Below are 105,519 nucleotides of genomic sequence, written 5' to 3'. Positions count from 1 at the left end.
ACAACTGGTAGAATCAAAAACACTTACCTTCAAACTTGACAAAAGCGGCAGATCCAGGATAACATTGGCAGTGTTGGGAAATGTACATTAAAACACTTTGATTATGCGAATGTTTATCTTTTTTTCAGTCAAATTTCATGCGCCAAACAAGCCGAAACAGTTTGCCAAAAAAAATGTACGCGACATCGTGACATTTATTTTTCCGATGAAGCAAACTGTTTGCTTGCTGCTACGTTAGAGTCGTGCCGGCGCGCGGTCAACATTTGTGTGAGATTTTTTGTTTCGGCTCGTGCGCAGCGTAAACAGCACAGAATCGAGTTTAATTACCTGTGGCGCAAAGCCTAGAAGGAGTGCTATCCGTAGGTACTGATTTATTCGTTCTTGTCTCTAAATCAAGCAAGTAGTAATGAAATGAATATTTCCCACCAAAAACGGTTATACGTTGTGAAATTATTGTACGAAAACATTAATTGTGGGGAGAGAAAATGGTAAAAGCATGTGCTGACTGTCGTCTGCTTGGCGTGGCTGCCGTGGTTTTGTTTTTATTTTTTTGCATGGAAGAATGAATGGTAAAAAGAAATGTCAACCATTCCCGTCCCTGAACATTGGGGTAAAAATAAACACTTGATAAATACTTTTTTTTCAACAAATAGCCCTTATTATTGACTTCTGAATTCAAACGACACAAATTGTTTTCAAAAAAACTGCCAAGTATTTTTTCAACCATAAACGAGTGGAAAACACCCATGCTTCGCACAACACAGAGCTGTCTAAAGGTGGGTATTTTCCACCCATTCAGCAGTTTTTCAAATCCCCCACTTTTTTGACAGCTTCATATCGCTTCGGAAGGTGGGTGATTTCAACACATAAAATGTGTATTCACAAATCTCCGTGATAAGCATTTCTAATCTCATGAAAGACAAGCCAACTCATGATATTCTTATCTAAGACACTGAAAGTAATGTTTGGAACAAATATTATCTAAAAACCGATGAAAAGTACGGGTATTTTTTGTGAATTGGCTTGTGTCGTCCCCCTTGACAAAAGTGGCCACCGTGTTTCGGGCAGGGGACTGAAGAGAAGGCTAATACGCCTATCCAGCATTCATTCAATATGGCGTACAATGTTTTTGTGTTATTTTCGTTTAATTCATGATAACAAAACTTCGGAAGTATCGACGAGCTATTTTTCGACTTAAAGAAGCCATACAAACACAAAAGGCTCGATGATCCTCCACCAATTGCAAGTTTTCGCCAGGAGAAGTTAAATGCCGATAATTAGCACTAACTGCGTACGAACCAATCACCCAAAATGAGCGCTGAATTCGGGTATACTACACAGAAACTGGGTACCAAAAACAGAAGTACCAAAAGCGATGTTGGGTAGAGTGCCATTGTACCGCGGATGACAGGCGTTTCACCCTCCTGGTTTCGGGAGATGCAGCAGCTTACACCGTCTAAATGAAGAAAAAAGCTTGAAATAAAAAGTGAAAGTCATTCCTTGTGATTTGTTTATTTTCATTTCAATTGGAAAGATGATTGGAGCACGGCCGGGGTATGGGGTTCTTCTAATTAGAAAATGAAAACTTTGATTCTGAATGAAAATATTTCACTATATTTTTTATACTGTAAACTTTTTCATTTGACAGTTCTACAATTTAGTTTTGAATGTTCAAACTTTTAATTTTAGAGCGTTGTGGAACTTTTAAGCCATGATTATTACAAAAGTTGGTGTACTTTTATTTTGAACATGTGGAACTCTCTACGAAAAGAACCAACGCAACTTTTTAATTGGTGTACTTTTATTTTGAACATGTGGAACTCTCTACGAAAAAGAACCAACGCAACTTTTTAATTTTACCAATGGTTTTTTTAATTTCAATAACGAATTTTCTTTCTGTGCATGATTTATTATTAATTTAAACACGCGCATGGTAAAATTAACAAAAAATGAATTATTTTAACAACATATTTGTTTATCCCAAACACAAGTTAAAATAGTATTTTTAAACGCTATCTGCAGTTGAAAATACTCCAACACCCGCATAGAAAAAAACATTTCGTATAATGTACTGCTTATAAACTCATTTTAATACACACCGTTAACATTTACGTTGCTGTTCATTTACATTAAGACCATAATTGTTTTTCAGTTTTGGATTATGAACTACATCATTTGCACAACAATACATATGGTTAAAGTTCGGAGGACAGTTGATGAATAATTGTATATAATCCGTCTATCGAAAAATTTTGACACTTTCCATTCCGTGCATCGGAATGGAAAAAAACACAAGTTTAGTTAAAGTGTTGTAATTAAGATTCCAACCAAGTGGAATGAATAATGGTAAGTTTGACTGATTTGCATTGATTATTTTCTGAATGATTATTTGTTAATTGTTATTTTTAAGGCTGGCTCGCCGGGCTTGTCACCGACCCCTTAAATTTCCAGAAGACCATTCCGGTGGACTATGGCGCACAATTTTGCCTAGAGCTCCTTGCTGGCACTCGGACGATGATCAGGATTCCCTAAAATAAGGAACAGATAAGGGAACAGACGATGTTGTGAGCCTTTTCTAACATGGAGAACAGACGCTCGATGAGATTTGCACCCCAGGAAAGGATCAAACCTCCCCCTTCACTGTCAGCGTACGACCCTAGTTCCCACCGGAGTTGATGATTACCCGATCTTCCCCAAGGTGGCTCGTACCACAGCCAGAACCACGGGCATGCAAAGATGGGAAGGATGATAGAAGTTGCTGGGTTGCTGGCTGAGGGCCGCGAGATTTGGTCTATTTTATTCCTTCAGATACGCGAAGTAAAAATGGTACGCTTTACCAAGCATTTGCCTAGATTTGAATCTCAATTTTAAAATTTTATACGTTTGGTTACATTTATAATTATAATAAACAGGATTTGAAATTAATCTGAAAGTTGATAAAAATGATTATTAAATTGAAAGAAATTGAAAATTAAAATCTTAAGCAATAATTAAACGCAAGGGGTACCGTTGCACAAATTTTCCTGATATACTCCGATTATAACTTTAAAATAAGACTTATTGTTCAAATCTCGTAAAGTGGATGATATCTCAACATTATGTGGTATAATATGTGGAAAATTTTGTTCGAGAAAATGACTGATTTTTTATAGTAACATAACTTAACCGCCCTTTCCACATATTGTAAATTGGTGAAAAACCATTTATCGTATTGTTGAAAATATTTGAGGTAATGTACACGTATTGTTGCGAGCGATGATTCGTACTATTTTACAAGTATTGGTTGGAATGGTTTTGAATTATATAGGAGATAGTAATGTAATAGTCCAGAACTATGCGGGCACTCTTTTCAATGAAGCTTTTCATTTTTTTTCGTACTATATCCCAACGGTTGTGTTTACCATCAATTAAACGCGAATTTAAATCTTGTACTAAACTTAGGACACCCCTAATGACAAACGTCAAACAAAGCGCCGCAACGAACGGACAAAGCCGGCAAAATTTCATTTCCTCGTCGGCTTTGGAGTTGTACAGTTGAACGCGAAGTGATTATTCCAGTGCGTGCAAGTGCGTCTTTTACCAAAGAAAAAAGATAGTGATGTTAGGAGCGTTATAAAACTTTACATTCATCATATTTCTATCTGGTGGATGTGAGGAAAAGGTAAAACGAAGATCTAAGTAGATTAGCAAGTTTGGGTGAAAGTGGGCGTTGCTGAAGGACGAAACACGTTCCGGTTCCAACAGATCAAAGTTACTTCAATAAGAAGAAGAAGAGCTTCAAGTAGAACAAGGAGATAATCCAAAGCCGAAACACGCACACCTTTATTTTGCGTCTCACCGAGAGTAATCGGAATAGCGCAATAACCCTGCTCCATCCGCGCGGAGGAGAGAAGGTGATAAAAGAAAGACAAAAAAATCTACACCATTGAAAAGGCTCTGCTTTGTGCTGCTGCCGTTGCTGCTGATATCCATCCACTCCGGCTCTTGGTTGCTGGCAAGGCGTCGGTATTGGTGCCGGAGTCGAAAGATAGTAGGGTAAGCCGGGGCAAAAGTGAGTCATTGGAAACATATAAAATACATTAAATAGAATTTGTTGAATAATAATGTGGCTTGCATAACATTCGGTTTCGTGCAATACAAGCACAACTAGAAATCTGTAAATGTAGGTTTGAAACTTTCACTGAAAAAAAGAAACCAGTATTTTTATGTATTTCAAATTCTGTGGATATTTTTGTATGTGTTGATTTTGTTAAAGGAAAGGAATCAACAAATTCGAGGATTTACGAATTTTTCAAAAATTGGTCAGATTTTAAATTAGCAGGATTTTTAATGTATTGTGAATTTCGACCTGGATCTTTGTCAGGTAAAACTCACTATTTTCCGCGCTTTACCATCAAAATGTCTATAACGAATATTGGAAAATTAAGATATTGCAAACTAAAATACATATTTAATACTGTTTGGACATTAAATCTGGACCAACATTGGAAAAGGGCGTAACAGCCAATATTTATTCCTTCTGATTCTTCGTCCACATAATAAATTTTGGTTGTTACGCTCTTTTCAAATGTTGGTCTAGAAATATGTAATTTCGACATGCAAAATGCATATTTTAGACAGTCATCTCCTGATTTAGGCATGGCCACCGATGAATCGAATGATCGATGATCGAATTACATGTATCTTACTTCATTAGCATAGGCGCTACCCCATTCCATTGCCTGTCAACGCGACAATGACTACTGGCTTGAGACTCATTAGGTTCGATGTTAGTCGATCGACCATCTAAGTGAGCAGAGCTGCGTTACTTGCACGGCTGCCTCGTATTTTTACTCAACTGCCAAGTAGGCCCGTCGCTCCAACTGATTGATTTCGCCCTTGCCATCCTACGCCTTTCGCGACCTTTTTGGCATTGTATTGCAAATATGCCACTGATCACTCAATGCTGAATCGAGAAAAATGTGGTCCCTCCAGAATTCAAGAATGAATCCCTCCTGGATTTCCTATAGAATTCTCAAAGGATTATCTTCAAAATTTCTGAAGAAATCTTTCCAGAATTTTCGGAAGAATCCCTTGAAAATTCCCTAAAAAACCTAAAGAATTTCCAAAGAAATCCCTCCAAAATTACCGAATGGATCCCTCTTGAATGCCCTCCAGAATTATGTAAGAATTTCCTCTAGAGTTCTTGAAGTTATCGCTCCAGAATTCCAGAAGAAATCCCTCCAGGATTCCCGAAAAAATCTTGTGAGTTCCCTAAGGAATCCCTCCAGAATTGCCCAAGAAAGTCCTCCATAATTTCCGATGAAACCCCTCCAGAATTCCTGAAAAAATCCTCGTGGATTCTCGAAGGAGTAACTTCAAAATTTCCGAAGAAATCCATACAGAATTCCCAAAAGAATTTCTTCTGAATTCTTTAAAGAAAAACCTTTAGAATTCCCAATGGAATCCCCCCAAAATTCCCGAATGATTTCTTCCTAATTTCCCTACAGAACAATCTAGTTTTTTAGTTGAAGAAGCTTATTTGCAACGAAATAAGCTCTTCTTCAGCTTCCAATGTTTGTTGGGTTCTGAAGCACTTCCACCAGAACTCGCGAAGAAATCACTATAATTCTCGAAGGAATCTCTCCATAATTCTCGAATCCCCTTCCATCAGACACAAATAGGCATCGTGGCGGTACCCTTAGTTGGACCGCGAAGGGGGCTCCTCAAGCTCCTTTCCATCCGGTGTTGAACTTAATCTAGAATTTAAAAAACACCTAAATAAAAAAAAATCGGATCCCCTTCAGATTTCCTGAAGAAATCATTCCAGAATTATCCCTCCAGAATCCCCAAAGGAATCTTTCCAGAATTCCCCAAGGGAAAAAAAACCTCCAAAACGAATCCCTCCATAATTCCCGAATGAATTTCTCCTGAATTCTCGAAGGATTTCCGCCAGAATTCCGGAAGAACTCGCTCCAGAATTCTAAAATAAATCCCTTCGGAAATCCCAAAGAATTGTGAAGAAAGTTTGCATTGCCGAAAGAATCCCTCCACAATACCCGAAGGAATTTTTCTAAGAGTTCCGAAGAAATCCTTCCAAGACTCCAGAAGAAACCCTCCAGGATTCTCGAAGCAATTACACCAGGGACAGGGGTGGCATTGCGCATCTCGACTCAAAACGAGCAAACCATGCAAACTGTCATACGAAAGAGCTGTCTAAAGGAGATGCTCAATGAGGCCCAGGATTGCCGAAGGTATCGCATCATGACTCCTAGCAGAATCGCAGAAAGATCCGGGAAGGAATTCCTCCTGATTTTGAGCAATAATCCGTTGGTAAGCTTCCGAATGAAAAATTGCTTCATTTAACCCTCTACATAGCTTCATCTAACTCTCTGAACACGTTTTGGGAAATATAAAAAATTAACTCGCGATTTCGTCACTTAAATTTAGATTTTTTTTTAGAATTTTTCTTATTGAGTTTTTCATCCAATAAAAAAAATGTTTGGGCCTATTCATTTTTTCGATTTTTCAACATTACACTCTTCAAAGGAATACGAGAAAAACACGGAGTAACAAACAATTACCTACTCAATTTTCAATATATTTTTCATAAATTTGTAGATTTTTGAAAATTAACTCTGAACAATTGAAAATTACAAAAAAATATTCAAAGTACCCCGCCTAAATAAATGCTACTTTAGGGTTTGGCCCACACCTGTAGTAAAGCACATCGGGTGAACGCTCTACCATAGATCAGGTGTTCGCTGTATGTCAGGTATTGCAGAAATGCCGCGAATACAACGTGCCCACACATCATCTATTTATCAACTTCAAAGCCGCATATGATACAATCGATCGGAACCAGCTATGGCAGCTAATGCACGAGCACGAATTTCCTGATAAACTGATACGGTTGATCAAGGCGACGATGAATCGGGTGATGTGCGTAGTTCGAGTTTCAGGGGAATTCTCGAGTCCCTTCGAAACGCGCAGAGGGTTACGGCAAGGTGATGGTCGTTCGTGTCTGCTATTCAACATCGCTTTGGAGGGAGTAATGCGAAGGGCAGGGATTGACACGAGTGGTACGACTTTTACGAAGCCTGTCCAGTCATCTGGTTTCGCCGACGACATTGATATCATGGCACGTAACTTTGAGAGGATGGTGGAAGCCTACATCAGACTGAAAAGTGAAGCTAAACGGGTTGGACTTTGGATTAGTCATCAACACGTCGAAGACGAAGTACATGATAGGAAGAGGCTCAATAGAGGTCAATGTAAGCCACCCACCACGAGTTTCTATCGGTGGTGGTTGAAGAATTCGTGTACTTGGGCTCACTGGTGACCGCCGATCACGATACCAGCAGAGAAATTCGAAGACGCATCATGGCAGGAAATGATACGTACTTTGGACTCCGCAAAACGCTACGATCGAATAGAGTTCGCCGCCGTACCAAACTGACTATCTACAAAACGCTCATTAGACCGGTAGTCCTCTACGGACACGAGACTTGGACGATGCTCGTGGAGGACCAACGCGCAATGGGAGTTTTCGAAAGCAAAGTTCTGCGTACCATCTATGGTGGGGTGCAGATGGCGGACGGTACGTGGAGGAGGCGAATGAACCACGAGTAGCATCAGCTGTTGGGAGAATCATCCGTCGTTTACACCGCGAAAATCGGAAGACTGCGGTGGGCCGGGTACGTAGCCAGAATTTCGGACAGTGATCCGGTGAAAGTGGTTCTCGACAACGATCCGACGGGAACAAGAAGTCGAGGTGCACAGCAGGCAATGTAGAGGACGATTTGCGGACCCTCCGCAGACTGCGTGGTTAGCGAAGTGCAGTCATGGACCGAGCTCAATGGAGAAGTCTTTTATGTATTGCACAGGCTACTCCGGCCTTAGTCTGAAAATAAATAAATAAATATTTATTGAAAATGTTGGACTGGCACTGGCAGCAGACATGCCACCGAACAATTAGGATCAGTTGACAACGTTTACGAATGGGGCAAATCTAAATTCTGGTGACATCGATTCCACCGATCTACTTTTCATAAAAACGACTAGGGTGGGTCTATGTACCAATTGTCGCCATACATATGAACAACTCTAGATTGCTTTGAGAATAGGTCGTATGTGCAAAAGAGAGATTCTCTTTGTTCACGCTCTCTTTCGCCAATAGATCGGCAAGTTTAGCATTTTCTGCTACATTTTCACTTTAGCACGCTAGACAAAGTTATTATCTTTAGATATCTGCCAAAAAATCCAACATAAATTTGTGTATAGCTTTGTAATAATCGAAAGAGAATGTAACCGAAGAGAGGCTCTCTTTTGCACATACGACCTATTCTCAAAGCACTCTAGAACTGTTTTTTTAAAAAAATAAGTAAAAGGCATTCAGGTCGACTTTATATATATCAAGCGAAAGGTTTTACTTCCTGCTCCTCAGAACAGCTGTGAAAGCCACAATAAAATTTGTTATAATCCTCAAAATTGATTAATCCAAAATAGAAACGCATGTACCAGTTGTAACACTATTCTTAATTTTGGTTCCTTATTTGGCAAACCCCATTGTTTTCTTATGGGATTGGCCAAATTGGGACCACTGATGCGACAACTGGTGCAAAGAACGTCAAAAATTAAGCAAAATAAATTCTCACAAAATATGCTTTCCTTGTTTTGGGGGAGATCAAAGGTGTTATCGTGTCATATGAATATGCTTTATCGATCTGAACTTGTTTTGTGGTGATTTCAATGGTCATTTCGCATATAAAGCACTAGTGCGACAACTGGTGCTATAGCCACTACTGATAAATCTAGCCTATGTCGATGCTCTTGACCTGACTTACATGACTGAAAAATAAACATGAAATCTCTAATGCTTATATATTCATCCTCGTTCTATCCTTGCCATCGTTGCCATCTCCACGCATTTTTTCGACGCGTTGAAAAGAAGATCGCAGCGGATTGAAGCAAATCTATTTAAAACACACTGATCTAAAAAATCTCATAAATATTGCTAGATCTCGTTTATTTTTTAATTTAAAGCTTAAGCTAGGCTCAATAATAAATTACCTTGATGTTTCTATAATGTGTTTTACTTTTAACGTGGTTTTTCGAAATCGCAACTACTGTTGTTTATTTGAAAATCCAGCTTCAAGTTATTCTAAAATGTATATTATATAAAAAAGACAATCATCGTCTTCGACCAGAGGTCGCAAAGACTAAACAATCAACATCTAGCAATAGACAACGGGCAGGACATTTACACAACACCCAGTGGACCAGTGGAGAATGTTCCGCTTTGCGAAAAGTTTTTCTCCATTCCAGAGCTGGAATCGAACCCACACTTCACAGGACATGCATCTAGACGACTGACGTCTTACTAGATATTCAATATACCGCATAGCATAACTGCTCTGGCTAATAAATCTAAACAAATCAGATGATATTACACTACCCCCACGGTTATGGAACGCTCAACGACTTTCTCAGTATTCAATTACTTCTAACGCCACAAAATCGACCAATTGTAGATATCAATACATGAAAACTATTGCTAGGATCTTCGGTCCGCTATGTGATACCCATCTGAAAGGTTTGATTACCACAAAACTACTCAACTTCAAATCGACTCCAAATAACCATATTATGGAACACGTCGATTTCAAGATGGCGTCGAAAGTAAACAATGTCGTTTTAATGCAAATATTAGGCACAAATTCATTCATACCGCCAATGTTATTGCTGCATTATAACACTAACCTACAAGGTTTGCTTACGATTGTGGATGTCGACACAAAAAAATGATTGAGAAGCGAATAATACAAGAAATACTAAACTGTTCCATAACTGTGGGAAAATTTTGCCGTGATCATAATTATGGCACACTGATCAATTCAATTGTTTTCAAACAAATCAAATTTAGAGCATTTTGAGCATGTGAAACAATCAAAATCATGATGGATTGCTAGGTAGATATCTAATATTGCCGATATAAATTCATTTTCCATTGGAAGTAGTAAATTCGATTGAGTTCGATTCGCGGTCCGGTCTAGGATGTTTTCGGGTTGGAAACTTTCTCGACACCCTGGGCATAGTGTATGCATTGTACTTGCCACACAAGATACATGCTCATGCAATGGCGGGCATAGCAGAGCTTTAACTGAGGAAATGCTAATAGAATACTAAGTTGAAAAGCAGGCCGAGTTCCAGTTGGAATAAAGAGCCATTGACGAAGAAAAAGAAGAGAAGTGTACTAGCATTGAGCAAACGGTTTCGAATGTTTCGCGTTTCGAATGTTTTTTCAATTAATCTAAATTTGCTGTTATAATATAACCATTTACGTATAACATTGACATGTTTTTGGCAATGAAATGAGTTTCTACCTCAAGCAATGAATTATTTATTCTCGGCCCTAATCATATATTGCTCAAGATATGAGGCCATCACGCCAGTTCCAAGGTATTTCTTCTCCCTCCCAAATCAATCACTTGATAGATTTTTTCGTTCATTGAAATGGCTCAGCTCAAGCTGCTCAAGATCGAAAAAAGCTCGTTGCTATGAAAATGACAACAAAATAAATGTCATTTCAAATTTTTGATGTGTTTATTGTTACCTAAAGATGGCCTGGTAGTCTAGAAATTTTAATATATCAACATAGGGAGAAAAAATCCTGAACAAAATGTGAGTATAATGTTGTATCACACATAGAAAAATCTACTCCACTTATTTAAAGTCGCTACGAAAAAATACGCAGGGCCCTCCTTAGCCGTGCGGTAAGACGCGCGGCTACAAAGCAAGACCATGCTGGGGGTGGCTGGGTTCAATTCCCGGTGCCGGTCTAGGCAATTTTCGGATTGGAAATTGTCTCGACTTCCCTGGGCATAAAAGTATCATCGTGTTAGCCTCATGATATACGAATGCAAAAATGGTTACCTGGCTTAGAAACCTCGCAGTTAATAACTGTGGAAGTGCTTAATGAACACTAAGCTGCGAGGCGGCTCTGCCCCAGTGTGGGGATGTAATGCCAATAAGAAGAAGAAGAAGAACGAAAAAATACGCGCCTACAAAAAACATGCCTTCGATATTTTAAAAAATTTGACCGCCACGTGGTAGATTCTGGCGTTGCATGATTGGATAGGGGAACATCCATAAATTACGTAACGCTTAGAAGGGAAGAGGGGGGATTGCCTGAAGTGTGTCTTTTAAAAGAAGAAGCTATTTTTCTGTTTCGGTCATTATGTCAAAGGCCCATCTTATTTGACTCTAGTCTTCAACGAATATGCTAAATAAGCCCTTGGACTTCCAACTCATTAAGATAAATAATGTTATACCAAACAGCATAAGATCGAGAATATTCTTGCATTGTTTATTGCAATTATATAATAATAACATGCCAAATTTGGTCCAATTTGCTTCATTAGTTGTCAAGTTATGTAGAAATTTATATTTCATTTGCATGGGAGCTTCCCTTTCAAAGGTAGGAGGGAGGTCTAGAACCATCATAAGAACCTTCCCTGGCCTCCCGCGTAGAGCGTACACATTTTCATGCCAATTGGTTCTGTGGTTTTTATTTTAGAATTTTTTTTTATGTAGGTATATAAAGATTAGGAAAATTATTCTCAAAGAATTCTGGAGATTGGCTTCATGGGGAATAATATTAAACCAACATAGCCAATAATTTAAAGATCATATATAGCCAAAAGATTTAATATCAAGTCATGTATATTAATTATGGTCTTGACCATAATTGTGATATCCAATATTCGAAAGTTATTGATCAATAGGTACTTAGTTTTAAATGATTTAACAAATTGGGGGCTGTCCACAAACCACGTAGACTCTTGAGGGGGGGGGAGGTGTTTCGAAAAAGTCTACGTTATTCTACGAAGGGGAACGGGGGGGTATACCAAAAGTCCACGTATACTTTTTTTTTGGATAACAATTTATGCAGCAGCCTTGTGAGAAGTTCACCTGTTTGATTTTTAAGGTATTTTTTGGGTAAACTACGGCTTAAAACTATCATGGATTTTACCTGGAAATTCTTCTATGTTGAGCAGAAAAATTCTCCGAAGTGTTCTATAAAAACCTTGATTTTTTTTTATTTCCGCTCGGAATTTATTGCAAATTCTACTAATCTTTTGGTTTTCGAAAGGAACTTCTATGGAAACGACAGGTAATTCTTGAGAATTTTCACGGGAAATTATGTCGTACTTCAACGGAAAAATCTTTGGAATTTACAAAGGAAGCATTTTGGCATATCGAAGAAAAGGTCATTTGAATTTACAAAAGACATTCTTTAAAACTTGTAAGGGGAATTCTCCGAAATTTCCGCGAGAAACCCTTCAGAATTTCAACTGGAGTTTTTATAGGAAGTCCCTGGGAAACTTTTCTTAATTTCGGTAATTCTTCGGAATTTTCGCGAGGAATTCTTTAGAAATATAAGCGTTACTTTTCGGAATGTCCATGAAAAATTATTAGAAAATTTACGGCAATTTATTTGGGAGTTCGAATACAAATTTCTTTGAAATTATTGATGGAAAATCTTTCCCATTGCTATAGAAATTGTTGAAAATTTCCACGAGAAATTATTCGAATTTTCCACCAAAAACTATTTGAGTTTCCACAAATAAAATATTTGCAATTTTTGTAAGAAAGCTTTTATAAATTTATTCGATTTTTTTACGAGAAATTTACCAAAATTTCAACTGAAAATTCTTCATCGAAAATTATTCGGAAATTTCTTTAGAATGTGCAAATTGCTCCAAATTTGAGACAAATATTTAAAAATATCGTAGGAAACCATTCTAAAATTCCAATTCCATGAATATTGCATGGAATTTTTAAGAAAAGCATCGAATTTTTTAGTTCTGAAAGTTCTGAAAATTATTCGGTTTTCTACAAATTTGAACTGGCGTGGGGAATTATAGTTCAGATGCGTTACAGATTTGAGGCAATGGCGCATATGCAAAAGTGTTGGCGGCAGTGGCGCACACCTCTATGAGGAATCGAGTTCAACAGAAATTAAATTGGTTTTGAGATTCGGTTTCAGGAGCTATGTACAAAGGATTAAACTTTATTACGTTGTAAATTGATTTTTGTTTAGTTGGATTTTGTTCAGTTTAATTTTGTTATGTTTGAAATGTGAATTTTATTGTAATGTTTACATACTAAAATGGATTTGAATAGCTGAATTGCTTAAAACATGGTTGAACTCCATATTTTTAAAATCGCATATGCTATTTTGTAAAATTAAAAAAAAATCTACGTAGACTTCAAGGGGGGAGGGGAGGGGTTTCGGAAAAAGTCTACGAAAGTCTACTAGGGGGGACAGGGGGTTTGAAAATGTGAAATTTCAGTCTACGCGGTTTGTGGACAGCCCCTTGATGTAGAGTTTCCGGACCCGTAATGCTGGCTAGACACCTTTACGTGGTGTGTTACGGGGTAAGATCTACCACGGTTACATTGCCAGCTACAGGCAAATCCTGACCCAACGAATACCTTCCTCATTATCCAACTCCGTAGTACTTATGAGGGTGTCGCTAAGTCGGTGGCCTCTCGTTAAGTAAGTACTACATCAACACTTCCTTCCTCTCCCTAGTTACGGTGAAGATGGGCGTGGCCAGGAGTAGTAATCCTCATGCTTTTGTTATTTTTGTTTAAGACTGGAATCAAGGACCACTCCCTTCTTGATTTCTGATAGCACTGTAGATATAGATTTCAAAAGAAAAACATGTGTATCACTAGTGTCCAATCTACGAATTACACCGTAACAATGCTAATGCTAATGCTAATGCTAATGCTAATGCTAATGCTAGCCCCTTGATGTAGAGTTTCCGAATTAATTGATATGAAAATCTTTAAAATCCATTGCAATCGAAAATGCTATCAACGTTCAACATTTTACATTTTTTCATCATGCTTTTTAGAATTTTAGATTTTGATTTGGTTCCCAGTACCTTCCTGTAAAACGTTGTCAAACGTCAAAATAGGTATCAGATCGGTCGGTACGAGATTCAAATGTGTGGGGTGGGGTATTATTTCCTACCTAATCAAATTATATTTTGCACAATATTTTTCAATATATCATTTATTGACTCACTTTTGCCCCACTTCGCCCTACGAATCAAGTGAATGACTGGATTTCTGCAGCAGTGGACCATTGTAGCAGGTCGGTCCGACGAAAAGAACGGAGCTTATAATGCCGTTTGCTTGCTGTTGCCACTGTCACTGCTGCTGCTGTGCTGCTGAGTGCGCAAGAGTTTGGTGTAGTCGTCGTCGTCGGTTCCCGTGCGAGTGTGCGTGATCTCCTGCTCTCTCTCTCTATACCCGTATATTTGCCATCCAGTCCAGCAGAGCTTCAGCCAGTGCCAGCCCAACAGCACTCAAGCAGCAGTGCCACATTTTTATCCATCCATTCTTTCGTGCTGTCGCCGCCGCCGCACAAAGAAGTTTGTGGTGTGTGTCCGGAAAGAATCTGAACCGGAGAATAAACTTTCCCTGCAGGATCAGGAGCAAGAAGAAACAGAAGTAAGGAAAAAACGAGTTAAATCTTGGACCCAGAAGTGTGTCGGGGCCCAGGAAGCAGGATCGAATCGTGCGTCCCAAGTCGCGAGTGAATCAGTGCCCATCGATCAGCAGTCAGAGTGTGAGGTGCCCAGTGCTCTTCGATACCCACCGCAGAACAAAGTGCCGGAAAATCGAACGCAAACGCGTCCCGTTGGAAGAAGGTGAGTTTTTGCTTGAAGTTCCTATCCTGATGACGGTATCGATTCAAAACCGTACTAGACTGTTGTCCAGAAAGTGCTGAAGGTCCGAAAAGATGTGACATTTTGTACTGAAGAGAATGAAAAAAAAACTCGAAACTGAAGGTCCCATTCGAAAGATCTCACCATATACCTACTCGGGCGGTCAAAGCACAGTCCAGTTTATTCGTGTTGGTCTGCGTTTTTTTTTCCTTTTTGCAATCATCAGCAGTACCAACCCACAGTGTTGCCGGTCGAGGTGGATGGGTTTGAGCTATCTTGCTGAATGGGCTGATGCATTTGTTTAATTATTTGAGTTATTGACAGAAGTTTTATACTTATGTGAATGATTTAAATCAAGAATGTAACAATCTAGTCAAAATTTGTCATTGTCTCTAAGACACAATCAAAAATAATGTTTTACAAACAAAACAAAACTGATTAATTTCTCAATCCTCACATCTGTTGAATTTGATAATCTAAATATCTGAGGCAGAAAAAACAGCATACGGTAGTCTCATTAGAAGCTGTGAAACATAGATTTGATAGATAGGTTTGGACATGTATTTAATTATTTTTCAAATAAAATCTATTTTTTACAGCTTCTAATGAGACTGCCGAATGCTGGTTTGTGAAACATAGATTTGATAGATAGATTTGGACATGTACCTATCGCCAAAAAATATTTTTTCCAGGATTAGTAAAATTATACCAGAACCAGATTAATTGGGCTTATTCTACGAGTCGAGTGACGTGAGTTGATTTTCGCAATTCTCACGTGAGGTGACCATGTTATTCAAATGGGGCCATACGACTCTTCTCACGTCATTCGAGCAATCTCACGTCACTCCACTCGTAGAATAAGCCCAAATATACCAACGGATTTGCAATAACATCAAAACATACTGAAAGCAGGTCTGGCTGGATACATCAAAAGCATTGTGCTATCTATAAAGATCGAGGCGATTTTTAACTTTGATGTCTAGTAGTTCTTTATCGTCCTCAAGTAATGCGAAAAGGAATTACGAAAATAGAGTTCTTAACGGGGTGTTGAAACGTGGCAAGTTTTTCAGCCAATGGCTATTTTTTACGGTCAGTCATCTGCCTACCTGGTTGGCTACAGCATAGCTTAACACCATTGCCTGTTGTAAAATCCTCGTCATGCAAAAAAATAGGGTCCCCAGTTCCTCTACCACTGTGTGCAGCCAGTGTGCTAGTTCCACAAAGTGAATGGTCTCTATGCAATTTCCTGTTGTATATTGATTGCAACATTTTCTGTTTTTTAGTTTTCGATTTTCATTCAATAAACAGCCCGCTGAACTCTGTCGTATTTCATAGGGCTCAAAATATGTTTGTCTCTTTCGTACACTTCAAAATCAAACTTTTTATATGAGGCCCGGCTATCCATAGTAGTGTTATACCAATGGACTCAGCTTGACTAATTGAGGTGACTTACCTCACTTATTTTTTGCCCCTTACCTTAACCGATTGGTATTACCAGATTCTATCCTACTGAAAATGTTCCGATCGCACTATGGAATCAAAAGTTATGGCCAAAATAAGTTTTACACACCATAAAAACACGCCAAGAAACTTTGACTCAAGTTTTTCTAATGCATAAGGATTGTCGAAGTTATAAATCGATCAAGCTTATCGCACCATTTTTATTTTTTATTTTTCGCAAAATGATTTCTTGGCGAAAATCTGCGTCAGTGAGCATCCTCGGCTCGTGAGATTGAGTGAGTTTTATTCTTATAATCTTATGTTCACGTGTCATGCACTGCCGGCGTGTGAGATCTGATACTGGCTAGGCTCTATCAAATTTGGCGTAGTCGGTTCAGTAATAATTTGGCACTAGCAGTCAAAACTGTAAATCGAAGGAAAATCGATCAATTCGTTTCCGAATTTCCGAAGCAATTATTTTAAAAGATATCCCAGAAATTCTTTTTAGAAATGAGGGGGTTAGAAGCAGAGGAGTGTAAGTGACATTTTGGTCAAAATTGAGTTGATAACAGCGAAAAATGCTTTGATTCTCGAGCTTTGCGGCAATATGTTGATATAGTTTGTACGATGTTCATAAAAAATGTGAAAATTCATAGAAAACTATTAATTTTTTGATCTTTTATACAATTTATATGAAGAAAAAAAATATTGAAAAACTTTGCACCCATTTTTCTCAAAACTAACTTTTTGTCACTTACACCCCTTTGCGTTTGATACCCTCAAATATCCTCAAGCATCTCTTCGAAAATTCCTTTAGTGCCTCCCGAAGTTTTTCAACAAGTTCCTCAAGGATCTTGTTCAGATATTCATGCACTAATTTTATCGGAAATTCATCAAGGAATTTCATTTAAACAAAGTTCCAGGACATTTTTAACACTACAAGTACCGAGCCAAGATTTGTAACGTAAAGTATCAAGCTCGCAAAAAACGTGGAACGGCAACTTTGAGTACCCAGATCTCAGCCGTTTTTCAACCAAATCTCTTGATTTTTTTAACAACACAATCTGTGGGATGTCAAAAATCGGCTACTGAAGACAGATTACATTTTCAAGTAACGGCCACTGAGAACCAGCCGGATAGTTCCGTTCCACGCTTTTTGCAGCCTGTTTGTGGCCAACCAGCATGTTGCATGCAAGTCGTACCACACTGCTTGTATGCAAAATTATATGGAGCATGAGAAACGTTTGGATGAATCATAGTTCAGCCATGAAAATCTAAAAATTATTTTGTGATTTCAAAGAATATGCGGAAACTATAATTCGGAAAAATTCAATCCAGGATCCTTCCAAAACAAAACATCACGCGTTTCTAAAAGTATGACGATTTTAGATGTTCAATAAAAGATATTTTAGTTACTAGATAAAGATTGTCGCTTCGGTTCCCTTTGTTCTGCTGTCCGAAACATGTGTGGTACATACCTGTCAAATCGTATGGATTTTCCTTCTTTGACATTTAGCTCCCCTATCCTCGCCAGCAAAAGATGTTCCGGACAGCGACGACAGCGACAATATTTATCTAGTAACTAAAATATCTTTTTGTTCAATGCAAAGATCGTGACGAAGAGAGGCGGTGGTTTGAATATTACTAATATCCGAGTGATATACACTCTGAAAAATCTTCACGTCATATTTACCTGAAAACAAATGTGGTTCTCATCCACCATACTTTTCACGTAAGAGTGACCTGAATGACATGTAACCTGAACAAAGTTTAGCTTCGTTGAGTTACGTGATTTATCCGGTGAATCTGACTGGATTTTCCAGTACTAATGACGTGAAGTTTGAAAGTAGTTACGTGTTTGATCAGGTGAACCTTACGTAAATTCTACGTACCGGTTACGTGAACTTTTAGTGAAAGCTACATGGAATCAGGCAACCACTACATGGTTTGAAATATATTGCAAAAATGTTTTTAATGAATACAAAATAAGTTAGTGACGCCCGCAGCCGTAAAACGAAGACCTCTTCGCATGTTGATGTGTTGAAAATCATTTGATGCAGAACGATGTTTTTATCATTAGACAGAGAATGCTGTCATTCGGCCATTGCGCTTCGAAGTTATCGCAAAAACACTGTTGGGGAACAAATCAAAGTTACTGACGAATATCGAATAAAATTTATCAACTTTGTTGAGAAATGATGAAACTAGTTTCTTTCTCGGAAATTGCTGCTATTTCTGCTGTAAAATAATTCAAAAAGTAGTCCACCCTTGGAAGCTGAAATCTGGAATAACATTTCAAATTAACGCTATCAAAAAGTGTAATTTCTATCTTCATGTAGCTTCGTCTTCTTCCATATCACTACGAATCTTATAAATTTCATTGATGTTGATGTTTTTTTTTTCAAAATCCCCGCCTAGTTGCACCTGAAATATCGCTTACTTCTGCGAAGCCTAAATATGTTTAGGTTATGTGTCATTCATTCGTACGTGAGTGTCAAGTCAATCTCACGTGAAAAGTATGGTGGATGAGAACCATATTTGTTTTCAGGTAAATCTGACGTGAAGATTGTTTACAATGCTGTTTTTCCGCAAATACCGAAGCTGCAATCACACGAACACAATCTCACTTAAATTGTTTACGAGTACATACAAACATATTCACCATGATTTTTAGTACAAGTTACGTGAATTTCAGGTGAACATTACTAACGTCACGTAACAATCGTCGTTTGTTCAAGACAGATCAGTTACGTGATTTTTCACGTGAATATGACGTGATGATTTTTTAGAGTGTACGTTATGGATCCTCTTTTATTATGCAGAAAAGAACAATTCTCGGGTACTTTTTCAAAACGGCGTATGTCGCAAATTGTAGACAAACCCGTTTTCAACAGCATATGGTATAAAATTCATCTAAAAATGTGTATATCTTCAAAGCTACATGAAAATGTGTTATTAAAAATGTAAATCAAATTTTTGCAAAACGGTGTAGCATCATTGTTGAAAATATTGCACATACACCGCTAAGCAGAAAATGTACTTTAAATAGTTTTTCAAACAACTAAATAGTTTAAAACGTGCGTCTGCTTGTACTTTTTCATCACTGATTTCAAAATTAAGCATGTTGCTTGAATATTCTGATTTTCGTTAAGAAAAACATTTTACGTTGTTTTTCTGCAGCAAATGTTGTTACGTCGTGTTGTAAGTGTCAGTGGTGCAATTTATCAACAATGCCTGCTGAGTGTGATTCTTTTGTTTTGTATTTTTCTCTGCTCCTCTTCGCCTGTGATGGTGTCTTTCAGTCAGTAAGACAAAGCAGGAGTAGATTAGCTTACTCGGTTTGCCTACAGCGGGGTGAAGCTGGTGATCACTTGGCACAAAATTCCTGTCATTGTCTTTCAAGTGATAGTATTCACCCATGCATTTATATAGGGCCGTCGCATTCACGCAGCAGCGAGTGAACTGAATGGACTGTCACTGCGGGCTGCGTGTGCAATGAGCAGAGAGGTCTTTTGTTTACTCTTTCTTTGATTGTTGCTGCTAACCATTTTCAGTTTTCACTGTTAGGAAGTGAGTGTGAAGAGGATATGGTATCAATTTCAACAAATTTCAGTCACTGAGATTGAGAATTCGCACCACTGGTAAGTGTTGCAATTTTTGTCGCATGTGCGTGAAACGTTTCAACTTGACGTAACATTTCGACGTATCAACAATGCAGCGGAGCAGCGTAACATTTTGACGAAAGTAGCATGACCTCGGTCATGCTGACGTATCAAAACGACGTATGTGATTTATCTGCTGCAGAGCGTTGTAACATATATTTTTATCAAAACAACTGGAATGTTCACACGCAGTGCTGATTTCAGAGTCAGTGACGATGAACCTTTTCATAATGTATTGTTGTGGTGTATTCAATTGCAATAAAAATGATTAGTTTCTAAATAGGAATAAAAATGAAATCTGAAAACTTCCAAGCTCATTTTCTCAGCTTGATCAAAATGTTACATACGCCGATTTGAAAAAGTTCCGAGAATTATTGAAACAATATGATAGCAAACAACCAACAAAAAAGTCTTTTATTATAATTGAATTTGTAGGAAGTAGTACTACACAATTAACTCATCATGCTATTCAATGTTGCATTGCTTACAGAATCAAAAATCTTATGAAAATTGAAAAAAATAATTGTTTATTTCGGTACCAACATTACGTTGCAAGGTCTTCCTTAGACGTGCAGTGAGATGCGCAGCTACAAAGCAAGATCATTCTAAGGGTGGTTGGGTTCGATTCCCGGTCCGGTCTTGGAAATTTTCTCGACTTCCCTGGGCATAAAAGTATCATCGTGTTAGCCTCATGATATATGAATGCAAAAATGATAACTTGGCTTAGAAACCTCGCAGTTAATAACTGTGGAAGTGCTGATCGAACATCCAACATATCCAAACATGTACTTAGAGCCCCTGAAGAAAATTTTAGAAAAGTAGGTACACCCGATTCTTTTTTTACACGGGGGATGCGTTCCGTATAAAAAAAGATTTCAGTTCAAAATTTGAAAATCCGTGTAAAAAAAGTTTTATGATTTTTCGACAAATCATGGAAAATGTAGCAACTTTGCAAAAATTTTGTATGGGATTTTTCTTACACGGCCGTGTAAAAACAGAATCGGGTGTATATGTAAAAATGTATAATCTTCTTCTCTTCTATCTTCGTCTTTTCTTTCTCCTTCTTCTTCTTCTATATATAAAAATGAGTTTACATTCCCTTTGAGGCAATATAACTCACGAATAGATGAACCGATTAGTATGATTTATGCACGGTTCAATTCGTTCTAGATTGGGCTGTTTATATGTAGAAAAATACATGAACTTTCACGGGGATAGTTCAAAAATATGCTCAAAGTTGTTGAGTTGTGAAGAAATTCAAGACGATTTTACATAAATCGATCTAGAGTGCGTTGGTGCAATATTTGACATTTACAAAGAAAAAGTGTCTATCCCGAGCTACGCAGGGTCCGGTCTGCTAGTAAAGTATATAAATGAAAAGTATAAATAGCTTAATTGCATATTATTCGGCAACTCGGCCGTACGAAAACCATTTTTTGATATTTAACAAAAAATAAATAGCTTTCATATAGACCACATCACCTCACAATTCCCTCAAGAGTTGTTTACCTCGGGCCACAATAGTATCCAATAGTTCCTTTCAGGAGGCATAGTTTTATGAGCAGAACCAATCTTCGTAATCAATGTCATCGTAACCTTACGTTTAGTTACATCACGCGAATGAAGCCAAGTGTAATATGTCATGCCTATTCCTGCACTAGAGTTCTCGATTTCAAACGGCAAACTGCTGTTACGCACATAATTTGTTGAAGGCAACCAGATATCACAATTTGCACACAAATAATCAGTCTGGGATAAATTTGAAGGGTTCTTGTTGTAATTCCACCAAAAACTCACTGAATTTTCATTAAATTTTTCCTCGAGTGTACCTATCTCAAAACTCCCCAAAAAACTGAAAAGACTGGAAATTTCGGAAAAGGCCAAATTCAAAAAGCTTCTACAAGAATTCTCGGAAATCCTGAAGTAGTTTTAGAAAATCTTCTGAGTAAATTCCAAGGGCCGAGGTGTTCCTTCTAGAATTCTGGGGAATTAATTGTTTGTTCTGATGTTTGTTCTTTTGAAATGATGGAGAATTTATTCTATTGAGACAGGATGAACTTCCAGTGAAGATCCTAAAGAGTTTTCAGTTGAATTTTTGGAAGGATTCCCATTGAAGATGCTTGAGGATTTTTCAGTGATGCTCCTGTAACCTAGTAGAATTCTAAAAGGAATTCCTGGGAGATATTGCTGAAGCAATTACCGGAAGACTCGTCGATTAATAATTGAAGGAATTCCAGGAAAAATATAATTTCTGCAGCAATTCCAAAAGAAATTTCAGGAAGATTTCCATGAGAAGTTTCCTCAGGAATTCTAGTAGGAATGTTTGGAGAAAGTCCAAGAATAATCCTATAGCAGTTCCAGGAGGAACTCTCAGAGAAATTTGTAGAAGAACAGCTGGAGGATTTGCAAGAAGAAGTTCAGGATGAGTTTCCTAAAATTCTACTTGGTGCTCCTCCAAAAATTACTTCTGGAGATCTCATCCAGGAATTTGCACTGATTGCCTCCAGAAATTCATTCTGAGTTCCCCCAGAAATTCATTTTGGATTCCCCCAGTAATTCATTCTGAATCTCCTCAGGAATTCGTTCTGAATTAATTCTGAATACCAACAGGCGTGAGTTATTCCTGCAGTAGTTCAAGGATAAGTTTCTGGAGAGACCAATTGTTTGGGGAAGAAAACACGTTTCAGAATGAAATTGTTCCAGAACTGCAGGAGAAATTGCTATGGGATTCTCCTGAACAGGCCTGGTAGCGGGTCACTTTTTAGTGACTTGGTCACTTTTTTTCGAGCAAGTCACTAAAAAGTCTCTTTTTTCGACTTCAAGTCACTATTTTCAACTATTTTGAAACTATTGACTAATATTTTTGAATGAAGATTTATGTATCCATCGGATGATGCTTTGTTCATGGCGGAAATGAAATTACGGATCTTGGGAAAATGATTGCTCTGAAACTTCGCCAGCCATTTTACTCGCTGTTCTTATTGGCATTTCACCAGTAGCTAATTGAAGGTGTTTTACGTCAGAATTTATAAATTGGTATATGGTCATTAGGGTGGCTCAAATTAGTATGGGAAAAACTTTTTTCAATTTTTTTAATGGGCCGCCCTCTTATTCGGTTCTATTTGATGCCCTGATGCTCTGGACAAAATTTCAGCCAAATCGGTCAACGTTTGGGCGGTGCTAAACTCGTTGGAAGTTTATATGCAAAAATGTATGCAGAAACATCCAAAAACAGTGAATTGCAGTTGGACGGCACAACTTACGATGAAGAACTATGATACTCATTCAGATCTTGAAAAATTTAATACAGAATGTTATGCAGAAAACCGCGAGAAGATTAGAGTTTGCCCGGCTAAGTTATTAGCATTTCTCTGAAGTGGGGTTTGAGCAAATTTCGTTTCTTTTACCTTTGAAAAGAAATAAATTCACCCCTACAACACTCCAGTAAAATGCTAATATCTTTGCCTAATAAACTCTAATCTTCTCGCGGTTTTCAGCATAACATTCTATATTTAATTCTACAAGAACTGAATGAGTATTATGGCTCTTGATCGTAAATTGTGCCGTCCAACTGCAATTCACTGTTCTTGGATGTAACTGCATACACTTTTCCATATAAACTTCCAACGAGTTTAGCACCGCCCAAACATTGACCGATTTGGCTGAAATTTTGTCCAGAGCATCAGGGCATCAAATAGAACCAAGTAAGAGGGCGGCCCATCGTAAAAATTTAAAAAGTGTTTTTTGAGCCACCCTAATGGTCATGCAAGCAGGAGACCTGCTTATTTGGATTTTTAACTATCAGGCTGTCCACAGTAAGGGAAGGTTTGGAGACTTGATTCCTTGAGAGACTTGACCCTTGGGAGACTTGGCGGTATTTTCTAGTTCAATCAAAGATAATTGCCTATTTCCACTCGATTTGGACGTTAATTTACAATGTTGTGAAAACTCATATGTGAATATGTACGTTATGTGGAAGATATTGATTTGGAAAATGTATTGGAGGTAACCACTTTCCCTTCGATGGGACTCGAACCCATGACCCTACAGTACGCTAGACTGGTGCTTTAACCAACTAAGCTACGAAGGACCTCCGTCGGCCTTCGCAACCTAGCGGCTACTGAACGAGCTCGAGATTCCCAAATTGGACGCATAGTCAAATCACTCGCAATCCATTTCTCAAGCCAATACTTCCACATGTGTATTGTACACGTCCACATTAGAGGAGCGTGAGTATTTAGAATGTCTGGCGGCTATACACAGCTCGTTCAGTAGCCGCTAGGTTGCGAAGGCCGACGGAGGTCCTTCGTAGCTTAGTTGGTTAAAGCACCAGTCTAGCGTACTGTAGGGTCATGGGTTCGAGTCCCATCGAAGGGAAAGTGGTTACCTCCAATACATTTTCCAAATCAATATCTTCCACATAACGTACATATTCACATATGGGTATTTTCTAATAAATCCTCTAGAGTCTAGACAAATGATCGTTATATGGCTTACTGTGTTTTGTCCCTCCTGAAGTTTTTTTAAGTGGCCACAAAGAATTTGAACATCTCCTCCCAACAATGACCAAATGCTATCATTTTTTACAGCACAAAGCCATAAGTATGCTAAATTGTCTTCACTGATAAAAATTCCTGCATTACATTACGATTTAAAGATATTTGAATTTTTAATTGTTGCCCCAATATGAGGGGACTTGATCTCTCATTAGTCACCCATAAAATTGGCGAGAAAATTCAAGAAAATATAAATTGTGCTAAAGCAGATATTTTTTTTTGTAGATATAGATATAATGAAGGGTTTGCTCGAAAAAAAATTAAATAATCCCCTTTAAACGATATCTACTCAATAAATATTTTTTTCGAGCAAACCCTTCATTACATCTATGTCTCCCCAAGACTACCCAATTTTGAAGATTGCATGCACTGTCGAATTCCATAGCAAAAATCATTGATGAATACGCACAGCAAGTCGAAAAATCTGCGTTTTTATATTATTTAAATATTTAAAAGTTCAGAGTTCATTAAAGCAAGTTCTTGGAGAAGGAACAATACCCTTCGAATATTTTCAAATTCGACTTTTGACAGCACTCAAAAAAATCAATTATGTATCAATAACAACAACAGTTACAGACTACCATAAATCCGTGAAGTTAAATTATACATTTCATGGAGAATAACAGAAAAATGTTTCATCACAAACCTCGTGCCTAGAATCATGGTGCCGTAACTGCATTAATTCGTTGCTCTTCGTTGATGTTATTCTTTTATCAATGTAGCTAATTGCGGTAGTTTGCCGAAGATTGTATGGTTTGGTGCGATAAAAGACTATTGTATCTTGCACCAGACGCAACAATCACGGTTGTAGCTTTGGAAACAGTTGAGTTATTAACAAAACAAATCGATTAAGAGAAAACGATTAATACCCAAATGATTCTCAGCGCGTGGTATTTTGGTAAAATAAAGATATTTATTTTTAAATCGAAATAATGATATTTGCATCTATGATTATACTGCAATCGAATTGAGGGGAGGTACATTAAATATGTAAGGGATCCCCAAAGTAATTTTGCTGCAAGAACATGAGAAAATAAAAGCCGTTTTTTCCTCCCAACATCCACTTCGATCAATATTTTAGAATTTTCCAAAATATATTATGATGATAATTTATACATTTTAAATGGCATAAATGGTCGGGGTTCAGCCAAAACGCACCAAGCGCCAACGAAAAATTACCCATTTTTCTGCCCAAACTTTTGTTTAGTAGATTTAATTGATCGCAAATTGTATCGAATGTCCCTCAATCCAATAAATGAGGATATCCTATTGCAAATGTACGCTTGAATTGTTATGAAACGATTTCCGTTGTCCTTGTACGAACAAAATATCACAAGTCAGTCAAAAAGCCGCTTGGTGCGTTTTGGCTGAACCCCGACCAAATGTAAAAGATTTTTTTTAGATTTTGTTAGATTTGTTAGCTTTTGATAACTTTTGAATCTGAAGTCGAGCCCGATGGTCCGCATTATAAGCAGGAGGTCGAGTGTTTAATTCCAGGCTCGTTGTTTCGTTTTCTACCAAAACGATCCGTGCTGTTGTTTCTTTCGCACTAACAATTCCAAAAATTTCCCTGGCACATTTGACAAATCTGCATCTTTCTTAAGTAGAAATTATTTTTCGGGAAAGAAACACAGGTCTTATAAGTGATAACCTTGTTTCGTTCACTTCCAGTGGCGCAAACATTTGATTTGCTAGCAGGACTACTCATAATTTTGAGTAATCCTGCTTTTGACTGATATTTAGTAAAGTTCCCGTGGGTTAAAAAAGAGCGGCCAATATAATTTTACTTAGTAACTGAGTAGATAAAAGTTAGCTTGCACGATTTTCGTTTCTCTTCTGGATTCGTTATGAGAAAGTGGTGAGTGAAAGATGTTCTCCGCCAGAAATTACGAAAAACATTCTCCTTCGACCCAAAAACACTTGAATTCGTCTCATCAAACTTGCAACTGAAACTAAAAGTCACTATTTGGTCACTTTTTCTGCAACTGAAAGTCACTATTTGGTCCCTTTTTTCGTCAGCTTTGGTCACTAAAGTAACTATTTTGAGTGGCATTGGTCGCTACCAGCCCTGCCTGAATGGAATCCTAGAGGATCTCCACGATGGGTTTCTAGAAGATCTTTAGAACGTATTCAACGAGGATTCCTGAATTCACAAATTCCTAAACTTCTAAACTCACAAATTTCTAAATTCCCAAATTCTTTAATTCCTAAATTCATAAATTCCTGAATCCCTAATTTCATGAATTGCTATATTCCCAAAATTCTAAATTTTTAAAATCGTGAATTTTTAATTCCTAAATTCCAAAATTTTATATATCGTCATTACCAGTTCAGATAGCTGTTTTCAGCCAAGCCAACGCACTTGCGCCGCGATCCGACTGAGTTTCTCCCAGTGACCATAATCTTATCAACTGCATAAAACATCCAAATTTTAACCCCTTTTTCTCGGTATAAGAAAATTATTTATTTTTCTTGTTCATTTTTCACAAACTGGATTTTTAGAAACACAGATAAAAATAACTATTGATGAAACTTAATGTTAATTTTCATTTGGCATAAAATGTTTGATGGTTTCAATTCAAACGGCTTTCATACAAGCAGTGCGGTACGACTTGCAAGCAACATATTGCGACTTGTAAGTGTTGCAAAAAGCGTGGAACGGAATATTCCGGCTGGTTCTCAGCGGCCAATGTACGGATTTACAATCTGTAGTCACTTACGAAATCCTGATATCCTACAGATTGTAACTGGAAAGAATCATTTCACTTGAGATATATCGATGCAAAGTAGCCGTTCCACGCTTTTTGCAGGAGTTGGTACTTGCAGTGTTAAAAAAATCCGGCCTGTCCATGTTTCATGGCCGTGCAAATCAACGATGTGTACAGAGCTACTTTTGTACGTGTCTGTAAGCTTCAAAACTTTAGCTGGTTACGCACATCCAGGGTTTGCGGCAATCGTTCTCAATAGATAATGAATAACGATAAAAGAAATGCAAAAACTGTTCCGAATCATAACAAGCCATGATAACAAATATATCAAACTTGTATACAAGTGCAAAAAACAGAATCGGATAGGCAGCCCCCACAGAGAAGTGATGATTTTCGCTTTGTTCTCGCTCATTTTGTGTTGAGGACCGCACAGCTGTTTAGAACAAGTTGAAATGTATCATCAGAACCAGTGCTGCAAAGTGTCACCGTACAAGTCACGCAAAGCGTGACAATAACAAAATCCAGGTCATGTGTCAAGCACTCAATTGTGATGCTCAATGTGGATCTCACATGCTTGGTGTAACGATCACCATGAAAGTGACATTTCAGCAACTAGCGCTTGGTCACTCACCATGTCTTCACTTCTTCTGCCTGTGATCACCAGCATGAATGATAGGAAAACTTTCCTGATGTTGTGGTTGTCATATCCATGTCATCTTGACTATCGTGATGATCACTTGACCTATGCGGTGTTTGGTTCGAAATCAACGCTCGACAGCAATGGAATAATCCACTTAGCGGAATTAATGGATTTTTGCTGTGATAAAAATGCATGAAGCCAAAATAGAATTTTTGGGAACATTTAAGTGTTTATATTGACTTTTTGTGCAATATTTTAAGAGGTGCTATTAAAAGAAAAGTACATACATAGTTTTTCCAAATTTGATCCAGACTATCTTTTGAAAAAGGCCAAATTTTTTTTATTGATTTTTCAAATGGATACAATTAAAAAACGACGCATCCTACAAAAAAATGTTGTATGGGTGACTATCGCAAAATCAGTCAAAGTTTCTAATAAAGATATCGGAAACAATTCAAATTGAGCCCTACACTGAAAAAAATCAGTTTCGACAGTTAAAAATTAAAACTTGATTTGCGAAAAAACGTTTTTTTTTTATTTGTATGAAATTGTGTCTCAAGATAGGTGATTATGTTCCCTACCAACCGTCCATACATCGCAAGCTTGACACTTTTAAGGGAAAAAAGTTTTTCTAACAAAATTTTTTTCTTGTCGGAATTGATTTTTTTTCAGTGTCAAGGAGTGTCAGTGGATTTAACATATACATACATATATTAAAATATACAGTCAAGCAGAGTACAATATTTAGGTCGTAACTAATCGCAACAGATAAAAATACACTGAAAATAATTTCCACAAGAAAAAGTTGTTGTTAGAAAAACTTTTTTTCTTTCAAAGTGCCCAGCTTGCGATGTATGGACGGTAGGTAGGGAACATAATCACCTATCGTGAGACACAATTTCATTCAAATTGAAAAGGGCGTTTTTTTTTGCAAATCGAGTCTTAATTTATGAAACTAACGAAACTGCTTTTTTTCAGTGTAAGGCTCAAATTGAATTGTTTCCGATATCTTTATTAGAAACTTTGACTGATTTTGCGATAGTCACCCATATAACATTTTTTTGTAGGATGCGTCGTTTTTTGATTGTATCCATTTGAAAAAATCAATAAAAATAATTTGGCCTTTTTCAAAAGATAGTCTGGATCAAATTGGTGAAAACTTAGTTAGAGCCATTCACAAATACGGCCCATACAAATTTCAGAACCCTCCCATACAAAATACGTTACGAGAGGGTGGGTGGGGGCTTTCAGCTTCCAGGTCCATTTTAGCGTTATGTAATTTGTGAATGAACCCTTAATTTAACTATTGATTTATCCAATTTATCAATTAAAGGCTCCCCCAAACCTAAGTGATTTCATCGCCGCGACTGCGACTACTAGTCGCCGCGATTCTATCGCTGGGTCACTGCAGGCAATGTTTCATTTATCCTTCCATACCAGCGACGACAGAATCGCAGTAGCCAAGCAATAGAATCGCGTCGCGACTGTCACGTCGCGTGTGTTTGGGGGAACCTTAAAAACGACGTCAGTCCAATCAAACGACAAATCAATCAATAACGGTGCTCACCTGCACTTTTGACAACTGACCGACCTGATGCTCTTTATGGCTCTCAGCTTGTGGTTGTCAATCTGGGTGTCACGCTTACCGAAGGTACTCACGTGTCAGCTTCTACATGTCACGATGCGCTTGCAGTGATTGTCAGTAAAGAACATCGTTTAAAAGCGTGGTGGTTTTGTTTTCCTTTCTGATCATCTGGTGATGGTCACGACATTCTGCAAGACTGATCAGAACCAGTGCTCTCCGCGTTTGGAGCTTTTTTTTAAAGAAATTTATCATGAGGTATAGCCTCCCGAATCAGTTCTTTAACATGACAGTTTGCGAAAAAAAAAAAATTTACGGTTTGCTACATATTGTATATGTATACGGAGATGATAAGTGAGGGACTTGTTCATTATCTTTTGGATTCAATCCCTGCGCACATCATAGAAATTCCTATACTTGCAGTTGCAACACGTTTCTTCACCTCGCAGCTACCGTCATTATCAAATGTAATGAGTGTTCCAAGATATATGAATTCGGCGACAACCTCAATTCGCATCCCATAAAACCAAAGTATTAGATTTTGATGTCAGAAACGCAAAGGAAACTATAGGTAGCCTGCTGTATATAGACCATATCATGATCTCCCAAAACACCTCCATTTTCCCTGACGGGTTGTTTACCTCGGGCCACAAGGGTATCCAACAATTGCTCTCTGGAGGCGTCATTTTCCGAACAGTACAAACTACGTGATCGATGTAATCGTAACCGGCTCCACACCTGCATAAGTTGCCATCGACAAGGTTCATTTGGAAGAGATATGCGTTTAGTGAACAGTAATTGGACATAAGCCTCGACATCACGCGAATAAAGCCTCAACTCAAGTCCTCACCTCTGAATCACTATTGGAATTATGGAAAATAGCCAACGTCCAGGTTCGTTGTGTGTCCATTTCGTTTGCCAACTTTGAAGAGTACTTCAGTAATATTATTGTTGCGAGCAATCGGTTAAGGAAAGGTGCCCGAAAAGTTGGCCAGGCTTTTTTGCGCATACACATATATAAACAATACACATACACCCGATTCTTTTTTTACACGGGGGATGCGTTCCCACTGCTAAGAAGGGTAGAGCCCAGGAGAGGACGGGTGCGCCTTCCAATGGCAGTGGTAAGCGTAAAGACAGAGGTGAGGCGATTATCGTCAGTACTGACGATAAAAGCTACGCCGAAGTCTTGAAGGCCATGAGAGTTAACGATAAGCTCTCTGGCGTAGGAGGGCATGTCAACTGCATCCGAAGGACGCGGAAAGGCGAGATGATTCCGTCTTAAAGCGGGATGCTGGACAGAAAAAAAAGTTGACGGAGAAGATCCTCAGTGATGGGATTCAAGTAAGAGCCTTATGACCAGTCTCGAATATACAGTGCAAGAGCCTGGATGAAGTAACCGAGGTCAGAGACCTGGTCGACGCACTGAGAGATCAGTGCAATGTCGAGATTCAGGAATCTACGGTTCGGTTACGCAAAAGCAACGCGGGAATGCAGGTTGCCTCATTCCAAGCACCTCAAGCTGAGGCCAAAAAGGTAATGGATAGGGCTAAACTGAAAGTGGGTTGGTCGGTATGTCCGCTAAGTATAAGCCAACTGCTTCAGACCTGCTTCAGGTGTCTTGGAAACGGCCATAAGTCATATGACTGTAAACGACCTGATCGCAGTAAGCTATGCCGTAGGTGTGGAGCTGGAGGCCAGCAAGCTCGCACCTGTCAGGCGGCACCAAAGTGTCTGATATGTCCCCGGGTACATACAACAAACACCTTACCGGTGTCCAGGCCTGTCCGGCCTCTAGAAGGATCTAGACACACAGGTAACACAGCTAAACCTGAACCACTGCGAGGCGGCTCAACTGCTACTACAACAGTCGGTTACCGAATGTAAAGCTGATGTAGCCTTGCTGTCCGATCCATACCGCAACCCTGCTAGAAACGCCAGTTGGATTGCGGATAAGTCTCAGATGGTGGCCATCTGGACTTGCGGGCGATACCCCATCCCGGAGATATTATCATCACCTGATTATGATGATGAGGGTTTTGTCATAGCAAAGGTGAACGGTGTTTACTTTTGTAGCTGCCATTGTCCTCCCGGGTGGAGTATACCGTGGACCCCCGGTAATATGACCGTTTTTAATCTGAACACTTTTTAATTTGAACCCCGTTGGTTTGAACATCGTTCAAATTAAAAATGGTTCAAACGTCATTTACACTTAAAATAAATCGCCGAATTCGGTAAAATTTTACCGAAATCTCAACAGCAGAACTGTTCGGTAAATAAATTTACTGATTTTCGGTGATTTTGACAGTTGAACAATGGAAAAAAATACAAAAAAATCTGTAAAATAATTACCGTACAGTTCTGCTGTTGAGATTTTGATAAAATTTACCGAATACTGTAAAACTAGTTAAGTGTGCACGTGGAATCGAGAGAAGAAAAATGGAACATCGTGAAATGGAAAGCAGAATCAAAACAAACCAGCAAAGAGAGCAGCCAGAAACCAGTTTTTCTGATGCTTATAGAGTAACCAGAAGTTCAAATTAAAAATGAACCCCGTTAATGTAAATCAGGTGCCGTTCAAATTATCGGGGGTCCACGGTAGTGCAATTTACTAGGGTAGTGGACATTCTTGCAGCAAGACTAACTGGTCTTAAACTATTAGTTGTAGCAGGCGACTTCAATGCGTATGCAGTGGACTGGGGATCCCGATCAACAAACGCTAGAGGTCATACCCTGCTAGAGTTGCTAGCGGTAATAAACGTAGTCTGCTGAACGAAAGCCAAGTGCCAACGTTCAGAGGACCGAGCAGTGATTCATGCATCGATGTGACCTTCTGCAGCGCTGAATGGACGGTGGAGCCAGAATGGAAGGTTCATGAGGGGCATACCTCCAACGATCATCAGGAAATACGTCGGATTTCGGCAAAACCGATATAGGACAGCGCACCTCGCAGTTCAACCCAGCACTCTTGGAGGAATCACTACGATGGGAGAAACGAACAAAGGGATTAAGTGGCGATGAGTTGATCGATGTACTAACTCGTGCATGCGATGTGATGTGACGATGCCTAGGAGGACCAAACCTCCCGTAAATCGGCAACCTGCGTACTGGTGGACTGACACAATTGCAGACCTTCGTAGAACCTGTCTTCGAGCTAAGAGAAGGTTGCGACGTGCCAGAACAGACGCTGAAAAGGTCGAGAGACGCCGGGTGTTCCAAACAGCGAGCAGAGCTCTGAACTACGAGATTAAATGTAGTAAGAGAGCCTGCTTTGAACGGCTGTACATGATGACAAACTACAATCCATGGGGAGATGCATACAGGATGGTGATGGCTAGGATTAACAGCACGTCACCTGAGACATCTCCGGAGATGTTGGCCAAAATAGTCGAAGGGTTGTTTCCGAGGAATGAATCATCGAACTGGCCCACTACCCCGTACGAGTCAGTCGACGTGATACCGATAGTGACTAACGAACTTAAGCTCAATAAGGCACCAGGCCCGGATAATATTCCAAACCTGGTCCTTAGACACGCTATTCTTGCTGATCCAGATATGTTCAGGAGCTGCCTCCAAAGATGCATGAACGAAGGAAACTTCCCAGATCGAAGGAAACGGCAGAAATTGGTGCTACTACCTAAGCCCGGCAAGCAGTCGGGAGACCCTTCGGCATACAGACCAATTTGCCTACTCGACACAGCTGGAAAGCTGCTAGAGAGGATCATCCTGAATAGATTGTCGCCTTATACAGAGCCTCGCTGCTCAAATGACAAAGAGCATGGGACACTGCAGTCAAAGGTCGTTGGACCCACAGACTGATTCCGGATGTGTCCAACTGGGTCGATAGAAAACATGGTCAGGTCAACTTCCACCTAACACAGATGTTGTCCGAACGTGGCTGCTTTAAAAATTCCTACTCAGGTTTGGCTTTGCAGATTCTGCGGAGTGTCCTGAATGTGTGTGTAGGTGAGGTAGAGTCGGCAGAGCATGTGATTTTCGCATGCCCGCGATTCGACGTAGAACGCAATGCCATGCTGCTTGTCAGCGGTATGTATACAACCCCGGACAACCTCGTCGAGAGTATGAAGCGATATGGAATGCGGTGAACACAGCATCTCAACAGATTATGACGAAACTGCAGCGATGGTGGCGTCTTAAACAAAACCAACGAATGCAGTAGGTGCATCAGTGGTGCAGTGAATACTTTACTCACCCCGACAACTAACATGCCGCGGGTGGGCTGCGGGGACCTCCGTATGTCATTGCGGTTCATGCGCGGTGGTTGTTGTCGGGGTGCTCGTCTCCAACGTAAGATTATGATACGGACCGCTAGGTTACTATCATAGCTTGCGATCGACGGGTTGTGAAGTTACCACCAGACATTATGCACGCGTACAAAAAAGGATGAGATTGAGCAAAGATTGCTACGCGCACATGAAATTTAGCGCACGCGAGTCTCACGGTGCTTGTGTACCTCATATTAACATCGGTGAGTCGCATTGAGATATCTCAATGCGATCATCTCATGCGCTGTTTGCCATGGTAAACCTTTACAAACAACAGCGAAGGTGCGTAAAACAACTTGGGCGGGAAATTCATCATTCAATAATATCGTCGCCTAAGTAACGCCAGCTATGCATTCCTAGCGCATGAGATGAGTCTCATGAGACGTACTTGAGACACGCTCACTCAGTTATTTTTTGCGCGCGCTAGCTTCTCTCGTCGCACCGAATCGATGCTACGTGAGCTTGTGTAGCTCATGGCACACTGTCTCATTCATGTATACACGAGAATTAAGAGACTCTGGTTACCACACTTGAAGTCGATGTTGCGTTATAACGTCGAGTGCGTTAGCATAGGCGTGAGCATTCTCAATAGTGCCCCCCCCCCCTGATGTATTGCTTAATTGCAGACCGGGGGTACGGACTGGCGAAAGGGTCCAGGTCGGGTAAAAGTTACATGACATACCCATCCCCACACTACCTGAGTTAACCTCCTCAGGTGTCTGAATGCAGATTTCCGTTTACTGTTGCCCAAGGAAAAAAGCTAAGGAAGGCCTTACCATGGGTCAAGAAGCCTGTAAAATGATAGTTATACAGGAAAGGACAAAAATTGATTTTATTACACACTTATTTAACATTTAATATATTTTCTTGAGATTTAACGCATTTCAAACAAAGTTGCGAATCACATTGTACTGCAGTACCCATTTTCGTATAAATTAAACCAAAATTTGGCAACAATGCCCACGCGGCCAGGCTTCGTCCGAAGCGCTGTTGCACCGTTTCTCACTGTCCTGTTGCTAGGCGCGATGCAACCCATGGGAAAATGGCAAAACCTGCTTTTTCCTTGTTGTTGGGGTGGACCAGCAGCAGCAGTACCACTTATTCCATATGCACTTGCACTGGGAAGAAGCAACAACAGCATCAACCAGGAACAATAAGGAAGAGGAAGGAAGCAACAAAGGAGTGCTGCTGCATGAGCATAAAAGCAAAAGCCCGATGATAACGACCGGTGCGGTGGCGAGCGCGACGACGATGAGCGAAGGAATGGGCACGGGAGAACGGAATACAGCGCGAAAAGGAAGCGAAAATTTCTTCTGTACTCCTCCGTTTCCTCGCGCGATATTTAAACTCCCAAAACTGGATTTGGATTACCGCTGATGTGGTGTGTGAAAGTTTCGCGAATCTCCCACCCCACAAGTGCTGTTACCCACCTTTACCGATCTCTTTTAAAATGCATTTTGGGTGAAGCAATTTCGCCGGTGTGTTGGGTGGTTCTGGGACCTTGGGAAAGAAGAGTCGCGTTTTTCGGAAGCGAAAAATTTTAATATGGCTTGGAAAATGCCTCAAATTCTCTCAAACGAGTGAGTTCCAAACCCCCATGCGGTTATATTTAACTAGGCCAGAGTGACGAGGGGACGTGAGGGAGTTCGGACATGACCGGAGAAAAATGAACAAAAATTGCCTCGGAAAAGTGCCAACCTAACTGGCTGGTTGGTCGCACCAAGAGGAAGGAAGGGCTTAAGCACAAAACGAACAAACGAACCAACCTCGCGCCGCACAGTGGCGGGTGTTTGAATGGAGGTAGAAAAAACATTCAGGGTTGTTACGACTACGCGGATTTCGCGATTTTCGCGGATTTCGCGGTTTTCGCGGATTTGGCGCGGATTTACATTAGGATTTTAGGGTTTCGCGCGGATTTGGCGCGGATTCAGTTTTAGGTGGAAATTTAATAAATAAAAAGCTAAATCTAAGGAAGTTTATTTGAAAATTTGTTTGATGCCTATGTAGATGGGCTATATTTTATTTGTCCAAGTCCTTATTTAATGGCATGCATTACACTCTCGAGAATTATTTAAACAAATGTTATGAGGAGAGATACGTCACTTGTTGTCATTTTTAATCCATTCTAAAGCACGATGCATACAAACCATGTCTAATGAAGGACATGAACACCCTTTTTCATCTTGTCAATTTCTTTGTAATTCCAAGATATTTGTCAGTTTCTGATTGGTTGTTTCTTTTACGATGAACCACTCAGCATGATATATTATATCATTCTTTAAAAGTCATCAGGAATTCTGTCGGAGAATTCTTTAACATTCATCTAGAACGAATAAGGGTGTATACAACAATTGAAAACATAAACATGTTCTGTGATTTAATGCATATGCCTCATTTTAATAAGTTCTTCCGCAGAAAGTCGATCAATAATTAGAAGATGATTCTCACAAGTTATTAATGGCGGGATTTTTATAATATTTTCGGTTAACTCCGATTTTACAGGATTACCAGCAGAAAACGAAGAAACTTCCTAAAGAAGTTTCCACAGGGACCCTATGATGATCCTTGTATAAATTCCTTGCAAATAAATTTCCACAGCGTAAAAAAGATTTCTTTAGCATTAAAAACCCGAAAAATTATAAAGTCATTTTTGGAGGAATTTCCTGGAGCGGTGAGCGCAGGAATGACTATAGAAAATCGAAAAGAATACCGCCTTGAATACACAAAAGAGTTATAGCGATGATTACAGAAATTTCTTTAATAAGTACTCAAAAATAGAACCGGGAGTTTTTCCGCAGGAAGTCGCCAATCAATTTCTGCAAGAATTTCTAAAGCGATTTCCGTAGGAATTCATGAAGGGATTTCTGCAAGTAACCTCTAAAGATTTTCTGCAGGTTATTTGTGGAGAATTTACTTGAACTCACGACAAAATTCCCAAATGAATTACAAAATAATTTCCCAGGGTTTTTTTTGTAAGAATACTCGCAGGAATTCCCACAGATAAATTAGAGCAACTTCTGAACTTCAGCCGATTCAAGGGCAGTTGGATTTCTGCAAATATTTCCATGAAAATTTCCGGAGGATGACCCGCAGAAATTTCTGGGATGAATCTGCGCACGAAAGATGAATTTCTACAGGAGTTCTCGGAGTTTTTAAATGAAATTCCAGTAAGAATGGTCAAAAAAATTTCTGCATGAACTTTTAGAAAAGCTTGTTACAAGAATTGAAGGAGAAATAACGGACTAATTTCTGTTGGAGTTTACGCAAATTATTCTGCCGTATTTCCAAAGAAATTTCTTCTGAAATTTCTAAAAATATTCCTCTGGAATTTTTGAAGGAATTTACGCTTGATTCTGACTTAAAAATCAACGGAGTATGAGCAACTATGTTAGATTTTGTATTATTTGTTTCTTGATATGAATTCAAATATTTGTTTTACAGAAATTTTGTTTAAAAAACGGAGCTTCATTGTCTAATTCCTGAATACTGAATATCTACGCAAGTTTGTCTTGTCATTATTATTTACAACAAGGATGCATACTTGATGACTTCTAACGACATTGCGGTTTTGGCAGATTTTTAATATTTGCCACGTTTATCTTTAATCAATTATGATCAAATATGGCCTTGCCATTGATTTGTATATCAACGTACCTTGTGCCGAATTTTATAAAGTTCCATCAACAAAAAACAACAAAGGCGTGGTGCTAATGCACTGTTTAGTTCTTGTTCTCTTAGATTCAGTACTTCTAGTGATGAATAAGGCCATTTAGAAGGGTTGTAATACTTACTGCGGTTTTATTAGTCCTATTAGCATTTGTCCACAAACATATGTTGCAGTTTGAAATCATGTTTGAAATCAGTAATATTGTAAAAAAGAACTTGAAAAGAAGACGTTCGTTCAATAACTTGTTATACAAAAATTGACATTTAACGTGTATTTGCTTAGAATTTAGATCTGGATCGCGCGGAATGGATTTCATATCGCGCGGAAATGGCGTGGATTTGATTTTAGTCGGCGCGGATTTGGCGCGGAAAATATTTCAGGATCTCCGTAACAACCCTGAACATTGAATTGCAATTATTATGCAAAAAATGCTGTTCGCTCCAAAAACGAACTTTTTGTAGGAGGCCCGGAGACCTATTGTGTTATATAGGGAAACTGTCGACATTTAATTTCATAGCTCCTATGTTAAACCCTTAAAAAATACTATGAAAGAAAATTATTGATTTATTGGGAAAATTGTTTTATGCTTTTAGTGGAATGTATTCACTTGTCATAAGACGAGTTTGTACTATTCCATTTAATTTCACTACTTCATTGTACGTATTTTGACCTCAACAGTAAGGCCGTCTTCAGTGTCTCGTACTTGACTCGACATCGGGGGCATTGATTTATATAAAATTAGATTCAAAAGATTTCGTCTGTCCTACGACCACTGTGTGCCGCCGCGACGCCCACCACCAACGCATTGCACACCGCATCCCATTCGGGTTGGGGCATACCTTCATGTGTTGACCCTGCAGCGGCAGCGTGGTTCAGCAGAAATGTAACGCGATAAAAAGAGCAGCAAGTTCATGGATGAGAGGAAACAATGGGGAACCCCTTTTTTCAGCCGTGGCGGAGTATGGTGGTGGCGGGATGGTCGCCACACTCCGAAATCACTTCACTGGACATCCCGTGTCGCGGATGGAGTGTGCCGGAGACGAAGGGTGTGATTCTCTTGGCTGTTCTCAACGGTCATATATTTAATCAGTGAGAATGTAATCTGGATGGAGGGACAAGGGTAGGTGGGAAAGATCATGGTCAATCGTGGTCTTTCTTTTGGGCTTAGTATCCAACCGAACGGGCCCAGGGAGCTCATCGAATTTGATCGGATGGTTCGATATTTGCTCTTATAATTGCAATTTAAGGGTACGTGATTTGGGACGGGTTGAAAACGACACCGTTTTCCATGACCGCATCAAATAGCTGTAGTTGAGATTCCCGGTTCATTTGATAGGTAACATGCGAAAATTTCGTAACATTTTAGCGAATGTTAAGGCAATTGAAGCATTTTTCGTTCTTTGTCGAAATAGGCACAGTCGAGGTATCAACGCAAATTAATTTTGTATTGATATTGGATAATAGTTTTGCTTTGAATAAAAAATATCTCCAAAATCCAGGAAATTACGTGAATTCGGAAAACAAATGGGATCAAAATTGGGTAAGTTTTTCCTATAGAAAACGGAAAAATAAGTTTTTGTCTGTGCTCTGGGATCAGTATGACCACAGCCTACTTTGAAAGGCTGCCGTTTGCTTACTTTTACTATCTTGAAAATAAGCGCTACAGCAGGGCTGCCCAACGTACGGCCCGCGGGCCAGATGCGGCCCTTGGCTTTATTTTTCGTGACCCGCTGCGTGTAAGAAATAATACTTCATAACCGTCCCGATAGCTTTTCTTTCTGGCTCGAGAAGTTCCTTTTTATTATTTATTAGTAAATACTGTAGGTTATTACTGATTAATAAAAATAAATTCTGGGTAAGCAAGAAAGTCGAATAATGCAGCTCAGGCCAATTTTGCTGTTAATGAGATTTTGGCGATTCAGATGAAACCTTTCCAGGGCAGAGAACTTGTAAGGGAATGCATATAGGCAGATGGTGATGTTTATTTATTTATCATCAGACTAAGGCCGGAGAGGCCTGTGCTGCACATAAAAGACTTCTCCATTCAGCTCGGTTCATGGCTGCACTTCGCCAACCACGCAGTCTGCGGAGGGTCCGCAAGTCGTCCTCCACCTGATCGATCCACCTTGCCCGCTGTGCACCTCGCCTTCTTGTTCCCGTTGGATCGTTGTCGAGAACCATTTTCACCGGATTACTGTCCGACATTCTGGCTACGTGCCCGGCCCACCACAGTCTTCCGATTTTCGCGGTGTGAACGATGGATGGTTCTCCCAACAGCTGATGCAACTCGTGGTTCATTCGCCTCCTCCACGTACCGTCCGCCATCTGCAACCCACCATAGATGGTACGCAACACTTTCCTTTCGAAAACTCCCAGTGCGCGTTGGTCCTCCACGAGCATCGTCCAGGTCTCGTGTCCGTAGAGAACTACCGGTCTTATAAGCGTTTTGTAGATAGTCAGTTTGGTACGGCGGCGAACTCTATTCGATCGAAGCGTCTTGTGGAGTCCAAAGTACGTACGATTTCCAGCTACTATGCGTCTCCGAATTTCTCTGCTGGTATCGTTATCGGCGGTCACCAGTGAGCCCAAGTACACGAATTCTTCAACCACCTCGATTTCGTCACCACCGATAGAAACTCGTGGTGGGTGGCTCACATTGACCTCTCTTGAGCCTCTTCCTATCATGTACTTCGTCTTCGACGTGTTGATGACTAGTCCAATCCGTTTAGCTTCGCTTTTCAGTCTGATGTAGGCTTCCTCCATCCTCTCAAAGTTACGTTCCATGATATCAATGTCGTCGGCGAAACCAAATAACTGGACGGACTTCGTGAAAATCGTACCACTCGTGTCAATTCCTGCCCTTCGTATTATTCCTCCAAAGCGATGTTGAATAGCAGACACGAAAGACCATCACCTTGCCGTAACCCTCTACGGGTTTCGAAGGGACTCGAGAATGCCCTGAAACTCGAACTACGCACATCACCCGATCCATCGTCGCCTTGATCAACCGTATCAGTTTATCCGGAAATCCGTTTTCGTGCATTAGCTGCCATAGCTGGTCCCGATCGATTGTATCATATGCGGCTTTGAAGTCGATAAATAGATGATGTGTGGGCACGTTGTATTCGCGGCATTTCTGCAATACCTGACGTATTGCGAACACCTGGTCTGTGGTAGAGCGTTCACCCATAAATCCCGCCTGGTACTGCCCCACGAACTCTCTTGCAATTGGTGTTAGTCGGCGGCATAAAATTTGGGAGAGTACCTTGTAGCAATGTGATTGCGCGGTAGTTGCTACAATCCAGCTTATCGCCCTTTTTGTAGATGGGACACACGACACCTTCCATCCACTCCTGCGGCAGAACCTCATCCTCCCAAACCTTGGTAATCACCCAATGCAGCGCTCTAGCCAGTGCTTCACCACCGTATTTAAACAGCTCTCCTGGTAGTTTGTCAACTCCAGGGCTTTTTGTTTTCAGCCGGCCGATCTCCTCCTGGATTTCCTGGAGATTCGGAGCCGGAAGTCGCATGTCCTGCGCGCGTGCTCCTAGGTTCATTACCATACCGCCACCGTTGTCTGCCATATCGCCATTCAGGTGCTCTTCGTAGTGCTGCCGCCACCTTTGGATCACCTCACGCTCGTTCGTAAGAAGGTTCCCGTTTATGTCCTTACACATATCGGGCTGTGGCACGTGGCCCTTACGTGAACGGTTCAACTTCTCATAGAACTTTCGTGTGTTATTAGCGCGGTACAGTTCCTCCGTCTCTTCACGGTCTCGATCTTCCTGCTGGCGCTTTTTCCTCCGGAAAATCGAGTTTTGTCTGTTCCGCGCCCGTTTGAATCGTGCCTCGTTCGCCCTCGTGCGGTGTTGCAGCAATCTCGCCCATGCTGCATTCTTCTCCTCAACTAACTGCTCACATTCGCCGTCATACCAGTCGTTTCTCTGATCCGGAGCCACCGTGCCTAGTGCAGCGGTTGCGGTGCTTCCAATGGCGGATCGAATATCTCTCCAGCCATCTTCAAGAGATGCTGCGCCTAGCTGCTCTTCCGTTGGGAGTGCCACTTCTAGCTGCTGCGCGTAGTCTTGGGCTAGTCTACCGTCTTGTAGCCGCCCAATGTTTAGCCGCGGCGGACGACTCCGACGCGTGTTGATCACCGTCGAGAGTTTTGAGCGCAGGCATACTGCAACGAGGTAGTGGTCGGATTCAATATTCGCACTGCGGTAAGTGCGTACGTTCGTGATGTCGGAGAAGAATTTACCGTCGATTAGAACGTGGTCGATTTGGTTTTCCGTTACTTGATTAGGTGATTTCCATGTAGCCTTGTGGATATTCTTGCGGGGGAAGAAAGTGCTTCGGACTACCATTCCGCGGGAGGCTGCAAAGTTTATGCATCGTTGGCCGTTGTCGTTCGATACGGTATGCAGACTATCCGGTCCGATGACCGGTCTATACATTTCCTCCCTTCCTACCTGAGCGTTCATGTCACCGATGACGATTTTGACGTCCCGCAGTGGGCATCCATCGTATGTCTGCTCCAGCTGCGCATAGAATGCTTCTTTCTCGTCGTCGGATCTCCCTTCGTGTGGGCAGTGCACGTTGATGATGCTATAGTTGAAGAAACGGCCTTTTATCTGCCGTTCTACGCATAATTGTCCCATGTTACCTTTAATGAAAAAATTCAAACTCGAGTCAATTTGTCCCACCAATTTAAGAATCGATTCGATCTTCAAATCTAACAAATATTTTTGGGATGTTATGAGCGTAGGCAACACTTTTCCAGGGCATAAAACGAATCCCTACTTATTTAAACGGGTTTCAGCCTCTATTATCATCAGACAACAACTTCATTTTTTCAGTGGGACAAATTGACTCGAGTTTGAGATTTTTCACCAAGGGTAACATGGGACAATTATGCGTAGAAGGGCAGTTATCCTCAGCTTGCACATTCTTGCGTTGATTGGCTGCTACCCAATCACGCGTTGGCGCATCTTTCCCAGCACTATGAAGCCGGTTCCCAGCTCGTTGGTGGTGCCACAGCTTTGGTAGAAGGTAGCCGCTCGATGCCCACTTTTCCACACTTTCTTTCCTGTCCAGCAGATTTCCTGCAGCGCTATGACATCGAAGTTGCGGGGATGTAATTCATCGTAGATTATCCTATCGCAACCTGCGAAGCCTAGCGACTTGCAGTTCCATGTTCCAAGCTTCCAATCGTGATACTTTATTCGTCGCCTAGGTCGTTGCCGATTGTATTGAGTCGTATTATCTTCTATGTCGTTCGTAATAGTTGTTTTTAAAGGCGGCTTATTGGGCCTGCGCAAACCTCCTGTCTCGTCGGAGGGCCGTCGTGTCAGGGCTGTTTAGCGTCCCACCTAACACCAGGACTTGGGCTTGTGCGCTTTGAGCGGCACACGGTCGCTTTGGCGGAGCCTACTTGCGGATACATGCAGCTTTTTATAGAGGTTTAACAGGGCCCACTGTCAAACCCCACCACATCCTAGGGAGGCGCCACAACTCGCAGATGGCCTGGGGAGGGATCGTCAAGCCCTTGGACATAGTCCCTGCTGCCCTGCAGATGGTGATATCGTGTTCTCTAAAAAAAATTGAATTGAATTATTTTTATTTACGAGATTTTTTGGCCCTAGGCCGGTTCATCTGGCTCTAAAAAAGCCTCCTCCAGTAGTATTAGTTTCTCATAAAGCACGTTCAAAAGTTAAAGTTTTCACAGACGATTTGAAAAGTACGTTACGTGGAAAAGCCACCTGCTTCTGATTCTACCTGCTTGCAATCGATTAAAATACTTAATGTAAAAAACAAGGCACATGTAGCTGTTTCCATAAGGGAAATTTATGATTATCTTCAAATTACAGAGGAATCAGCAGCATTGATCCCAATGAAGGAAACGACTATCGGTATCGGAAAAGAACGCTATCGTTGTGACACTTAAAAAATAAAGCATTTTGTTTATTTGTTAATTAATTGTTAATCAGCCACAAAAGTGAATTTGTATATTTGCAATTTTCACAAAAAAAAATCTGTTTGCTAAAACGATCAATATTCGAGATGTAGGGTCGCTCGTTTTCAAGAAAATCAACTGTACCTACACGAGAAAACTCAACCACCACTAATTCCAAATTATGTTGACGGAAATGGTAGCATAATACGGAGATTTGTTGGTTCGTTGGCTAACCCATGATACCTTGCTTGAGAGCGAAAGAAAATCACTCTATTTTTACAAGATAAAGCAAAACTAATGCCCGAATGGAATGGGTGAGTAACTTGAACATTAAGCTGCAAGTCAGGGATCAACACGTCAAACTTTCATTATATAACATGCAAACTATTAAAACAAAATTGGAACAATTTGGCACAATTGATTATCAAAAACTGATACATTTCCCTCCTGGTAGAAAACAGTTCGTGCAAATCTATTGAATGTGCTGGTAAACTCGAAGTCTTTTGACAGTAGTTTTCGAGTCTTTTCGCAAATTTTTGAGAACACTCAACACCGTTTACTGATGTAAATAATACACCTGGTGAAAGCAGTAAAAAGTAATTGTTGATCTTCATTATCTGCTTGCTAAATTTGATAACCGATTGTGAAATCAATATACGTCTAGTATTGGAAAGAAGTCAACATTTCCTGTTACATAAAAAACACAATTTTTTTTAAAAAGCAATAATATCGTGTTTATTTTTCTTTAAACAAATTTTTCATTCTGTTAAATCGGGCTTGGTAGTCATATGGCTACTGCTTCTGCCTCATTCGCAGGAGGTTACAGGTCCGTTCCATTCTCCTACTTTGTATCTTTCTATATATTTCTCATGTTCTAGCAATCGCTAGAACTGGAAAAGGGGTTCCATACCGTTTCCATTACTATTCCTATACCTTCAACTTGAGTATTCTAACAGTAATCTGCAAGAATTGGAAATGAACTATAGAGCTCGTTTCCTACATCCAATTAGAAATTCCATTAGTTGCCTTCTCCTATCTATCACATTGGCAGCTCGTTAACCAAGACGGACATCTGCCTTTCGCACCTAACCCAAAAATTCCAACAAATTCTGCATAAACTCGTGGCAAGTGCACAGGTATATTCGGCTTGCAGTGGGCGAGTGATTGCATCATCATTTCCTCCCCCTTCCCTACATTGACTTGCATTCTGACGTGGCAGGCGCCAGTATGACCTAACAAATGAGATCACCAGTACTTGTACATTGAAGATGTGTGCTAGTCCCAAGCAAACATCTGTTGGTTCCCTGTGCAAGAACAGCTGATCTGGTCATAATGGAGTAGCAACTTCTGAGCAGTCAATCAAGCTCAAGCTCAAACCAATTTTTCATTCTGTAAAACTAAATACCATTCTGAAAAACAATATTTTACTTTGAATATTTTGAAAATGTATAAAAAATATGTACCGAATATTTCTTGGCCCGCCAGCGAATGGTCAATCTGAAAATTGGCCCGTGGCTTGAAAAGGTTGGGCAGGCCTGCGCTACAGTCTAATTTGTTTAAAACGTTGTCTGTGCTTAGGGGTCAATATGACCCCAAATTAAATTGTGATATCTTTTTAATATTTGATCGATTTTTTATTTTTCGGGAGGTTTGAAAAGATAAGATTAGGATGACCATATGAAATTTTTCCAAAGGAGGCCAATTTACCTGAAAGGTCAAACGGGACAAAAGGTTGAAAAGGATAAAAGGTCTAAAGGACAAAATGGCGAAAGGGACACAAGGTCGATCGAGAACAAGTTGGGAGTATTAAAAAGGAATTTGTGGAAAGCATTTAACAAGCAGAAATAGACGAGCTCGGTGGTCTTGTGGCTAGCGCTTCTTCCTTATGAGCAGGAGGTCTTGGGTTCAATTTCCAAACGATTCTTACTGTTTTAATCTCCCACACTATAATAATTCCAAAACCTCCCGTGGCACCTATGAGAGGTCGGGAGGTTTTGGAATTGCCATACTTTGCATCTTTCTTAAGTAGGTTTCCAACTAACCATCCTTCCCCTTCCTAGGCATTCGCAAGATCGTGACCAGGACAGATCTTGACTATTGAAGAGTGCATTGCTTCCATCTAAGAAATAGTGGTTAGTCTCAAATCAATATCTGTGGTAACTGTGGTAACACGCTTGTTAGCAAAAAGAAGCGGCGAGATTGGTGCTGTATTTCTTTGTTTTGCGATGAAATGAATATATGTTCAGTGAGATGGAAAACGAAAAAGTTCCCCTAATTGTTCAAAATTGTGCAAAATAAAAGAGCACACTGTGTAGGACAATTCTGGTGCGAAATTGATTTTCTCCGTTTCAGTTTCTTGTCTATTTCTACCTTTTGAACTTTTTGATCTTTTGTTTCTTTCGACCTTTTATCCTGTTCGATGTTTTGTCCTTTCGACCTTAATGGGGACCCACAGCAATTAATGGGGACATATCACATTATTTGCATCATATTTGTTAGCATAAAAATTGATGACATGAATATAAATAAATTAATGGCAAGGCGCTAGCCTTCTAAAAGATTTGACAGGCATCTTGGACGAATTTAAAATTAGCAACATACGATTGAAACCGTTGTTTTCCGTATTATTTCTGAGTATAAAACTTTGTTCAAAAAATGTGGCAAAATTCAGGCGTAACTGTGACCCAATAAGGTAGCAGTCAAAAGGTTTAATGCAAGAGACATCTAGTTTACGAGAAAGGTAAAATATCAAGCCCATAGTGCGATCGGGCCGATTTTTAATAGGAAACAGTAAGACAGTATTCTCCGCCGAATTCAATTTTCCGCAAGCAAATCGATTAGCTTAAGTGCCCGAAAAATGAGTGAATTGTGCGATTGGGCCGATTTTAAATAGAAAACAACGGGATAGAATTCTCCATCGAATGCAACTTGTCGCGAGCAAATCGGTTAATGCAGGGTGATCACCAAACCGGGGAAAACGGGAAAAGCGCAGGCTTGGTAACGGGTCACTTTTTAGTGATTTGATCACTTTTTTCGGGTAAGTCACTAAAAAGTCTTTTTTTTTAGCTTAAGTCACCGAAGTCACTTTTTCTCGTAAAAACTCACTATTTTTAACTATTTTGATCAAAATTAAAAGTTAAGGTTCTTCTACATTCAAGTTTCGTGAGGTACATCATTCTAGCATGAAAAACCAATTTCAAATAATGTAAGAATGTATCGATTTGGGTACTCGTCGATGAAGTTGCTTTATACTAAACTGATGGATGTATAGAAAATGAACTCCTAAGGCTCACTAAAACTTGGCCAGCCTTTTAAGTCGTTTATTAGCCTTTTAATTATAATTTAACTGATTTTATGCAACAACCGTTTGAAGCTTTTTTTTTAACGAATTTTAGATTCCTGAACAAACTATTTAGGCTTAAAAATAATTCTTTGGCCTCCGGCAAGAATCTGTGCTATGGTTACCATATTTAAGTCTCTCATGCCATGCAAAGACCAGATCATTTAGAAATGGGGCACTTTCAAATGGGTGTATTTTTTAACTTTTAGTTTGATCGAAAAGCTTTCTAAGAATGGAATAAAAGTTATATTATTTTATTTCATATGAATGACTGAAAGGAATCATGCATCGTTATTTCGAAGAAATTCTCGCAGTTTCCTTGTGATGCCGCTTGTCAGTCGGCGCACACATCCTCCAGTCATGATTTTTGTTGTTGTTGATGATAGTTGATTCCACCAATTCTTCATACGCCCAATGTAAGTGGTGACTGCTCCCTTCATCTTCAGATTCTGGTAAGTAATCACCCAAAATAACTCTATTGTATGGAACTGAGGACAAATTGATGGATTCAGATTTTTTGGATGAACTGGACTCCACTATTGTAGTTACAATGGCAGCTGGTTAAATCTAGTAAAATCGTAAATGGGCCATCATGGGACTAAATGAAGAGTAAAATCTGGCTTTAAAAAAAGATGAATTTTGCAGGACTGTGTAGAATTATTTATCGTTTTTCTTCCTGCATGGTGAATATTTTAAAACCACGTTAGTTTCAAACTGTGAAAAAATAAACTGAAAAGAATGGTTTACTAATTATGAAACGCTGTGAAAAACTTGCATATCCGACCACTAGGAACGCCACTACCACTATGCTATCCATGTATACAGGGTTTTATCGTTCTTGTACGCTAAGGCTCTGTCTCAATTGGATAATTAAACTGAAATTAAACTTAAAAGTGACATTTTAATAATTATCAAATAACCCTGCTCGCAGAGCAAGATTACTTTTGACAGATATCGAATCATTTTCCATCGATGTCCTATTAGAATTGCTGGGTAGCACCAGCCATTCTTATAACGGGGTGATTTTTTAATTTTCCAACTGTCAGTTTTAAGTTTAATTCTCCAAATGAGACAGACCCTAAGTGACTTATATGTTTGGCTGACTAGGTTGATTTGCAAATATCATTGTACTTGTATACTTCATTGGCCACGTCCTTACAAATAGCTGGGGAAAGATAACGCTTATTTTTAAGTGATCTCCGTTATATGAAAACGTGAAGTGAATTGTCAGTCTGCCAGTATGAGAAGCGAGTGGTGAAATGAGATTGCCGTATTTAGCTGTTAGATCTTTGATTTCAACCTTGTGTGTGGAAGGGCGGATGAAGAAATAAATTATAACTGTTACGCCCTTTTCAAATGTTTGTCTAGAAATAAGTAAAATAAGGTTTCAAATGGTTTTCAAACATGTCATTATTTTTTTGACTTTTCACCAATTGCCATTGAAAAATTAAACATAGTAAACATAGTTAAGCCCAAGTTTTCATGCAGCAGATTCAAATGATAACAAACCGTATTGGATATCGATTAGCCCTATAACAGAGGATACAACAAATGTATGCATAAGTATGTAGATATAAATTAATTTTCGGTTTACTTTTACGAACAAAATATCACAAGTCAGTCAAAAAGCCGCTTAGTGCGGTTTGGCTGAACCCCGACCAAATGTAGAATATGCTCTCAAACTTAAAACTTGTAAAAAATGGGTTTGTATAGTATGTACGCAGGACGTGTTAGAATTTCTAAATCGGAAAATACGATCCTTCAATTTACGAACATAGTTCAAAATATTCATAACAGTTTATTTTCAAACCTTTATTATTACACTGGTGCAATTGAACTTTCCCGTCAAAAATTTTGATTCGCTCAACCGATTCTTCAATTTATTTAAGGTCTACTTTGCCAAAGAACGCATACTTTTTGACGCCTCTTGCTATTTTTAAAAAATAACACAACAAATCTAAAAAATGCTGTTTTTCAAGATTGGCCCAACATTCACGCGATTTTAAATTAAAATCAGGTCAATTCTTCAGCCAGTTCAAACGTGCAGCAATTTTTAGGTTTTCATTTTTGATTCTAAGAAAAGTAAGATGCCTTAATTGATTGGGACAGTAAAACGAGACACATTTGTTTATGGTAACGGTCAATTGGCACTGGTAAAAAAATGGCACTGATAGGTGTATAGGACCCTTTATTTACATCCATTTATATTAAATTCAAACGCAACTTGTTACAAGCAGATCGGTTAAATTTAGGTGTGAAAAAAGAAAGACTGTTTCTACGCCCTCTTTGTATACAAAATTGTATTTGGTCATATTTTCGGAGCCCATAGTTCCATCCGGCCAATTTCCAGTATGAGACATTGCGCCAAATTCTCCGTCTTATTCAATTTGTTGCGATCAAAACAATTAAGGACAAGTGTCAGTCCTTTTTCATAAAGTTTGCAAGCATATAGTTTCCTCGTACAATCAGTATTTTCTTTGTTGCTAAAACAAGTAGGCACTGTATTTAGAATTCGTGAAGAAGTATATTATAGTGTCCACATGAAGCTTGGCGAAGTCTTCATTACTAAAGTAATCTTAGAATGGTGTGCAACCAAACGACGGGAAAAGGTTACTTTTATAAAAACTCGTCATTTACTGAAAATGGGCCAAAACATGCGTATTAGACTGTAAAACAATACTTGAATATTTTCTTTTAATGTTTTAAGACTAATTTCATCGTTTAACGAAAAATTCGAGAATTTTTTTTTTGCTTCGATTATATGGACTATTGTGCATCGAAAAAGTCCATATAATCGAGGTTAACCTGTATTACCCATAAGTGCTATTTGGAATCCCATTTTGGGATCCCAGTCTGGCCTAGGAAATTTTCGAATGGGAAATTATGTCGATTTTCCAGGAAAATTATTCGTGCTGGTCACTTAATATACACATTTCGATTAGATACCTCGAAATTTAAAAAACGTTCAGTGGAGCTGTGGTGCGCAAACCCAAATAGCAGATGTCCCTTGTCTCTTTCCGGATAATCTTTCTTTGCATTTTTTGCTCTTCTTATATTATTCCAGCATTTTGAAATATGTTTCCTTGTCAAAACTGTTGCTACGTACAATTTGGCTTTACAAGCCGGGCTTATTGTACCTATCGATTCTGCGCGCACAATTAGGAACAGGAAGTGAATTTTGTGCCATATTCTGCGCAACATAAATTGCTTTCTATAAAATAAACACTGTGAAAGCCGGTTTTCAACATATTGATGCCAGAGCTGCAATTTATCAACAATGCCTGCTGAGTGTGATTCTTTTGTTTTGTATTTTTCTCTGCTCCTCTTCGCCTATGACGGTGTCTTTCAGTCAGTAAGACAAAGCAGGAGTAGATTAGCTTACTCGGTTTGCCAACAGCGGGCTGAAGCTGATGATCAATTGGCACAAATTTCCTGTCACTGTCTTTCAAGTGATAGTATTCACCCATGCATTTATATAGGGCCGTCGCATTCACGCAGCAGCGAGTGAACTGAATGTCACAGCGGGCTGCGTGTGCAATGAGAAGAGAGGTCTTTTGTTTACTCTTCCTTTGATTGTTGCTGCTAACCATTTTCAGTTTTCACTTTTAGGAAGTGAGTGTGAAGAGGATATGGTATCAATTTCAACAAATTTCAGTCACTGAGATTGATAATTCGCACCACTGATTGATGCAACAAACAATTTGTTTTTACACTTAGTTAAAAACATCAGTCCAAATCTTTTTTTTTTGCTCAGCTTTTTTACGAGCATTTTAGTGAATCGCATATCTGTCCCATATTTGCTGGGTTTCCTATTCATATGGGACAAATATGCGATTCACGGCAGTGTAGGGCACAACGCCTATAATCCAGGAGATTTTCGGATGCCTTGGAACGGAACAGTTATTGAAGGCGTATCCAGGCGTGTGGATTAAAAAGAGCATGAACCATTTTTAAAAAGAGGAACAGACCTTTAGTTACTCATGTAGATCAAGGTCTATACTCCAGGGAACTCGTGGATGACCTGGAAAGGCACAGCTATTGAAAACTTATCCAATTTGGTTTATTAGATAAAATAGGACATGAACTGTTTTAACCGTTTGTAGGCTTCGTGGCCGTGCGGTTAGCGACGTCAACCGTCGCTTGTGGTAGGGAACGTGGGTTCGATTTCCACCCGGTATAGAGGAAATTTTTCGTTATCGATAAAATCTCCACTGGTCCACTGGGTGTTATGTGTCCTGTTCCTGTCCGTTATCTCATGCTAGGTGTTAAGGTCTGAGGTCTGAGTCTCTCTCGCGGTAGAGCGCTACTTTCGTACTAAAATATCTATAACTTAGAACTGGGACAGAGTTTCGCTTTTCCCAACTGACAATCTCAAATAAGACAAACAAGGCAAATTAGAAAAATACGGCAAATAAGATAAGTTCCTCCGGGAATTCCTCCAGAAAGTTCCACCAGGAGTTCCTCCAAAAATTCCTCCAGGAATTCCTCCGGGAGTCCCTCTATGAATTCCTTCGGGAAGTTCCTCCAGGAATTCCTCCGTAAGATCCTCCAGGAATTCCTCCGGAGGAACTTCCAGGGGAATTCCCGGGGAACTTCGAAGGATTTCTCGGAGGAACTTCCGGAGGATTTCCTGGGGAACTTCGGAGGATTTCAGGGGAAACTTCGGAGGATTTCAGGGAAACTTCGGAGGGTTTCAGTGAAACTTCGGAGGATTTCCGGGGAACTTTCGGAGGATTTCCTGGGAGAACTTCCGGAGGATTTCCTGGGGAACTTCCGGAGGATTTCGGGGAACTTTCGGAGGATTTCGGGGAACTTCCGGAGGATTTCGGGGAACTTCGGAGGATTTCAGGGGAACTTCGGAGGATTTCGGAGGAACTTCCGAAGGAATTTCCGGGGAACTTCCGAAGGAATTTCAGGGAACTTCGAAGGAATTCGCGGAGGAACTTCGAAGGAATTCGGAGGAACTTCCACAGGAATTCCCGGAGGAACTTCCAAAGGAATTCCCGGAGTAACTCCCGAAGAAATTCGGAGGAACTTCGAAGGAATTTCGGAGGAACTTCGAAGGAATTCCCGGAGGAACTTCCGAAGGAATTCGGAGGAACTTCGAAGGAATTCCCGGAGGAACTTCGAAGGAATTCGGAGGAACTTCGAAGGAATTCGGAGGAACTTCGAAGGAATTCGGAGGAACTTCGGAGGAACTTCCGAAGGAATTCCCGGAGGAACTTCCGAAGGAATTCCCGGAGGAACTTGCCTTATTTTCAGTCATTTTTTAGAAAGCTAGTAGTTTCTTTAAGGTTCAGTGCTTCTATTGTTTTTCAAAACATTGTATGTTGCCAAACCAACAATGACCCATCACGACGGTAGGTAATGGGTAAATTCTATTTTACTGTTTTAAATTAGCAGTTTGTTTCTGGTAGTGGTAACCCAAAATTCTTAGAAATTATTAATTCCGAACACCGTCTTGTTCAGCATCCATAGCATGAACTGTCAAACTTTAAATCATAAACTAAGATAAGCTATCAGCCATGAAAGACGCAATTTATCGGAAAGCCAAACGTGCAAAGAGTTCAAACATAATCGGTATGCAGACACCATCACCGATTTCAATGCCCAACTGTCTCAGGTCAGTCATGAGGTTGTTCAAATCCAATGCTGCATCCACGGTGCCCCGGTAGACCGTTATTATAAAATAAAAATGTCCATCAAAACCAAGTACAGGGCTCAATTCCTGTGGTAATTCTGCACCTCTGGACCAATTTTAAAAAAAATCCCTAGGAGGAATCTCGAGAAATCTTGATTTGAAGTTTAAAGTTAAGAAATTTCTAAAGAATCCAAAAATATCACCAAAAACCCTGATAAATCCACCTAGATAGATGTCCTTCAATTCTTCTTGTACCTGGCGATCGGAAGTAACCACCAGCTTTGCAGGGTTGCTGTCCGGCATTCTTGAAATATGCCCTGCCCATCGTATCCTTCCAGCTTTAGCTACCTTCTGGGTACTGGGTTCACCGTAGAGCTGGGCAAGCTCCTGTTTCATCCTTCGCCGCCACACACCATTCTTTTGCACAACGCCAAAGATGGTTCTAAGCACGCGTTGCCGTTATTAGAACTATAAATATTTACAACTGACTTAAGTATGTTTTTGTATGGCTAAATTGCTCGAGTTTAGTATAAGTGTTGCTTTCAATGTTTAATAGAATGAAAGGAAAAAATATTTTAATTTAATGTTTATGTTCATAATGGAGAAAAGTAAGACCAGAGTTCGTGTAGAATAATAGTAGTTAGAAGCTGTTATACTCGAACACAGCACTTATTAACCGATCTTTGCTGCCAAATCTCGTCAAAGTTCTAATCAACGGACTAGAAAAAGCATGTTTGATATGTAAGCCAAAACCTATTCCGGTACCTCTACAGAACTCTGAAACATGATAATTCAAGATATGGTACTTTGACGTGAATGGAAGCTGCGGCTTTTTCCAGCTGCTAGCAAAGCCATCAATTGCTTCCTCAAAACCATGCTCGAGTTTCAAAGAGCTGTATCTTGCGTACACTTTTTTGAAATCATTCAGAACCTGCTGATTGAAATATTAATTAGAAAATTGTTAATGTTTAAGCAGAGTAATGACGTAATCCGAAAGATCAGGATTCTAGTGAACTCTATGCAATTTGTTGATGACTCATCTGTACTTGGTTCACCCATATATTTACTCAACATTTACTTCTCGAGCAACTTTAAAATCGTATTAACAATTCCGAACTAGATGTGTAGTGACGGAGATAAGCAAAGGTTCATTTTGTTTCTTTATTAAAGTGTTTTTAAAAGTTCAAAAATTGAATATTTTATCTTCGTCGTAACCGAAAACCCAAAAGAATATGCACAAAGCTTGTATTTTTTTTCTTTCTCTTGTGCATTTTTCCTGATGTTTTTCTTGGTTCTCGTTGAAAATCGTAGCTTTTCCTTACCTTCATCTTTGGAGTCATTATCAGTCCGATGATCCTTTTGCGGGGAAATTTCAGAATATGATAAAGCTCCGTCAATTCAATTGTTACAGCATCTGACGAAGATCTAACCTGTTATATAATGCTAAACAACTACACTACTTTAAACAAATCTTTAAGCTGTTGGTTTTTTCATCAATTTTTTCCGTACTCCAATCTTTACTTCTGATGCTCGAATACATTTGTGAATACAATAAAAACAATACAAACTTTAATCTGAATGGCATTCAACAAAGAATCTGCAGCCTGCACGTAAATTCATGAATGGTTCTAAACGAGAGGTAGTATTCTTGAAGATAGACGGCTTCAAGCCATACAAAAAACATACCTAAGTCAGTTTGGTGAGCTTAATCAGTTGTAAAAATTTATAATTGTAATAAAGGCAACAAATGCAAACTGGTTGAAAACAACTTGGACCACTTTTTGGACGGCTTTGAAGGTATTTTGGGGATATTATTGAATTTAAATATAGATTCTTTTGAAATTTCTTAATTAAAAACTTCAAATCAAGATTTCTTGGGATTCCTCTTAGGGATTTTGTTTTTAAATTGGTCCAGAGGTGCAGAATTACCACAGGAATCCAGCCCTGTACTTGGTTTTGATGGACATTTTTATTTTATAATAACGGTCTACCGGGGCACCGTGGCATCGACAGAAAAACGCAAAAATATTGACAAGTCAATTATAAGCCAAATAACGAAGCAATGCCATGAATTATGATTCACTATTTGTGTGCAAAAGAATGAAATATGACCCGAAGAACTGTCTCCATCTATTGCCGCTGGCAGATTTGCTGTCTTCTTATTTAATCCTAATCTCGTGTTCTCTGGTGTGTGAGTGTGGTGGAAAGACCCACCACCTAATGGGATCCACACGCCGTGGAAAGGCAAATATTTGTCTATACTCTTTCGGTACGGTCTCTCAAGCGCGCGCGATATCTAACACAATGTTATTGATTTTGAATTTTCCTCCGAGATCAAGTGCCGGAAGTCGTTTCGCTTCGTTACTGTGCACTAGCAGCATCATCATCATCATCATCGGCAGCAGCAATAGAGGCATTCCACGGGGGCATGTCAGTCGATCCTGAGCGACCATTTCGAAAATATTTGAAACTCTGCACAGTTTTTCAATTTCACCTAAATCGTCATTTTCGATATCAAATCTTCATATTGAGTCACGACTAACTTTTCAAAAGGGTGTATGTGAAAATGGTTCAAAAATATTTAAAAGCTGCACAGCAAAAACGGAATGTTTGATTGTTATGATTTTTTCAGCAAAGTTAGACAACTAAATGGTGATTCTTAAGAAAATGTGCACAGTAAAAAAAATTTTTTGCCTTTAAAAATATCATTTTGTCACAAAAACTCAAATATCTCAAAACCCTATCTTTTTCGAACGTAATTTTTTAGGGAAAACGGTCCATTATATTAGCTATCTACCATAAAATTTGGTGATGGTAAACTAATAAACAAAAAGTTATGACATTTCAAACATTTCACAATTTTCACATTTAGTAAAAAAAATTTTTTTCTGTGTAAGTTATTTCGAGAATTGCAGTTTGATGCAGATTTTATTGTTAAGGGACGTGATTTAAACAAGTTGTTTTCATGATATTTTGATTTAATTATTCATAGCATCTATAAGAAACTTAGACACGATCCAGTGTTGTGATCAAAAGTATTGATAGTGTCATAATTTTCATTGCACGTGACTGGCGAAAAATTCTTTTAATAGTGTTGAAACCTGTTGATAATAACGTTGATAGAAACATATCAGAAATGTTATTTTTAAGACAAAAGCTGCAAAATCAAAGATTTATATACACGTGTACGTCTATAGTTTACCTGCAAAAAATATACCTCTTAGAGAATAGACTTTATGATCGGGAGGAAACGGGTATCTTCAACAACAACAAATGCATGATAGGTACATACCATGACAATGCTCACGAAAAAGCAAAAAATTACTACTACTAAGGTTGTTAAAGATCTTATAGCAATTTTTTCTTCAGTCAAACAAATGACACCAAACTAGTCAGTAAAACTTAAAAGTGATTTTGTTTATTGAAATATTACGAACAACATGAGTAGCCGCTTTCTCAACTGTTGTAGGCCGTTTGATGGAAAAAAGTGTTCAAAAGAGTTACGAAATCTCACCGAAAGCACCATAGATAAACTGAAAGCGACTGGTTATGCTCCAATGTCCACATTGAATACAAATTTACGCATTTGCACGTCCTGCCGTCTAAACGTTGACAAAAGAGCAATCTGTATATCATCGGTTGAGCAGAGCGCAGGAAGTTCGAAAACGACAGCAACTGAGAAATTGCCAGATGTATCGACAACAACTGAGGAATTACCAGAAGTATTAAGTGCTGAGAGCCTTGCCACCGTACCATCAGCGAAATCTGTTTCAACAAATCAATCGGAAGATGAGTGTATCCAAAAGGTCAACATCGAACGCTTTAACGAGGGCATAGCTGGGATAAAAGTGACTCCGATTAAATGGAGTAAGATGGACTACGTTTATTACCGGAGAAAAAATACCGTGAAATAAACGAAGCTGTACGAAGAAACCTCTTCAAATTAGGACCTGATGATGTGGAAAATACAGACTACAATGAGGTAATTATAAATATGAAGGAAAGGTTCTCGAATGCAGCCACGACAAGGAAAGAAAAATTATTGATTTTGTCGATGCTGCCAAGTTCGTGGTCTATTCAGGATGCCATTGATGAGTTCAAAACCAATAGAAATACAGTAAAAGAGGCAAAACAATTGAAGTATAACTGTCTTTCAACCAAAAATACTAGGTCTAGTACTGCATTAACAGATGAGACAAAAAAAATAGTAGTTCAATATTTTGAAGATGATGAAGTAAGTCGAGCTATGCCTGGTCAAAAAGATTATGTATCAGTAAAAAAGATGGAAAGCGTCAAGCAATCCAAAAACGATTAATGATGACGACTTTGAAAGAAGCGTACACACGCTTCAAGGAAATTCACGATAATATTAAAATAGGTTTTTCCTCATTTGCAAGCCTTCGGCCAAGGCAATGTAAGCTTCTTTCCAATTCAGGAACACATAATGTGTGTGTGTGCACAACCCATGAGAATATTAATCTTATTTTACATAGTTTGAAAAGAATCAATTTAACAAAGGATATTAAAATGTTAACTGGTAGTCTTTTGTGTGAAAATACAACATCAAATTGCTATCTACGATCTTGTTCGGATTGTCCAGATTCTTCATCATTGGAAAATACTTTATTCGCTGAGTTTGAAGAAAAATATATTGATCAGTTATCATTTGAGCAATGGGTGACCACGGATAGGTGTGACATAGAAACTATTGTAAAACCTGTAGATGAGTTTGTGTCATATTTTTGCTTGAAATTAGAAAGTTTAATCCCTCACGATTTCATTAAAACAGAACAATCCAGCTTTTTAAAAATACGAAAAATACATTTACAAAATGGTGAATTTTTAGTCATTTGTGATTTTCTGAAAATTACAGCTTTGTATTGCAAGATGAAGTGCAGTCCCATCACTGGAACGTACAACAAGCTACAATTCATCCATTCGTTATTTATTTTAATGGAAGTACGCAAATTGAACACTTAAGTTTTATTATAATTTCCGAAGATTTAAGACACGATTCAGTATCCGTAAACTTGTTCATTGAAAATGATTAACTTTTTACGCGTTGATAAGCATAAAGAAGTCAAAAGATATATTTCATGTCTGATGGAGCAGCGTCGCAGTACAAAAATCGTAAGAATTTTTCGAGCCTATGTCAATTTAAATCAATGTACGGAATTGATGCAGAATGGCATTTTTGCTACATCACATGGCAAAGGTCCTTGTGATGCTATTGGAGGAACAATAAAGCGCATGGCCACAAGAGCAAGTTTAGCCAAAGAACGTGAGCATCCAATTAAAACTGCGAAAGAACTTTTTGATTGGGCAAATCGTAGAAAAGAAAAGATTTAACCAAATTATCATTTTGTTTTACTACTACTGAAGAGTACGAAATAAAGGCTTCAGAGCTCAGCGAGCAATTTAATAACGCGAAAACGATTCAAGGAACCCAAAAATTTCACTGTTTCATTCCATTGTCGGAAAATAAAATTAAAGCAAAACTATACTCAAACTGTGCTGATAATAATTCAAAAGTGTTCGATATTTTAAAAATTTGAATAAAAATAAATAAAAATAAGTATTAATAAACTGTTTTCATGATATCATAACCCATACCAAAATTCAAACCCAAAACTCTTAGAGTTTCTATAACAACATTGTGTAACTGCCACATTTAATTTAATACTTAGGATAATATTAATTCATTTTTATTTATTTATACATATAATATTTATACATATAATATACATAATATCGATGAATACATAAATATGGAATATCATACAAACAACTTGTTTAACTCTCGCAAGGCCCTTAACAATAAAATCAGCATCAAACTGCGATTCTTGAAAAAAAAAATACACGGAAATTTTTTTTTCTTTACTATATGTGAAAATTGTGAAATGTTTGAAATGTCATAACTTTTTTGTTTATTAGTTTACCATCACCAAATTTTCATGGTAGATAGCTAATATAATGGACCGTTTTCCTAAAAAATTACGTTCGAAAAAGATAGGGTTTTGAGATATTTGAGTTTTTGTGACAAAATGATATTTTTAAAGGCAAAAAATTTTTTTTACTGTGCACCACCGTGCACAAGAATCACCATTTAGTTGTCTAACTTTGCTGAAAAATCAAAACAATCGAACATTCCGTTTTGCTGTGCAGCTTTTTAAATATTTTTGAACCATTTTCACATACACCCTTTTGAAAAGTTAGTCGTGACTCAATATGAAGATTTGATATCGAAAAATGACGATTTAGATGAAGTTGAAAAACTGTGCAAAGTTTCAACTCAATAGAAAATCATGAATTAAAAATTTTCTTAAATTTTGATGCTGTTGCTTGGAATCGCTCAATAACATCAACTGCAGGAACCATCAGCCAGCAGTCAGTGTATGGGGCTTGCTCCTGATAAGAATGGAAATGTCCTGCTGTGTGCGGTAGGGTAATGCTCCCTTTTCCACTCTGATGTTATTTCAGTCATTTAAAACGGAATTTAATCAAATGTTGACCATTTACACATTTGGACTTGAGATGAGATAATTCTCCTAATCAAATACTATGGCTAAACTATTTAGTTGAGGGACAAATATCGGTTCATAATCCTACTTTACTAGTAGCTGGAGCTCACTCTCGCTCTCGCCGGCTTTCCAGTTCCCGGAACATGTATGGCGGCTAGGAGCCATTTACATAGGGAGTGCAAAAATTAAACTGAGGCAGGTCGAGAATCAATACCACACTTATGATGACTGACACCAGAGGTACCGCCGGGTTTGAAGCGAAATCCTGAACTGTGCGACAGCATGGCAGGGTGGTGATGATTGTGCGTGTTGCCCCTTCTTTGGAATGGGGAAGGGTGGGTCACAAGATAAGGGGAGGGGGGGGGGGGTTGTTGTGCGATGTCACGAACCCTTCTAATGGGAAAGCCGTGTGCTACCGGAGTAGGACGAACCAACACATACCACACCGAGCAGACTGCTCGCCCACGCGCGCCTGTCGAAACACGCTGCCACATCTGTAGTTAGACAGATCTACCAACACACCAACTTTAGTAACATCATCCGTCGAATGGAATTCACGGAAGGCTAACTGATTTCCTTTGCCCAACAAACCGTATTTGGAAGTTTATTTTGGCGTATCGGAGTCTAGCTTTGGCACAGTTTTGCTAACGATGCAACGAGTTCGGTTTTGTTGGCAGCGTTTGATAATGGGATAAACTGGATTCATTGCGCTGGAGGGAGATAAGCCCATGGTAAAAGTTAGTTTCGAATAAGCTGTTATGAGTTTTGGCTTTGGATTATGGCGTTGAGTTGAAAGCTTAATTGATTAGTGAGATTCACCAGCTGATGGTTTTATATACAATAATAATGAATTTATCCCAGTACAATTGTTATAGCAAGTAGGATTAGTTTAGATTATGATCTGGATAAATTTCTTATTATTTTAACTTTTGTTTACTAATTTGGAAATCGTTAATGGCGTCGCGTTTACTTTTCACCTGTGCACTAATTATTCTATGCATTTCCGCACACCAATTATTTTATCAGTAGGGCGAATAACGGCTCTGGTAGATTTTTTTTATCACTAGCTGTTTTTTATTCTTTGGCAAAAGCTCTGATAAAAGAATCCAGCGTGTGTGAAACTGTACATTGCCTATTGCCTCTCTTGTAAATGTCAGGCTAACCAATCCCCAACACGTGATTGTTCCAAACTGCAACAGAATCGGATAATGATTACCGCGCGGTCGATTTTTAATCAGTTTCAAATCAGTCGGTTTTTATTATGCTTTCAGATGAATATTCAACAGTTGTCAATGTTTTAACATAGACATATCTATTCAACCTCTGTGTCCCTGTATCTCAATGTCTCCTTTCGTTGCTTTCTGTTTCTGATTCTCTTTGTCTCTCTTCGTTTTTTCGGACCCTTTCTTCTGTTTCTCTCTGACTCTCTTTGTTTCATCCTCTGTCTTTGTTTCGCTCTTTTTGTTTCTCTTCATTTTTGTTTTTGTCTCTCCTTATTTTTGTTTTTGTCTCTCTTTGTGTTTTGTCTGCTTCTGTTTCTGACTCTTTTTGTTTTTTCGTCTGTTTTTTTTTATTTCTGTCTATTTCTTTTTGCTTGTGTTTTTGTATCTCTTCGTTTCTATTTTTGTCGCTCTTCGTTTCTAATGCTGTCTCTATTTGTATCTATTTACGTCTTTCTGTGTTTCTGTTTCTGTTTTCGTGTCTCTTTATTTCTATTTCTGTCCCTTTGTGTTTCTGGTTCTGTCTTTCTTTGCTTTTATTTGTGTCTCTATTTATTTCTGTCTTTGTCTTTTTTCTTTTTGGTTCCTCTGTTTCTGCCTCCATTCGTTTCTATTTCAGTCTCTCTTTGTTTCTATTCATGTCTCTTTTTGTTCCTGTTTCTGTTTATCTTTGCTTATGTTTCTGTGTCTTTTTGTCTCTCTTTGTTTCTGTTTCAGTTCTCTTTGCTTTTGCTTATGTTTCTCTTTGCTTCTGTTTCTGTTCCTCTTTATTTCTATTGTTGTCTCTCTTTGTTTATATTTCTGTTTCTCTTTGTTTCTGTTAGTGTCTTTTTTTGTTTATACCACTCTTAAGCTCTTTTTATGTCTCTTTGTTTCTGATTCTGTCTCTTAGTTTCTGTTTCTGTCTCTCTTTGTTTTTATTCTTTTCTTTATTTTCGTTTCTGTCTCTCTCCGTTTCTGTGTCTATCCTTGCTTGTTTCTGTTTCTGCTTCTCTTTGTTTCCGTTTTTATCTCTCCGTTCTTGTTTCAATCTCTCTTTGTTTCTTCTTTTTATTTCTGTTTCAGATTGTTTTTCTGTTTATGTTTCTCCTTGTGTCTATTTTTCTTTGTTTATGTCTCTTTTTGTTTCTGTTTTTGTTTCTCTTTGTTTCTGTGTTTGTCCCTCTCCGTTTTTTCCTGTTTCTCTTTGCTTCTGTTTCTGTCTCTCTTTGTTTCTGTTCCTGCCCCTTTATTTTTGTTTTCGTCTCTCTTTGCTTATATTTCTGTCTCTCTTTGTTTATTTTTCTGTTTCTGTCTCTTTGTTTCAGTTTATGAGTCTTTTTGTTTTTATTATTTTTTTGTGTCTTTGCTTTTGTTTTGTCCCTCTTTGTTTCTGTTTCGGTCCCTTCGTTTTAGTTTCTCACTTAATGTTAATGTCTTCTCGTCTTGTTCCTGTTTCTATGTCTTTTTGTTTTTGTTTAACTGTTTTTCCTTCAATTTTTCCTTTCTTCCTTCTTTCTCCTCTTGATCTGTTATCTTAAGAAAATTTCAACTGATACAATATTTTGGCAGAATTTGGATGATTAATTATTAAATTAGAATTTGGATACTTTTAGCCAAATAAACTGCAAACATTGTGGTATTGGACAAGTCTCCATGTATAAAATGTCATTTTTTCCTTCTAAAATATTTCTTCATTTCATTGCGATGTGTTTAATTGATTTCTATTTCTTTTGCTTCCAGCCTTCTTCCTGTTATCGCCACCCTCATTCATGGGCGGCCCGCCTTCTCCAGGACATGGCAACACTGACAACGATTCCTGAACAACTACGACTGTTTGAATCGATACAGACCACGACCTGTACCGTTCGCTATTGCTACTGCAGCCACATTCCGTGTCATCTTTCACGCAGCACCGTCTGCTAACGGCCTGGACCAATACCAGAACCAGGAAAAAAAAGTTCCCCACTGGTCGTCGCACAAATAACTTGCCCTGCCAGTTTGGCAAAGCACCAAAAATATTAATATCCCTCCAGAACGAAAATTTCTCGGCCGGCCGAGAGTGTCCTGGTTCCCGCGCGTCCGCGGCCGCCATCCGGCCTTGCACAATTGTGTTGTTGCGCCCGTCATCATAAACCAAGGAGGTACCACCGATTCGGTACTGCTGCAACTGGAACGACCGGAGGGACAAAACCAAAAAAGCAAACTCGTTCGTTGCCCACGTGTCTCGGTGTGTGTAGGTACATGTGTGCGGTCATACTGTTTCCGCACCGCTGTTGCTCTGCCTCCACCTTCATCGCCAAAGACAACGTTAAGGAAAAAATCCTGGCCCCACCGATAGGCGGAACAGCAGTCGTCATCTCTGCTAGAAGGACCGCGATTCGGTTTTTGCGGTAGCAAATAATTTGGATCGAAATCAAATTTCAATCTAGGACAGCACTAACCTTTTCTCGTACGGAGGAAGCGCTCAAGGAAAAAAATAAAGGAAAACGGAGGAATTCAGCAAAGCCATCCAGCAATGACATCGACACAACCGAATCGAGAATTTGTCGAAGGATGGACATTGGCACAAACCCTCGGGGAGGGAGCCTATGGCGAGTAAGTATTATCACTTGATTGCGTGCGGTGGCCTCTGAATGGAGAGGATTTAGTCGCATATAATTACTGCTGGTGCATTTTGCATTTTCAAATGGTACAGGCCAGGGATGCTCAATACATTCTTAACTATATCTTCCTTGTCCGTGGCTCTTTTTTCAATGTTCCTGCATTATAATATTCTGCTTGCAAGCCTTTTAGTTGGAAACAAATTTATAGTTATTGTTTACAACAATTTGGGTTTACGCAAAACCCTAAGGTTTTGCTCAAGGTTTCAAGAAAAAGATGGATATTTAGAGTTCTTCAAAATATATTGAGAATAGCTTACTAACTATTAGGCTATTATAAAATATTTGTTTTTAGAGCGGATACTCAGCTTAAATAGCCGGCTATGTATTATAACATGATCAAATTGTTGAATTTTTCGAACGACGGACGCAAATAACATAAATCTGCTAATATGAATTCAAACTATTATCAAAATATAATTTTAATTTAATCACTGATGTTTTGAGCATTCCTCCCTCCTATCCAATACATTGCAATCTCTCTAATCATTATGTTATCCTGTCTTTGTCCTGTTTTTCTCCTTTTTCTCTTCGCAACCGGAATGTGCTATACACGCTCACATAATTCGCCGACGCTCACGATTGTTCACTCTCTCCCTACTATGCGCGCCGTACGCTCTTTCTCTCGCCGTACATGTCATGTGCTTTTTCCTTTTCAACATCCACCCACAACCGACCGAATGCAATCCATCAAACAACACGGAACACACAAAAAAATCTAATCTCAACACTCACACACACCAACCATCACCACCACAACCGACAACAACACCTTGATCCCGGTGTTCGTCCGTGGGGGTGTATTTGTCCTCGGTCGGTATCGCGCGCGCACACAGAGTGAAACTGCTCATCAACCGCCAGTCGGGTGAGGCCGTCGCGATGAAGATGGTCGATCTGAAAAAGCATCCGGACGCGGAAAGCTCGGTCAAGAAGGAAGTCTGCATCCAGAAGATCCTGCAGCATCCGAATATACTGAAGTTTTTCGGCAAACGGACCCAGGGCGACATCGAGTACATTTTTCTGGAGTACGCGTCCGGCGGGGAGCTGTTCGACCGGATAGGTAAGTTGATAATATTGCCAATGATAAATCAGCAGCAGTGAAAGAGGTGTGATAAAGAGAATATTTTGGAGAGGCAACTTTCCAAAGATGGAGTAAACGCTTTTTCCTGATAGGAAAAAAAAGTTCTGTAAAAGTGGCGGGATGGGTTACCAGAAGGGTTCGTGCTAAATAATAGGAACATGTGACTTGAATTTACTACGGAAAATGTGATAGCATAAAAAATTAGAAAAAATGTACATCTTCCAACCTTTACAATGTGTTGGAGCATTCCGCTATTTAAATGAACTGTTTGAATTTTGCAATAGAATATGTTTTTAAAAAAACGTTATTTGTCCATTTTTCCCATTAATTACAATACTTCCGGCTGATAATGAGTGGACAGTGCTACTAGAAAAGGAGTCTTTCACTCAAGTTCCATTATCGCACCTATTTAGGAACATGTGATAATCGATAAATTACACGCAGTCACTGTGCGTTGTGACTGATGACTGATGCTGGAAATAGTTTCAGGATAGGGAGGGTTTGAAATACAGTGCTACCTGTATTGTACAGGCGATATACAGTTTGAAAGTATCTTCGAATTTGTTTATTAAATTGTGTAAACAATTATTACAAAATAATTGAAATTTGAAATTTTCGCATAATTTTGCCATAAACCAGTCAATCTAGGGTTGTTCATAATGGAGTCTCAGTCTGTCAATGTCTTTCGAAAAACCATGAACAAGGACCATGTTAGGTAGATTTGTTGATTTCTCGTATGTACTCAGAAGTCAGAAGTTTGTATTGGACCTTCGGAAAATGTGTTAGATCCCAAACTAAAGAAAGCATCTCCTGCTTCAATTTCCTGGACATTTTACAGAATTTCATAGCTAGACATCTCATCTCATCGACAAGCTTTGATGAAACTATTCAATCATTTGCAGTTGGGTTGCAGTTTCTTCCATAAACACGCAAGAACATTACTATTATAGACCCCCTCCCCTTGGGTGCTGGTAATGGACCCTCTAGCAGCGTGTATACATTTATAAATTGTTGAAACAGTGTCCCATTCTCACCCTCATTTGACCCATTGTCACCCCCGACGGCGGTACCACTAATAAGTGAGTAATGGGATAACAATAGCAACATTAACAATAGCATCCAATATACAAACAATTATATTTCATCTTCTTCTTCTTGTTGGCATTACAACCATCCATTACATTTTTTCCCACAAATATCATTAAATAGAATTTGGCCGTTTTTAATATTTGAGCCGGAATTGGCTGTTTGACAGGTCTCTTGGTCGATTGGCTGCTGCTTTTCGACGGTTCGATTGGCGGCACAAACCTATCCGCATTTCTCCTACAAATGCCTCTTGTTTCCACGCTGAGTCCTTCGTTTCTAAATGGGAGCTTGGCAGAAGAATGGTCGTTCAATTTATATCATCACCCAAATTACTCTCCGCTCGCTTTGAAATTTCAATTCTAACATTTTTTTTTCATGTTCGTCGTTTGTGTTTGCGGGCACGTTTAGTGCATTTCACTGGCGGAATTAAGCGGGGCACGATGGGGCGAAATTTAATTTCACATGCCAAAACTGTTCTGAGAAAAAAACTGTTTTCCGCCAATTTTTATAATCAGAGGCGGAGTTAAGTTGATCAAATATTTCCTTTCCAAAATGATTAAAAAAAAACTTGCTAAAGTTCAGAAAAAAATTCCAACAAAAATTTCGACAAGAATGTCTTCCTAGAGTGTCGGAATGTATTTCTTGAGGAGTTACTGAAATAATTGCTGAAATAATTCTTAAAAAAATTAAAGGAATTCATAAAGAAAATCTTAAAAGTACATCTCCTAAAGTAATTTCAGAAGGTTTTCCTAAAGCAATTTCTGTAGGTATTCTGAAAGGGATTTCCAAAGGGTTACCGTATGAATTCCAAACAAATTTCCAAATGCATTTCTAAAGGACTTTCAAAAAAAAAAAAGAAAAAATTCTGATCTTACTAAAGCCTTCCGACCGGTTTTCCAAAACAATCCCTGGAGGAATGTTCAAAGGAACTACTGGAGGAGTTTCTCAAATTATTCCTTGAGAAGTTTTCTAAAGAATTTCTGGAGTACTTTTTGTAGAAATTTTTGAATAAATTTCTGGAGGGATTCCCAAATGTATTTCAAGAGGAATTTTCCAATGTATTCTTGAAGAATTTTCCGAAGTACATCCTGAATAGATTTTCAAAAAGAGTTTCTAAATGAATTTCTGATGGAATCATCGAAGAAACTTTCTAAAGAATTAGTAAAGGAATACACGAAAGAATTTCGAATGGAATTTCCAAACAAGTACCTAATTTCATATACGTTTTTGGATTTTTACAGGAATTCCTTAGGAAATTACTCCAGAAACTCCTACAAAATTTTCTTCAGAACCATTTGGAGAACTACTCCGGGAATTATTCCATAAATCCGGACAGTAGTAAAAAAAACCTGTTTTGAATATGGAATTAAGACTTTATGTCATGAAATGCAAAAGAATCGGGATTGCAGTCGATCCATAATCATACTTCTTCGGATGTTCTTAAAAGTTCCTTGGGAATTTTCTTCAGGAGTTGCTTCGGAAATTTCTATAAAAATTTCCTTGAGTACTCATCCAGGTGAATTTATGAAAGAATTTATGAATTTATCCAAAAGTTGGTTAAAAAAAATTCCTCAGAATATTTTTTTTTTCGTGAAAAATACCTCCTGGAATAAATTCTATTAGTCACTAGTCGACCCGGCAGACGTTGTCCTGCATAGTAGGCGATAAAAAGCGTTGTGAACTGCCCTTGCAAAATGTCCATACAAATCATAATTTTAGTTTTTCACTATTTTCTCAACTTTTCCCGTGATTTTCGCATGAGGAAATATCATATGAACCCGTCGGAAACGATAACCAACATATTTGCTGAAAGAATGATGAAAATCCATCCAGCTGTTTTCGAGTTATGCGGATACGAACACAGACCATTTCATTTTTATTATATAGACTAGTCGACCCGGCAGACGTTGTCCTGCATAGTAGGCGAAAATGCGCTTTCCAAACTGCCCATGCAAAGTTTCCATACGAATCTTCATTTTAGTTTTTCACGATTTACTCAACCTAACTCGTGATTTTCGCATGAGGAAATATCATATAAACCCGTCGGAAACTATAATGAATGTTTCTGCTGAAGAAATGAAAAAAATCCATCCAGCCGTTTTCGAGTTATGCGGATACGAACACAGACCATTTCATTTTTATATATAAGATGACTAGTCGACCCGGCAGACGTTGTCCTGCGTAGTAGGCGAAAATGCCCATGCGAAATTTCCATACGAATCCTAATTTTAGTTTTTTACGATTTGCACAACCCTAAGTGTAATTTTCGCATGAGGAAATGTCATATAAACCCGTCGGAAACGGTAACGAACATATCTGCTGAAGAAATGAAGAAAATCCATCCAGCCGTTTTCGAGTTATGCGGATACGAACACAGACCATTTCATTTTTATATATATAGATAGAAGAAGAAGAAGAAGATTAGAATTCCATCACAAATTTCTCTAAGTAAAATATCGGAAAATCTTCTAATGATTCATAACAAAACGCCTCATTTCGAAAATTTTCTGCAAATGAATCTAAAAATACCTTCAGAAATTCCTTAGGGAATTCTTTCGGAAATTCTTTCAAAACTTTTTTAATAGGGGAAGTGCACCTTAGTGCCTAATTTGGCCAACCCTGAAAAATACATTTTTTTTAAATAAGCGGTCAGTTAAAAGCATTGTAGAAGTGTGAGAGATATATCTTTTGTTGGAACTAATAAAACCCTCACAAAATTGGACAAATTGGGAACATGGCCAAAACCGGTACAGTTCCCCTACCTATTTCAAAAACACCTCCCATTAGCAATACTTTCCAAAATTCTTCCAGGTATTCCATCGGAAATTCTATTCTCTCGGCTCCCGTAATTTCCTTCAGGAATTTCTGGATGAATCCCTGAAGGAATATCCGAAAGAACTTCTGAATGAAATTCCGCCATTCTTGAGTTGCTTCCAGAGATTCTTTTCGAAAATTCTCAGAAAATTACTTCGAAGATAGTTGCAGAAATTCTTTTGGAAATGGATGATATTTCGTAAAATCAAAGGAGGAATTCTAAGCTTCATTATTCCCCTAATGAATCCCTGAAAAAATCCTTTAGAAAAACCTTAGAGAAATTTTGGAACTTCCTTAACGAATTCTTTCAAGAATTCCTACGGATTTTTTTTTTAATTCTCTTCGAAATCAATACATAAAACGCGACGCGAGACTGGACACAACACTTATGGTTCTTACATCGTTTGTAAGAACCATAAGTGTTGTGTCCAGTCTCGCGTCGCGTTTTATGTAGGGGGGGGGGGGGGGTAATGACGGCTTTTGCAGGTTTTGTTCTATTATTGGCAGGGGTTTTTTTATGACTGATTATGCTCATATTTGGCCTTAACATTCTTTGCGTATCAAAGAATTTCTTCTTCTTCTTCTTCTTGACATTACATCCCCACACTGGGACAGAGCCGCCTCGCAGCTTAGAGTTCATTAAGCACTTCCACAGTTGTTAACTGCGAGGTTTCTAAGCCAGGTTACCATTTTTGCATTCGTATATCATGAGGCTAGCACGATAATACTTTTATGCCCAGGGAAATCGAGACAATTTCCAATCCGAAAATTGCCTAGACCGGCACCGGGAATCGAACCCAGCCACCCTCAGCATGGTCTTGCTTTGTAGCAGCGCGTCTTACCGCACGGCTAAGGAGGGCCCCAAAGGAGGGTATCAAAGAATATTGGGACTAAATTTCGTAAAATTTGGTCGACAAAAACCCCCCTGACAATAATAGAACAAAACCTGCCAAAGCCGTTTTTCCCCTATGTGATATAGTTCTTACGTTAGCACAATCTCTAAAAAGTGAGTCTTCGAAATCCCTTTGAGAATTCTTTCGGATATTTGGATGGAATTCCTACGGAAAATGCTTTAAAAACATCTGCCTGCGAAAATTGTTTCACGACAACCTTCCGAAATTCCTTTGGGAGAATTCCTTCGGAAATTGCTTTAGGAATTCCCGAGAAAGTTGGTTTAGGAATTCTTTCGAACTTTTTTAAGAAATTGTTTCAGGAATTTCTTAAAGAAATTTTTCCAGTAATCCCTTCCGAAACTCTAGGAAGAAATTTATTCGTTTATATGATACATCAACAGGCTGTTTGGGATTCATTTGAAATTTCTCAAGAAAGTCTTGATTCGTTTGAGAGGGTCGTACAAACGGCGACTGTTCGACTTCCGGTAATTGCAGCAAACAAGTTGGCACAAATAGGAAAGGTCAAAGTGGGGTGGTGTGTATGCTCGTTGAGTTTATTGTTCATGCGAAGGTTTCGTGATCGCCAAAATCAACAGTGTCTTTGTATGCAGCTGTTACGCCCCGCCGAGGTAGCCTTTAAAGCAAATGGACCAGATGATAGATATACTTACATCGACGTAACATTTCGCAGCTCGTCATTGATAGGGAATACGAATTGAAGGGTCAGTGAAGATTATACCCATAGCGAACATCAGGCGATCCAGTATAGTGTTAGCCAAAGGAAAACATAGGACGCAAGCCTGCGAGCGTATGTGGAAAATAAAAGACCTCCATAAAGACCTCCTAGTTGAGGCACTTCATGCTGAAAATAATGCCCCAGATATAGATGCAGGTCAGCCAACGGATACAAAAAGGAAATGAGGTTGAGTAAGTTGAACTGCTACAAGCAGTTGTCCCGTGAAGCTGATGCCAATCCATGGGGCAATGCTTGTCGCATCGTTATGGCAAAAATGAGACATCCTTTGACGCCACTAGAAATGTGCCCAGACAAGCTGAGAATGATTGTAGAGGACCTTTTTTCCGAAGCTTAATCCGACAGTGTGGCCGTCTACGCCGTATGCTGATGCAGGCACTACGGGTGACAGGGTAGTCTCCAATGAAGATATCCATGCAATAGCAAAAGGTCTTTTTTTTTCTTCCTAAACAATGGAGGGGGAATCTGCTCATCAGACATCCTGGGTTGTCCAGGAAGTGCGGGGTTAGGGATCACCTCCAGCAGCAAACGAGGGAGGCAGGACTACATCCCCGACCCGCTAAACCGTTTCCATTGCCGCCAAGCCCATAGTCCCTTCGGTACAACCAGAAAGTAATGCTTCAAAGGGGGGCCAGTGCACAACGCACCCTCGAGGTTAGCTGCGTGTCCTTGCAGCATCGAACATCGTAACTCGCTTTTTTAGAAAAACACCATGGTATCGTGCCAGCGCGTTGCCGGCTTTCCAGGTGGCCTTACCACGCCCTATGTCCTCGGAAGGTGGGAAGGGTCGACTTCGCGCCTGCTTCCCTCTGCACGACTGGTATCAAGAATGATGATGCCGCGTGCACCCCAAATTGACCTCTCTGCGACAGGGTCTATTCGCCAACACACAGAGAGACTTGCCGACGCGGTGCCTACGCCTGCCCCAGCCTTGACGAGGACCCCTTTCCGTCCTCGGGCTCGGAACCCGCCCGGTTGACCGACGCCGCGAAAGCGACGATACCATGTTGTTCTTCGCGCGGCCACTTGTTCGATAAAAGGATCGAGTTCGACCACAGAGCATGACCACCGGTATGACCCATGAAGCCGACTCCGATCCCTTGGACCACCTCTTATTTGCGCCTGAACTAGCCATCCTTGAGTCCAGCTGCCAGCTGCGTTACCTGCACTGATTTTGCAGCACGCTTAAACGCCGGGCACATCGAACCCCCCATGGGGTGCTTGCTGTTCACAGCTTTGCTGGAATAAATCAAACAATTGGGAGGGTTCGTGCAGCATTGTGCCTTATGTCCCTCCAATCCGCAGCGTCGGCAGAGATTGGGTCTTGCAGTCCCATTGCTTGTGCCCCGGTTCCAGGCACTTGAAGCAAATTTCGGATTGCTCGTATATGCCCACAGGGCATACCGACCATCCCACCTTGACGCTCCCTAACTTGACTACCTAACTAACTTGAGGCGTCCGCTGCAGATAGCCGAACCAATGCTACCTGCGTCCCTGCCGGACCTTTCCGTAGCCGAACGGCTGCGGTGGGCGTCTCCACTTCACACTGTCGCCGCAGTGCCGTGACGAGCTCTTCGACTTAGGTGATCTCGTCCAGGTCTTTAACCCTTAGATTCACCTCCGTCGTGAGTGCCCTCACCTTGACCGTCTCGCCTAGGACCTCCTCCGCCAACTTCTTGTAGGCGGCGCCCTTTTGCGAGACGCCCCGCTTCAGCTCGAGGATCATCTCGCCCATCCGGGTACGTCTTATTTGACGTACGTCGGCGCCGAGTTCACCGAGCTTGACGTCACTCCTCATCGCCTTCAAGACGTCCGAGTATTTAGCCACGTCCGTCTTGATGACTTGGGCATCGCCCCTGGAGCGATTGGCGCCTACCCTAGGCTTCTTGCTACCCTCATTCAGCTGGGCCTTCTTTTCGGCCCATGACGTCTTCGGTTTCCTCTTGTTCTTGACCAGGGTCCAGGAGGCGTCATCCCCCTGCCGTAACCCCTTACCACCGTCTTTTCTGGGTGGACGGACCTTTCCAGGTCCTTCCTCCCCCGGTTTTGGAGGTACCTGGCCGGGGTTCAGCTTCCCAGCCCCACTACCCTTGTTCGGGGTAGTAACCCTCCGCGTTTTGGAGCGGCCCCCAGGAAGCTCATCCCCTGGAGACTGTCTCTTCCGTTTTTGTTTCTGCTCCGTTGGAGCAGTCACCCCCGACGTACCCGCAAATACTTGAGCCTCAGTCTGGGTAGACTTTGGTGCCACAGTCTTCGCTGGCACGCCCTCGGTCGATTCGACCTTGCCCAAGTCCGCGAATCCTTGGGCCTCAGTCTGGGTAGACCTCGACTCCATGGATTTCAGGGGTTTACACTTGGCCGTCCCGACCACCCTCTCCAGCTTGGCGTCCAGCATCGACTTTTGAAGTTTCTGCAAGCTCCTCTTGAGGTCCTTACTGATATTATGCTTCGATGACGCAAAGTCGATGATGGCGTCCAGCTGTTCCGTCGTCCACCTCGAACAACCCGCCTGTGTCCCCAAGTGTGTCGAGAAGGGGTAAACAGGAAGCATGGAGAGATAGACTTCCATTTGACGCAGTTTCTTTCAGGTCACGGATGATGGCTGGGAGGGTGGCTGGGTTCAATTCCCGGCGCCGGTCTAGGCAATTTTCGGTTTGGAAATTGTCTCGACTTCCCTGGGCATAAAAGTATCATCGTGTTTAGCCTCATGGTTGTCGGTTGTCGCCTACACTACTACCACTAATTGAAGAATTGACTTGGTTTTCCATTTTGGTCCCACGAGTTGCTCGGGAAAAGAGGTCCACCACGCCAGAGCCCAGCATGACGCGGTAAGGGACAATTACTGTGGAGGGTGCCCAATAGCAAAAGGTCTAAAAGTGAATAAAGCTCCTGGTCCTGACGAAATCCCTAACGTGGTCTTAAGAACAGTGTCCCGGGCGTTCCCGGACATGTGCAGAATGGTAATGCAGAAATGTTTAGATGATGGTCGCTTCCCGGACATATGGAAGATACAACAGTTAGTACTGTTGCCAAAGTCAGGAAAACCGCCTGGAGATCCAACATCGTACAGGCCTGTATGCTTGTTGGATACTCTTGTAAAACTCCAGGAAAGGATCATTTTTAACAAGCTTTCGAAATGTACAGAAAGCAAAAGTGGGTTATCCCAGAGGCAATTCGGATTCGGAAAGGGATATCACGGGTGGACGCAATTCACACCGTCGTTGAAAGTGCAGATAAGACGTCTAAACAGAAGTGGAGAGGAAATCGTGATTGCGCAATTGATGCATTCTCCTGGCTACTTGATCAGGGTTATTTTAGTTATTTTAGTTAGTTATTTTAAGAATCGAATCCTGTTCTACAAAACAAATGTTGAGCCAACGCTCTGGAGCGCAATGTATAATGGAATACTGCCGTTGAAGCGTCATAACAATCAGTGGCGAGACACTTGCGGAGGTGGAAACGCTGGCGGCAGAGACGATCGACATTATTGAACACTGGTGTCAGATTAAAGTTGGCTCATAATAAAACGGAGGTAGTTAAAGTTAGTATTTGCAAGGCTGTTCAGCAGTTGCAGATTGTAGTCGGAGAGCCTAAAATCAAATTTCAATAGCCACGTCGACTATGCTTGAGAGAAGACAGCAAAAACGATCAGCGCGTTAACCAGAGTCATGTCGAACATCGGGGGTCAAAGAAGCAAGGAGACTTCTTGCATGTGTATCTACATCGTTTCTGAGATACGGAGCTCCCGCTTGGGGCACAGCACTGAGCACAAAACGAAACCGAAGGAAGATGAGCAGTGCATTCCGGCTCATGGCCATGCGAGTTGCCAACGCTTACAGAACCAGTTACATTAGGTACCAAAGAAAAGGACATATACGATTCCTTATTGGAGTTTTACACCTTATCCTCATCGTAATTTTGACTAGAGCCTGGATACTAGGCCTTTAATTCTGACCTGAACCTTCCAAAACAATGTTTGTTTGGAATTGTTCGTACCACTGTTTCATTCCAATTGAATATTCTAAGTTCCGGTTCTTTAAAGTACCGGATAACCCTACTTCTACGAAGTATTCACGGATTTCGGTGAAACATAACCTTATTTGCAGCTCAGAGAGCAGTGTTTTTTTATATAGAAATGCGCCAAGAAATTTCCGCATTAAAACAAGAACGCCGCAATTATGGATTGTGCTGTATGAACCTGTCCGTATTCTCCGGAAACCCTTTCTTAACATTGTACAGCATTCACTTTATAAATCATCATTAAATCATTAACTGAAAAACTGTATTTTTCCGGCACGAGTTGAAAAAGGTCCCATAACCTGTCGTCAACGCCGCCAACGGAATTCTTTTCGGTCTGCCTGCTTGCGGGATAGAATTTCAAATGTTCACCATTCATATGGCTTCATGTACAATGTACCTTTTCTTGCTCATAGATTATATTCTCAAACACAGAATTTTCGGAATCCATCCTCCAAACCCAATGAACGGAATAAGGAACGAGTAGATTTAGATGTACCCTTATTCCGGCCAAGATCTTTTTCACTTTTCAGCATTTTCTATCGGGAAAATATAGGCAACAATTTGGTAATACATACGCTAAAATGTTACCTGTTTTGTCTTGTTATGCTGCTGTGTTTGAAATCCAAGGCAAATTTTCCCTTAAAAATGCTTAAATATTATGACATACGTTCTTAGCAAGTCAAAATGCCGCTCGTAGTGACGACCAACAAATTTTGTTTAAATTTTCACTATTATTCGCTTAAAATGACGCTGGTTTTCATTTCGTTTCATGCATACATAACCACAGAAAAGTACAAGGATATTTTCCTGTTGTTTTTAGACAAAAACTCTTTATTATTTATCATTTTGTCTTGCGTGAACGGAATTAGGCGCTGATTGGAATAAGGGCACAGCACGGTAGAAGTAAACACACCACTACTCAATCTGAGTCAGCTACATCGGCTGACAAACTTCCCTACAAAATATTCTGCTTTCTGATTTAATGATTCTTATAATGCAAATAAGTATAATAAGGACATATAAAGAAAATTTAAATTCTTGATTATTACATTCTCCTTGCTCTGTAAACTTAATAAAATAGATGCTCTCTAAAATATTGACAAAAAATATAATAAAATGTGTTTTTTCCCTTTCTTTATATGTTCCAGAACCGGACGTCGGCATGCCCATCCCGGAAGCGCAACGATACTTCAACCAGCTGCTCGCCGGAGTCGACTACCTGCACACCAGGGGTGTAGCCCATCGGGACCTAAAGCCGGAAAACTTGCTCCTGGATGAGCACGACAACGTCAAAATCTCCGACTTTGGCATGGCCACCATGTTTAGGTAGTAGGTACACTTCCGTGCGCCGTGGTGAGCACCGCCACAAGAAATCTGGTCATGGAATCGTCTAACATGTGCTGTTCTCATTTTCGTTGTTCCGCAGAATGAAGGGCCGAGAGCGGCTGTTGGACAAGAAATGCGGTACCTTGCCGTACGTGGCCCCGGAGGTGCTGCTAAAACCGTATCAGGCCACCCCCGCCGACCTGTGGTCCTGTGGGATCATCCTAGTCACAATGCTGGCCGGCGGTAAGTGGTGAACGATGTTTTTCTTCTGTTTGCTCTTTAAATTTATATCGTTGTGAAACTACTCGTCATTGCGGTGTGTAGCACTCGACACCACACCCACCCCGCCCACTCACATTGCTCTCTGTGTTGTGTACCTACTAATTCCATTTTTTTATTTTTCAATTCTATTTCCATTTTTGCTCGAATGCTTCGTGAATGTTTGAATTTGTTTTATTTTCGGTTTTGTATTGCACAAGAACAGATTGTGCGCCTGCTGGAATCCTTTATGATTTTTGCTCTTTTGCTACTGTCGGGACATGATTCTTAGATAATATTTTTTCTTTTTATTGATATTGTGCTTTCAAAACCTCTCATAGCTTTTAATTGAGGTTGTAAATGATAATTATGAAAATTTAAAGAATCATGTTCCAATAGTGGATCGGTTTCTCATTTTAAACTTGTTGCTTTTTGTATGGTGCCGCACTAAAAGTATTCATTTGGCACAAGGTCGCAAGCTAAAAATGTTGCGAGGTTCCAGCAGAACCATCTCGTTCCAATCAACATAAATCCCTCTGGAAGATTGTTGATTGATTGCTGTTCCTGCTGCTGTGCTGCTACTACAAGTGTTGTATACGTTTGAAGCGAATGGCTTTCCGCAAGCACCCTAGCGGGTCAAGTGGTTTGTAAAAAATCAAAAAACAACGGCCTCTCACGTAAAACCCTCTCATTTATGCACCACCCGCGTGTGTTTTGGCACTAATTTCCATGGATGTTGCTGCAAATCTTCAGTTCTGATTGTGATTGTGTTGTGTTTTTATCCTTTATCTTATTTTTGTGTTTGTATCGTATGATTTCCGGCTGAATCTTTGGTATTCTAGCTGTAGAATGTTGAGCTTTGTAATTTGGTATCTTCTAAAGCTTTAGTACCAGAGGTCCAACTGGGAATTGCTTGCTACCGCTGCTGCCGCCGCCGCTGATGCACTCTGATTGTTGTTATGGTTTGCCCTAAATATCCCATCTCACTTGTGTTTCCTCATAATGTTAACTGCTACCATCTGGTAAAACGTAAAACAAGAATGTCCCCACAGAGCTAATCCACAAACCGATAAATAAAATAAAACGAGTGTTGTTTAATTAAAAAATGCTTGAGAGTGAACATCGAAGAATTGAATTGTTTGAAGAAAGTGTGTTTAAGTGAGTGTGCTATTTTTTGGTTTAAAGTGTGTACCTAATTTGCTAACTGCACGTTTGTAATGATTGATGGTGAATCGCGCAACAAAAACGATACAAACTAGGTGTTAAAAGGGTAAATATATTTGAAAGCGAGTTGATTCATTGTTATATTGTAGGTCATTTATCTAATTTTTCACGCATAAAAAAGTTTGTGCTATAAACAATATTAAGCATGTTGCTACGATTCGATTTTTTCTACGCATAAACTAGATAAATGACCTGCAATTGGGAACACCGCGTACTTAGTCATTGGCATCCATTCACGAAGCATTCGAGATTCAACTAACTGCACATAAAGATCCGTCCCATCCACTATCAGATAACACTCAAGATAACACCCGACTGCAAGCGCGACCTGGTGTGGTGGCGTGGTTGAGTTTCCAATAATCCAGCATTCCGATAAGTAAATCACGCGTAAGGGCCAGCAGACGATGACATTAAACGGTTTCGGTTTTCCTCAGTAGGACTCTAAACGTGTGCCTCAGTCCGCAATCACAGTATACATGATCCGCCGTAACATTGCTCTCGATCCAGCAGCTACTCTCCTTAGTTCATGCTCAAGGCTGTTCGGCAAACGCGCATGCCCCCGCACTCTCTCGTGTTGGACTCGTGCCATGTATGTCTGGCGAACAGGTCGAAAAATGGATCATTATCATGGTTCTCCAACCACGAGACGGCGATTATGCTATCAACACCACCCCCATCAGTACCCACGGAAAAGTGCGTCCACGGTATAGACTGTCTGGAATCGCTTTTCGCGCTCTCTTGGAAACGGGTTTCTCTCCTGCTCCTGTTTCCGCCGACTGAATTCGCATTACTGCAAGTTGTCATTCAATTATATGCCGGACCACAAACACAGTGATAATAGCGTGTTCAAAGGAGAATAATGTTTATTAGTTTTTTCACTTATGTAAATTTTGTGAATCTACAATTGAAAGTCATATTTTCGGCATGTTTGGAGGATGCTCTTAATTCGTAAATTCCATCAATTTTAAATATTTGTCTTACTACGCTTTACACAATCATTATGTTTTTTCCAATGATAATTTGGGGAAATGTAAACTTGTTCTTTGTCAACATAGATGCGGGTCTATTGTCTAAAGATGCAACATAGCTAGCTAGCATAAATTTGCAAAAGAATATTAGTTTTATGCAGTTATGGTTTGGTAATGGTATTCTCATTCTTATCATGTGATTATCACCTCTCATCATTATATCATCTGCCGCTTGCCGATGCTTTTGCAAATTCTGAACCACACATTATATGGATGACCCCAACACAGCAAAGTTTTAATACAGCGAAACAATCTCTTCGTGTTTTGACTACATCGGCAAATAATACCTTATAGATCTCCCCTCTATCCTATCTAGGGATGAATGAAAGGATAGTTCTCTCGCATCAGGAATTTCACGAAAAATCTCTCTGAATTTCTCACGTCGTCGCATATACCACTTTTGTTTCTAAAATTAATTCATTGCCTTTCCAGTGTTGACAGAAACTTCCAAAGCGCTATCAAGTACCAAATGAATAAACGAGAAGCCTTTGACTCAGCGACACCCTTCTAAGTATCAAAGAGTTGGATATTGGGGAAGGTATTAGTTGGGCCAGGATTTGCCAGTACTTGGCAATGAATGTGGCCATGATATTATTTACTCCACTGGGACAATGCCGTCTCGCAACTTAGTGTTCATTAAGCACTTCTGCAATCCACAGTTATCAACTGTGGATTTACTGAATAGATTAACGAAGCATTCTTCGGAAATTTTAAAGAAATTTCCGAAGGTTCAACTAAAAAGAATTCTGGAGGAATGTCCGAAGGAATTTATGAAGAACTTACTGGAGAGATTCCCAAAGAAGTAAGTAGAACAATCTCCAATTTCCGAAGAAATTCCTGACAGAATTTTTTGTTTTTTAACTTGGTAAAATTTCCGAAGAAATCTAAAGGAATATCCGGATCAATCCCATAAGGTATTCACTACCGTCATACGCATATTTGTCCCATGTTTGCTGGGATTTCCTATATACATGGGACAGTTATGCGTAGAACGGCAGTTCAGTCGCGCTGTAACTTTAAACTTTTTTCGCCAATATAGGCTTTAATATAGGGGCCCTCCTTCGCCGTGCAGTAAGACGCGCGGCTACAAAGCAAGACCATACTGAGGGTGGCTGGGTTCGATTCCCGGTGCCGGTCTAGGCAATTTTCGGATTGGAAATTGTCTCCCTGGGCATAAAAGTATCATCGTGCTAGCCTCATGATATACGAATGCAAAAATGGTAACCTGGCTTAGAAACCTCGCAGTTAATAACTGTGGAAGTGCTTACCCGAGTAGACGAAAATAGCTCAATAATATCAAATGTTGATAAGATAGCAAAATGATATATGGACATGATTGATATAAGAGATAAAAGATCAGACGATAATATCAATATTTTGCACTGAAATATCATAAGAAGATCAAGTTGTGCTTTTTGTAATAAGTGATCAATATCATGTGCCATTAGTTTGTTCTTATCCATAGCATGTCTTGATATTTAAATGATATTTCGATGCAATTTTTTGATATTGTTGCCTGTTCTTTTATCTCTTATATCAATCAAGTCCATATCATGTTTTGTTATTCTGTTCATAGCTTCTGCCCGGGTAATGAACACTAAGCTGTGAGGCGGCTCTGTCCCAGTGTGGGGATGTAATGCCAATAAGAAGAAGAAGAAGGCTTCAATAAGTTTAACTTGGCCGTTTATTGTCTATCATGTTGTAGTGCATGTTTGACTTTATCACCAACATCGGTTTGACAGTAACTGTTATAGTATCGGTGATTTGGCTGCTAGGTACAAGCAAACAAGATATTGGCCACGCGAACACGAGCGACATTAGCAATCTTATACGAATTTCTAAAGAAACTCGTAAAGAAATTTACAAAGAATTCCTCAAATGTCTTTCTGAAGGAATTTTCGTAAGAAGTTCTGAAGGAATTTCCAAAGAAATTCCCAAACAAATTTCTGCAAAAATTCCATAAAGAAGTTTTTCCAAATTTCCCTAAAGAAAATTCTAAATTAAAAGCCAAAAGAATTCCTTAAGAAATTTACGAAAGAATTATTAAATTAATTTCCGAAGAAATTCGTAAAGGGTTTCTCGAATAAATTTTTAAAGAATATCTGAAAAAATCTCCAAAGAATCTAGGTATTTTTGAATATCTCTCTCGGTATTTTCAAAGGACTTTCTAAAAAAAATTGAAGGAACCCCTGAAAGAATTTCTTAATGAAATCTTGGAGGGAATTCCGATGGAATACCTGCGGAAAATTTCGAAGTAATTCGTAGAATTCCCTACTTGAAGAATATTTTGAATTCATTTCCGGATCATTTTTCGGAGGAATCCTTGGTGGAATTTTTGAAAGATACCTGGAGGAATTTAAGATGTAATACCTGAAGCAATTTCGGATTGAATGGCTGAAGCGATTTCTGAATGAATTTGCAAAGGAATCCTAGAGATATTAAAATAATCTTCAGTAATTTTCGAGAAATCGCAATATTTACTTTTTTGAATTGATTATTTTGCTGCAAAAATCTACATATGGCACGTTTGTTTTTACCTGAAAATTTATGTCTGAAAGAACCTGGAAAAATCAGGGAATTTTGTTGTTACAGATGAGTAGACACCCTGGGTGTAGAATGTTTTCGGGAGCAGAACATTTTCGATTCCCTAGGCATAGTGTAATTGTACTTCACTTGTCACACAAGATAATACTCAATAAGTATTAATCATGCAATGATAGGCATAGAGAAGCTTTTAAATAATAACTGTTGACGTGCTAATAGAACACGTATTGAAGTTGAAACGCAGGTAAAGTTTTATTTGGAATGTATAGCCATTGAAGAAGAAGAAGAAGAAGAAGAAGGGCAAGATCTCCTTTAATATTTAAAAAAAAACCCAACCACTCAATATACTTCCAAGTGTTCATAAAACGATTAAAATGGGTTTGCTGGAATTAGAGATTAGTTAGAACCAGTGATGCGAATTCTCAGTCTCAGTGACTGAGATTTGTAGGATATTGATACCATTGCCTGTTCACACTCACTTGAAGTTGAGTTGAAGCCTGCTGTTGGCAAACTGAGTAGGCTAAGCTATTCCTGCTTTGTCTTTTTGACTGAAAGGCATCGTCATAGGCAAAGAGAAGCAGAGAAAAATACTTACAAAACAAAAGAATTGCAGTCAGCAGGCATAGGGCACTGCACGGAAACATCTCTTTCTCTTTCGTTCCTCATTAATTTTGACGTTTACTGGCCTTGTTGTTTTTTAATTTCTTTGCAGCAAGAAAGAGACAAAGCAGTCCGTGCAGTGCCCTATTGTTGATAAATTGCACCACTGTTTAGAACCAGAAAAACAACTTATACCGTGAAGATCAAACAAGGCCATTTTTTTGTGGTAGATACAAAAAGTGGCCAAGTAAGATTCCCCCTTCCCCTACAAAAAGTGGCCAGTCAAAAGTAAGATAATTTTTTTGTTTCAACATCATTTGTACCGGATAACTGCAGCACATTTGTTTATATAATCTATGACCCTTGACCCTAGAGGCAGAAGGGCTTTTAAGATAAGCACACAAGGGGTCCATAATAGTCACGAGGAGCATGTAGAAATGGAACACGTAAATCAAATTGGGGGCCATCATCATAATACCTATATAAACAAACTCGTCGTTGCGTATTTTGGACCCGGGGTGGCCATAATATTCATGTTAGCTCTTAGCTACATTATTTTAAAATACTTTATTAGCTTCTTGCTAATATTTTTCGGATATTTTTTTTTCTTTACCTACAAGTCAACAGTGATCCCTTTCTGGTATGTGCTTGAGAAACACTGATGAGCGCAGACTTTTTTGGGGAACATCTCCACTTATCGCTTAGACCGCCTTCATGTATTTGTAACCGCACTATACTCAGTCGACGAGCCCAACGTATTGTCTTCGATGTCAGTCCATTCTTCGTCATGTTGATTAAAGTCACTAGATATAAGGATTGGTGAAGTCACTGACAGTTACTCACGACATCCAATCGAACATGAAGCTTCAAATGCGCTTGAATTAATGGAGAGTATTGAGATATAAAATAAAAAATATAAAAACCTAAAGTTTAAAGAAAAAGCTAAATGAAATGGGTACGAGATTTGCTAGTTGACTAACATTTTTGAATGTAGGATCATATTCCTGGTAAAATTTGCCATACACCCATGGAAATAATTAAAACACCACCGTTGTGTTTACACACAAAATGGTCATGTTTGAGGATCAATATCTTGATTTCTAGCGAAAAGGTCAAGGACATATTTTGCATGTATGGAGCCCCATATAAAAGTGCTGGCTTTATGAGGCCGAAACAAATATGAAATCTTTCTTTGCATAACGGAAGGGGGTGGTAAATAAAAATTTATCTATTCAAATTGATAAAATCGTAAAACTCATCAATTTTCTTAAACTACGCTGAGAATACTGGACGTAAGGCCATCATAAGATTCTCTCTTAAAAAATTATGATTTTCATACTATTCTCTAATGCAGTGGTCCCCAGCATGCTTACTATCAAGGGCCGCACAGAAATTTTGAGCTGTTGATGCGGGCCGCAGTATATTTGCAACATTTGTTTTTCAGTTCATATTGTATATTGAAACAAAATATTGTATTCCTGTGAGACTTTTTCAAATATAATATGTACTCGTAAGTACATTCTACAGGCTTTATCGCGGTAGCTGAGAACATGTTAAATTGTTTTTTCGCTATAGCTCCGTTGACAGAAAACATACGAAGCTTTTTTTTTTCAAATGATCACATGCCGACCGATTTTATGCTCGAGCTTTATTGTTCACTATAACTTGTCGATGCAATAATAACGAAGAGGTGCTGAGAAAAACCATCCGTTAGGGATGCTGAACAGAATCCGTTTGGAATTTTAAACAGAATCCTTTTGGAATTTGAAAGAGAAATCGTTCAAGATTCTGAACAGAATTCCGGTCGAGATTCGGAGCAGAATTCTTTTGGAGTTTGTTTCAAATTTTGAAAAAGTCCATTTATGATTCTTTTTGAAGTTTCTGAACAGAATCTCTTTGCGATTATGAAAATGGTATTAAAAACGAATCCATAATCAAGATAATAATCCAGAAAACTTCAGTTAATTTCGCCAAAACCTAACTCATTTTGAAAAAAAGCGTTCTTATTACGGAGCAGTGTAAGACAAAATTATTTACACCTATGGTTCAACCTTCAGTACCTTTGAATTTGCTTCATTGTTATACAAATAACAAATTTACCACTCTGTATAATATACTTTGATAACATCAAAGTACATTCACTGTCGGCCCACAAAATATCTTTGAAGTTAAGAATTTAATAAATCATAATTATAAAACTATTCACGATATATAAATCGTGTTTAACATAATAATGAAGTGAACTTGGCAGCCTCCCGGGTACACCGAAATGTTGGAAATGATAAAAAGCTTTTCCTGTCATAAAATGCCACATGTAGTTTATTCTCATAAATCCTTCGCGGGCCGCAGGAAAAGGCTTAGAGGGCCGCACTTTGGGGATCACTGCTATAAAGGAATGCATTTCATACGACAATCTTTTGAAATATTTCAAATTCGTTTAAAAAAAGTACTTTTCCCGGTTTCAACCATGAACCTAAGGAAATCGTTCCGAAAAGCGCTGAAAATAGGTAACTAGAAAGTGTTACCTTTCATATTACGTCGATGAATGATGAAAAATACATTTGGAAATTGCTGGAATGCACTTTTGAAAATGCCCCGACTATACGGAGCAAAATGAGCCACCATTTGGGGCAGAATGAGCAACCCGTCCAGAATGTTTTTCTGGAAGAGAAAAGTATTGTAATATGGATGAATATCATATTCCTACAACAGTTTAGAGTATTCTATACAAAATGAGATTAATAAACCGCACAACAGCGGACCAAACCGATTTGCCACTCTTCATCGTTTGCACAGACACATTTCAATTGGTTAATAGTCATTTTTTCTGTTCCGACCGCAGTAATGCGGTGTTGTAATTTATCCGTAATGAATCTAACATAGATGATAATATTCTTGTATTCGGCAACTGAAATTTGAACTTGTTGGCATATTAAGGCCTAATATCTTGCTCTGTGCAGGTATGCCTATTTTGCTCATAGAGAGAGATTTTTGAAAAAAAAAAACAAGTTGTATGCTAAATACAGATTCGTATCAGTACAAACAAGTGAGCACAACATTTAATTATAATAGATCTTTTGATTGATATGCATTTTTGACCTGTATTTTAATCAATTTTGTGTCAGAGCCTTATTTATAAACTTCAAAAACTGCAAGACAATAATAATTCAAATTTTCAAGTGTATTCCCATGTTTGAATTGGATTTTAATGCGCTTTTCACGTTGAGGCATATGTGGAGTATTCTCTTAACGATCATGAAATCTTTGCATAATAAAACTAGTCAATAAGCTCAAATTGAGGGTGGCTCATATTGCCCCGTATGTTCATATTGCCCATACTGCCCCTATAAGAATTTCCCAATAAATCTCTAAAAAAAATTTCGGAAGCATTTTGCGGTAAAGGCGTCTAATATTTATATGTTACAGCGCCATAACCATAAAATTTATTTTGCTAAAATATGCTTCTAAAAGTTTAGCTTTTAGACCGTTTATTGTTCATCATGTTCTAGTGCATGTTTAGGTTTCATCACCTACAACATTGGTTTGACACTAACGGTACCGTTACTTTGATCCACACAGGATGTTGGCCACTCGAACGGGAACGAAAGCAATCTCATAATTACTGTCAACTGTATTTCCGTATTTCCGAACTGCTGAAGGAGTTTTCAAAGGAATTCCTTAAACCTTCGAGTAAGTTGCTAAGTGAACTTATAAAGGAATTGATTGATTTCTGGAAGAATTTTCTTAAGATCTTCTGAAGGAATTTCCGAAGACATTTCGAAGAAATTACCGAATTAAAATTCAAAAATTATTTTTCCACTCAAATTTTGAATTCCCCCCTCAAGTAATAAAATTAGGCTTTTCAACCAGTTAGGGTTTGTTCACAAATTATGTAACGCAAAAATCAGAATTTTTCACCCTCTCCCTCCCCCTTGTAACAAAAAGTAACTTTTTTCATGCTTTGATGTAACGCGTAACTATGAAAATTTTAAAGGGAGATTTTTTCTCTCTTTTGGGGCTCTTTCAAAAGTCACGTAAGGCTAAATATGATGAGTTTGGACCTTCACCCTCTTCCTCGTAACACTTTTTGTATGGATTTGTATGTTTAATTTATTGTAGGGATAGTATCGTAACGCTCGGCCTTACCACCCCCTAGAGCGTTACGTAATTTGTGAAAGGTCTCATATGAGTTTTTGTATGAACACTGCTACACTCTAAATAATCATCACGTCATATTCACGTGAAAAATCACGTAACTGATCTGTCTTGATCAAACGACGATTGTTACGTGACGTTAGTAATGTTCACCTGAAATTCACGTAATTTTTACAAAAAAATTTGGTGAATATGTTTGTATGTACTCGTAAACAACTTAAGTTAGATTGTTTTAGTGTGATTGCAGCTTCGGCATTTACGGAAAACCAGCAATGTAAACAATCTTCACGTCAGATTAACCTGAAAACAACCATGGTTATCATCCACCACACTTTTCACGTGCAAGTGACTTGGCACTCACGTAGGAATAAATGACACATAACCTAAACATAATTAGGCTTCGCAGAGGTGAGGGATATTTTAGGTGCAACTTGGCGAAAATTTCCCGAACGTGCAGACCCTCCTTGGAAACAATATCAACGGAAGTCGCATGAAATTTAGAAGATTCGTAGAAAAGTGATATGGAAGCAGCTTAAGCTACATGAAGACTAGAACTACAATTTTATAAAAATTTATTTCAGATTTCAACGTCCAAGGGTGGACTACTTTCTGATTGGTTCAACATCGGAAATAGCAGCAATTTTTGAGTAAGAATCTAGACATTCATCAGTAACTTTGATTCGTTCTCCAACAGCGTTTTAGCGATAACTCCGAAGCGCAATGGCCGAATGACAGAATTCCTTGTCTAATATTAAAGACATCATTCTGCATCAAATGCATTTCAACGCATCAAGCGCGTCAGCAACGCCAAGAGGTCTCCTGTTTACGGCTGCGGGCAGTTATTAAATTATTTTGCATTTATTTAAAACAAAACAATTTTGCAAATTATTTAAAAGCATATAGTGGTTACCTAATATCATGTAGCTTTCACTAAAAGTTCACGTAACCAGTACGCAGAAATCACGTAAGGTTCACCTGATGAAACACGTAATTACTTTCAAACTTCACGTCATTAGCACTGGAAAATCCAGTCAGATTCACCTGATAAATCACGTAACTCACCGAATCTGAATTTTGTTCAGGTTACATGACATTCAGATCATTCTTACGTGAAAAGTGTGGTGGATGAGAACCACATTTGTTTTCAGGTAAACATGACGTGAAAATTTTTTAGAGTGTAGGTATAGCAAAAGATATTCTCAGCAGATGGTTAAAAACTAGAAGAAATATGGTATTCTATTCCATTCCAAACAGACAGATTACAATGCAGCTAGTTGAAACATTATTGGTGAAATCCGTTTCAAAGAGATGTCAGAAAGTCGAAGAGGCTATTGGAAATACATTATTATTATTTATTCAGACTAAGGCCGAAGTGGCCTGTGCGGTATATAAGAGTCTTCTCCATTCGGCTCGGTCCATGGCTACACGTCGCCAACCACGCAGTCTACGGAGGGTCCGCAAGTCATCTTCCACCTGATCAATCCACCTTGCCCGCTGCGCACCTCGCCTTCTTGTGCCCGTCGGATCGTTGTCGAGAACCATTTTCACCGGGTTACTGTCCGACATTCTGGCTACGTGCCTGGCCCATCGCAGTCGTCCGATTTTCGCGGTGTGAACGATGGATGGTTCTCCCAACAGCTGATGCAATTCGTGGTTCATTCGCCTCCTCCACGTACCGTCCGCCATCTGCACCCCACCATAGATGGTACGCAGCACTTTCCTTTCGAAAACTTCAAGTGCGCGTTGGTCCTCCACGAGCATCGTCCAGGTCTCGTGTCCGTAGAGGACTACCGGTCTAATTAGCGTTTTGTAGATTGTCAGTTTGGTACGGCGGCGAACTCTATTCGATCGGAGCGTATTGCGGAGTCAAAGTACGTACGATTTCCAGCCACTATGCGTCTCCGAATTTCTCTGCTGGTGTCATTTTCGGCAGTCACCAGTGAGCCCAAGTACACAAATTCTTCTACCACCTCGATTTCGTCACCACCGATGCAAACTCGCGGTGGGTGGCTCACATTGTCTTCTCTTGAACCTCTTCCTATCATGTACTTCGTCTTCGACGTGTTGATGACTAGTCCGATCCGCTTAGCTTCCCTCTTCAGTCTGATGTAGGCTTCCTCCATCTTCTCAAAGTTACGTTCCATAATATCTATGTCGTCGGCGAAACCAAATAGCTGGACGGACTTATTGAAAATTGTACCACTCGTGTTAATCCCTGCTCTTCGTATTACTCCTTCCAAAGCGATGTTGAATAGCAAACACGAAAGACCATCACCTTGCCGTAACCCTCTGCGGGTTTCGAAGGGACTCGAGAATGCCCCTGAAACTCGAACTACGCACATCACCCGATCCATCGTCGCTTTGATCAACCGTGTCAGTTTATCCGGAAAACCGTGTTCGTGCATTAGCTGCCATAGCTGGTCCCGATCGATTGTATCATATGCGGCTTTGAAGTCGATGAATAGATGATGTGTGGGCACGTTGTATTCGCGGCATTTCTGCAGTACTTGGTGAATGGCGAACACCTGGTCCGTGGTGGAGCGTTCGCCCATAAAACCCGCCTGGTACTGGCCCACGAACTCCCTTGCAATTGGTGCTAGTCGACGGCATAAAATTTGGGAGAGTACCTTGTAGGCGGCTTTCAGCAATGTGATTGCGCGGTAGTTGCTACAATCCAGCTTATCGCCCTTTTTGTAGATGGGACACACGACACTTTCCATCCACTCCTGCGGCAAAACTTCCTCCTCCCAAATCTTGGTAATGACCCAGTGCAGCGCTCTACCCAGTGCCTCACCACCGTGTTTAAATAGCTCTCCTGGTAGTTGGTCAACCCCAGGGGCTTTGTTGTTCTTCAGCCGGCCAATCTCCTCCTGGATTTCCTGGAGATCCGGAGCCGGTAGAATTATGTCCTGCGCGCGTTCTCCCAGGTCCATCACCATACCGCCATCTTCGTCTGCCACATCGCCATTCAGGTGTTCTTCGTAGTGCTGCCGCCACCTTTGGATCACCTCACGCTCGTTCGTAAGAAGGTTCCCGTTTATGTCCTTACACATATCAGGCTGTGGCACGTGGCCCTTACGTGAACGGTTTAACTTCTCATAGAACTTTCGTGTGTTATTAGCGCGGTACAGTTGCTCCGTTTCTTCACGGTCTCGATCTTCCTGCTCCTCCGGAAAATCGAGTTTTGTCTGTTCCGCGCCTGTTTATATCGTGCCTCGTTCGCCCTCGTGCGGTGTTGCAGCAATCTCGCCCATGCTGCATTCTTCTCTTCCACTAACTGTTCACATTCGCCGTCATACCAGTCGTTTCTCTGGTCCGAGGGCACCGTGCCAAGTGCAGCGGTTGCGGTGCTACCAATGGCGGATCGAATATCGCTCCAGCCATCTTCAAGAGACGCTGCGCCTAGCTGCTCTTCGGTTGGAAGTGCCACTTCCAGCTGCTGCGCGTATTCTTGGGCTAGTCTACCGTCTTGTAGCCGCCGACTTCGACGAGGCTGCGAAGTTTATGCATCGTTGGCCGTTGTCATTCGATACGGTGTGCAGACTATCCGGTCCGATGACCGGTCTATACATTTCCTCCCTTCCTACCTGTGCGTTCATGTCACCGATGACGATTTTAACGTCCCGCAGTGGGCATCCATCGTATGTCTGCTCCAGCTGTGCGTAGAACGCTTCTTTCTCGTCGTCGGGTCTCCCTTCGTGTGGGCAGTGCACGTTGATGATGCTATAGTTGAAGAAACGGCCTTTAATCCTCAGCTTGCACATCCTTGCGTTGATTGGCTGCCACCCAATCACGCGTTGGCGCATCTTACCCAGCACTATGAAGCTGGTTCCCAGCTCGTTGGTGGTGCCACAGCTTTGGTAGAAGGTAGCCGCTCGATGCCCGCTTTTCCACACTTTCTGTCCTGTCCAGCAAATCTTCTGCAGCGCCACGACGTCGAAGTTGCGGGGATGTAATTCATCGTAGATCATCCTGTCGCAACCTGCGAAACCTAGCGACTTGCAATTTTATGTTCCAAGCTTCCAATCGTGATCCTGTATTCGTCGCCTAGGTCTTTGCCGATTATATCGAGTCGCATTATCTCTTATATTGTTCGTAATGATTGGTTTTCTAGGCGGCTTATTGGGCCTACCCAAACCTCCTGTCTCGTCGGAGGGCCGTCGTGTCAGGGCTGTTTAGCGTCCCACCTAACACCAGGACACGGTCGCTTTGGTGGGGCCTACTTGCGGATACATGCAGCTTTTTATAGAGGTTTAACAGGGCCCACTGTCAAACCCCACCACATCCTAGGCAAGCCCCACAACTCGCAGATGGGCTGGGGAGGGATCGTCAAGCCCTTGGACATAGTCCTTGCTGCCAACGTTGGAAATACATGTCGGTTTCTTATGGGTCATGGAATCTAATGCATCAGAGATTGCAGCTCCAATGCAAATATTTGAAAAGCGGAATTTTTATTTCCCCGTTTCAACATGGCGTGGTGACGCCACTTGTGGCCGTTCTAGGCTTGTACAAATTGAAAATTTGACTTTTAAGGATTTTGCGATATGAGGATACATGATTTAAAAAAAAACAAACATTGGAAAGCAAGCATTTTCTGGGAATTTATGTATTCGAAAAAAAGTTTTCTTCAGGGAAGTCGAGAAAATTTCCTCGACCGGACTAGGAATCGAACATAGCCACCTTCAGCATCTTGCTTTGTAGCCGCGCATCTTACCGTACGGTTAAGGAACTAACATACTGTTGGCCTAGTATGCAACCGTTTATATTTAGATCCAACTTGTACCACAACTGATCGAACGCTTCAATAAAACTCGTTACTGTTCTGTTACCTCTGCTTGTTTAAACCCAAATCATTACAAGACATACATACAACGTACAACTTACATATAGTCGTCGGGGGTAACAAAAAAGGGACACGGTTTCAACTAGTTAAAATGCTTGTAGAATAGATAATATGTATCTGAGGGCAAGAAACCCAAATTATTAGAGACCTTTTTGAATGGTTTTGCTATCCGACCTTCAGACTTCAGACGAGAGCGCTGACTCATTCTAACCCCCCAGACCCATTGTCACCCCCAGTGATGATAACTTCGTTAAATTATAATTCAATAAATACATAGTAACGAATGTTATTACAATTTAAAAATAATTCTCGCTTAACTTTTCAAAAGGACCTAAGTAAAATTTTTTTCATGAATTAATTTGAGTACTGCAATTAAAAGCTTTCATATTGGTCTATTGATTGCATTATTCAAATAATTTCATGAAAAAAGTGTTACTTAGGTCCTTTTGAAAAGTTAAGCGAGAATTGTTTTGTGTTTCGTAACACTAATGAAAATATGCTTCACTAGTAACACTATAGTTCCTTCAAAAGTAATTTCGTATATTCTGGGTATTAACCACCTGTCACGAACATAAATTACATGTTTTGATTTGCATATTCCATCTGAAACACCCACTACACGAAAGTATACACGTAAAAAAATAACCTTATATGTTTTGGCAAAAAACCATTCGACAATACTTATACTCTTTATTATGCCACCTAATGAATGATCCCATACCAAAAAGCTAATAACATTCATAAGTTAATGAAAAGTATAAGTTTCGGAATGTATGTGACTAATGCGATGTATAAGTTTTTTCTTATACATATCATTAATCGCCTGCTTTGGCAAAAAGGTATTAGAAATATTAATAATAAATAACATTAAATTTTTTTACGTGTAGGTTTTTCTCTTTCACGTAGGTGCATTTTTGAAATGTTCTCTCGGGGGTCAATACATTTTTGGGGAGGTTAAATCGATTATCATTTGAAATTTCTATGGAGTTTGTACCAAAAATAGTGAAAAAAATATAAAATGTTCTAGACCCCCGATAGAACATTTTAGTTTACCCACTGTATGAAAGAGGAGAGCATATACTTTCGCGTGGTGGGTGTTTTGGAGATACTGATTTTTGAAGAATAATATTTCCCAATAGAGACACCGTGTTGCAATCTATACATCTTTCGAACAATATCTTGCACAAGCTGTGAATGCATATCGAGTTTTCAAACAATTGTAATTATATTCCCATGTTCTACAACTCGATGCAAACATTGCTTTTTTATGATCCACTTCTCCACCAGTACTGTAACTCCTTATAGAAACATTTCTAAATTTATCTTACCTTTGTGGATATTCTGCAACCCCATCGTTTGTCACCTAAATGAAACTTTACGTCATCGTTTAAAACAATCTCGTTGATTTCCCCAATCATTGCACTAGATGTTGTTTTCCATTAAATAGCTATTTCGCTTTCCGCACCCTCACGGTACTGCCAATAAATGTGAAAACGATACAGGAAGAAACATTGATCGCCCGTCTCAACCAACGCCCCGATTTTTTGATATCTATCGTCACTGCCGCCGCCGTCGTCGTCGATAGGCAATGTGCCCAAAAACGGCTCTCGCTGATAAAGGAATGATAAATTAATATGCTTGTCCGCTGGTTTTTGTGTATGTACCAGTACTGATATCGGTTCTCCGTTCTTGTTCTTGTTTTTTTTTTCTTTCTTGTCCACTGTGCCGCGCCGACACATTGTTTCTCTCTCCACACACAGAACTGCCATGGGATCAACCGTCGTCGGCCTGTCAGGAGTATCTCTGCTGGAAGGAGAACAAATACACGACCGCGACGCCCTGGAGCAAGCTGGACACTCTGACCCTGTCGCTGCTGCGGAAGATCCTGGTGCCGAGTCCCTCCCAGAGGCTAACACTGGACAAAATTCAGGACCACAAGTGGTGTCAAATGCAGTTCCACCACAACAGCCAAGGTAAGTCAAAGCATGGCGATTCAAATGTGCTGACGTTGATTGTTTTAATTTGCTGTGATTATTTTTTTGAGTTGATATATCGACGCATTTTTTTTTTCGTTGAAGATCAAGTGCGTGATAGTCCAAAAAATGTGCTGCGTCTGTAGTAAAGTGTGGAAAGTAGGAAATCGCCTTCTACCGGTTCAGGTACTGAGTGACTCTCAGATGTGCACTAGTGGTGACCACTGCTCGTGGTTGGAAAAGCCTGAGAGCACCTCGGTATCTAAGCCGGTGATGCGAAAATGCCACATCAGTGCCAACAGTGCGATGCGCCGTTCGAGATTAGAACAGATTGTGTGGAAAAAGAAAACGGAACTAACCAATCGTCCATGCTTTGGCGCTTTAGCTGTATGATAGAATTTAATATTTCATAAAGCTAGATTACCAAAGCATGGAAGGTTTAGCGGAATGTCGTCACCGTTTGTGTTGGAGAACGAAGCAAGCTCGGAAAGTTGCCAATTGTGATTTCCAGTGATGCTTATCATCTGCAGTTTTATTAGTTTCCGATTTGTTGTTTTACTTTCGTTTGTGTATATCGCGTGTGACAAGAGTTTTCGGTTTTTAGCTTTATTTATGCCTGCCTGCCTGCCTACCCGATCAAAGCCCGCCCATTATCACGTTTATTGGATCTTTGGTGATTTTAGCTGTATGCTGATACGTTTCCGATTGCATATAGCTTTATCACCAAAAACCTAATGAATGGTGACTTTTAAGTTTCGTTTATTTTGTGTTCGTGTGTTTATTATTAGTTAACTGTTTTTCCAGATTTGCAGTGTTCAGCGTCATTAAATTATAGTTTTAGTTTTATTTCGATATTGTTTTTTATATTATTACTTTATCAAACGACTAGCGTGCACTGACATTGAGCATTTTATTATTCAGAAAAATCATCATTATGTTATGTTTAGCTTCTAAAAGGTTTATTTAGGATTAACAAAATCACAGTCAAGTAACTTCATCAACTGCTACTTTAATTGCTACACCTCTTCACTCCCTCTCAGTGTAATCCAAACCAGGTTTTTTTTATTCGGCTTCACTCACTTCGACAGTAAAAAGGCGCAGCTTGTGATTTCGTAAGATTATTCGATTTCTGTTTTATGCCTTTCTCGTACAACAAAGTTGTACCAAAAAGCTATCATTTCACTCCATTTTGGTGTGTGCACAAAAACTAAGGAAAATATTAGCCAACTTTTCATATAGTAATAAGTACTATGCCTGGTTGTCTTCAAATTACTGGAACAAGATATAAAAATTGCTTGGTTTCTGTAGATTTGTTGATAGATCGCAGATCCCAAATATATCGCTGTTACAGCCATGACATCGCTACTACAATTGCATGCTATGCTTTTTTGAAGACCAAACCGTGACTTGGTTTCAATCCAACGCTCGAGGTTCTTTATCGTGGCCTCGTATCATTTACCAGATGTTAGGGTGGGCAGCAATATCATCACCACAATCTTTGAGAAAGTATCCACAGCAGCATTTGCACTACATTGAAAAAAAAAAAAGAATGCATTCAACTTGGTTCCCTGCGCTCCCAACCACTGGTCCTTGGAGTTAATCCATGCTGGGAGGAAACCTTACCTACTGCTTGTGGAAAGAGTGCTGACGAATCAGATACAATATCTTCGACACCTTCGGGTACGTCCTCCCTTTGTCGGCGCAGATTGGAGGACTACCAATGCGAGTATGGGATAGTATGGAGATCCAATCAGATATTATACATAGGTTTTCTTCTTCTTCTTATTGGTGTTCATTGAGCACTTCCACAGTTATTAACTGCGAGGTTTCTAAGCCAAGTTACCATATTTGCATTCCTGTATCATGAGGCTAACACGATGATACTTTTATGCCCAGGGAAGTCGAGATAATTTCCAATCCGAAAATTGCCTAGACCGGCACCGGGAATCGAGCCCAGCCACCTTCAGCATGGTCTTGCTTTGTAACCACGCGTCTTACCGCACGACTAAGGAGGGCCCCATAATTATACATAGGTTTGAGGTGCATAAAGTGAATAATGTATAATAAATAACGTAGCTTTTCTTCCGAGGTTACATACCGCTGTGATGTATAGTTAATGAGGACGATTGATTTAACCATACAAGGAAAAAAAAATACTAAAAAAAATTGTGGCTCCAATTCTTTCAATCTGCGTATTTGTCTTCATCCTATTCGGTTTGTCACGTACACAGCGCTAGAACAGGAAATATACTTCCATACCATTTCCGTTCTATACCTTCACTCATTCACTAATATATCCTGAGAACCTCTAGGGGTACATAGGGCCAACATAAAAGACATCCATCCTGGCCTTGATCAGGGCGCATGTCAGATTCCTGTCGATACACTTTATTCCTTTGTTGAGGCTACGTCGCCACGAGCCACTGGGTCTACCTCTGCTGCGATGTCTCCGCTATTTCGTAATGTGTGGCCAACCCACCTCCATTTACACTCTCGAATTTATATTGATATCGGTTTTTGATGGCATCTTCAATGGATTCAAGATCCAGTTGTGAGGCCACCTGGTCGGTTAATGAATACTTGCAGTTTCTGCGTGACCTCTACTGATACACATCAAGTATCACTGGCGTACAACAATACAGATTTCACGTTAGAGTTGAATATTCAAAATTTGATTAATCTTATTGGATCTCCCTATATTTCGTAAACTCGCAAAAGCAGCCCTAGCCTTTTTGATCCGTGCTCCTATGTCGATCTTGGTTCTACCGTCCGACGCTAACTGGCTGCCAAGATATCGAATGTTTTCGACCTTCTCCTAGTGAGTAGAGGAGGGTTCGGCCAGGTCTTTCAGCTTACTGTGTATATCGGAGGCCAGAGTGCCGTTGCGCTAGTAGAGCAATATAATCAGCCAAATCGAAATCGATTTAAATGCACCATAGTAAAAGGCTGCCAGAGTGGCCAACGTTTGGTACACGGTCAATCGCACCCACCATGATCTTGTCGATAACGATGAGGAACAGTAGCGGAGATAGAATACATCCTAACCTCACTCCAAACACTACTCGGATGGGGTCAGACAAAGCTCCGTTATGCATGACTCTGCACGTAAAAGCTTCGTACTTTGCTTCGATAAGGCCAACGATTTTGTCCGGAACACCCTTGCGACTAAGGGCGCCCAACAGATTTTCGTGGTTCAGACTATCGAAAGCTTTTTCGTAGTCAATGAACACCAGATAGAGGAGCTCATGAAATTTGTTGGCTTGCTGCTGGATGATACTGATCGTGATAATATAGTCAGCACATGATCGAAGAGCCTTGCCTATTTTCTCCTGTGTCCGACGAAGGATAACCTTGCACATAACTTTGAGCACAATGCACAGTAACATGATGCCTTGCCAAGTGTCGAACACAGTCAGCTCTCCTTTCTTTGGGACCTTCACTAAGATGCCCCGTATCCAATCGGCCGGACCAGTCACATGCAGAATAATAATTGATGCAACATTTGCTGATACCATGGGGGCAGCTATGAGCATCTTTGCTGACCTGCGATCGACCCCGGGAGCCTGATTGGGTTTCATGCTTGGGATGGATGCTTCAATCACCTGCAATGATGGAGCTTCGGAATTGACGCGGGTAATGCGTCACACCCTTGGCGGCCCAGGCCGAGATGTTGGTTCGACGTGCTCGAACCAACGTTTCAGCTGATCAGTTGGGTAGGTGAGTAACTTACTTACTTACTGACTTACTCATAGATCCTGTACACCTCCGATGGTGCAAAAGACGAGATCTCCATCCTGAGCGATGTCCAGCTATCGCTTTAACCTGTTGCCAGGTTAGGTTTTGTTCGACTTCATTTATTTCTTTATTGCGGCTTCGGTCTTCCTCTGCTACGATGTCCCGCTGGGTTCCAGTCTAATGCTTGTTTACAAATTTTCGGTTCCGCCCCTACGTAGAGTGGGGCCGATCCAGCCCAACTTCCGATCCCGAATTTCTGTTGTTATCGGCCTCTGGTGACAACGACGATGGAGCTCGTTGTTTAAGATCCAGTTGTGAGGCCACCAGGCACGAATTACATACCGCTGGCAACTATTGATAAACACCTGCAGCCGTTGAGTGTTCTTCACTGATACACACCATGTTTCGCTAGCGTATAACTTATTTGTCGTGTCTTTCACCGGAATCCTCGGATTCATCCTTGCTTCACTCAGGCGTCGTGAGATATCGTAGAGGAGGCGGATATCGCCAGTTGTTGCAGCTTTTTCCCCTTCGTCGGCCAGGAGGGAGTCCACCCACGCTCGCTTGTACCGTCTGTAGCAGCGTTTAACTTCCTTCTCTAGAGCCGAATACCCTTCGACGGAACTCGTACTTGGCTGCACTGGTTTTTGCCCGATCTGTCGCCTCCTTTGCTTCTCTATGCTCCTCAATTTTCTGCCGGATTGCATCTGTAACCCACTCCTCCCACTGAATGCGCAGCTCACCCAGGTTGTTCTCGCTTGTTTCGATAAAGGCATTCTTTATGGCCTTCCACTGCTCTTCTATGCTGCCACCTTCCGGAACATCCGCTGCCCGAGTTCCAAGTTCTTCAATGAACGATCTCTTCAGAGCTGGATCTTCTAGTCGGCGTGAGTTGAATCGCCGTCCGAGTTTCTCCTCTCGTCACTGAATCCGAGCAATGCGTATTCGGATGTGCTAGAATTGGAAATGAATCTAAATTGCTTTCTACTATCAACCTGGGGTACATGTACCCCTGGGGGTACCTTCGCTGGTCCTAGGGGGTACCTCGGACAAAAATGCGTAATGGCGGACGTATTACAATTACAATCGAAACTTATTAATAAAGTTTTGACAATTGTGTATTTTTCATTTCAAAACTTTGTCTTGTACATAATATGCATTATTTATTTTTATTTTTCAGACTAAGGCCGGAGTGGTCTGTGTAGTGCATAAAAGTGTTCTCCATTCAGTTCAGTCCATGGCTGCATGTCACCAACCACGAAGTCACCTTGGCTTTTTGTTCCCGTAGGATCGTTGTCAAGAACCATTTTCAGAACCTCGGATGCCTCGCTTTGAGATACCCGGAATCCTCTTTTCAATAGGCTCGGAAGGCTTTTAAGAAGGTCGGAAGCCTTCTTTCAAATAGCTCGGAAGACTCCTATCAAGAGGCTCGAAAGGTTCTTTTCGAAAGGCTTGGATAACTACCTTCAAGATGCCGGAAGCCTTGTTTTAAGATTCCCGGAAGTCTACTTTCAAGAGGCTCGGAAGTCGCCTTTTAAAAGAGTCGGAAGACATCTTTCAAAAAGCTGGGATGGCTCCTTTTAAGAGGCTTGGTAAGCTACTTTCAAGAGGCTCGGAAGCCTGTTTTCGAGAGGCCTGGAAGCCTCGCTTTGAGAGATCCGGAATCCTCAAAAGCCTCCTTTCAAGAATGTCGGAAGACTTTTTCCAAAAAGCTCAGAAGACTCCTTTCAAGAAACTCGGAAAGTTCTTTCCAAAAGGCTTCGAAAACTTCTTTCAGGAGGCTCGGAAGCCTCTTTACAATAGGCTCACAAGCTTCTGTCCAGTAGGCTCGAAAGCCTCTTTTCAAAAGGCGTGAAAGCCGTCTTCCAAAAAGCCCGGAAGCCTGCTTTCAAGAGGCTGAGAAGCTTCTTTTCAGGGAAACCTCTTTTCAGGACGCCGGAAGCCTTGATTTAAGACGCTCGGAAGTCTACTTTCAAGAGGCTTGGACGCCACCTTTTAAAAGGGTCGGAAGCCTTCTTTCAAAAAGTTCGTATGGCTCCTATCAAGAGGCTCGGGAAGCTCCTTTCAAAAGGCTTGTAAGCCTCCTTTTAACAAGCTCGGAAGTCTCCTTTTAACAGGCTAGGAAGCCTATTTCCAAGAGGCTCGGAAGCTTATTTTCAATAGGCTCGAAAGCCTACTTTCAAGTGGCTTGAAAGCCTTTTTCCAAGAGGCTAGTCTTCCAAGAAGCTCGGAAGCCTGCTTTCAAGAGGCTGGGAAGCTTGCCGGAAGCCTTGTTTTAAGGCACCCGGAAGTCTACTTTCAAGAGCCTTGGAAGCCGTTTTTTAAAAGGGTTTGAAGCCTTCTTTCAAAAAGCTCGGAAGCCTCCTTTCAAGAGGCTTGTAAGCCTTTTTTCAAGAGGCTCGCAAGCCTATTTCAAAGAGGCTCGAAAGCTTATTTTCAAGATGCTCGAAAGTCTAATTTCAAGATGCTCGAAAGTCTAATTTCAAGTGGCTCGGAAGCCTATTTTCAAGAGGCTCAGAAGCCTCCTTTCAAGAGGCTCAGAAGCCTCTCTCCAATAGGCTTGAAAGCATACTTTCAAGAGGCTCAGAAGCGTCCTTTCGAGATGGAAAGGAAGCCTCCTTTCAAGTGGCTCTAAAGCCGCCATGCAAGAGGTTCGAAAGCTATGCAGGAGGCTCAGAAGCCTTTTATCAATGTGCGGAAGCCTACTTTTAAGAGATTCAAGGGCTTTGAATTGTCCTTTCAAGAGATCTGGAAGCCTACTTTCAGGAGGGGGTACCTCAATTAATGCAATAGTTTTAAGGGGTACCTCTTAAGAAAAAGGTTGAGAACCGCTGTTCTATCACATTGGTGGCAGCTTGCAGTGGATGAATGATTGCATCATGATTTCTTGCCACTTTTCCTACATTGACTTGTATTCTGACGTGACAGGCGCCGATGTGACCTACCTAATGGCGAAGCAATTGCGGGCAGTCAATCAAAAGCTGGATAGCATGTTGTTTGTAATATGCCAACCGTTGATATCTGGATACCGAATTCCACGGTTGTCAATGTTTGAAATATTCAAAGACCTGATGTTTTCTCCTCATCAGAAACGTCACAAAATATTGGTACCCATCAAATAAAGCAGGTGTAGCTTTTTCACTAACGTCTATGTTAACTCTTTACAGCAACCTGCTTCAGCTTTGCGAATCTGTTCACATCCTTGATCTTTGTAGTTTCTGTAAATTTCGGTAGCTCCAATGGCCATTGCGCTTGTGTAACAGATTCTACCTTCTTTTTTCACCACCGGCAGTATTTAGATCTACCACTTCCGAGGTCATGTAATACAATTTACCCTTTTTGATAGCTTCACTGTTCGTCTTTGCTCAAGATGGCACGATCTTGTACGAAGTTGACCTTAACTCCAACATCTATCAGGGCTTCCACAGATGAATTTCAGATTGGGTCCGAATAAATCTTGCGCATAGTCAAACGCGCACCTGACCGCTTCTTAATGATGTCTTCCCTTTGACGGTTCCCTTACAGTACCTCAGTACCTTACAGTTTTCCATCGTTCATCGCACAATCAATCTTACTCAAAATTTTCACTTTTTTGTTCATGTCCGTCCTGGCTGGCACCCGAGTCATGAATCCAAACTATGTCCTTCTTCGAACCATTGGTACCTCCGCTGTTTGAGCTCGAACTTGTGACCAAAGTTTTCGTAACAGTAACATTTTCCAAGAAACTTTATTCGTGGATTCACTCGTGGTGACTGTCCACAACGAAAGCCACCAATGAAGCTTTCGTTTTTTCATCCTTCTCTTTGATTCTTCACAAAATACCCTGCCTTCAAATCATTCCAGCAAAGATTCCACCAAATAATTTCTGGTCTTTTGTCTGCCACACAGTGACTGGGCCCATAACCTGAAGATTAACAGGCAAGTGGGATATCATATTCTAACAACTGCTACTTTGATTGCTATACGCCTTCTAATTTCATAGGTGGTTCAACACCACTTTCCTCACGGCCGTTCCGTTCGTTACCACAGAAAATACTTTAGAGCAAATCTCGCTTAACTTTTCAAAAGGACCTAAGTAACATGTTTTTCATGAAATAATTTGAGTACTGCAATCAAAAGCTTTCATGTTTTTCTATTGATTGCGCTATTCAAATTAATTCATGAAAAAAAAATTACTTAGGTCCTTTTGAAAAGTTAAGCGAGAAATCACAGTCTTTTAGATCAGGTGTTCTTTTAGAACTGTTTTAGATAGGCGAACGGGATTGGTCCACCGATCCGCTAAACCCATTCTGATAATGACCTTCCGACTTCCTGGCACCGCTTTCCGGCATTACTTCCGGGAGCGTCTTTCTGTCTAAATGATCCATAATTATCGGTTGCAGTCGAAACCTCGATCCACATTTTCACCGCTTGATACATTATCTGGACTTGTTCGTTGGTGTTGTCTGTTGTGTTCAGTTAGGGCAGATTGGAGATCCCCTATGCCCAAATTTGTGTAGGTTCTACCTGAATCAGTCAGCTGAAATATCGACATTATGAACATATGATTACATGGGCTCCTTTGATTGCGCAGTAAAGAATTTACTTTTTCAACTGAGATATCAGCAGAAAGTCGCGTATCGAGCGCTCAGCTGTGCAAATGTTGATAAAAGAATAAAAATGTGGAGCTGGCTCATAAACCTCTAGACTTATGTCATCTGCGAAACCGACGATCTTAACACCGGGAGGAAACTTGAACATCAAACATCGTCATACCGTTTCACAGCGCTGGGCTCGTTGAGGAACTCCTGCGGTAGAAGAAACACTACTCTGACTGACTTCTGTTTTGTATAGTATTTGTATAGCGATTCTGGGAATAGCTTTCAAAATTGTTGTACAGGCCCACCGGCAGGCTAAGCCAGAGTCACGAAAGCGTGATGGCATCCCAGTTCGATGTGGCATAGCGGCGTCGTCATAGGACAACTATCAGTGCATCCCTCCAACCACAGAGCCGCGAAAAACTCTTCGCTGTTAAAATGAGCGGCCTTTTGAACATGACGGGATGCACATCATAGTAAATCTAAACGCGTATTTATAAATGATCATCTTACTCCACTTCAGGTCTCTGACCATATCAAGGCTACAAAACGCTACGTCAATGATCAACGAAGGGTCATTAACTAGCATCACATCAAGCGCCTCGAGTAAATTCTGAACACTTTGATTGGTACAAACATTGTCCCAAGTTGCCAAGTACCCCGCGATGACAACTGACTTCCGACCCACTAAGTCGGACGATAGCCTATCGATCATCTGGGAGGCTGGAACATAATTACTAGGCCAATCTTTAGTTTCCCATTTGCCAGAACTTTGTTGGTGTTCGCGACTGATAACTTGTAACAAGCTACCTACGTGCCAAAGGGTCTAGTTTGAAGGCATGCACTGTCGTCATATACATATTTGTCCCAAGTTTGCTGGAATTTCCCATGTACATGGGACAGTTATGCGTATAACGGCAGTACAGATGTCCGCTCAACTCTGCGACGCACTGTGAACAGACGAGTTCTGCCTCCGTAACCTCATTCAGATATTTACACTGGAGAGCTGCTTCGGAACCCAGCGACCTAATCTATCGCTTCTCGATTTTCGCCTTGCGGCTTGAACAGATTGTGTACGTACCGGAAGATTCCGTTTCACTTCCTTGCTGATGTAATTTCGACCATATATAATCTCGATGATCGCATCGAGCTACTCGAAGACAACCCGCATCCCGAGTAGTGGCCCGTCGATCGTGTTAAAAACCTGGCTGTCAGCTCTCGCCGTTGAGATGGAACCGTGTCACTTGGGCCAATTGTGGGTTTTGTGATAGTTACCTTCAGCGTATGTTCATAGATTCACACCTCAGCGTGTCATTCGGTGCACAGCAAGCCACGATTTGGTCTCTTCTTGTCAGACCTCCGTTTCGTGCATACGCATTCACCTATTTCGATCCGGCCATTTAGAGTCACACAACTACCTCCACTGACACTAACGTGTTTTTTTTATTTTATTTATTATTAAAACCTCAACTTAAAGTTGTACAGATAAAAACTTATGCTAAATGGACAATCCTTTGCTGGTATGTGGACTTGCTTATGCCAAAATCATAGACGACACTGGTTTCGTTGAATACACGGCAGCACATAGTCCATGGTTCGTTGAAGCTGTAGTTTGTACGACGGGTGGGGTGCCAAAAAAGCGAGTATTGTCGTAGACGTCGTTGGGGAGCGTGGAAGTTCAATTGGCTTAGGAGAGCGCTGCATTCAATATTCACGTTCAGCAGTCCAAACACAAAGAGCCGTTGTAGTAGTTTTCTCCTAGCAGCCAACGATTCGAGGGAAATAAGCCGGCACATTTCTTCATAGAACGGCAAGTTGATGAAGTCATTCCAGGGCAGCACACGTAGAGCGTATCTAATGAAGTTCCGTTGGATAGCTTCTATTCTATCATTTTGTATGACGTGGTAGGCTGCCCAAACAACAACAGCATAGGCTACGAACTATGCCACAATATATAGATTTGAGCGCATAAACATCCTGGAAAGCGTTTGTATTCCTTTTCACGAAGCCTAGCATGGCGTAAGATTTTGCTGTGACCATTGTGATGTGCTCATTGAACCTCACTTTTGAGTCAATTACTACACTCTGAAAAATCTTCACGTCATATTTACCAGAAAACAAATGTGGTTCTCATCCACCCTACTTTTCACGTAAGAGTGACCTGAATGACAAGTAACTTGAACAAAATTTAGTTTCCTTGAGTTACGTGATTTTTCCGGTGACTCTGACTAGATCTTCCAGTACTAATGAAGTGAAGCTTGAAAGAAGTTACGTGTTTGATCAGGTGAATCTGATGTGATTTTTACGTACTGGTTACGTGAAATTTTAGTGATAGCTACAAGACAGCAGGTAACCACTACATGTTTTGAAATGTATTGCAATATAGTAATTTAGGAATTAATGCAAAAATGAACAGGGACTGCCCATAAAAGGGAATCTTTTTCGCGTTGTTGATGCATTGATACAGGGAATGCCGTCATTTTGTCATTGCGCTTTGGAGTTATCGCAGAAACACTGTTGAAGAAAAAACAAAGTTTTCGGCGGATGTTGAATGAAATTTATCAGATTTGTTGACAAATGATGTCAATGAGAATCGCTGAGAATTTGAAACTAGTTGATTGCTCAAAAACTGCTAATATTCCCGCTGTTAATTAACCAAAAAATAGTGGAACCTAGACTATAAATTTTATACTAACGCGACCGGAAAACTGTAGCTCTAGACTTCCATGCAGCTTCCTTTAATTTCCCATCATTTTTCAACGAATCTAACAAATTTTATCCAACCTCCGTTGCTTTTTTTCCAAAGAGGAGAAATGCAGGCACGGAAAATATCCGCCTAGATGTATCTGAAATAACACTTACCTCCGCTCTCGAAGTCTCATTATGTTTAGGTTATGTATCATTTATTCTTGTTTACAATGCAGTTCTTCCGCAAATGTCGAAGCTGTCATCACACTAACACAATCTCACCTAAATTGTTTACGTGAATATACAGTCATATTCACCAAGATTTTTAGTAAAAGTGACGTGAATTTCTGATGAGCATTACTAACGTCACGTAACAATCGTCGTTTGTTCAAAACAGATCAGTTACGTGATTTTTCACGTGAATATGACGTGATGATTTTTTTAGAGTGTACTCCCAGGTCCTTAACTGTGGAAACTCGTAGGAGATTGTTGTTTCCCATTGAATAGTCAACGTACGAGGGATCGCGCAAGCGGGTGAAGGAGATAACACTGCATTTGGATATGTTAACTTCCATGCCATTCAGAGTGCACCAGTGCAAAAGATAGTCAATATCTTGCTGGAGGGCACAACAGTCGAGATTAGACTCAGTTGCACGGAATATTTTCAGATCGTCGGCAAACATAAGTTTCGACGATTTCAGACGGGTGTTCAGAGCCAGGTCAGCGTTAAGACAGGTAGTATAATCCGACCATCTTCAACCGAGAAGGCAAAACTGAGTGGCAGGTTTAGGAGGCTCGCCATGTTTTTTGGGCCTAACCACTAGCCCACCCACCGTTCCGAGTCGGTATCATCCGGCTGTACTAAGGAAGTGAAATGGCTCTATACCTAGCGTTTTCACAATAATATAAAATAGAAAAAAAGAACTGCCAACGACGTGCGCCAAAACCATAATTAAGTGCTAACTACCCCTCCTTAGCCGTGCGGTAAGACGCGCGGCTATAAAGCAAGACCATGCTGAGGGTGGCTGGGTTCGATTCCCGGTGCCGGTCTAGGCAATTTTCGGATTGGAAATTGTCTCGACTTCCCTGGGCATAAAAGTATCATCGTGTTAGCCTCAAGATATACGAATGCAAAAATGGTAAACTGGCTTAGAAACCTCGCAGTTAATAACTGTGGAAGTGCTTAATGAACACTAAGCTGCGAGGCGGCTCTGTCCCAGTGTGGGGATGTAATGCCAATAAGAAGAAGAACCACGGGCTCAATACACTAATGAGTGCTCTCAGTTCAGTTCATTTATCTGACTAACCACTTCAACTGAGACTGACGTTGACCGACTATCTTAAGCAGTGGATACCACACGAAGACAAACTTCACGATCACCTCGGCTCCCCATGTGCCGTCTTCCATTGATAGTACGCGCACTTCAAGTGCCCGTTGGTTCTCCACGAGCATTGTCGAGATCTCGTGTACGAAGAGAACTATCGGTCTAATGAAGGTCTTGTAGATAGTCAGTTTGGTACGATGGCGAACTCTATTCGATTGAATCATCACCAGAAGGCCTACAAGAAATCTAACATCGACTATATCACCACCGATAAAATGTGGTGGTTTCCAGCTAACGTTGCTGCCTCTTACTATCGTGTACTTCGTCTTCGGCATGTTAATGACTAGTCCAATCCACTTAGAATACCTCTTCGGTATGATATAGAGTTCTTTCATTTCCTCAAAGTTACGTGCCGTAATAACGTCGATCATCGCCAAGCCAAGCCTAGCTGCTCTATACATTTCGCGAAAATCGTATCACTCAATCCCTGCCGTATCAATCCCTGCCATTCGTATTATCTCTCCAAATGTATAGGGTAGCATGTAGCTTCCCTCGAAACCGAATTATTTTTAGAAGCTTAACATTCTACTCAGCTCGATTTCTTAAGATGTCAGATGCACGCATCGAATTATAATTTGATATAGCAACGGAACCTTAATGCCTTTCCCTTTTTCCCACATAGGCCTAGCGGACAGCAGCGGAAACGGTCGTGACGTGATAGACGGCGTCGTATCGCCCCGCGCCAAACGGCTCTGCTCCAATCAGGATCTGTCCACTCCGCTGGACGATTCCACCTCTCGAATGTGCCAATCTCAGCCGGTCCCAACGATCACCAGCACCGAGGTGCACGGCGTTGAGGAAGCGATCGAAGCCCGCAACGGCTTTTGCTTCTCGCAACCTACCATGCTGGATGATCTTATACTGTGCACCCAGATGAACCACACCCAGTCGGTGGGTGCGACGCAGTCCAACAATCCGTTCCAGCGATTGGTACGGCGCATGACGAGGTTTTTCGTGGCGACCAAGTGCGACGAAACGCTGAAACGACTGACGACCACCTTCGAGAAGCTAGGCTACACCTGGAAGTGCAATGACGAGGCTGTAATCACCATCTCGACAATCGACCGTCGGAAACTGCAGCTGATTTTCAAGGCAAACATCGTGGAAATGGACGGCCGAATCCTGTGCGATTTCCGTCTGTCCAAGGGGTGCGGTCTCGAGTTCAAACGACGATTCATCCGAATCAAGCAGAGCCTGGCCGATATTGTGATGAAGGGACCCGTAACGTGGCCCATTGCTATTGCAACCAATTCTGTGCCTTAAAGAGGATTTGATCCTGCCATCACTGGATTCAGGGTGGCACCATTAGCGAACCAAACACTGCCGCCAAGTATTGTTTTTTTTTTGGAGAAATGGTCTTTTTTCATAAATCAGGAATTGGTAGGAATCGTTGGTTAGCGTTAGGTAAGTGTTAAAATGATGAAATTACGTTTTTGCCTTTTTCCTTTCTTTCTCTTATGCTGAATGAACAAATGTGCGATATAGAATTAAAAATGTGAGTGTACTCATGACTTCTGGTATACGAAGACTATCGACTAGCTATATTAAAAATCATTGATGATTTATTTCAGGGAGTTTATCGCTTAACTTTATGTTGTTTATGCTTTAATGTTTTTTCAAGAACTTTACTCAGAAATCTCGCCCACAAAGAAATAGTTTTGTACGATGCAAATTATTGATCTGCTGAATTAAATCCTGTTTTGAATAAAATGAAAACTTCTTTAAATTCTAAAACTATCCGAATTTCTTTTTCTTCTTAGGTACTTTTTAAAAATATTTGCCATTCTATCTTCCGACATTTGTGCTAGATGACTTGCCCACTGAAGCGCGCCGTATTTTATAAGATTTATGCCTGGATGAGTTGTGTTGAGGAAATTGTTTACCTTTGAATGCTTGTGCATTGGGACAATGATCCCTAGTAATATCGTTGTATTAAAATGGTTTCATA

At 40.2% G+C, this 105,519-nt stretch overlaps 1 protein-coding gene across 5 annotated transcripts; it reads left to right on the top strand.

Moving 5' to 3' along the window:
- Positions 1 to 3,499: 3,499 nt before the first annotated feature.
- LOC134212772 (serine/threonine-protein kinase grp) lies at positions 3,500 to 105,287 on the top strand. Of its 5 annotated transcripts, none has more exons than XM_062690922.1 (8): positions 3,500 to 3,661; positions 14,485 to 14,708; positions 61,668 to 62,522; positions 63,424 to 63,647; positions 74,384 to 74,561; positions 74,662 to 74,804; positions 90,974 to 91,186; positions 104,194 to 105,287. In XM_062690922.1, the coding sequence occupies exons 3-8, from the start codon at positions 62,443 to 62,445 to the stop codon at positions 104,832 to 104,834; spliced, it is 1,479 nt and encodes a 492-aa protein (XP_062546906.1). In that variant the 5' UTR covers positions 3,500 to 3,661; positions 14,485 to 14,708; positions 61,668 to 62,442; the 3' UTR covers positions 104,835 to 105,287. The 5 variants fall into 5 exon arrangements, with proteins under 5 accessions (XP_062546906.1, XP_062546907.1, XP_062546909.1 ...); XM_062690923.1 differs by having other exon boundaries at positions 14,428 to 14,708; XM_062690924.1 differs by lacking the exon at positions 3,500 to 3,661 and adding an exon at positions 3,745 to 3,893.
- Positions 105,288 to 105,519: the final 232 nt, after the last annotated feature.

Source organism: Armigeres subalbatus, chromosome 2 (assembly GCF_024139115.2).
Source record: "Armigeres subalbatus isolate Guangzhou_Male chromosome 2, GZ_Asu_2, whole genome shotgun sequence".
NCBI classification, from domain to species: Eukaryota; Metazoa; Arthropoda; class Insecta; order Diptera; family Culicidae; genus Armigeres; species Armigeres subalbatus.
The sequence above is the reverse complement of the archived record's forward strand: the minus strand, read 5'-3'. Positions and strand labels throughout refer to the sequence as shown.

What these genes read in the sequence shown, in the direction of transcription:
- LOC134212772 (XM_062690925.1), top strand. Translation starts at nt 62,443, where the DNA reads ATGACATCGACACAACCGAATCGAGAATTTGTCGAAGGATGGACATTG. An exon ending in GGAGCTGTTCGACCGGATAG is followed by an intron (nt 63,648 to 74,383) that starts GTAAGTTGATAA and finishes TATATGTTCCAG; the next exon opens with AACCGGACGTCGGCATGCCC. An exon ending in GGCATGGCCACCATGTTTAG is followed by an intron (nt 74,562 to 74,661) that starts GTAGTAGGTACA and finishes GTTGTTCCGCAG; the next exon opens with AATGAAGGGCCGAGAGCGGC.